This window comes from Acomys minous (genome assembly GCF_964271855.1).
Source record: "Acomys minous genome assembly, chromosome: 15".
Lineage (NCBI taxonomy): Eukaryota > Metazoa > Chordata > Mammalia > Rodentia > Muridae > Acomys > Acomys minous.
This window is the reverse complement of record NC_140497.1, coordinates 25,794,835-25,937,711: the sequence shown is the minus strand read 5'-3', so window position 1 is coordinate 25,937,711 and position 142,877 is coordinate 25,794,835. Positions and strand designations below refer to the sequence as shown.

General features: G+C 45.1%; 1 protein-coding gene across 2 annotated transcripts; it reads right to left on the bottom strand.

Moving 5' to 3' along the window:
* Positions 1 to 28,906: 28,906 nt before the first annotated feature.
* Positions 28,907 to 119,174, bottom strand: MFHAS1 (multifunctional ROCO family signaling regulator 1). Of its 2 annotated transcripts, none has more exons than XM_084760132.1 (3): positions 116,042 to 119,174; positions 43,811 to 43,937; positions 28,907 to 31,582 (listed from the first exon to the last, which is right to left on the bottom strand). In XM_084760132.1, exons 1-3 carry the CDS (start codon positions 119,025 to 119,027, stop codon positions 31,549 to 31,551), a joined length of 3,147 nt encoding a protein of 1,048 aa, XP_084616258.1. In that variant the 5' UTR covers positions 119,028 to 119,174; the 3' UTR covers positions 28,907 to 31,548. The 2 variants fall into 2 exon arrangements, with proteins under 2 accessions (XP_084616258.1, XP_084616259.1); XM_084760133.1 differs by lacking the exon at positions 28,907 to 31,582 and adding an exon at positions 36,626 to 37,192.
* Positions 119,175 to 142,877: the final 23,703 nt, after the last annotated feature.

Sequence of the window (142,877 nt, the reverse complement as noted above, 5' to 3'; positions counted from 1 at the left end):
CTCTTTCTTTGTTGAGTCTTTGTGAGGTTTAGGTATCAATGAGACTATGGCCTCATAGAATGAGTTTGGTAATGTTCCATCCCTTTCTATCTTTTGGAGTAGCTTGAAGAGTATCGGTATTAGCTCGCCCTTGAAGGTCTGGTAGAATTCTGCACTGAAGCCATCTGGCCCTGGGCTTTTTTTGGTTGGGAGACTATCAATGATTACTTCAATTTCTGTAGGGGAAATAGGGCTGGAACGCTTCACGAATTTGCGTGTCATCCTTGCGCAGGGGCCATGCTAATCTTCTCTGTATCGTTCCAATTTTAGTATATGTGCTGCCGAAGCGAGCACTCCACTTTTATTTTAAATGTGACTTATGGGAAAATATTATCCCCAGGGTATCTGAGTGCAGCTGGAAAACAGTACTAAATATTGATGTCCGTGGTTTTAGGATCCAAGACAATAGATAGGCTGGGGTAGAGAGGAATGAAGGGGGACAAAGGCTGAGTGGAAAAGAGAAGACCCCTCTACAGTGGGTAGAAACAGGACACCAGGAAATCCAGGCTCAGTAAATGAAGATCTTGAAAAAGAGGAGACAAGTAACCCTGGTGAACTCTCTTCTTGAAAATTAACCATTTGGACCCCCCAGGACTGCTGGTTGTTCCCAAAAGGACAGGATGATGAGGAAACGCTCTGGACACTTTTTAGCAAGATGCTGAAGGCACTGAGCCAACGGTCCACCTTCCCACCCTGGTGTCTCCTGGCACAGTTGCTTATTCCACATTTGTTGTGCAGGGTTCCAGGCCCACTCTTCCCCAGCTGACCTGGACTCACTATAGAGAAAGACCCAGGAAACTTCCTGTAACAACCAACATACACAGGATGGCTTAAGAAACACAAATACTGTTCTTGGAAATATGGTTTCGATTTCTGAATCTAATTTGAAGCCTCTTACTAAGGGAAGCACCCTTAGTTGTGTGCTGTGGCCAGAGACAGTTACACTGTTTTTATTTTACGCCCCACGGTTCTGCAAGCAGTACTATGACAAAGAGAGACATGCACGACACGGTTATATAACTTTATTAACATGCCATAGTGCGTATTTATATGAATTTCATAAGACTCTCCTATCATAAACCTGGATAAGTAATTTAGTTCAGAAAGCAATACTGTAATACACAGAATTTCTTTGCAGGTCTGCTATGGGACTCCATTACGCAGTGTTATTAAGAACTACTTAAATTGAGCTGATGCTGGCTTTCCATCATGCTCTGACTGGCAGAAACTTAATAGAATTGGTAATTGAATCACAGCCATTATGTTAGACCTTGTAATTAAAAGAGGTAGGTTTGCATTTTTATTAGTTCTGAGTTTTTACTTCATCTCAAAATGTTATTATTTATACCTTTATAATAAGCTATATTTATTTTTATTTGTTATTATTTATACTTAAATATAAACTTTTAGCAAGGCTTTCTATAACTTAAGCCAACATGATGTCATTTCCCTTTTTATATTTTATTGCATTTATTCTGTTTTATTAGAATAATATAGATTAATTGTATAAATTATTAGAGTGCTTGATAACGTCTAAGGGATAATAAATAAATGACTTCACCACTTGGAAAGAGCTACGGTTATTAATTTATATTTATTGTCTTCATTTCTATGCATTTGGAAGTTTTCTCACTGTGAATCATGGAGTCTTTGTTTTCAATTTAACACAATTACAGCTATAAAAACAGCCAGCTCTGTCATTGAGAATTCTTGGCAAGCATGGTGTTTTATTTATTCTTTCAGGTATAAGCAAAGGATATTGGTTACTGGTTCATTTTCTACCGTACAACGCTGTAGTGCACATACTGTATACAAACGTCATGCTTACCTGGGATTGCCCCCTCAAGCAGGTCCAGGAGTACTGGATCAATGAGAACACTTGAGCCTTTTGTGATATTTTCTTGAACCACCTTTGGGTAATAGCCTTTGTTAGCGTCTCGGCCTTTTGGCTGAGGTCAAGCGTAGAAATGCTCTCTGTGTCATTTTTCATTCTCTAGCCTCCCAAACGCTATCAAAGGCATTCATCAACTCTCGTTCCACAGATCTTGTTTCCCTATTCCTGCAGACCTCATTCCAGGAAGGTGAGTTCTCACATGGGCTGTCCCTAGACCCTGCTCACCCCACACATCCTATTCTGTCCTCGCCAAAGCTACCATCCCCCTTCCTTCCCCTATACTTCCTCCTCCTCCTCCCCCCCTTCCTCTTCCTCCTCCTCTTCCTCCTCCCCCTTTTTCTCATCCTCCTCATTCACCCGTTGCTCTTCCCTATTAGGTTTGTGGGGCTGACCTTTTCTTCTAATGATTTTATTTCCTTATCTCGGGTTATAATTTCCTCCTTTTAATGAATGGCAGGCATCGATTTCATGGCACAGAGCATTGCAGAGCTGACTTCTGCAATGGTATCTCTTGTTTAAAATGCCCGGGAACTCAACACTATTATGTTGGAAACCCAATATTTTGGCATCCATAAGAGAAAGCTGCCCAGGTTTGGCACAGATGCCTCACAAAGCTGGATGAACAACTTCACCCAGACCTGGCCCTCTGCCTCCTTTGCATAAAGGACTGTTCTTTTTATTTCTAAATGGATGGAGTTGTGCTTCCTGACATGGTAATGGCACCTCAGATCTGCCCCTGTGCTGGTTTCTGGTGTCATTTCTCTTTACAGCCGCTTCAGGACAGTATACACACATGCGCGCGCGTGCACACATACACGTGCGCATGCACACATGCACGCACGCTCCAGGTTCTGCAGCTCCTCTGTGATGTCATTCCTTTTCCTTTCCTCAGCTTAGGTCAGCTAATGCCCTTCATGAAGCCTCGCCAGCTCTTCTGCTTAGAACCAGTTGCTCTCAGCATCAGCACCCACAGAATCCTGCTTCCAAATGCATTCACTTCTGAGCAAGGATAGCTCACTTAAGAAAGCATCAAAACGGGTCCCTACCCTCTGCAGGAATCACACCAAGCCTTTCGAGTGTTCACTCTGATTTCTGCCTGCGTCTTCTGTCTACACCACCTAGGCAGGAAACCTGCCCGCCACCGAGTTCAGCAGATGTCCGTAGTATGAATGGGTACTAAGCAGCTGACCAAAACTGAAGAAGATGAGAGACTGCTTGGGAGCTGCCCTCTAATACAGTTTCACTCTTAAAACCCATTAGAAAAGGGGGTCTGTGATGTGGGTTAGCACAAGCAACAGTGATATCCTAGTCATAGTATAAGGTGTCTTCTCATTTTGTCTTAAAAGTGCAGGATTGCCGGATTGAAGCTGGGATTGTGGCTTCACTCAGCCAGAGGAGCCAGGGGATCCGGAGATGGAATGTTCAAAATCCCGACCCCCGGGAGCCTGTAAACTAACTAAACAGGAACAAGATGAGCTTTGCTAGAGCACAGAGACCCTGCTTGACACTCCCAGAGCCAAGCCTGGAGATGGCTGTTTTTCTACCCCAGGAAGCTGAGGTGGGGGGAAAAACCTGCTCATGTGTCACTCAAGTGCCCTCTGCCCCACATGTGGGTATTTCTTTTAAAGATCTTAGTATATAGGATGATACAATGAAAGAGTCCAATTATCCACTGCAAGCCTAACTATAGATACAAGGAAGGGACCTGTGGTTCAACAAAGGCCCCAAGCTTGAGTAGGAGAGAGCAGCATGGAGCGGGATCAGTTGCCAATGACAACCACCAGGTGGCAGAGCAGAGCGCAAACCTCTCTGTAAGTAGAGGCCAGACTTCACTTCCCCTTAGCATTTTTGTCTCCCTCGAAATTTGCTTATGGGAAGACTCAGGGTTAGACGCCATCTAGACTGTAATTCAAGGCACCCGTGACTCAATTTTACATTAAAAAAAAAACAAACAACAACAACACCTTCCAGAAGAATGAATTACCTGATAAGATGGGTTCTTGAGATTCAATTGTTGAGGTTCCAGAAATTTAACATTTTAATTAGAATTAAATGATAATGATCACATTTACATAACATGTAATTAATCAAATTATATTTAAATTAAAGGACTTGTCATTTCTTATCTCGTACATTGTTATTTCCCATGCTCTGGAGGCTGTGTCATTTATTGGGCTTGTGTGGGTGCTAGCCCAGGTTGCTCAGGCTGGGAACTTGAATTTGGCCATGGGGAGAAATTTCATATTCGGCCACAAATCCACCCCTTTGTGGCTGGTCGATGAGTTTACTGACCATGAGTGCGTGAGATGGGAGGGAGATCGCCCAATAAGTTACAGTGGGGGGCCTCAGATGAGCTGCATCTTAAGACTTATGTCCACACCAGCTCAGACAGAGCAAAAACATCACTGGAGAGCTGGACTGTGTGGTCAGCATTCAGGATTTGAATCTGCGTCCTGCCATTCATCAGCACACACTGCAGGCCACCGGCTCTTCACACTCATCCCTTCATCTGCCAGAAAGCATGCAGTAAAACCTAGTGTGTGTGCTTTCTTCAAGGAGACAGTGAATGAACGCATTGACATCACCTTAACTGGCTATATCTGCTAGCTACTCTTTTTGTTTGGTTTGCTTTGGGTGTTTGTTTGTTTGTTTGGTTGGTTTTTTTAAAAGGGGGGGGGGGGTTCTCTGTGTGGTCCTGGCTATCTTGGACTCACTTTGTGGACTAGGTTGACCTTGAACTCAGAGAGCAACCTGCCTCTGCCTCCTAAGTGCTAGGATTAAAGGCATGTGCCACCATGCACCAAAAACCAACTATTCTCATTATTAAAAGACAATGAATAACACTGACGTCATGATGCTACATATGGCAGAGATGTATTTGAGTCCATCTGAAGAGTATAAATCCATTTGTGATCTTGTTTGATTTTTACATTTAATTTCACACCATGGTTTACACTCATTTTGGGGGATAAATAAAGACTAAACACTATCAATTTCATTATTTTGGGTTGAGAGAATACTGAATTTTTACTGTCACATATTACTTTTTCAGTATTTGGAGAGTATATTTAGAATTCCCAAGGTTTAATTTCAAGGGCTTTTAGCTTATTGCAAAACTGTTATATATATATCAGAAAGTCTGTTGGGCTTTTTCCAAATGCATACTATTTAGCACATGTCTTAAAAGCACCTCAGTTACAGAGATTGTTAAAAAATTGGGTCACTGTAAGCTCAGAGTCTGACTTGCCTAATGAGGGATCAAGAATATGTCTCAGCATAGACTGGTGTCAGCCTTTGAGCATAAACACTAGAAACAATTCCTCTTAGAGGCAGGAAGAAAGCAAAAGGATTGAGGACGTTGCTGCCTCATGGCACTCTGCTCTTCAAAATGCCTTTGAGGCATAAAAAGACTGACAAATCAGGTGTAGTTGTTGATTGATTCAAAATCCCAACTGCCTGTTGATGTTTCAGAAAGAAAACAAAAATTACCTTCTGGCTTTGGAGAAAGTTAGGCTAGGACTGTGGCTCAGTTGTTGGGGTAGAGCACTTGCCTGGCAACATGAACCCTGAGTTTGAGACCCAGGGCCGCATAAAGTGGGTGTGCTGGTACGACCTGTAGTCTCAGATCTCAGAAGGAAGAGTCAAGAGAATCAAGAATCCAAGAACGTCCTTGGTGATTGGTGAGTTTGATGCCAACCTGGTCTAGGATACATAAAAGCCTGGAGGATGCCACAGCACAGGGGGTAGAGGACACACACATGCCAGCCTGCTGCCATCCCACAAAATGTTGGAGGGCAAAAATGTCCACGTACGTTCGCTCCCACGATACCACACTGGCAGGCAGTAGACACCGAGACGTCTGCTGGCTGCCACGGCACATGCGCAGACAGAGGTCACCCAGAGGCCCCACCAGTCACTTGCCCTGCCTCCATCAGGAGCCACTACAAATTACAAGCATGTGGTGGAGAGATGGGGGGAGAAAGAGGAGCAGGACAGTTTGAGCACTGTGAAGAGAGATGGAACCGGAGATGCAGTGGAGGAGAGGAGTAGCCAGCCCTGTCACCTGAGGCCATGGTGAGGTCCCAGCCCACGTGACCGCTGAGAACCGTGTCTGGGTAGGTGGCCATGCAGCGGCAGGGGTCAGTGTCAAGTCCATGGCTCATTTTACCACTAGAGACCATGGTCTGGGCAGCCACCCGGGACCACGTGGAAGTTCAGGGGCTGCACAGAACTGGTCCCATCCCTCACTGGCTGCAGTGCTCTGGAAAGCTGGCTCCACCTCTCACTGGTGGCACTACTTGGGAGAATAGGCCCTGTACCTCCTAGAGAGAGCACAGTGGAGCCAGGCCTGAGTGCATAAGTGTGAGAGAGGGCTGCCCCCACCACTCATCTGCAGTGCAGTGGTATAAAGATGCTTTTCCCCATTCCTTTGGCAGTAGGGGAAAGTGAGTGAGCAGGCCCCGAGGACATGAATGCAGGAGAGCTGTCCCAGCCCCTCATGGGGTTGCAGCACTTGAAAGAGTGAGGCCCCAGGCCTTGACTGGCAGCACAATGGAGCTGGCTCTGCAGGCCTCCATGTAGGTGAGCTGGCCCTGAGGGCATGAGAACAGGAGCGCTGACCCTACCTCCTGCTGATGGTGCCATCGGTAGCCTAGCTGGAGCAGTGCTTGAGAGTGAGGATCCAATATTGATGGGGGCCACAGAAGCCAGAGATCTCTAGCTGGACCACTGACTCATCGCAATGAACATTTGCAAGTGAAGATGTGTGGACAAAGTGGGACCCTGTGACACATTACAGCTTCTAATATGAGATATTTTCTATGCTTTGTTTTGGTGTGTGTGTGTGTGTGTGAGAGAGAGAGAGAGAGAGAGAGAGAGAGAGAGAGAGAGAGAGAGAGAGAGAGAGAATGGGAGTATCACCTTCTGGGATCCTGTCATAAGTATTATTCTGTCTGAGACCAAAAGAATATCAGCGACCCTCTTTAACATCATCTGCAAATGGCAGGTGTTGGAAAGCTGTGGACTAACTTTGTCAGAGACTGCCAGACCCATCCCATCACCACACCCTTCATGCTCAGCCTGCAGTAGTCTCACTCCAGCTGCATGCACAGCCCACTCATTGGTCTCAATCACCTTATCAGACCAGTGCCATAATGGCTGGCTCTCGGGTATCTCTGCCCAACACTGCAGAAATGCCCTTTGAAATTTTATTTTTAAAACTAAAGCCAAAGCTACTGTGGTTGCACACACCTGCAGGCTCAGTGTTCTGGAAGGCTGAGGCAGGGCCACAAGTTCAAGGCCGTCTTTGATCTCATAGTCTGATTCTGTCTCACTCTCAAGAAAAAACAAAACAAATAACACACACACACACACACACACACACACACACACACACACACACACACACACACAGCCAAATTAAACTCAAGGGGAAGAGTGGTCCCCAACAAGCACCTCTAACACGAAGAGGGGTGTTCCATCAATCTGTAATAAATACGAAGTTTTAAAATCCAATGTCACCTTATTGCACACACACACACACACACACACACACACACACACACACACACACACGTTCACACTCCACCCTTGGAGCTCTCAGGGCTTCTATAGCAGATTGCATACACAGCCATTTTTAGAATTCCTTCTGTCACATGGTCCACTCAGCACCTGGGGACAAGCATGTGACATTCCAAGTCACTTGAGGATACAGCTGTCTTGCAGTCACTCTCTCACTGGGAACTATTTTGGCTCCCCAGCAGCTGCTGGTATAGTCCAGCAGGGTGTATCTGTTCATGGTATTATGCTGACAGAAGAGAGGCAGGGGCAGTGAGTGACACAGGCAGAGCAAGGGACCCTGGGAGAGCTTTGGAAATTTAAATAGACATTATGAAGCTAAATCCATGTTTATGGCTGAGTGGGTATGAAACAGAAAAGCATGGGGAAGACTAAGTTTTTAAGTCACATGCAACCCACAGTTCAGATGCACACTTGGACATCTTTGCTAACGGCAACCATGCTTTTTTTGTGACTCTTCCTTTCTTCTCACTATTGCCATTTATTTGGAAATGATCTCAAAGATACAGAAATGTTGCAAAGGTTGTTGTGGAAGTAAATTACAATGCTACTCACCCAGAGTTGCTAAACATCAACATGTACATTTTCATTTATATTGCCCCTGCCTCCTCCACCACCACCATCAGAAACTTAATGTCAATACTATGTAACATTTGACCTAATATAACCAACTGTCACACACATGTATCATACCTATCTCTACATACGCACACACACACACACACACACACACACACACACACACACACCATTCTGTTCCTGCTTCATTCTGGGCTTGACATTTTAAAGACGTCAGATCAAACACTTGGTATCAGAGTTGAGCATGTTGAGTTTTCCTCATAACTGGATTGTCCCGCTCCTGTGTGAGGAACATCACAGGAGTGATGTCAGGCTTTTTCTAAGGACCTCCTGCTGAACGACGTGTGCTACATCTGGAGGTGTAAATTTAACCCCTTAAGGTGGTGTCTGTCAATCTGGTCTGTAAAAACTGCTACTTCACCCTCCATAGTTAAACGCCACAGCAGGGACTCGGTCCAATGTCCTTTTGCTCTTCAAACGTTCACTCGCTATTGTTGCCAGCCCCAATCAATCCTGTTTGTCTGGGTTATAATGATGTTTACCCAGATGAGAATTTTAATCCCACCATCCTTTAGTTACTAGCTGGCAAACCACTCTTCTCTCCAACAATGTTTCCCCCTTTGTTTCTCTCAGTATTGTCACTCAAGGATTCTAATTTCATTCTGTGAGTTACATCTGTGACTCTGTTTCAAAGCTCAGGGTCCCAGGGTCGGTCAATGGTAGCATCTATAATCTGTCATCTTTCTTTGTGTGTATATGCCTCTCTCTCTCTCTCTCTCTCTCTCTCTCTCTCTCTCTCTCTCTCTCTCTGTGTGTGTGTGTGTGTGTGTGTGTGTGTGTGTTGTGTTGTGTACATGCATGTGTACAGAAGCCAGAGGTCAACTTTCATTACTCTCCATCTCATCTCTTGAAGAGGAAGAATTCTCTTGCTAAGCCTGGCACTTGCCTAGTCAGCTAGATAGCTGGTTCTCAACAAGTGGGCCACAATGCCTTTGGCAAGTGTCTGTCTCCAGGAATATTTACATGACAAGTCATACCAGTAGCAAAACTACAGTTATGAAGTAACCCATAAAACGAGGAACTATATGAAAGGGCTGGTCAGGGTTCTATAGATTATCCTTTTTCCCCTTGCCTAGAACTGAACCTAAGTCCCTATGCTCATCATGCACACGCACTGTATGAACTGAGCCATCTTCCCAGCTGCAGGCATTGTCTGTGCCTGCATCACTGCTAGGAAAGTGTTCAAACCCTGAAGCCAGCTCTCCCAGAGTTCCAGCAGCCTTCAACCGAGAGTGATGCATGCAAGGTGTACAGGGTCTGGGGAGATGGCTCACATGCTCTACCAGAGGACTCATGTCAGATTCCCAGTCCCCATGGTGGACCACAATTCCAGTTCCAGGGGATCTGATGCCCTCTTCTGGCCTCTTTAGGTACCAGGCATACACATGGTGCACACACACACACATAGGCAAAATTGTGCTTGTATCCGCCAAGCCATCGCTCCAGTACCTTACATATTTTTAAAAGTTAAATTTGTAAGTTTGAAGATGAGGGTTATTGATAAAGTGTCCCAGTGACCAAAGATGAATTTCTAGCTCCTCAAATAAATAAATAAATAAATAAATAAATAAACAACAAAATAAATTAAAAATCAAGTTAGCAATATATATTAATATTTTCTTGTGTCATAAAAGTTTTTTGAAAATGTGGTTTTTATATACTATATTTTTGTGTGCAAGAACATAAGAACAGCTTCTACTTTTTGATAAGTAAATGGAACTTTAATAAAATACCCTTGTAGGTCTTTCAACAAAAATCACTGTTTTCACACATAGGTGCTCAGAAAAACAAATTCGGTAAGTTGAGGCCAATTAATGTGTAAATGGGTGAATACATTGTGGTACACAAATGAAAGGAAATATTATTCATACATAAAAACAAATTACTCAGCTATATACTTGGATAAGCCAGTATTTTTGAAAACCATGATTACTATGTTTAAGTAAAAATAAAATAAAATAAAGTAAAAGAGATAATTAAAAAGAAAGAAATCATTTTACCTGTATGAAATTAATCCAAGATTAAGTCTCTATGCTCATTATTTTTCTTTTATCATATATATATGGTATTTTATTACCATATTAATTAATCACACATTTATTGAAGGGAAAATTATAAAAACATGACACACAGACCCTCATCATCATGGAATTATTAAGTATTATATAAAACTCCTAATAACAAGTACCACAAGCTCGGCAGGCTGTGCTGTAGCCCAGTGGTAGAACACCCAGTTACCACAGGTAAGGTTAAAACTCCCCAGCACCACCAAAACAAAATAAAACTACACTAATTTAAAACGTATATTACACAGTGAAATGTATGCACTGTCACAAAATTATCTGTTCTGTGTGTATTCAGGATTTATCTGTCCCTTTGTCATTAAAAGCAAAAAGAAAGTCTGTGGATGCAGACCATGACACTCCTACACTTTCTGTCTGGCTTTATCCAGCTGGACTCTCCTCCCCCACCCCAGGGAATTCTGCCATCGCTTTAGAGGGCCTCATATAAAAGCATCTCAGGACATAAATAAACAAATAAACCAAAATGCAAATAAAAAATAAAGAGCTTCTCATGAATGCCTTTCTATTTTGAGAAACAGACCACTGTATAACTTCTTATCCTTGGCCCTGGAGTGCGCCACTGATAACGTAATGCACTTTAAACAGAGTCACTAATGGGTCGCTGGATCTTGGCAAAGGTCAGCGGGTGTCAGTAGGTATGGGTCCTTTTCTGCATTTGAAGTGTCTCCATAGGAACTAGCCATGCTGATATTTTTAGTGAAGCCTCCTTTCTTAAAAAGCTTGCATTCCAGAGGTCTGACTCAACAGTGGTGAGATCACATTGTGTGACTCTAATGGTGTTGTAACGGCTTTGAGTTCTGCTAGCCTTTGGACTGGGAATGTCCCCCAAAGGCCCATGGGTTATTTCCCCAGAGTGACGCTGTTGGGGTTGGGAGACTAGAGCTTTTAAATTTATTTATTTATTTATTTATTTATTTATTTATTTATTTATTTATTCACTTTACGTCTTGGTCATAGCTCCATCCCTCCTCACTTCCCAGTCTCACCCTCCCTCCCTCCCTCCTTCTCCCTCCCTCCCGCCCTCCCTCTCCCCTATTCTTACTCTCTTATTCCTCAGAAAAGGGGAGCCCCCTTCCCATCCACCCCAGCTCATCAAGTCATATCAGGACTGAGCTTGTCCTTTTCCCCTGTGGCCTGGCAAGGCAGTCCTGCGAGGCGGAAGTGATCAAAAAGCTGGCAAGAGAGTCCATGTCAGAGAAAAGGGGCTAAAACTTTTAAGAGGTGGCGCCTACTGGGAGATCTGGTGACTATTGACGGGGAGGGGGTGGGGGGCGGAGATCTGGTGACTATTGATGGGGAGGGGGTGGGGGGGAGATCTGGTGACTGTTGATGGGGAGGGGGTGGGGGGGGCGATCTGGTGACTGTTGATGGCTCTTGGAAGGGATAACAGGAGCTAGACCTCTCCTCTTTGTTTTCACTTCTGGCCATGTGTGGCATTATTCTACCATATGCTACTGCTGTGGGATACACCTCACACCCAAAGCTGCGGAGCCTAACAGTCACAGACTGAAACATCCCAGCTATGACCCCAAACAAACTGATGCTCTTCTTGACACCTAGTGGACCCATTTTTGTTACAGAAAGCAGGGTGTTAGCTAACACAGGATCTCAAAGTGGGACCTGACCGGTTTTGGAAGGTGTAGCCACTCCCCGACTGCTTTGAAGCCTGGAGAACTGGGGAAAGAAAAAGAAGAAAACATAATGGGGAAAATTCTATCATAGAAAACCTCACTGTTGCTGGATTGGGAAAGAGGTAGTGTGGTGGCCCTGAGCTTCTAGGAACTAAAGCTTCAAAGACTGAATGGACAGGTTTAAAGTTCTGCCTAAAGGCACATCCATTTTTCTGACCTCCATCCCCACTTCCGTAGCATTCAACACTGACATGTTTTCTAATGTAGCTGCATGGCTTTGTGTTCAAGATGTGCCTGCACACCTCTCTTTTGAACACTTACAGCAGAGCCCAGCAAGCTCTGGCTTAGGATGCGCTGCAGGCAATTTCTGATGTGTGCTAAGTTTTAAGAATTACTGTTAACTGTTGACGCATTGGTCTATAGTCTCAGCAAGGAAGTTTGCTCAGGACAAAGACAGATGCATTTATCAATACACTCACAGCTTATCACTCAATGCCTGTGAAATGAATGGCGAAGAGATGTGAATAAAGGCACGCGCACTTCTCAGGATTAAATAGAAGCTCTGTAAATAATTGCGACAGCAACAGACTTGAAGTGTGAGCGTCCCTGATGAGCTGCAGCCAAAGAAGTGCTGACAACATTCCCCTCCTCTCCCAGAAATAATAGGATAGCCAGCAATGGCACAGACGTCATTCTAGAATCTTTGCAGGACTCAAGTGTCCCTACAGACAAACATATGGTTTTTCTGGTGGAAATCAGAGTCAGTTTTACTGTGAAGCAATTAGAAAATGCAAAAGCAATATTAAAAAAAAAAAAAAAAAGATGGGCTGGAGAGATGGCTCAGAAGTTAAGAGCACCATCTGCTCTTCCAGAGGTCATGAGTTCAATTCCCAGCAACCACATGGTGGCTCCATCTATACTGAGATCTGGTGCCCTCTTCTGGCATGCAAGTGTACATGCAGGAGGAACACTGTATACATAAGAAACAAATAAAAAAATCTTTAAAAAAATAATAAAAATCTAAATAGACATATATCTTATCCAACCACCACCACCAGCGTCTCCTATACATGCAGCTTTGCATATACTGCTGTTAATTATGATATGCAAAATAAAATTGATAGTTTCCTATAAAAGCAATGCAAACTCTTTTGAAAATGTTGGGAAATACAAAAAGACATTAGAAGGAAATAATCCTACCAATAATTTCATTGTTCAGAAATGTAAATACCCATGAGGAATCCCTTCTAGACTTTGTTCCCTCCCACTTTCTTATTTTCCCTTATTTCCACTCTCCTGGACAGTCTAGTTTCTTTGTATGTAACGTCTTTCTACTGTGAAACTTACAGTGTTACCCTACAAACCAAATTTCCAGAAAATTTCACACACTGGCCACAACTCTAAACTTCAAGACTTCAGACCTGTTCTCCGACTTAAGATAAATAAACGATTTCGGAGGGGGCTATAATATTCTGAGAATTTGGAGGTCTCACAGCATAAAAAGTCTGTTCCAAGGAAAAAGTGTGTGACATCATCTGGCCTTTCCCGACCTACACACAATCACAGGCAGTCCATCTGCTTCCCTCAACCCTGAGCAATGCTTAGGGCTGCCCCAGACTCAAGCATGGCCATCCATTTTGCTGGGTCCTGCACTCCCGCCTTGGAACTTCCCATTAAACCTGTCCACACAGGCTGCAGCACTCACAGTCAGCAGCAGCAGGGGAGAATCCTGGGGCTTTGGCTCCCTCCTTCTCACCAGGTCTGCAAGGAGGAGGGGATGGTGGTGACTAGCAGCAGACAGGCAACTCAGATAAGGCTGGTGGTGAGAGGGTCATCCAAGGGACAGGCATTGGTGGGGGTTTGTTTTGGTTTTGTTGTTGTTCTGTTTTAAGAGAAACCTCTCAGTGAGTGACCTGGGAAGCCAAATGAAACATAAAGAAATAGAAGATAAAGTCTGTGCTCCAGAATCTTCTTATCTCTGGCAAAAGTCCATCTAGCATTATCGTGTCTGTGGATTGGTTGAACATCTTCACATGTCCAAGAATATCACATAGAAGCTCGCAGCCTCATTTCCACTTACCATCACAACAGAAACGTTTGTGTGGTACCGGAAAGCGTTCCTGAAAAGCATCTTTTTACTGGTTTCCCATCACATACTCAATTGTTGGATCATTCCCCCATCACACTTTATGTGTTTGCTGGAACCATGTTTATACATATGTCTGAGTATCTTCCTCAGTACTGGGATAGGTTCTGTTGGAGTGATTCAATAAGAATTTGAGTGGACAAACTTTGACGGCTCTTCCTTGCTCCCTGCATCCCAGAGTACTACAACTTGTAGTATCCTGGCCTCAGCCTGAGAGTGCAAAGGAATGAAAACTGCAAAAGGACTGAGAGGAAAAGTCCAGAGGACATGATTGCTTATGGTGTCCAGAACATGGTGAACTGCTGATTAGTCTCAGCCTTCTGGTTTTACAGTTCCCATAATATAATACGACTCTGCTCAGGAATCCATTCGGGTAGGTTGGGTTCAGAACCTCCTCAAACAATAGCCTTGTCATTTTGTTTTTTTCAACACAATGGTTTTCAAGAACAGTACTGCATGGATTCCCAGAACAGGAGCATTTTAGGGGTGATATGGGACTTACGGTTTTCCTTTAGCTATGTGGAAAGTCTTCATTTTCACAAGACACAATGTATACACACACATACACACACAAACCTATCTCCACTTAAGAACTTGAATATAAAACAAAACAGGCTGGGCAATGGTGGCACATGCCTTTAAGCCCAGTACCTTGGGAGGCAGAGGTAGGTCGACCTCTGTGAGTTCGAGGCCAGCCTGGTCTACAAAAGTGAGCCAGGACAGCTAAGGATAACAGCTAAGGAGACACAGAGAAACCCTGTCTCAAAAAAACAACAAAAAACAAACAAACAAACAAACAAAAGCAAAACAAAAAACTCTGATAAAAATCCTTGCAGATCATAGCAACTGGTTCATTAGCTGCTTGGTAGAGTATGGCATGAAGGAAGCTGCCATCTTAGAAGCCATGCCATTAATGGATGAGAGGAAACTGTCACCACCTCAGCCCAGTTCCATTACCCCAGGCCACCATGTGACAGATGCAGGGTGAGTCATGAAGAGAATCAGGCCAGCATATGGATGTGACTCAGCATAATTAGAAAGTGACTCTAATGCTGATGGGTCAGTTCCAGTAATTTCACAGATTTGGGACAACAGCCTAATGAACTGGCATGGATTCAACTCAAATTTATAAAAGGACAATTGCAGGCTATGTACAAGCAACCAAAGGCCCAAGGAAGTCCCTAGATGTGCCCAGGATCCCCGGCTCCTTAGAGGCTATCTGGGTCTTTAACCAGGTCTTCTGATGACTAAGTTTAGCATTCTTTCTTGCTTCACATTATCTGTCTCCCTAGCCCATTTCCAAGGGTCTTTACATGTCCCATGAGTCTTAGCAGGATGGGTTGAAAGAGGCCTTTAGACATGTATAAACCATCCCTTCATTATTCCTTATGCTGCTGCCACTGGCACAGAGTTAGTAGAATTTTCCAGTGCATTCTAAATGCCAAGTCTATTTCTTTCCATATTCACCTCTCAGGTTATAAACTTGCTGACAATTCATTCAGTTCCTTTCCCTAGCTCCTTATGAATGAAGGGATGACTCCAAAGCAAGATTCTTTTCCAATGAGATTTAAAACAATCCTTAGCAAAATCTATGGTTAGAAAAACTGTCATTTCCTGACCCCAACATCCTCACCCTTGGCAACGTCATCACAATAGCTTGCGGCCGGCCACAGAATCATAACAAGAATTTTGCAGCTGGAGGATTTGAATCCTGTTGAATACTGGCTGACCATGTGTCAAAGCCTCAAAATAACTAGTTTGCCCACGTGCTGGTGGTAAGTTTGATAGTAAAGGGAAGCTCAGCTAGTCTCACTGAACTTTAGGCTATTTGGTATGTTAGTGTTCCATTCAGCTATGGCAAAATACCTGATAAAAATCAACTTAAAAGAAGAAAGATCTCTTTTAGTTTTTCATTCCCTTGGCTTCATTGTTTTTTGAGCCTGTGGTGAGACAGGGGATCACAGAGAGAGCGTGGCTGCTCTAGGCATGGCAACCAGGGGGAGAGGAACAGGGAGAAGAGAAAGAGGGGGGCATTAAATATACATTAAAGACAAGTACCCCTCCCCCAGCTGCCTACTTCTTCCAAGTAGGCCCCATCTATTAGTCTCCTATTCAGTCATGGCCTCATTAATGGCTTAGCCCATTAATGAACTTACTGCTGTAGTTACATAATCGCCTCTTAAGTACACACCTCCAAGTGTTACAGTATGGGAAATGAAGCTTTTAATACATGGTGTGCATGTGTGTGTGTGTGTGTGTGTGTGTGTGTGTGTGTGTGTGTGTGCGAGAGAGAGAGAGAGAGAGAGAGAGAGAGAGAGAGAGAGAGAGAGAGAGAGAGAGATTTCATATCCAATTATAGCAAAGTTACAGAAGAAGACTCACAATAATACTCTTGAGTAAGACTAATGGATGAAGATCAGTGTTCTCATTTTATTCCTTATAAGATTTGCATAGGATAAATTTAATGTTGGACAATATCTGTTCAGAGGATCCTAGGTAGGGGGTTCCATAATAGGCTCTCAAAGTGTCACGAAGGTTGCAGGTGTGCTGAGCTGATCAGGAAATTTTGCCTCAGAGACTCAAAGTCGGTAAAGAAGTATCATTTGAGTGGGGCCTGGCAGAGGGCTAGTAGGTCATCTACTGAAGAGAACTTACTATTAGGAGGTAAGTCAAAAGCTCATAACCAGAGTTTGCAATGTGCAGGGGCGTGCGTGGGGCTCAGGTTGTGGCGTCTGGGGTATGCCACATCATTATCTCGGACCATAAGAAAGTCAGCTCTGCTCAGAGCTCTTGCGTATTGCTAGATCTCCGTGTCTTCTAGAGAGCATCCAGCACGCAATGGCTGCTTGTCATAGTTTATTTGGGCTGCTGCAACAAAATGCCTTAGGGCAGGCCAGTTAGAAGCCATAGGAATGCTGTTCTTATAGTTCTAAGGCTGGGAAGTCTAAGATCAAAGCACACCTGGTTTGATACGTGACGTGGTAGAAGAGGCAAACAAACTCCCTTGGGTCATAACAGTAGCAACAGTCACTGATTTCAATGGAGAAATTACAGGGAAGAAATACCATCTTACTTGGCATGTCTAGTGTAAACAGAGAAATCAAAACAATGTCTTCCGGCAAAGGGTGAGACTCTGGGGAGGTGGAGCTTTGGGAAGGCGGATTGTGTTAAGACTAGTGTGTCTTGTTTTTTTTTTTTTTTTTTTTTCTGTCTCTGTGATAACCACCTTAATCATCCTGGTCACAGTCCATCATTAAGAGAAGCCAAGGCAGAAACTCAGGCAACATCCTGGAGTCAGGAACGGAAGCCGAGGCCATGAAGGATTGCTGTTCACTGGCTGGCTCTCCAGGCTTACGTTCACCTAGCATCCTTACACCCGCTACGACCATCTGCTCAGGGATGCACCACCGCAGTGGTTAGGGCCCTCCCACATCAACCACTAATCAAGAAAATGCCTGCACAGACTTGCCTTCAGGCCAATCTGAAGGAGGCATTCTTCTCAGTTGAGGGTCTCTCTTCCCAGATGATGCTACTTTGTGTCAAATTGACAAAGACAAACCAACAAACAAAAACCCCAAAGCCTAAGAAGCATAGACAGGAATGGCTGAAACAGCTCTAGGGACCCATGACTGTCACCAGCGAGGTTGCAGGCGGTGCAGGTCTGGCATGCTTTTCTGCCCTGCTTCATTCTGTCTTTCAGCCGGCAGTTCCTTCTTCTTCTAGCCTCTGCCTCACTGTGGTTTTAGGCAGGAAGTGGCCAGGGCATTGGCTTTGACCCTCCTCTCTGTACTAAACCAGTCCTTCTCCTCCTACCATTGGGTTGATCACTCCCATTTTTCCTTCCACATACAGGATGCGCTTGCCTGGTCCATTTTTGCACACCAGGCCTAGCGCAGCCAGCAATGCAGACAGTTATCTCCCTCAGAAGCAGATATGGTATGTTCGAATCACTTATAACGAAAATTAGGGTTGATTTATGCCAATTGACCAAGGATTTCAGCTCTATGCAGTAGGCACAGTGTTGTGGAAGCCTTTTATGAGTATGTGTGATACTGGTTCCACTCTGGGTCACGCCACTGGCCAGCCTCCTTATAATTTGCTATCCTAGATGGGAAAGATGCATCATTCCATCCTAATTTGGCCCCACCACCTGTATTCTCTGGGGAACTCTCATGGAAACATAGGCCTCACCTTTTCTACAGGTGTGGCCTCAGACACAGAAACTAGTTACTTTTCTCACTGTACAGAACTTAAAGAAGAAAATCTCACAGGTTCACTCCTTTCTTAAGGGGGACAGCATGGTGGCGATCATGGTGGGTGAGTATGTGGCAGAGCCCCACACATTTTGTGAGGTTAGGTAGAAGCGGAACTAGCTCATAAGACCCTTAAAGGCCTTCTCTCAGTGGCCAGTGTCTACCAGCTAAGCACCATGGCCTCCAAAGCCCCGCCACTTTCCCAAAAAGAGCAACTAGATGGGAACCAAACACTCGAAACACGAGCCTGTGTGGAGCACAATTCTGTGCTTCAGTTACTGCCTGTGTTCACTGAGGAGAATATCTGTACTACCTGTTAATACTGTGCCCCCAACCTCTATAAAGACTGTGGCGAGGTCGCCCTCCCCAGACCTCCAGAATGTGGCTTTATGTGGAGATATGATCTTTTAAGGGATTGTTACGGTTAAATAAGGTCATTGAGGTGGTCCTTTATCCAACGGTCATTTTTACAGGAGAGAGAGAGAGAGAGAGAGAGAGAGAGAGAGAGAGAGAGAGAGAGAGAGAGAGAAAAGAAGAAGAAGAAGAAGAAGAAGAAGAAGAAGAAGAAGAAGAAGAAGAAAATATCCAGAACTAAAACTACATAGTGAGACTCTGTCACACAAAGAAAGGAGGAGAGGGGAGGGAGAGAGAATGAAGAGGTGGAGGAAAGAAAGAGAAAGAAGGAAGGAAATGGGGAAGGAAGGAAGAAAGAAAAGAAGAAAGTGACCCCCCCCCATGAAACCGGGGAAGGGGGGGGAACTTTGAAAAATCTAAGCCATAATCAAACAAAAACCCAGGCAGCCTAGAATTTTTGTATCATGACAATAGGGAAGATGCTCTGAGGGCATTTTAGAAACTTGCTAGACTCCACCCTACCCATTGCAGGCTTAAAGGGGTAAAAGGATAAACGAATGTGAGGGGTTTTCTCAAGAAGCAAGACATTCTGGGGACGTTCTGCTTGTACAAGACAGTCTAGGAAATATTTTTCCCTATTTTTTATTTTTGTTTTTTTATTTTTTGTTTACCATGTTCTCTTTTCAGGTAAAAGCCAGTGTATCCATGGTGCAAATGGATTCTCCTACTAGTTAAGTTTGCCGGCAGATCATAGGGTCACCCACACCGTGTTGGTTTAGCATTGTGAAACCCTGTGTAAGAAAGCTGTGAACTTACTATGAACTGTGGATAGCGCAGAATACAGAATGTTCTTCCCACAAGGTGGCCTTCTAGAAAGAACTGCATAAGCTCTGATAAGTGAATGGAGCCAGTCAACCATGGACAGGAACCTCAGAAACAGCATAACAAAATCCTCTCTCCTTTAAATTGTATTCTAGGGTAATTTGTCATGTTGAAGAAATCTAACTAACACACATGCAGAGGAACACAGTGGAACTCCTACCACACACACACACACACACACACACACACACACACACACACACACACTTTAGCTCAAATTGGTTTATGGGATTAAATGAAAAACACAATATTACAGAAAACACAGTAGTCATTGTTCAGGTTAGCCAATGAATGTCTTCTCAAGATGCAAAGTCGAAAGCAGAGAGGAAGCAATTGGTCAATGAAACTGTATCAAATCTCATGTGCTATAAACAGTGCAGCCAAGAAAGCGAAAAGCAGCTCAAAGAATCAGAGACAGTATTTGCAAGTCACCTGTCTGATAAGAAAGTTGTATCCAGAATGCATAATGAACTCATAACTTGATGATGAAATAAATAAAGACTTTAAATAGTCATTTATCCAAGAAGATATATAAATGACCAATAAGCACACGAAAAGATAATAAAAATAAATATAAATCAAAACTGCAGTGAGATACAATTTTGATCCCAAGGTAATAGTGAAAGCATAATAATAATAATAATAATAATAATAATAATAATAATAATAATAGTAGTAGTAGTAGTAGTAGTAGTAGTAGTAGTAGTAGTAGTAGTAATAGTAGTAGTAGTAGATGACAGATTGTAATACTTAGTGTCACAAGTACTAGGGAAAGGGTCACAATCTAACAAATGTTCATCACATGACTAGGCAACTCTACTCTTCTACTCCAATGAAAACATATATCTACCCACTTAAAATCCACCCACAGGCAGTGGTGTGCATGCCTTTAATCCCAGCAGGAAGGCAGAGGCAGGTGGATGTCAGTGAGCTTGAGGCCAACCTGGTCTACGAAGTACATGTAGGACAGCCAGGGCTACACAAAGAAACCCTGTCTTGAAAAACCAATCATCATCATCATCATCATCATCATCATCATCACCCACCCGCAAACATTCATAGGACCATCATTCATACCATCCTCAAAGTCAGAACACGCTAAGTATAGATATACAGATGAATGGATAAAGTGTGACAGATCTAAGTAATTAGGTATCACTCAGCATCAGTACTGTCACCTGGATGATCCGCCAAAGCACCATGCCAGGTGGAAAGGCATCACATGCCAGGTGCTACAGGACTGCTTATGTAAAATACCCAGAACAGGCTAATAGAGATATTTAAATACTGGTTGCCTGAGGATGAAGTGAGGCAGGATAGAAAATAGCTGCTCACGGGTTCCTTTAGAGAAAATAAGAGTTCCAACCCCTAAGATCAGGCTATGGGTAAGCCTGTAGGGCATTTTATTAATTAGGAATTGATGGGGAGGGCCCAGCCCACTGTGGATGGTGCCATCCCTGGGTTGGTGGTCCTGGGTTTTGCAAGAAAGCACCCTGACCAAGCCATGAAGAGCAAGCCAGTAAGCAGCATCCCTCCATGGCCTCTACATCAGCTTCTGCCTCCAGGCTCCTGCGCTTCCTGTACTCCTATTCTGACTTCCTTTGATGATGAACTGTGGTGTAGAAGCATACACTTAATAAACATTTTCCTCCCCAAGCTGAGTTGGTCATGGTGTTCTTCACAGCAGTAGTAATCCTACACTCTGGCCATGGGCACCAACACAAATGTGAACATAAACACACACACACACACACACACACACACACACACACACACACATATACACACACGCACACACAAATAATAAAATATTAAATAAAATATTTTAAAAAGAAAAACAACCTGTGCGTGTTTTCCTAAACATGGGAGGCATCAATAAATTAATTGATCTCAGAGTGATAGTGAGACTGGGTATAATGAATTTTCATCTCAATGATCTCAATGAGTATAAAGCCAAAGTAAGTATGGCTAAAACATAAAAGGTGGAAAAAGCTCTTTCATGGAAGTTACTTCTAAAGAAACACCCTTCCCTGAACTAAGGAAGCATGGGACTATTAATCTGGTAACCTATACATATCCATACATAGGAGTATTTTACAGGCAGGTATCCCTCTGAGCATGTTCAGTTTAAAGCCTTGTGTAAGAAGGAAAGATAGACATACTTATGGGCAAACTTAGCTCACGTTCCTAGAGTACATGTTCCTATTACCTTATGTGCCTCCAAAGAATATATACATATATAAAAGAAATTTCAACGGAGTTATCATGTAATAGGAGAGACAGTGCCTAACTAGACATCACATGCTATCAAACAGAAACCACCAGAACCAGAAATGGGTTACACCTCTTGAATCATAGGCCAAAGGGATGCCATGGACACCCATAAACATCACAGGCTATTGACAATGTTACTGGTGACCCTTCTCAACCTGATGGCAAGTTCCCATTGCTAATGACTTACATCACCCTGGAGGAATTGAGCTGATGCACACCTAGAACCTTCACCCTTACCGATTAGCACTCACAGTGTTGGAAAGTTCTATACATGCTACCAAAGGAACAAAGTAATCATCCATTTTACCCAGCTACATACCATTCAAAATACAGAAGTGACCTACCTACAAGATATACCCACTGGGGAAACAGTGACACAAACATCATGAGTAACCAATCATTTTTGATTGGATTTAAAGCTGGCTCCATGAGACGGAACCTCTACCTGACACTGCTAATGAGGCCAAGAACCTGAGACTAGATAGGTCATGAGCCCTGGGGGGAAAACCCATTATTCTGCTAAATGAACATAGCAATAAAAAAAATCCTTAATGACATATTGCTATACCCATAGATCAGTGCATTGCAACTCTCATCAGAGAGGCTGCTTCTTGCAGTAGATGGTAATTACCACAGAGGCCGACAGCTGACAACTTTGAAGTACTCAGCTCTAAATAAGATGTCTATCACAACCCTCCTCAAAGCTCAAGGGATTAGGCAGAAGATGGGATGGAAAGATTGTAAAGGTCAGAGATGTTAGAAGACTTCAAGGAGACAGCACCTTCCAGTCACAACAGGAATGATGCACATATGAGCTCACAGAAGTTCTGAGAGCAGGTTCAAGACCTATACAAGTTCAAGCCAGACAAATATCCAGCCCAGGGAAGGGGAGTTGGTCACAGAGTCCCACCCCTTAATGGCTGCCACTGGAAATGCGGACATCAGTTTTCTACAGGCTGAATTTTCTTAACAACTATATTTTATTATGAAGTTATTAACCGAGAGTACCTTAGTTATAACTCTGGAGCCCGGAGCCCGAAGCCTTTCTTCAAGCGGTTCTCTCTAGGAGCGTCTCAAAGTGGAGCGATGAACAGCCAAAACTATCCCAAGTCTCCAAAGGCACCGCCGCTTGTTTTGGCTCACATTTATACCTCCTCTCAGAATTTGTTCAAGGATGTTTTCAGCTGGTTAACAACCAATCTCCCTTACACGGTGGTTCAACTTCTAAGGGGATAAATATCACCTGCTCTCTCACAAGTCTTTTTCTCATCCCCCACTTGTGATCTAAACAAAAGACATGTTTGTCTCTCCTTCATTTTTCTTCAGTGGAGTGATACTGGGTGTATCAACCACACTCCCAGGAAGAACTTGTGCTCAGGAGGAGTTAGCCAACACAAAGCAGACTCAATGGTGTGTGTGTGTGTGTGTGTGTGTGTGTGAGTGTGAGAGAGAGAGAGAGAGAGAGAGAGAGAGAGAGAGAGAGAGAGAGAGAGATTTTGTTTTTTTCAGAGAAAGAGCATGGAGTGGAACGGATAGGGAATGGAGAAATGATCTGGGAGAGGAGAAAGAATATTATTAAAATATATTGTACAAAAAATTTAAAGGTTAAAATGGTGGATAAGATCTACTGGGCATGCTCAGTTCATGTCAAAATTTTAGCTGAAGATAAAGGAAACAACAATTTGACCGTCCATTAACATAGCAGTTTGCCCTTGAAGGTATGCATCTTGCTTAGCTGGTAACACTGGGAACCCTAACTTACTGCTTTTAGGCAGAAGCACAAGGAAAACTACCTGGGGCTTGCAATGGCATGTAAGATGGTGGCAGTCTTGGAAACTGAGTCCTAATCTGTGGGGTCTGGTGCTGCCCAGGTAGAAAGTGGTGGAAGTGAGTTGAATGGGGCAGTGCCCAGTGGATACGCTGCATAAATGGCTGCCTGCTTCTTAATGGAAAGAATGATTCTCATCCTTTGAGGCCATGGAAATCTGTGTTGATCTTTGTGGAATGAGAACAAAGGAGAAATATGGTCGTTGTTGTTGTTGTTGTTGTTTGTGTGTTTGTTTGCTTGTTTGTTTTTCCAACATGGCAGTTTGAAAGAAATTGAGACCTGTAATAGTTTGCTGAGATGAAACACCATGACTAAAGAAACTTGGGGAGGAAATGGTTTATCCTACTTATACTTCACTCACATCACTGCTCCTCATAGAAGGAACTCAAGGGCAGGAGCTCAAACAGGGCAGGAACCTGTAGGCAGGAGATGGCGCAGAGGCCATGGAAGAGTGCTGCTTAGTGGCTTGCTCCTCATGGCTTGCTCAGCCTGTTTTCTTATAGAACCCAGGAGCATCAGCCTAGGGATGGCACCACCCGCAGTGGGCTGGGCCCTCCCCATTAATCACCAATTAAGAAAATGCCTTGCAGCCAAATCTAATGGAGGCATTTTCTCAACCGATTTTCCTTCCTTCCGGATAACTCTAGCTGTGTCAAGTTGGCATAAAGTAGCCATCATGTAGTTCTCTTAATGTTTTGTAGATATCATTACTGAAGCCACCTGTCCAGGTCTTTGTAGAACAACTACAAATTATTAAATTAATCTATCTGTTACCAGTTCTCATCCCCAAACTGGATTCTCTTTTCCTCTTAGAGTGACGGAACTAGTAAAATCAACACAAATGGCACACTTTACAAGACTTTTATTCTTGATCCAAAGTAGGAGAAATAAGAGACAAAGTCATGAGTCAATTTCTCAACCTTCCAGAATCCAGTTATAAACAGGGTGTGTGTGTGTGTGTGTGTGTGTGTGTGTGTGTGTGTGTGTGTGTGTGTGTGTGTGTGTGTGCTTGGAGCTGGGGGACAAGTGAGGTAGAGGAGGGCACAGCGTTGTCACATGCTATCAACACTGGACGTTCTTATCAACAGTTAGTACAACAACCCTTCAATATTCCGGAGGGGAGTTCCAGGGTTCTTCCTGCCTATCAAATCCACAAATGCTTAAGCATCCTAACTTGTGTAAGCCTTACATAAAACAGCTTCATCCCTGCATACAACCTGCCTGCATCCTCCCACACTCTTGAAGTCACCTCTGGATTTCTCACACCTGATGCTATGTACCTGCCATATAAACAGCCATTACACTGCTTTGTGTAGAGAGTCCTGATGGAAAAGAAGTCGACGCATGCTCACTCTACTCGATTTTCTTACAGGTTTCGCTGTTGAATCCATGGATGCAAGCATGTGGCTAGGGAGGACCTAACCTTCATTTTCCTGAGCAAATGTTTTCCTCCATATGCCCTATGTCCTTAGGGAAATCTCTGAAGATTCTAAGTGGTTGGTTTTGCTTTTTCTTTTAAAACAAGTTTTGCTTGTCACCCTCATACAATGGCGATACTTCCCTCTGCTGTCCGTGAAGTGCAGCACTGCTGATTCCCAGGGCATCGCTCAGTCCCTAGATTTCCACAGGCGTGGGTACCTGCACCCACGGATGCACAGAAGCCTGTGTGCAATTTAATTCCATCCTGCGATTCCTCAACCACTGAGGATAAAGTGAATCCAAGAATCTGTTCTTTTCCATTGCACCAAATCAACTGGTAAGATTTTGCTTTCGTGTCTAATGAGTCTATTATGTGAGTTCGCTTTTTCAGTTTCACTTCAGCAAAAACATCCAGAGGAATGGTATATGCTTGGCATGTCTTCCTTAAAAAGTGCTAGTTTTCACAAATCAAATGAATGCCTCCCATTTTCAGAATTACACCAAGTATCTTTGACTACACTAAAACAGGACTTAAAGATGCTTAACACAACTTAAAATGTAAACTTAGGGAGTAATTCTACAATTTACGTCTAGAAAATTCTTTTAATGACTTTTTCTGGTGGAAAATTTAAGCTGGGAGAAATATATCTAAAAGCTTCCAGAGTGGGCTCAGACATAAGGAGATAAAGTGCCTGGACATTTCGTGAGCTAGTGAACACAGGACAAATTTCTTAGGCCGGTGGCCCCCTTACTCTGCTTTTATATAATCCACACAAGCACAAAGCAGTTTCACAACTTGGGGAAACATTCACATTTTCCCTATACTTGTGTATTACCTGCACTCACTCACATAAGCTTTTCTTTCTAATTTATACTACAGTGTTTCTGGGGTCTGGCCTACTGGGAGAATACTTAGCAGGTATGAGGCCCTAGGCTCCATCCTTAGCACCAACACAGAGTATATTTTTTTAACGCACTCCTTTTAAACAAAAAACATTTTATCATTAGTGCAAACAGCTAATTAACCAATATAATGGAAACAAAAATTTGCCAAAAATTCTATTTAGGTACTGTGGCAAGTTCTAGCAAACTATTTCCTGTGCAGTAGCAGAGAGCTATGCACAGGTTCGAGTAAGTTATGTCCTTGATTTGCATTTGCTGTCGTAAGTACGTTACATATGGCATCTCATTTAATCACCTTAATAACTACATGGCGTAGACAGTTCCTTTCCTTTTTTTATGCAAGAAACCCAAAGCACATCGTGATAGGTAGTAGAGGTAGGACTGAGAGGCAGCCTGGAGGCTGACCGCTTAACTGTCCTATTCCTTTCATATACACATACTCAAACCCACTTGGGTAGTTGCTGAGTCTGCCACACTTTGGAAGCACGGGTCTACTCTGGTTGGGTCTGTGAGGTCACTTTCAGGAGGGATTGAGATGGGAAGCCAGCCCCTGCCACCCCCACCTCGGCAATAGACACCTTCCATCAGCAGCCCTGATATCAAGAGGGTCAGACAAAAACTTACTCGCCTGCCTTGTTCTTCCCGGCGAGTGTGTTTCTCCTTCACTGACAAAAGCACCTGGGTTCTTCCACCTTCTGATGTGAACTGGAGACCAGCAGTTCTCCTGGAATTCCCCGCTCCCTCCTGGCCTTCAGCACCACAGTAGGACTGCGAACACATCCAACAATGTGGGCTAGCCAACCACCAGGTTTTCAGTCTGTCCAGTGTGCAGGCAGACATTTGGACTACCTGTTCCCTAGAGTGTAAGTCAATCTAATAACCCCCACCTCTAACCCCCACTCATTCTATTGGTGTCATTCCCCTAGAGATGGCTGGCTGATATAGGCCATGTCTACACACCATTTTAGAAGGCTTCCTTCATACTCAAAAAAAAATATATATATATATAAAATATAAAATATAAAGTTAGTGTCTAGAAGGTTCCCAGAGGCCTGCAGCAGCCTCATTTCCTTTATTTAACACATTTCTTTCTTTTTTTTTTGCTAAGACTAATTTATTTGTCCTCACAGAACATATCACCCACCATTCTGAGCCACAGTACTTTAGTACTTACTATGTATGTACTAGTGTTCATCAGTGAAATAGAAGTGGTCATTGGAAGTTATAAGCACTGGAGCAGAGGACTATGATTTAAAAGTAGAAATACAAGTGCTAACACATGTGACACAACATTTCTTAAAAGTGTCTGTTTCTTGGAGCTCATTGTAGGGTATGTGTTGGCAACGAGGAAGTCAGTCATTCCAAGGACCCACTTGGGAAACACCCATTTAGGTTCAGTGTTTAGAATGATCTTCACAGCACTAAAAAACTATTACTTGCATATAAATATAAGAGGCACTTCTTTCCTGAAAGGAGTTACCAATAGTTAAATGAGGTTCTATTACCAGGGGCGCTTTCTCATGCTGTCTAACCTAGATAAGTTCACTTGCTTTCCAAACTACCCCAGCTTCATCACACACACAAACACACACACACACACACACACACACACACACACACACACACACACACCCTTTCTACAATCCCTCATTGCCGACCACACTGAGTGACATCACAGGGTAACATAAGCAGTCACTGGCACTGGGAGGCAGCAGACCTTGCCTCTTTGCACGCGGTAGGTAGGATGGCTTCAAAGGTCTGTAAACTTGGGACCTACTTCAGAAAGCTCTCACTGAGGTTGTGGGAAACATTCCCTGGTAGGGTCTGATAACTGTAAGATTAATGCATCTCTGGTTGTCCCCACTGACACCTACTTTGCTGTATGACCTGCTGAGTAAGTGTAAAGAACTCAGAGTGTCTTGATAAAACCCAGGCACCAATAGTTGACATGCATTCAACGTCCGCTCTCCGAGCGGCAGCAGGCAGCAGCAGGGATGGGGTCAGAACTTGCCTAGACGCTGCTGGGAGGGCAAGTCCCTCACCAGAAACTTACCTCTTGTTTCACCTCAGATGGTTTCAGATACCAGGGTACCTGCCCAATAGCCTTGCTTTCCTTTTCGGAACCTTTTAGAAGACAGTATTCTTGTCTGATCTGGTCCTGTCCCTATGTCCCAGGTCCTCTGTGCAGGCCTTGGGTTTGTCTGGCTTGCACGCATTTTTCTTGCCCTGTCTTCTTATCTTCCTTTAAAACAGACAAGCAACAGAGCTTCTGAGCAGGCCCCCAGGGACCTGTAATTTCAACCTACCGGAGTGTTCTTAGTATTTATAGGCTGTAGCAGCACTCCTGTGATGAGCTGGCATTAAAAAGGAAGAGACCGGGGAGTGGGAACCTCTAAGCCCACCAGACACCGGTAACCTTCAATTTAGAAGCATATTGGTTCACGGCAAGAAGAATCTGACTTCATGGACAGATGACATTGGCCTGGGGTGCGGTTGAGTGGCAGAGCACTTGCCTGGTGTCTACAAGGTTGTGGGTTCAGCCCCTAGTTGCCAAAGACAGAGCCAATGTTTCTGAAGAGGTGTTTTAAGAGAGACTTGTGCCGGGAGATGGCTCAGTGGGTGAAGGCACCCAGCACCAAGCTTGCCTGCCTGAGTCTGATCCCTGGGACCCAGAGGGTAGATGGCATCAACCACCTCTCCAAAGTTGCCCTTTGACTTCTACATGTGTGCGGTGGCATGCACATTCCCCCACACATTCACAAATAAAGTAAATTCAGTGAGAAATAATTAAGACAGTGGCTCTTTCATGTCCCCCACCCCCAACTTTGGGGATTCAAGCCCCAAACAGATGAAAACAAGCTGGGCCTCTCTTTCCCTAGCTTACATGTGAGCTAAAAAATACAAAACTGTTACTCCTTTTTAACTAATAAATTTGAAACAAAAACCAAACCAACCCATAAATAATTAAACTCTGACACTACCATGGCTTAACCATTTCATTGTGTTTTTATTGGTTTTTGTTTGTTTGTTTGTTTTTGTTTCAATTTCTGCCCTGTTAGGACAACGAACTCGGAAATCACAATTACGATTCACAGACTGCAGCATGAAAAAACACACACACTCCATTGGAATCACATCCAGCCTTTCCTCTTTATTCATTCATTCAAAAGAGTCCAGTGCACGAGTCAAATCCAAGCACTGTCATTTTTCTTGTTTCCTCAGAAGGGGGAAAACATTTATTCTGGCAGCATTTTTACAGTCCCAGGAAGTGGGTTTTGATACCACTAGCTGTAGGAATAGAAACCTTAACAAACTTGGAGAGCTTTTGAGAGGCCAGGGGCTCCGTGGGTAGAAGAAAACTCCTCTTGTGCTTAGTGGATGGCCCCTCAGTGGCCAGCAGCTGAGGCGTCCCAGGTGTGAAACTAGGAAATAGACTTCCCCAGACAGCCACTGACATTCCTCTTGAGCAGAGAGGCTTCTGGATCTCAACCCTCCCCCAACACGGAGGCAAGTTCTCACGCTTTGCTGGAGCTTTTTTTCAGGCACGTGACCCTCTGACCATGCCTGCCCTCGCCACAACACATATGACAATCAAGGTTCCCTCATCTACACTGCTTCTCTAGGGTTCAGATGACAACATAAGACACCACTTGTCAAAAAAGTAGCAGATATTCAGAACACGGGTCTCTGTGTTTATGAAAATAGCAACCACTTGCAAGGCCTGCTCACTCAAAGAGCCTTATTTTTATTTAAATTAGGCCCTCTGGGGAGTAAGCCCAAAGTCATATAGGACATAAGACTGGTCAAAGTTTGTTGACTTGACAGTTTAAAAACTGTCTGGTGCCAATTAAAAAACAAAAAAAACAAAAAACCAACCTACCCAATAGCTCAGTGGTCTGTAAAGCAACAACAACAACAAAAATGTTAACCCTTCGGTTTACACTTGCACGCACAGATACATGAGAACTGTGACAAAAGAGATCAACATGATCCTGGTCCATCCCGTGATTGTGTTCTAAAAGGAAAAAGAAATCTCAAACTGGACTTGTTATAGTCAAGTATTCAAAACACAACATGAGACAGTCCCTGCTAGATTTCTGATTTCCGAGAAATCTCCTTCATGGAACGGGCTGTAGGGGCAGTGAAGTCAAACCGAACAGATTCAACACAAATTGATTGATCCTTTCTCACAGGGCAGCCGCCTGCTTGCGTTTCTCTTAAAGATTTGTGGTGACTGCGTGTGCTGTGGCATTCCAAGAGTCAATACTTTATAAACAAGCGGAAGAGTGAGACCAGCTGACACGCTTTTCTTGTGGGGAACAGTCAGTTGTACATGGTTTCCTGTCAACACACGGAGGAGGCAGATGTAAACACAGGCCTTTACATTCTTCAGAGTGTGTTACCACTGCAGCCTATGCTGTTTGGCCCCAGCTAGGAGGACACAGGAGAGCAATTTGTAGGGTTTGTTTTTTAAGCATTTACCTCCTGGCGATTTCAAAACAAGGGTTCCACTAGACCTTGGCAGCAGATATCTTCCAAGTGGCTCTAGATGGATAAACAGCCCATGAGGGATGGAGTTCCGTGAAAGGCTGCCCCTACCTGAAGGTCCACAGTCAGATGTGGAGGTACACACGGGCCTCTGCTAAATCATGCACACTGTTCTGGGGCGGGGTGGGGACGGGGAGGGTGCATAGCAGGAGACTCACTGCAAGATTTAGAACTGAGCTCAGATTATCTCAAGCGGTACCCAGATTTGGGTTTTCATGGATTCTTCACCCCATTTGGCCCCTAGGGATGCTTCTGTCTGCCCCAGCAGGGGTGATGTGTGGGTGAGGATGCGAGTCATTCTACCACCAAGTCCAGTCACTAACGAGCAGGGTAGTGTGATGAAAAGTTGGGAGGGGACTCTGTCTCAACGGACTGAATGTTCCCGGTGATTGTTAGAGTCCCAGAAACCAACACTGAATCTATCCATGGACTCACAGGGAGAGGCTATCTTTCCCTTTCCTTTTTAGTTGAGCTAAAGGACGATGAAAAGAACAAAAAGCCTAACCCTAAAAGAAGACACCAGCCCCATCTTGGCACAGTTCTCATGCAGAATATTGCACCCAGTGTTAACTAATGCTAGAAGCGTCAAGACTGTATAAATTTAAATGTATTTGCATATTATAAAAATAAAGATTAACATATACATATTTTACATTAGTTACGGAACAGCAATGAACGTCAGTTGATCCCTCCTTCACATTGGACAGAACTGAAATCTGAGTGCTCTAAATACTGCCACCTGGACCCGAGCTATGGCTCATGTGTACACAGAAAACACAATCCCTGAGAAGCCGGTTAACGTTTGTTTTGTTTTTTTGTTTGTTTTTCTTCAAGTAGCTCTCTTCTTGGAGGATCACAGTTCTGAGGTTCAGGTTGTGAAACATTTGCTCCATGTTCGTTGTATCTTCGCAGCCCCCTGTAACCCCTCCAAGCGTCCTCTACAAGCACCCGGTGCGCGGTTTCCACTCTGGGCCCCCGGAAGGTGCTTGGGAGCACGGCAAGCTCACTGGGGGCAGAAGATGTCCCAGTTGGTCCCCATGCTCTGCTTACTCCATGGAAATCCCACAGCCACGAATGTCACTGGTTTCTGTGCTTTTCACCAACGTTCTTCCTAGATGGGACAAGAAGACAAAATGACAAAAGAGGACAATCGTCTCCTTGATAAGGAAAAAAAGACTAAGGAAATGAACGAGTCATCAGCACAGGGGTTCCATGCCTACTTCTAGAATTCTCTATGGATTCAGATGTGCCATGTTCCTGGTGATCCACCAAGCAAGCAGTTAGATTACTCAAATGTTTGTTGTGATGCTCAGCCCCAGGCCAGCTATAAAGTGCGACCGACACTAATTGCTATGACCGCTTACCAAGCTGGAACTTTATAGACGAACTAGCTTCATAATGAACAAGCACAGACACTAACCACAGGCTTGCTTCCTTGGTAAACACACACGGCCACATAAGTAAGTACCCCAGCCCCCGCCAGTCTCAGAAATACATGCCTCAGCTTGAGTTTATCTGTCTTCCACCATTAAGGATGCTTTTACTTAAGGTGTTACAAGCAAGGGTGTCAGCCCAAATCCAGAGGTTTGAGCCAGGAATGAATACGCTGCTGCCCTCACGGTGGCATACTAAACAATGGCGTTTGATTGAAGCAAAGCACAGAGGGGAAGGTCAGACATCTCTGGCTTGCATTTTGGCTTTCTACGGTGCTATGCGATGGGCTTTTCTAAGTGTCTCAACAACATAGGGAGACAAGGAGAGGAAAGAACCTATGGTCTGCTCTCTGTCACGCACTCCAGCCCTCTTGATGCTGCTGTTTTGCACAGAGGCCTGTCACTCTCTATCCACCTGATATGCCTTTCCAGCTAATACAAGAAAAAGCTTAATCAATCATCACATCAGTATCACCAACACCAGGAGCCTTCCGTTCACTACTCACGTACCAGGGATGGCACTTTTCCTTGGAGAACAGCATTGCTAATTTTCTCAGTATTTTACCAGTCCCACCAGGTCCTGGGGGAAGATGCCCAAGGATGATGGCATAGCGGGGCCTTCTTACAGGGCATGCAAGACTCCAGAGTGTTCTCTATGGGGCTCTAAGAGTTTCACATTTCTTTGGCACTTGGCCATAAGAAAATGTATGAAAACCTAGTAATATAATAAACTCCTGGCAACAAAGGTTCTGAAACTGTCTCAAATTCCAGTAATAATACCATACACCTTACTGTAAGAGGATGGCCATGCAAAAGCACGTGCCTCACTCAGGCACTTAGCAGTTAACTGCGTGGCCTGGCTGCCAGCTCAAGACTCATGCTAGTCACTATTTTTTCTCGGTGAACACAACAAACTCCCACAAATGCAGACAGTTGTGTCTGCTGTCTGCTCCCCTGAGCCACATGTGAGACTGAGATGCACAAGATCACCTAACTAAGGTTGCTACAGGGTACATTCCAACTGTTAGCACTTGCAGCATTTTCCACATTGGGACAGGCTCCTGTTGACTAGAATCTAGAAACACCAGCGAGAAGGGCCTGGAGGAGATTATCTTTTTTTTTTTAATTAAAAAAAAAAAGACTTATTTATTATGATGTATACAGTGCTCTGCAGGCCAGAAGAGGGCATTAGATCACATTATAGATGGCTGTAAACTACCATGTGGTTGCTGGGAATTGAACTCAGGACCTCTGGAAGAGCAGTCAGTGCTCTTAACCTCTGAGCCATCTCTCCAGCCCTGAGATTATCTTGATTACATTAACCAAGGAGGAGAAGACCCACCCACTGTGGTTGGGACCATTCCCTGGCTCAGATTCTTTCTGGTCAGTGTAAAAGTAGAGAACTGAGCTGAGCAGAGCGGAGCGGCTTTCTGTTTCTTGACTGTTGGTTCGATGGACCAGCAGCTTTCAGATCTTACTGCCTTCCCTTCCCCTTCTTGGCGAACTGTATCCTGAGCTGTGAGCCACAATAAAGCCTTTCTCCTTTAAGCTGCTTTGGTCAGGATATTGTACCGCGGCAACAGGAAACGAAACTAGGACGCAGCAATCCCGCTTTCCACCCATCAAAGCTCCAACCCTCTTTACGTTATTGCTTTTCTATCTCAATGAGCCACCCTGGCCGGTCAAGGTTCACCCCAAATGTCACCTCCTGGACCTTTACCTGATTTTTCCTGCTACTGTTCTCAGTGCTAGTCATAATCTGTCATCAAGTTTCCATCTCAACCTGACATGCCTCTGTCTGGCTGCTTCTTTGTTTCCCACTCTGTAATTCTTATGATCAGGTTATTTCTGCATCCTTAGTGCCTACCCCAATGTCCGCCATTGTGCAAGTACTCAACAAAGCTACACAAGCAAGGGATAAGATGGGAAGAAAAGCCACAGATAGAAGTAGTTACGCTGGAGAGATGGCTCAGCGGTTAAGAGCACTGAATTGATCTTCTAGACGACCAGGGTTCAATTCCCAGCACCCACGTGGCAGCTCACAACTGTCTGTAACTCCAAGAACGGACAACCTCACATAGACATAAAGGCAGTCAAAACACCAGCACTTATAAAATAAAAATAAAAAGCAATTGGGGCTGGAAAGGTGGCTCAGCAGTTAAGAACACTGTCTATTCTTCCAGAGGTCCTGAGTTCAATTCCTGGAAAACACATGGTGGCTCACAACTGTCTAAGTGATCTGATGCCATCTTCTGGCATGCATTTATACATACAGATATAGCATTCATATACACAGAGATAAATAAATCTTAAGAACAAAACACCAGTGGTTAAGCTGCTGTGAGCTCCTTCATATAATAGTATAACATTAAACAGTAGAAAACCATCAAGGAAGTGTACAGGACAAAATAATTGACTCAGGTTGGAAATGCTCTAGAGAAGGCCTCCCTGAAAAGAAGGTGTGCATCCTTGGCTTCAGGGGCAGTAGACTTTCAGCTGAGGACTGAGAGTTAGCCAGGGGCCACTGTGGTCAGCTGCCTCTCACATGAGGGGCTAAGCGCATGGGTTAGCAGAGAGGCCTGTGAGTCATACCCAGGAGTTTGAACTTGAGCTCACAATCACCAGGAAGTTTATCAAGGCTTTTAAAAAAAAAGGGAGATGCATGACAGGCGCTGACATTAAAAGATAAGTATTGGAGATAAGGCTGAAAAGAGATGCCTCAGTGGTTAAGAGCACTGGCTGCTCTTACAGAAGACCCTGGTCCAATTCCTATCACCCATATGGCAGCTCGCAGCTGTCCATAGTAGCTTGAGTTCTAGGAAATCCAATACCCTCTTCTGGCCTCCATGGGCACCAGGCACCCATGTGGTACACCAGCAAACATGCAGGCAAAACACACATATGCATAAAGAAAAAGAAATAAATCTTTTAAAATTATGTCACTTTGAATGGGTCTCAGTTTCAGGAATCTCAGTGGCTAGGGAGGCAGGGAAATCACAGAGCTAAAGAAAAGGCTCATTGGTGTCAAGGCACACTGATAAGATGGGCGGATGCTCTGGTGACAGACTGTAAAGGTGGAAGCCACTGATGCTGACAAGATTCCTAGCTTGGACAGACATCACCTGGGACAGAAATGGAGCAATGGAGCATTCTGGGAAAAGAAGGGAGTGAGTTCAGTTCTCTGCCATGAAGCCCACAGGACATTCAAGGGCTGCCAGATGGGATGGATGCTGATGCATGAGGCAAGGAGCTGGGAAGGCTCTATCCGAGGCTTAGACCTGGAATATTCCCAGGCTAGAGCACCTGCCCCAACTCAGCATGTGAAAAAGAACTGATTTTTCAAACCTATTTGGTGGCCTGAGGTGGGAGGGAAGCCACAGTGTGTATGAATTCTCTTCTTTTACTTTCTGTGTTTTGGGATGTGTGTAAAGGGTGGTGATCCTGGAGGGACTGGCCCCCCTGGAGGAATGCAGTTCCTAGAGACCACAGCAAACCTGCCTGCCAGGGCTCTTCTCTCCCACACCAAACTACCCAGGTCACAACCCAGATCTTGCACAGGTCCTTTATTGGCTTCTACACAGGAGCTCCCTGTTGTATCCTAATTCCTCCAGGGCCTGAAAATAGACAACCAGCAATGGCCTCTGCATCCACACGAGCCAGTCCTAAGCTTGCATGCCTGCCTTGCCTATAAAGCACAATCAAGCTGGTGCCACAGTTCCTCCTGCCTTGTTCCAGGAGCACGTCCACGTATGGCCTTGCTATACACACATACATGTATCCTCTTACATGGCTTGCCCTCTTCCCTGTGGACAGTGTCAGTTGTCTGCGGGTCTGTTGGCCTTACTTTCTTTTAAAGTGAGAACATGCTGTGTTTTAGAATAAGGCACAGAAACAAGAAGAACCAGGATGGAAGCCTTGGGCTGTGAGGCAAATGGCATACCCACACACTTAGTAGCTGGGGTTGGAGGAAAACACGGCTGTGTGGGATGCAGTGCTCTCTGTTTTACGTGACGTCCAGGAGTGCTAAATGGATCAGTGTGTCAGGGGTTCTTATTCGGAATGATTTTTGTCTAGATGTTTTAGATGTCTGTGACTACAATATGAAAGATAGCAAAACACACTAACACAGCCTTTCTTTGAAAACAGGCGTAGGCACTGAGGACACCCTATAAACACATTTCTGTTTATTCTCCCTTGATGATGGGAGAAGGGAGATGGGACTTACTTATCCAGCCTACACATTTACCTCTATTAATCAGTGCCTAGATAAGACAGCAGGTAGGTTTTTACCATAGCACCCACATAGCAGAGACAACTTGTTTTTAGTTTTCACCCTCTAGGCTATCCAGTGTACATCACATGTATTTCTATTAGAAACAAAAATAGCTACATTTAATGAACATTTATTTGCTCTATGTAAGTATATTAAATGCTGTGTTTGAAACTGCCTGCCAGCCTCATGAAATAGGCACCTCCACAAATCTACCTGTTAGAGATGTCTAATGTCACAGCACTAGCAATAGAAGACTCAGCAGCCAGGCAGGGTGGTCAGTGCTGGTGATCCGAGCACTCAAGAGGCAAAGGCAAGAAGATGGCGAAGTAGAGGTTAGTCTGAACTACAAAACAGCAAGACCATCATCTAAAAATAATGGAGAGGGGCGGGGGAGAGGGGGAAGAGAGAGAGAGAGATTTTGAAAGAGATTGAAATTCAAGATAGTACAGTGGAACCCCAGAGCTCAAACAACCTTAAGAAACCTCAACACTGTTTTCACAAAGTTACATGAGGTGTTAACCAATTTGCCCTCTTCCTGGTGTTATAGTCAGTACAATAAGGTACATAAAGAACACACACATGCACATGCATGCACGCGCACACACAGGCACACACAGATGCATGTGGACACACACACACACACACACACACACACACACACACACACACACACGAGTTTTTCCCAACGTGGATTTAAGAATACTTGACTCATCATACTATCCTAAGTGAAGAATGGAGCAATTTGCTGTTTTTCTGACTCCAGATGAAAGAAACAGAGCGCCTGGGACTTTCTGCCCTACAGACCCTCTTCATTTACAACCCACCCCATTTCCTCCCTGAGGTCTCTAGGGTCTTAGAGGCATACCTATTCAAAAAACTCTGTGATTCCCAGAGACTTACCCTTAACATTTGGTGCTCCTAAAGTCACAGATTGGGTACAGTAAAAAAAAAATGGTGGCAGAGGGAAAGAAGCGTTATCTTTTCCACTTAATTTTCCAAGAAAGTATGGAGATACCTAAGCAGAGAGGGGAGAATTCCAGTATCAATGTGGCTGATGGGAGACTGCACGATTCAAGAAACCCAACTCCTCCCAGCTGGGAAAGGCAGCCAAGCAGGAGGATAGTCTCCCTTGCCAAGGACAAAATAAAATAGATGGGAGCCACCAGGCAGGGAACCTCCACACTCAGCTGTAAATATCAAATATCCCCCACCCCACCCTGACACACTTTTGTTTTAAAATTTTGTGGCCAATGAATATGGTCCATTGTGATAAAGCTAAATTCCATTTCTCCTTTAAATATGTTTTCAAACCCATCTTAGATAATTCAGGGGACTTTGAAAGTTTTGCCTAATTATTTGGTGAGGTAAAGGCCACAATCTTCACCCTACTTATATATATAAAAGGATATTTCAGTGTGCCTCAGTGTCCTAATGTCAGGACAACGTCCTGCATGAAGCCATCACTGTATTTTTTAGAATACTTACAATAGCAAGAAACTGCTATCTAGTGCGGTTCTTGCTTGAATGTGAACTCTACTATACATAGGCAATCATCAAGGGTTAAAAAAAAAAAAAGAGTTTTGAAACGTGTATCCCAGCTTTGCCCTCTACTGCTAATACATTCTGGAAAGTTCAAATGCTTAGCTCAACATTTGCAAGGCAGAAAGAACACTTCTTGATTCTATTAACACACCACATGCCAAAATTAGAATTAACTTCTTTATTTTCTGTGAACTTCCACCTCTTCCGAGGTGATGTGAGACCACAACAAGAGAAAGGTCAATGATTAGGAAATAAAAACCAGACAGTCATCTGTTCCGAAAATTCCAGGGTCAGCCCACTAAAGGAAGAACACAAAAGATTATGGGTGGCATGCTAGTTTCCTTGGAGGTAAAGTGGTGGTGATTGTTGTTGTTGTTGTTGTTGTTGTTGTTGTTGTTGTTTTAACTAACCTGTCGAATTCTTTCCGGCCTTTTCAGGAGAATCAGTAGCCCATTTGGGATTAGCGGTCGGTTTATAACAGAGTATATACATAGTTTAGTTAGTGAAAGAGGACATTGGTTAATTTCTTTGGAAAGAAAAAAGAAATGATTTTCAGGTGCAGGCCACCTGAAAGTGAGGTGCAGTTGGCCATTTGCCATTTACCCAGAAACTCACACAGCCATGGGCCAGGACACTAAACATCTCAACCTGAAGAGAGACTACACAGAGCCAAGGACTCACAAACAAACATGCAAGTGATTCTGGAATGTTCACCAGCTTGATATTGTGCAGGTAATGGCAGCAGCTGTGAATTTGTGAGTGGAGAGACCCTCTTGTCTGGAAGGTATTGCTTTGTTCTGCTTCTCCACAATCCTTTGCTCTTATAAACACTCTGACCCCTTTCCACAATGGCTCCTAAGCATCATGGGCAGGCGTGCGATATAGAAATCCCATTTGTAACAGAGCACTCAACAGATATTTGTTCTTTGCACTTTGGCCAGATGTGTGTTTCTGCATTAACTGTCATCTTCTGCATTGGCATACTTCTCTGATGGAGCCTGAGAGCTATACCAATCTACAGGTGTAGAAATATGAATTTAGAGTGCAGCTTGCTACTATGTCCATTTACAAAACAAAAGTAGTAGCCTCAGCTGTAGGGCCTGTGAACTCCCCAGAAATGGGTTCTTGGCCAGATTTCTAGTACCAGGCATGTGTTTCCTCCTGTGGAGTGGTCCTTGAATCTAATCAAAAGGGAGCTGGTTTCACCCATAACAATTGTGCCACTATTGCACTCATGGACCTAGTCTGCCATGCTGGTTACTCATTGCAGCTCACAGAGTTCATCAGTGGGTGAGACTGTTGGTGACTTTTCTTCCCCAGCAGCCTACATCGCACCTTCTGGTACTATTGAAAGTTGACCAGCAGCAAAAAGTCTCCTGCTTAATACCACCTCGATTTTTCTATATTCTGTGATCAAAGTATATGGGATTTTCAGCAATGGGATCATAGCATCAAGTTCAGGTAAATAAGCAAGAGCAAATGGCAATCGCCTGTATTGTTTGGGGGGTATCATCAAGACACTTCAACCAACAACTCAAGGGGAGATATCTTTCATCTGACACTGTTTTTTTCCCCCCAGCCTATGTCTTCTGGGAAGAACATTATCCCTCATTTAGGGCAATTCCCACTAAATTCACAATCCCCTACCTCTATCTGAAGAGCGTCTGACAGTTGATGGCTTCTAGGGGACAGTCAGTTTTTCTTAAGGCTGTAGTCCTAACAGATGGCCTCCACACTTATGGGAAGTCCAAACTGGACTTAGTGAATTATTTAAAACAAACACACCAACAAGAGTATCAGGATAGGCAAGCAACACAGGCCCATCTCACGCCATTTTATAGAAGGACTTGATTGAGAATCTTCTGACTCTGGTGTCTAAGAGAGGAAGGGGCTCTGTTACAGTTCCTAAGTGGTTACCAATTCCTCACATCCACGCAGTAGTGTGCTTGGATGCTGGGCTGTCCAAAGACTACATCTAGGAAGTTCTGAAGGAAACTCTTCACCTCCCTCTGGGGTACTCTACTTTTCTTCCATCACCCTGGAAACAAGGGGCGGGGGGCTGCAGCGACACATGGTGTAAGTAACTTCTTCACTTGCGGACTAAGCCATGTCAGTAACAGAGGATTTATGAGAACTTATTTCAAACTCAAGAATCTGCTTAATACCAACATAGCAGCCACCAAAGCCGTTCTGGAAAAAGACATTAAAAACACTGGGTATACAAACTAGGTGCCACATTAGATCAATAACAAATAATGGCAGTTAGTACCATATTTCCTCTTAGAGTGCTGAGATGCTTTTAAATAAGACAGTGGCCAGGGGTGGAGAAGTCACACCATTCAAACTACAGCGAGGATCATCAAGTGCTGTGTAAATAGACATCAACAGAGCTTTAGGACTGTGTGTGTGTGACATAGTCCATGTCAAGAAAGTTGTTTGTTTGTTTGTTTGTTTGTTTGTTTGTTTTGAGCACCTCTGCCATCAGGTACATAGTCATCCCACATCACATGGGCAGTCATCCCATGTCTAAAGCTGAGATCCTTCACAGTCATACTTCCAAAGTGCAGAAGACGACGACAACAACAACAACAACAACAACAACAACAACCACATATTTGAATAGATTAGCAAAGTGCACAAGATGCCTCTAGGCACCTGGTCCTCCCCTAGTGTGAGGAGGACAGGAGCAGAAACAGCATTCCATCCATTCCTGAAACCTCTTTGCAATGGAATTCCTGGAGAGAGCTCTCCCAGCTCTGGGTCACTTTGAGAAGGAGCCCTCAGCAAAGCCCTACCACTTACTCCTTACTTTGGATCTCTCTTCATAGGGAGGGCATGCCTGGGAAAGGTGGTTTTCAGTCATGTGAGTGTCTCTCTGCCTGTGTCTGGGGGCGTGGATGGGCTTGCAGGAGCAAAGACTAGAGGAGTCCTTAGGGCTGGAGTTGCAGACTGTTGTGAGCTGGGACAAAACCAGGATCCTCTCCAAGAGCACTCAGCATCCTTAACTGCAGACTCATCTCTGCCCACCCACCCGCTCCCCACCTTTGTTGTTGTATTTTTCAATATTATTCCTAGAAATTCTTTTCAAATGAGAGATAGAAAATCTTGGGATTATAAGGAAATACCGAATAACCTCCGCTGATTCTTCTTCTTTTGTTTATAAGCTCTACTCTATCACTATTTCACATATGGCTAAATGGCAAATCTTTGATACCCAAGGAGAGAGGGAACCAGGCAAATAATGGCTTAGAAAGGCTTTTCTCAAAGCATTAAACTATAGAGGCCAATGATGTAGAGCAGGGTGTTTATTCTGGTACCTAGGACTGTTCTGGTCAGTGCCCTGTTGTCCCAACATAGTGGTGAACACGATTTCTGGGACTCTTCATCCTTTCCTGATAGGAACAATGAACAGAATATCAGCCTAGCCCAAGAGTGGAGGGGACAGGGATGGCTGACATCACTGGGGCATGTATCAGGTTCTGCATGGAGGTTGGCTTTTTAAGGTCCAACAGAGAAAGGGAAAGAGTCCTGGCTGAAAGGCCATCCAGTCAGAGGCAGAGGAATTGAGGAGATAAAGCCTAGTGTGTATACTTTACATCCAGCCTAGTGACTTCTGGGTCTCTTCAAAGATGCACACCAGGCTACCTGCTCCGGACATTCTGACATATGCACCCGGTGAGGAAAGTCCAGTCTTGCCTATCTGCCTACATTTTATGAGCTGCTATAGAGGTAGAGATCAGTGTGTAGTGAGCTACTTAAATTAGCTACCTGGTGCTAAATTAAGGCAGTTTTTGATCTTGGATTAGTGGCCCAAACCTCAGCCTTGGGCCAAAACCATGTGACTCAACGGCTACCCCTTTGACAACTGCTGTCTGTGGCTTTGGACACACTGTCAGTGTCATGCTTTAGATATACCAGTGGGCCTGGCTTAGCCTGCATGTTTGCTTTTGTTTAGTGCTCATGGCTATGAGTTGTAGATGCGTCAGGGCATGGGCTTCTAATTGGATTACAGACACCGCCTTTTATCCAGATGGTCAGGAGAGAGATCATTTTTCCTTATCTTTATACTAAAAAAAAAATCCTTGCCGAAGATGCAGAACTTTCATATTTAGGGGACAGTCCTTCATCTAGAGCTGAGAATCATACCTGCCAAGATGTTGCCGTTTGCTTCGTCAACAGGGGTTCAGTCCCCAGGGGTGTTTCCCTCTAGCAACAAGAGAGGTCTAAGCCAATTCTGATTATGCCCAAATTTAGAGCTGATTGTTCATTTAGATTCAATAAGCTGTCAGGGAGAGGCTGATAACATGTTTTTGTTTTGTTTTGTTTTGTTTTGTTTTTTTTCCAGGCGGGTAAACAGGGTCTTTCTGTGGTACAACAAGAAGCCGCCCTTGGGAATGGTTGATACTCTGGCTCTGGGCCACCAGGGCATCTGGCACAAGCAGATATTTAACTCCTGTCTTGTCTATTAAATGGTATGGATCCATGTGAAAACAATAGGTTAGTGTTTCTAGTAGCTCAGGGGCATTTACATCAACACAAAGTATACACTGTGTCCTGTACCCTGCTTCCAAAACAGCTCTTTATCCCTTCTCTGGTATATCTAAAAGGCAAGGAACAGAGGGCACAGACTCAAAGAAAGTGCAAGGCTGGACAATGCCTGGGTTTTGATACATCCAGAGCAAGGGAGATGTTCATTAACAAGAGCTTGTGTGATTTCATTGTGATACCTGAGAAGAACTCCATGACCTCAGTTCCTTAGGGGTCATCTCAGTGATGGATTATTCTGGGTGCATGCTAGATAAAAGAGTGTCTGGAATCTAGTGTTAGAGATGCACTTCCCTCAGGGGGTTGGGGCTAGTCGGAGCTAGTTCCAGCACAGGTATACTGACTAGCCTTTGCTTAATGAGCTGCCCAGTTTGGAGGAAATGCCTGGGAAACCCAGCTGTACAGGAAGCACACCACAGGAGGAGAGCTGCGCTTGCCTGGATGACACTCCTACCACAGAGCTCTGGCATGTGACCAGACAGCAAGTTCCTGGTGAAGAATTCCTGGGTTTGGTTCTCCTGTCTACGGAGACTGAATAGATGACAGCGAGGTCACAGTTCCCAAGTGCAGACTTTCTAAAGCCATATTAAAACTTGTTGTGTGTGTGTGTGTGTGTGTGTGTGTGTGTGTGTGTGTGTGTGTGTGTGAGAATGTGTGTCTGTGTAGGGTAAAGACACTATATGACCAATAAACCAAGAAGAAAAATTAAAGCCTGCTGCTTGACTATGACCCCCCCACCCCCACCCCCCACCCCCGCTGATAATGGATTGGAGCTATCACCAAGACAATGAGCTTCAATTACCTGTGACTGCTGCTATGCCGGCTTATAGTCATTTCATCTCAATTTGAAAGCAGCGGCTTTGGCTTCTAGTATGACAAAACTTTATCAATAAAACCCTCAAGCCAACAGGATGCACTTTCTCTAGAGTTTGCAGCACACATTCTGTGTGGATATTTACTTGCAAGCGTGCATTCCCTGTCAGTCCACTTGGGGGAAAAGGTTATAGCCATCTCATGGTCTTTGCTTTTCTGGCACTGTGTAGAGAATCAGAGCCCCCTGCAAAAATCAGATCGCTATGGATTTTCTGCAGGCTTTTCTGATGTAACGGCCTCTCACTGTCCTTTGAAGTAAAACCCTCTTAATTCTACAATGACAGTTAAGAACTCACTTGGGACAAGGATGGGTTCCGTTGGACCCTAACAGCGTTTCAACAAAGCTCAGCATTAATGCTTGGGGAGGGGTGTCATAAATTTGGTTGTATATACCTGAAAATATATTACAAACCAAGGATCCATATGTACATTTTAAATGAGTAAACTATGTAGTTTTTGAATTGTACATCTGAAAAGCTTTAACTTTTTAAACTTTATCAGCAAAATAAAACATCACACACAAAACAGGAAAAATAAGTTTCTACTCTGCTGCTTGAGATAACTGACTCTTCAAGGCATATGTGCACATGGTTGAACCTGGTTCTGGGTTAGTACACCCGAGAGCCAGACTCTGTATCAAGAAGCAAGGGCCAGTGGTACTTGGGGAACTCACTTGGAACAAGGGCTGATCACAGTCGGTGTAGGTGGGTAAACCAAGGCCACGTTCACTCGCTCGCTGCCATTCTTGGGGCAGATGATCTCTGCCACCCCTTCTGGTCTAGGCTGGCTCAGCAACTCCCCTGCAAAGAAGAGAGGAAACCCCATTAGGCCTCAAAGAGTGGAACTAATTCACACACAGAGAAATACAGCCCTGTCAAAGAAGGAAGGGAGGCAGCAAGGAAGGAAATGGTCTACAGGCACAGAGACAGAGAACCAATATGTAGCCAGCATGGGCTCTAGCTCCAGATGCCTGGATGCCCTCAGTGCATTACCACAGAGAGGGTTCTTACATGATGACGGTGGTACTGGGAAGGCAGGCCCTGCAGACAAAGGAAGCACCTGCCACAATCCTGCTCACCTCTCCAGACTGACTTCAGTGATCTTCCTGCCAACCAGGCAGGGCTGCCAATGAGGGGCTCGTAATTAAGATTTGGGCATATGGGGTTCCAGCAGCACTGAAAGGCATGTGACAAAGCTCTGTGCAAATGATCTGGACATGTGGCAGGCTCAAGGTGTTACCATGGTAAACAACAGGACCACAGTCCAGCCTCCTGGAGCAAGAGAATCTCCCAAGTGCTGAGTTATCACATGAGTCATGGTGGGCCTAGTAGAAACAGGTGGTTAACTTCATGAATTAACTCAATACCTAAAAGAAGCCGGACACTGGGGCACCTGCACATCATCTCTCTGCAGTGAGATCATTAGCTTCTCAGAAGGAGCAGCAATGCCCACGCCTTAGCTTCTTCCTGGTAGGTCTCTTATCTGGACACCTTCTCCTTCCTCCTTCTGTCCTAAGGCCCAGCCACACAGGCTTCTCTGCTTTGAGTGCTCAGTGGTCAGGGTCTGAGTCCTGAGAGTCCTTGTATTGGCCCAATGGCCCTGCCTAGACCTAGAAGTAAATAACTCAAACCAAGGATACAAAAGACATGCCAACTAGGGGAAAGCCCCTGCTGAGATTCATCAATGTTGATGATCATTTGATGTCCTAGAGACTCCAAAGTACACACTGACACATAATGATAGAAAGTCCTTTTGTTTAAAATCCTGTAGTGTGTAATGTACTTTTAGCAAAAGCCTAATGACCTGATTCTAATCCTCAAAACTCACATAAAGGTGGAAGAAAGAATTAACTCCAGCTGGCATGATGGCATACACCTGTAATCCCAGCACTCTGCAAGGCAAAGGCAGGCAGATCTCTGTGAGTTCAAGGCCAGCCTGGTCTTCAAAGTGAGTCCAAGACAGCCAAGGCTACACAGAGAAACCCTGTATTGAAAAACAAAACAACAAACAAACAAACACCCCCCCCCTCAAAAAGAATTAACTCCACAAGCTTGTCCTCTGACTTCATACACTGACCACGGCATGTGTAGCCATATATATATGTAACACATACACACAAACAAAAACAAACAAACAAAAAACCTTAAAATTCTGTATCTCTGAACACCTCCCCTTCGGCTGAGCCCCCAACGATGGGGCTCACACTGAATCAGAACCCTGGAGTGCAAGTCACATCAGTGCTTCTCGTATCCCTCTGAACATGCATCCTCATTTTATAAATGAAGAGCCTGCTGCCTCACTTAGGGTTTCTATTGCTGTGATAAACACCAGGCCCATAAACAAGTCAGGGAGATAAGGGTTTATTGCAGCTTACACCTCTCAGGTCCCATTGCTAAGGGCCGTCCGGCAGGAACTTAACCAGGGAAGAAACCTGGAGGCAGGAGCTGATACAGAGACCATGGAGGAGTGCTGCTTACTGGCTTGCTCGGCCTGCTTTTTACAGTCCTTAGGACCACGAGGCCAGCAGTGGCACTGCCGACGGTGAGCTGGGTCCCCCACACCAACCATCCATCAAGAAAATGCACCACGGGCTTGCCTGGAGGCCCATCTGGTGGGGGCATTTTTCCCAGTTGAGGTTCTTATGGTTATGTCAAACTGACATAAAGCTAGCCAGCTCAGGAAAGTTTTGAGATGTACCTGTGGAGGACAAGGGCTTGGAAACCTTTTGCTACCAGTCTCCAGTACTCCCCAAGTCAGGGACCGCTGCTCTAACTAGGATGCATCTTTCCTGGAGGGGCTGCCTAACATCCACGATTTTAAAATGAACTGAGGCCCTGATGTATTTATACCTTTAGAGAGGCACATTATTTCCCTGAATGGACATTTTTCTCCTGTGGCTCTGCACGATAAGGACAGGATCTAATTTTAGTCCATTCGCTGAATTATTGCAAATATCAAACTATTGCAAACATTAATTTAGCGCCATTAGCTGGCCTTGTGGACACCTACGTGTCAGAACTGTGTGTCCCGCAACAGCAGCTAGGAAATGATCAGGAACAGAAAAGCGCTAGCCAGAAATGGAAACATTAAATGGTGTCATGTCAAAACAACATAATAGACCCAAGTAAGAACAAGTCGGAGCTGGCTGGCACCTGGAAGCCATCCAGTCTAGCATCACTTGGTTAAGCCAGATGTCTGTGTTTTAATAGAGTTGCTAAGAGCTGCAAGTCTGGGAAACCCAAGCAGCCTACCACAGTATCACCAGGGCCAGAGCGCTTTCATCTGGTCCAGGCCAGCCCTCTGCTGGCTCCTCTTTGGTGTTTTGCATTTAGAATCCTAAAATCACCCCCCTAAGCCTGAGCACAGCTTTCCTGTTTTCCCCTGGAAAGTTCCTCCTGATTGATCGCCATGCCACACGGGGCCCAGCCCCATCTGCTCCGAGCTGCCTGAGGACCCAGATAATGACTGCAGGTGCCAAACCCTATCCCTCGCACGGGTCCCTGGCACCAGCCACACACAGCTGTTTTATTGTTGGTGATAGTAGCACACAAGGCCAGGCAGAACTGGAAATAATTTACAGTTTCTGTTTTGTTTTTTTTAAAGCCGTAGTTAGCAATTTCTATTAAACCAGCAGCTTTACTGCCTCATTGACAGAGCCAGGTAAACGGTTCTGCTTAGGACTGGGTGCACCTCAGAGGTCAGAAGGTGGTCCCAAGGGTCCCCCAAGGTGGCAGGTCTGGGAGGTAGGTGCTGCTGATCTTCAAAGCCAAGGCCTTGAGGCATGTCAGTGGGATTGTGGGTGCTGAGTCTTCTCTCTCCCTGCTTCCTGGCGTGAGATGAGAGTGCTTGCTCTGCCGTGTGATCCTGCCATGATGCACTGTCCTTGTGCAAGGCATAAACTAACTGGTTTAGTTTAAACTAAACTGCTTGGTCTTGGATTTGGCTCCAAGATTATGATCCTAAATAAAGCTCTCTTTACCCTCAAAGGTAGTCCATGGCTCTTTTCCATGATCCACACCAGGCCAATGATTCTCAACCTTCCTAATGCTGCCACCCTTTAATGCAGTTCATGCGGGCATAAGGCTGCTGTATAATTCAAAGGCTCACTTCTGTACCCCACCCCATATCTGGTTGCAATTCTTGTTCTGAGAATCTCCTGTCTTAGTGTTGTTCCTCATTGGCCCCTGATATGCTAACAAAGCAGCCTAAAGCCAGTCACTGAGCAAGGGAGAGAATAGGGGCTGGACTTCCTGCAAGCAGGGGAGGAGGAGTTAGAGGAGGAACAAGGGGATTCAGCCACAGGAGGGATCCAAGACCCATCAGGAGAGGAGTTAGCAAGAAAAGCTAGAAAGGCAAGTATCTCTGAGATATATTCTGGGAGTTAAGAGTAGAGTGAAAACTGCTCAGTTACTATGTTGTGAATTTTATTATTAAACAAATATAAAAGAGTCTCAATTATTTGTGTGATAGCCTGGCTAAGAGAGAAACTGAGAAACAAATATAGTTTTATAAAAATAACGTTAACAAATCCCCCATGTTGTGAGGACCCCAAGCATAAGATTATTTTTGTTGCTGTCTCACAACCATCATTTTTGCAACTGTCATGAATTGTACTGTAAATATCTGAGTTTTCAGATGGTCTCAGGCAACCCTTGTGAAAGGATTGTTCAATTCCAAGGTGGTCCCAACCCACAGGTTGTGATCCACTGCCTTAGGCAGTCAGCTGCTTCAAGATGAAGCTGAACACCTCCTTCCTGGCAGATGGCTGTTAGAAACTCATTGAAACGGACTGTGAACACAAATTTCATACATTCTGTGAGAAGCTCATGGCTACAGATATAGCTGGTTATGTTTGGGTGAAGAGTGGAAGCATGGGAATCTGGTGGGAATGGCAAACAAGGTTTTCCCATAAAGTAGGGTGTCTACACCCATGACAAGGCGTGCCTGCTGCTGGGTGAGGGCATTCTTGTCATAGGCCAATGAGAACCGGAGAAAGGAAGTGCAAGTCTGTTTGGGATGCACTGTGGACACCAACAGTGGTCTCAACTTGGTTATTGTAAAAGGAGAGAAAGATATTTTCCTGGATTGACAGGTACTCTTGCCCCTTGGTGGTTGGGGCCCAAAAGAGCTACCAGAATCCAAAAGCTTTTCAATCTTTCTAGGGAAGGTAATACTGGCCAATATTGTCAGAAAGACCTTAAACACACCCAGCACCTTACCATTCCACATGTCCTGCAACACAAACACCAGCACATTACTCCGAAGAAACAACACACAGAGAAAAATGAGGTCGCTGAAAAACATGCTGAACTTTTCTCCAGGAGAATGAGGAAGGGCAAAGAAAAAGCCTGGAATATACTGCCCAAGAGATGCAGTGCCTCCCCGCTGACAGCTTCTACTTCTCTATCTCAGGCAGTCAAAAGATATGAATTTTTACTAGCAACAAATTGTCAGACCCCCAAAAAAGGTAACCTGTGGTATATTTCATGGTGCTAAAGCAACGTACCCAGTAATATTTATATTATCAAACAGAGAACAGTGTGTGTGTGTGTGTGTGTGTGTGTGTGTGTGTGTGTGTGGTGTCTTACCACTGTGCTGTAGTAAACACCGAGCTGAAAACAAACCTGAATTAACCCAGGGGTGGGGGGAAATGTCCACTGGCTCAATGGACATTAAAGGAGTGTGTGCTTTGTAAGTGATGATATATATATATATATATATATATATATATATATATATATATATATATATATATGCATTATCTCAGTCCTTACAAGCATATAAGATAGAGATAGTTATTCTCAATATATAGAAGAGGAAACTGGTCCGGCACAGTGGCTCAGAGTGTAATGATGCTTGCCAAGCCTGATGACCTGAGTTTAAACCCCAGAACCCAGAGAAAAATGACTACCATATCTTTCTCTTACTTCTACACACACAGAGATACAGACTAAGACATGAACATACACATACACATAGTGGGGTGGTACAGTCAGACAGACACAAATGAAAATACAATATAAGGGGAGGCTTATAGGGTATATAAAGTTTGCCAGTGGTCACAAGAGGGATTAGTGGTGTCGGGATTTGAACCAAGAACCACCCAATTCAACTCTTAAACATCATATCAGAATGCCCTGTGCTAGGGATCCTGTGGTAATTAAATTAGATAACATGTGGAAAAATACCTAACACACTATCTGGAATCTGATAGGTTTGCAGCAATATTATTACAGAGATAAAAAGATTCTATGGACGTTCAATTTTCAAACATATAAGGAATTCATACCGGCATGCCATCAGCACTAGCTCCCCTGCAGTAGGACCATTCAGGATTAGACTGCCAGCCACCACATGCAAAAGTTGGCCTCGCCAGAAACATTAAAAATTCAAATGACAAAGGTTGATTCTATCACGCATCTGTCATCCATAGAATAGTAAGATAAAGTGATAGTTCCCAGAGTGGGTGGGCACCAGAAGGAGGTAAGTTTACACAGGGCATTATAGCAACAGATAAAGGGGGAAAATTGCACTTAGCCTGGTATAGTTCCACTTTCTAAAGCTTGCTTATGGGGCTGGAGAGATGACTCAGCTGTTTGTTTTGAGTGCTTCATGCTCTGTCGAATCCCAGAATTTGGGTCCTAGCACTCACACCAGGCAGCTGTACACACCTGTTACTCCAACTCCAGTGGATCTGATACACCCCTTTTCATATCTCTGTGTATCAACACTCTCTCTCTCTCTCTCTCTCTCTCTCTCTCTCTCTCTCTCTCTCTCTCTCTCTCACACACACACACACACACACACACACACACCACATACAGTAGACAAATCTGCTTAAAGGAAGTAGGCTTTTATTTCTGACAAAAATTATAGGGTTGTTCTATTTATAATACAGAGATGTGTGGTAATATTCTCAAATGTCATGCAATGGGGAAATGCTATGCCACTATAACACACTATAACAAGGTTACTTTAGAGTACGAAGGTTATGAGGCTGGCCTTTCCATGTAAATCTTGAAGTTCTGGCCTCCTGAATGAAGCGTGGTGTCTACTGAGGCCAGCATGCAGCCTCCTGTGTGCCTCAACTCTGTGAAGAATTGCTTCATTACTCAGGCTCAAGATTTGTGCCAGGAGAGTGACGAGCAACTCTTAACAACTGCTTTTCCCTCAGCCGGAAGAACAGAACACTAAGTTCTGTTACAACACTTAAAAAAAAAAATCATCAGCCAAGCATTGACATGAGCCTCTTTCTTTTTCCCCCTTTCTCAGCAGAGCTTTCCACTGTTGCGCGTATTATGCAAAACACTAAAAGTGTATTATAAAAACAATGCAGGCCATTGTGTTGAAAGTCAAAAATATTTGTTCAGGACAAACAACAGGATCTAGGTTAAAGATCCCAGGTAATATCATACAAAAAAAAAAAAAAAGCTGTGAGACCTTAAATAAAATTTGCATAGATGATATCTGGGGAGAAAACAGGCATCCGGACCATAAGAAAACTGAGCGAGTAAGTGAATGACTCGGATGTAGTCAGCAGACAGACTGCAGAGCCCTGATTAGTAGAAATAAACATTATTGACATACAGGATTTAACAGCCAAGGGGAATTACAAGAGAATATTAAAGGCTGAAGAGAAATATTCAGGGGGAGAAATATGGCAGCGAGGGTAGTACTGCATGAGGCTGGGATGCTGGCCTCGTTGGACAGTGTATGTTAAAGGGCCCTGGACTGTGAACTTTGGCTCCTGTGTTTACCAGTTCAGAATAGTCCATGGTCAGCCAACCAACTAGTAGGCTGGAACTGTCCTCTGGTGCCCATAAAATCTCAGGTTAGTTGACAAGTTGAGGGGTGTTACCTTTTAGAGGTAAAATACTCCCCCACAGGCTCGTATGTTTGAACATGTGATCTCTAACAGGTGGCACTGTTTTCGCAGGCTGTGTGAGCCATTATGGGCAAGGCTCCAGGGCTTTCAGTCTAGCCCTGCTCTCTCTTCCTATTCCCTGTCTACTGCAGCCGTGTCACTTGCTGCATTACTGATACTGCCATGGTCAGAAGGTGGTCTAGCCATCACGCCATCTCTGCCTTGACGGACTGTAACCTACCTAAACCGTAAGACAAGACCTTCCTCCTTTAAGTTGCTTCCAGGAAGTCTTAAATCACAGGGGTTAAAAAGTAAGTAATACAAAGAGTGACCATGCTACAGGGAATCTCGGTAGGGCACTAAATAAGAGTCCTTGGAAGGCTGCTCCTCCATTAAGACTCTGCAGAGAGTTGTGGCTAGGCTCACTGGGGAACTGACCAGGACACATATAGGAATCAACAGAGATCTGCTGACCCTTAAGTCATCTAGGCCATTTGTTCTTTTAAGGAGTTCTGGGACTCGGAGAGCAGTCCCTAAACCTGCAAGGGTGCGCTATTCCTGGTCACAGGGTTTGTGGCTCAGGGGGCTGCTTTTGAAATTACTCAAATAAGTCGGGGCCACTCAGTGGCTGGACACCCAACCGCAATGTGAATTTGAAAGGCAACTGCGAAAATTCACAGCATCAAAACTGGCTAGCTTCTAGCTGGGCACGGTAGCACTTCTCTGTGGTCCTAGCATTCAGAAGAAGAGGGCAGAGGAATTCTGAGTTTGAGGCTTAGCCTGGTCTATATAGTGAGACGCTATCAATCAGTCAAACAATCAACACAAACAAAAGCCAGCCAACTAACAACAGCAGCAACAACAAAACAAAATCTTTACCCTCTTCTAGGCTAATGGCTTTATTTCGTCAGGAATCCCTGGGCTCTAGTCTTATAAGGGTGACAGGATTGTTACCTCCTTCTATTTATTCAATTCTCATGTTTATTTGGACATGTCTGAATGGTCCAACAGTCACTGTTTATGACCCGGCCATCAGGAAGCACTGAACTCATTTTTCAACTGCTTCAAAGCAGGCTCCTAAGTGCTATCAGGTGACAGTTACAGGTAGAAGGAGAAACAAAGAGGCTAATTATGACATCTTGGGTGACTCATACAGCAGCCCTACCCTGTCAGTCCCATTGAGCAATGTCTTGGGTACAAGTGACTGCCACCTTTCACTGGCTCTTCTGTGGCAGGTGTCCCATCTGAGTAAACAAGCTTAGCTTTCCCTGACATTTGCTCACTTATTACACAAGGTTCTCTTCCTCATTTGACAGACAAGAAAGGAGAAAGGGACACTATATATCTTAGGTACATTAATCAAAGGAGAGCTCCATTTGGTCCATGGGGTCCCTGGACTTTTCTATTTTAAACAAGAGGTGACTTCAGAAAGGGTCTGTGTTGGGCTCAAACCAACTTTAAAAGCTTTCTCTTTACAGACTTTTACTGTGGTGTGAAGGAACCCATGACAAATAGGAAAATGCCGCTTGGAGATCACAGAAAAGAGCTGATGGAAGACAGGCTCAAGACCTGCAGGAAGGGCTAGCCTAGGCTAAAGGAATGCTCCACTTGGGTGGGAGAGGATGCATTTTACCCTCATGCCCAGGGCACATGTCCCAAAATCCACGTTCTTGAACAAAAGTAGAACAGTGATGCTTTTTGTGGTCAAATGGGTTTGCCATTCGCTGTGTCATTGTCTGTATGACATTTTCTGAATCACCATCCGCTGACGGCACATCATAAGCCAGGCTCCCTCCCTAGCCTGGTGGCAGGCAGATCGGCTATTGACTGTTTTGTACTCAGTGTTCTCCAAAAGAGACCTAGACTACAGGAAAAGTATTAAAAAGAAATAAAGGAAGGAAGGAAGGAAAGGAGGGAGGGAAGGAGGGAAGGAGGGAGGGGGGAGGAAGGAAAGAAGAAGGAAGAAAGAAAGGGAGGAAGGAAAGGAGGGAGGGGAGGAAGGAAGGAAGGAAGGAAAGAAAGAAAGAAATCCTTTGTCTCATAAATAAAGAAAATAGAAAACATTTTTGAGACAGGGTCTTACCTCATCACAGACTGAGGAGAAATCACTGTGTACTCCACCGAGCTTAGACGCACAGTGGTCCTCCTACTTCAGCCTCTCAAGTGCTAGTATTACAGCCATCATGCCTACCTACAAAAATCTGTTTTTCTTTCTCTTTTTTTGATGATAACGAAAAATAGAAGATGAAGTTGAAAAGATAAAATAAAACCACTCTAATTCTGCCAGTGGTAACATAGTAACCCTTTATAGAGGTATTTATAATAGCATACATGTAATTATGAGTATTTTGGGTAAATATTATTTTAATATAAATATTCTACATAAGTATTCTAAAAGATCAGAAGAAGGGGAGCTGTAGCCTTGGATCACAGAGCCATTCCTAAAACACATGGGAAAAAATTCACCCAGGAAAATTAAGGGGCAAAGACACTGACAGTTTCTCTCCAAACCTCCGCCTGAGGTCAGCCCACTCTCTCACATCACAAACTCACCCTCCTCAGGATGCCCCTTTTCCTATTTTTGCTCTTTCACTTCCAGTCCTCAGCACTCCCCTGGGCTTAGCGATAAGAGTTTCCCTTTCCTCCACACTTAGGTCTACAGTGCCGCTCCATGTCTGAGCCTCCCCAGAGGCCCTAGGGATGAGATCCAGGTGGAGGCTTCAGGAAGATCCCGCTTTGAAGCGTGAGCTCTAACACATACAAAATAATATTGCTGGGGCCAGAATAAACATCTCAGGGCAGCAGACGGACATAGCCCATTCTGAGCTTATGAATGAGCCTGAGGAAGGAAGGACTCGAGGGAGGCTGTGGGAAGCTGAGTCACCTATGAGGAAGGGCTTTGCTCTCGGTCCAAAAAGAGAAAACAGCAGGAAAGTAGGAAATCGTTCTCTGCCCAAATACTTTCAACTGGCCATCGAAAGCATCCTCCGCAGTCACAGCTTAGCCCAGCCTCTGCACAAATGATAATGATTAGTGAGGAATGAAGACTCTCTTCTTTAGATTCCACAGAAGAACCCTCTAGAGCCCAGAAGTCAGTATCTTGGAGAGAGCAGAGCCAGGGGAGATAGGAAGCTCAGGCGGAGGGATGCGAAAAGTCTTTTAACAATCAATAGCAAGTATAATGACAAACTCACTCTATCCAAGGAAGAAGAAGGGCTGACCTAAATAATAATAATAATAATAATAATAATAATAATAATAATAATAATAATAATAATAATAATAATAATAATAATATTCACGTAAGTACACCAAGAGGGGGCCTGGGATGTGAGGACACCCAAGGCTTTTACACTGTTCTCTACAGTGTGCAGGCAACTGCTCATTCAGCTATGCACTTCGCTGTCCAGAGCAGCAAGTGTGCACATAGGAGCAACGGCCCAGAGTCAGAGTTGAACATGCTGCTGCTAGCTCAGCCCCTGCTGGTCTGCTTGTCTCTGCCCCTATTGTGTCCTTAGCACATGCAGAGGACGCACCACACTGCCCTCCTCTTGTAAACCCCAGACACAGTGTGACCCCAGTTCATCCATCTGGAGGTAGAAGAGTGGAGAACCCCCAGGCCTCTTCCCACAGTCTACCCAGGCCCACGCACCTTCCCTCTGAACGCGCGCGCGCCTGCCACTTGGCTCACTTTCAGGGCTAAGGGTTTATATAAATACAAACCCACCCAAGAAAGGAAAACTATTTCTCCTTTTCCTGCTCTGGCTAAAGTTCCAGCACACTTGGCTGAGGATTAGACAAGCAGTCCAGATCAAAGTGTACTGAGGGGCTGGTAAGGGGAGGGAGAAGCAGAGTCCCGTCCAGTCCTGTCCCTGCCCCCCCATCCCCCCCCCACTCACCCCCAAACCTCAGCCCTCCCCTCTCACACTCAAGCAAGATCATAAACCGCTTGCTCTGCTGGGCTGAAGTGTTTTCAAAGGTGACTCTTCATTTGCATAGCCTGTCACCTACTTCTGGAAAAAGGTTCCAGGGGGAGAGAAAGGGAGAGAGGGAGGGGGGCGGGGGGGGGGGAATGGGCCTTTGACACAGCCAGCACAAAAGACTTCAGACTCAAAGGTTCTCTCTCCAGCATCAGTTTTCAGTAGAAAGTAAAAGGAAGTTTTATGGCTTGCAATCAGAACAGCTGGCTGGCCCATAGGTCTTATCAGCATCACTCTGGTTTGGCCACAGGAAAGGGGGCTGGGAACTCTCGGGATGGTCAGAAACTTGCATTCACTTCTTGTCTCCTAAGAGGGAAACGACAGAGGAACTTCTCGGACTGCATCCCCTCCTCCTCCAAAAGAAAGAAAGGAAGAGAAAGGAAAACAGGAGCTGGGGTGGGGGGTTCTTAAGGGGTTGGAAGTCATAGAAAAAGCACAGGCTTGGAGTGAGACACAGAACAGTAAGGCCAAAAGGAACCTTGACCCAGACCCACCTCGCTACCTTGCACAGGAACGGCCTCCCACACCCACGTGTGTGAACAGGCTGGGAAGGGGCACAGCCCAACTCTCAGGCTCCTTAGCCTTGACAGCTGCAAGGCTGCAACTATGAACCAGACTGAGTCCTCCCTCTTTCTTAAGTGGTCCTCCCGCTTTAGCTTCCCGAGTGCTAGAGTTGTAGGTGTGCGTCACCATCCATGGGTCGTTATTTCTCAGGTATACATCAAGCAACAAATGGGCTGTAGGCATCCGAGCCGAAGCCCACACATGCCTGTAATCCCAGCGCTTAGGAGGCGGAGGCAAGCAGATAGCTGTGAGTTTGAGGCCAGCCTGTTCTACAAAGAGAGTCCAGAACATCCAACATGTCGTATATAAAAATTAAAGGCAGATGATAGAATACAAGGTACCAGGCAGATATTATGTTAGTATGAGCACGGGGGGAGAGGGAAAGGGGAGAGGGGTACCCCAGAGAGAGAGAGAGAAAGAGAGAGAGCCACATGGAGGGTCTGTCTTTTATATGGCCCTGAGATTCTTCTGCTAATATCTCTTTATGGCTAGTTCATTCCGGACTCACTGTTGATGGTTATAAAAGGATGCCTTGCTGGACCAAACCCAAGCCGTAGCTGTGCAGCAGTCACAAAAGTGGATCTAAGAGTAACAATCTAGCATCTAATAACCGAGAGAAACCACCATTTACCCAATGGCTATTAAACGTTGTAGGTCCAAAGAGTTAAGGATAATTGGTGGTTATAAGTTCTAGAGGGAAAGCAGTAATACGCATGTGTATCTAATGACTACTGCTAAGGACAAATGTGGAAGAGCTGGTGTTTACAGTAAACAACTGAGCTACCTTGAATCAACCCCACAGGGAAGCCTGACTTCTCCTTCTGCTATTCTCTCCTTGACACCCTGCCTTTTGCAAGGTTGTGGGTTTTGTTTTGTTTTGTTTTGTTTTTTCAAGACAGGGTTTCTCTGTGTAGCCTTGGCTGTCCTCAATTCACTTTGTAGACCAGGCTGGCCTTGAACTCACAGAGATCCACCTGCCTCTGCTTCCCAGAGTGCTGGCATTACAAGTGTGTGCCACCTCGCCTGGCTAAGAGTACTGTAACTTATACATGAACCATATTCTAACAAACTTCCAGGAGACCAGGCAGGTGGTTTGAGGTGAGGATGCTGACTCAGTTCATACCAAAGCACACGAAGTGTTAATGTTAGACTCACAAAGGTAGTTCAAATGGGCACTATTATCTCTCCAGCCACTCTAAAAATTATAGCATTTTTGAGAAATTGAACTGAAAAACGAATAACTACCATAATAGTCCCTATCATCTATAGGGGAAATTTCCCTGGCTTTAATGGAAGCAATAATACTAATAAGATAAAGAGCACTTTGTTTCTTGAGCTGAGAAATTGTAGCAAATTACATCTAAGCTCTTCAACGAGAGCCCGCCTGTATCAGAGATGGTTAGTCTAACGGAGCTGTCTGAAATGAAAATGTACAAGCTGTCACCAATACATGCTCAATTTTCAAAAATAGTGAGTGGCCCTATTCTCCTCAGCAACACTCTCTCTCTCTCTCTCTCTCTCTCTCTCTCTCTCTCTCTCTCTCTCTCTCTCTCTCTCTCTCCTTCCCTCCCTCCCCCTGTCCCCCAGCCTCTAACAATTCTGGCTAAGTGGGGCATCTATTGCCCTGGTACCTTGAATCCCAGCATAATCCCTTGGCAGCCTCAGTGCCCACAAGCTCTGCTCCTGTGCACACACAGGAGAGTGTGCCTGTCCTGTTTCTCCTTGCTGCAGCTCTAGCTTGCATCTCTCCACTTTCAGCATTGTATTCTGCTGGGGACTGAGGGTTTGAAGGAATTATGACCGTCACCAATATCTTTCAGAATACTGTGGCCTTTGTGGACCAGCCTGGAGCCCCGACTAGAGCCAAGGCTGTCTCAGGGCTGTATCTTCTACTTTACAGTCAGTGGGCTAAGAATTTTTAAGAACACAGCTTCTTTATAGTTAAAGGTATTTTTCATAACAGCAAGTCTTTCTGCATACTGTACAAACCTAGTAAAAGAGACTTGTAAGACACTAAGTCACTGAGTCACATGACACCTTAGGTGAAATTGGTCTTACGCCTACTTCATTGCTCAATGAATCCTCAGATGTTTTCATAATGCAAAATGTGAAGAAATTTCTAATTGGTGTGTGTGTGGGGGGGTCTGTCCTTCCATCTGTGCATCTGTCTGTCTGTCTGTTGGGAAGGAGCTTATATTCTTACCCACTGTGGAACTCAGGGTCGTAACTGGGTACTCTGAACCTTGGTTTTGCCAACTGCAAACTGTGGGTATAAAGTGTCTAATGTACATCTCGTAGGACTGCTAAAGGAATTTAAATGATGACATTTGCTTTAATCCTAGACCCCCACAGAACAGCGGCTTGATAAATGCTTTTCCTTTGTGTCCAACTAAAATGTAAAAACCCAAGCTTTAGCAAAAGTAACTTCTGGAAAGACAGTGGTCACTGACAGTGCTTCAACATTCCTACTTCTGCCTCTAGAATCTCTGTGCCTGCCAAGCTGATCCCACTCGGCCTTCAAGCGAGCACCTGCTCTAAGAAGATCCCACTCTCCCACAGGTTTCATATAGAAAGGACTTTGACAATTTGACTTCCGAGTCTGTTTAGGGAGTATATCCACAGATGTTGCAGGCGCAGTCCAGAACATTGACTACAGTATTTAGTTCTGTGCAAACAACTGGGGACAGACGACACAGTCCCAAGCAGACGGCGGTTAGTTAAGACCACTTCTTGTGGGACATGAGGCAGCCAGTGAGAAAGGACTGGCAAGCCCTCCATGATACAAAGCAGTGTTTATAATATGCTACCATTTGATTCTCTGCCTCTCTCTCTCTCTCTCTCTCTCTCTCTCTCTCTCTCTCTCTCTCTCTCTTACACACACACACACACACACACACACACACACACACACACACACACACCCATTCACCTATAGCCAGTGACAAGCAAGAGCAGCTGATCCAGGAGAGGGGATTCATGGAGAGGAGCAATAACGATGTTCTCTTCCTCATCAGGCTTTTTGGACCTTTTACAGTTTGTACTACTAAAGTACAACTTAAAATAACTATGTTGGGTGTGGTGGCACACGCCTTTAATCCCAGCACTCACCAGGCGGAGCCAGGCTGGATCTCTGCAACTTCCATGCCGCCCTGATCTACAAAGTGATCAACAACTGTTAGAAATTTCATTGTTTTCTGTGTCTCCCCTAGACCAGCACTTTGTTCAGAAACTGGCTCATGTTTTCATTGTTTCTTCTCTAGCAAGTGGCCAGGAGGGAGGCTGAGTGGCCTTTAGCAGGTGAGCCTGCCTGCAGAAGTAGGTCATCAAGGGCTGGGCCTCTGAATTGTATCCCTGGTTCTGGTTCCTGCCTTGTTTTCCGCTTCCTGGTTGACTGTGATACAGATAGTTCTCCCTTGTGTTCCACCATCATAAACTGCAGGGCTACACTATGCCATCCCTGAGATAATAGGCTAGAACCTCTCTAAGACAGGAGCCACGGCTCACCTTTTCTCCTTCAGCTTGTTTCTGTCAGGTATTCTGTTCACTACGATGCCAAAGTAACGAATGTAAACACCGTGGCCTACATTTTATTTTTTATTTATTATTATTTATTTTTCATTTCATGTGTGTGTGGTGTGTGGTATAGGTGTTTTGCCTACATGAACATCTGCTCACCACATTTCTGTCCAGTGTCTTTACTTTATTCACACAGTGCTACGTCATTAATTTCCCCTCTTTCTCATATACGCTGACCATGAGTATAAATGCAACCGGGTGTGGTGGCACGTGCCTTTAATCCCTGGACTCAGTAGGCAGAGGCAGGTAGATTGCTGTGAGTTCAAGGCCAGCCTGGTCTACAAAGCAAGTCCAAGACAGCCAAGGCTACACAGTAAAACCCTGTTTCGAAAAACCAAAATATAAATAAATAAATAAATAAATAAATAAATAAATAAATGATAAACTTAACCTTTGTTTCTTTACCTGACACCTGGCTGTAAAAGAACTATACTTATAATTGAGAGCCTTCATCAACTAACAACGTCTTCCCCCAGCCATTCACACAACACAATTGTACATATCGTCCTGCCCTCCTCCCGACCCCATGTCACCCACCTCCCGTCAACTTCCCAAACAACAGACTCACATCCCTATGGAGCTGAATCCTTCTGTTCCTAGGACAACCTATGGTTGGTTCTCCACTGGCTCTCTTTCTTGGGTCCTGCCCCGTCTCTTTGGATGGACCTACATCAGGGGTTCCCTTAGCCAATCTCTAGCCTCTGGTCAGACCTTTAAACGATAGATCTGGTCAAGCACGGAATGTGATTCCAGGCAAGAGTTGCAGTGCTGTTTGCATCGTGGAAGTAAACGACCCAAACCACACATTTGTTTAAGGCAAAACAGCACTGGTGGTAGAGGAAAAACTCTCAAGCATGTAGAAGCTTCCAGTTTCACTGTCCTTCCCTTCCCTCCTGCCTGTCAGCACTAGCCAACAGCAGAGAGACAGGGAGGAGCAGGGACAGTAGCTGGCCACAGTTACAGGGACACACTCTCCACCTGCCGGAGTCTGCAGGCCCAGCAGTCACTCCCTGCCCAGCCCTTGGGTGTGCAGGGGCAGGTGCCAGATGGAGACAGACTGATGGCAGGGTGGGGGGTGGTGTGGGGGGATTAGTGGTTTCTGTGCAAGCTTACAGATGTCTCTGAGGCCTGAGAATCTTAATAAGGAGGGGTGGGGGAAATGGAAGGGCGCTTCCACTAAGCCTATTTCCACCCTGCATTTCTTGGTTCTTAGATTTCAACGGGGCAGATTTGCAGAACGCAAGTACTGTCTAGGCAAGAAGGCTGGTGCTGAAGCCTTCCCTGCCCAGACAGACTGGTGGTCTTTGGGACAATGTGAAATCTCTCTGGCTGTCAGGGGTTGTGAGAAAACAAACTAGTCACTACTGATCAATTTGGCCAGAGCCCCACTTTTACTTTTTTTGGGTTTTTTGTTTGTTTTGTTTTGTTTTTGTTTTTTGTGGGGGTTTTTTTGTTGTTGTTGTTTTTGTTTTTGAGACAGGGTTTCTTTGTGTAACCTTGGCTGTCCTGGACTCACTTTGTAAACCAGGTTGGCTTCAAACTCACAGAGATCTGCCTGCCTTTGCCTCCCGAGTGCTAGGATTAAAGGTGTGCACCATCATACCCAGCTCCTTTTTTTTTTTTAAATAAGTGTGTAGCTTTTAAAAATCTCACAGTAGCAATGGTTTAAAACTTCCTTAAGTGTGTCTATAGGGCCTTGAACTATAGCAGGGAGGCCCTGCTCTACATATAAACTGGTGAAATCCATTAGTGGCTAGGAGACAGGTTCCCAATTCAGGTTTCTTAGACATCACCTAGGTGCCAAAGATAGTCAGTTCTCACAGCACTGCCGCACCTGGCTGCTAGCAGTTCCGGTTCATCTTCCTTTATTTGCAGTCAGAAAACATCAAATGGGAAAGTCTCCAAACAAGCAGTTGCTACGTTTTATACTGTGTGCTGTGTTGAGTATCATAAGAAACTCTGCTGCTGCCTGGCTCTGTCCTTGCAGGGAGAGGAGTTACTGCTTTCATCTGGGAACCCCCACTGGATGTGCTCCCTGGCCGTTAGTCAGTTAGCAGCAACCTCTGTCATCACACTGAGTGCGGAAGGGCCCTGGGACTTGTGCTTAAGAAACCTGTGTTGACTTTCCAGGGGTCCCAAAGCACAAGAATATTGATGCAAAGTAGGCACCTGAGCATAAGCCGGACAGATGAGCTCTGGCTTCCTACAGCCACAGAGCAAGGCATGACAGGAAGGAAAAAAGATCAGAGGAGTACTAAGGGTACTGGAGGCCTTGGGGGGAGTAGTTCAAATGGGACAAGTACCCTACAGATACTGGTAGCTGCTGGAACAGGATCTGATAAACTTCAGATAGCCCTTGCATCAACAGGACAGTGCAGTTCCATCAGTAGAGGGGGTGTGGCTGCCCGATCTACTACATTCTATGCCTGGGTCCCTGGCAATGGGTTGGATGGCTCTGGATTGAGTCTCTGCATCTCTACTGAAAATCTCATGGGGTTGTTGCAAGGATTGGATGGGATTAGCACAGACAAGTGTTAGCGGGGGTTCATAGTAACCCTGGCTACAGAGCTACAACTGGCCATGGTGGCAGCAACAAGCAGGCTAGGGGGTGGGGGTGGGGGGACAAGCTGAAGCAGGACAGTCACACTGCTCCCCAGGGAGTAAGAAATTGGAGTAAGAGATAGAATTCATCTGGGGAGTTGGAGAGGGAAGGGGACAGAAGCCAAGAGACAGGAGGAGGTGTTCAGATCCTGTGTGGCTGTAGAGAACTGCTTGGGGAAAGAAAAGAGAGCATGTCCTCAGGGAGCAACGGAGATGACACTGGAATGTGGCCATGCTTGAGGCAAGAGACGGGGATGGGGATGGGGAGGGGGAGGGGGAGGGGGGAGGGGAGGGGAAGGGGGGAGGGCACACATGATGGAGTTGGGGCAAGAGGATATGGCAAGTCTAGCAATTTAGACGGAGACTGGGTACTCAGCTGTGTGTAAGGGACAAGAGACTGAAATGGAGATGGGCCACTAAAATGAGGACAGGAATGAGATGAGTCAGGGACTAACGGGAACCAAGAACTGAATGAACCAAAATGAGTCAGGGAACCAAGATGTGGACAGAGGACCAAGGTAAGCCAAGGGACTAAGGTGTGACTAGGGCGCTCAGATGGAGTCGGAGGCCTGAGATAAGGACACGCTGGGTTCAGATGCTAACAGTGGACCAAAACGGGATGGCGGGATAGAGATGAAGGCAGAGAAGTGAGATGGGGATGGGGGTCTCTCAGTCGGAGTCAGGGGCCTGAGACAGGAGAAGGAGGACTGACAGGATGCACCCATAGCCTGAGGGCAGTGGAGACAGACACTGGGTCTGGGACAAAGCACATAGGGAGAGGAGACCTGGGCCAGCCCCAACAGAGAGCTGCGTTTTGTTTCCTTCGACTCTAGGAATTGCTCTGCCCTCATCAGAAGCCTGGTTTCCCGCCTCAGACTAGCCCACACGCGCTGAGTATACCACACTATTTAAACGGGGCTTTTACAGCGGTGTACCTTGCTTGATAGCTGTTATTACTCGCAAGTTGTTGTGCGGCTCTAACGAAATATTACAAGAAAAAAAATCTTGAAACCTTATTTTAGGCTGACCATGTTTTTGTTTGTTTGTTTCTTTCTTTCTTTTTAATTGTTTTTCTTTGATTTTTTTCTACCCAGGAAATCCTGTGGTGGAAGTTTGGTAGGCATTTCAGCAAGAGGGGACAGGGGAGAAGCCAGGCTCCAGCACTGGGCTCTGATGCCAGCTTGCTGCTGAACTCTCTGGCAAACCATGTATCCTAGTGCCTCAGTTGTCAGTTTTAAAGGAAGAGACTGAACTGATTTCTCTCGAGAGTCATTTAGCTTTAAATAGACAGTGGTGGCTTAAAATACCACACAGGGAGATCTGCTACTTAATTTTCTAGGTGTCTCAAGTTCAAGTCTTTGCAAATTTAGCGTGAAGTGGAGCGACCTCCAAAATTGAGTACACTGATATATCCTTGACCCTCCTAAGCCACTGACCCGCTACTTCTAAGACTCTCTCAGTACCCTTTGCCATTCAATGTCCCTAGAGGGCCAGCCTGTGACATTTCAGCAGACTCACAGTGCCTATGGCCAGGTGAGAAAGAGAAAAGAAACAGCCGACTGGGGACGTCTACCACCTTCCCACAAGAACACAACCACACGTTGCCTACTGTCCGAGCTGACTACTCACACAGAAGGCATGTCACTGTTCTCCGTCACAGCAAAGGTCCCCCCAGAGGAAAGCAAACAACCACAAGTCATACCCATCCCCGCCAGGAAAAGGCGACATTTTCACATGAAGAAAAGTACCGTGTTTGCTTGTTTGTAGCCCGAGCTCGGCAGTCTTGTTGCCTCAACCTACTAGGGGCTGGTGTTACAGGTCTGAGTTCTTCTGTGTAAGTATTTTTCATTCCCCACTCAGCAGGAAAGAATCCTCTCAGAGCTTGCACTCCACACCGCTGAGCCAGACCTAAATATTTACATGAATGCTGGTCTGGTTTGACTCTTGACCAGCCAGGATGCCCCCTCCGTGCCCCAGCCTCACTTCCGGGGAAAGTAACCAGCAGGCAGGCTGCATCCTGGAGGAAACTGACCGTTCAAATTCCACACTCTGTTCATCTTTAGTTATGATGCCCTGGCTGGCTCCTCTCAGTGCACAGGATGCCCCTGCAAGGCCTTCATTAGCCTATGATACTTTGTAACACACACACACACACACACACACACACACACACACACGCACACACACACATGTACACACACACACACACACACACACACACACACACACACACACACCACATGCATACATAAGCACCTTTCTTTTCCATCATAATATACATCAGAATCCCAGCTAGTCAGGAGGCTAAGGTGGGAAGACTGCAAAGTTTGGGAGCAGCCTGGGCTACATAGTGAGTCCAAGGCTATACTGTGCAGCTCTGCCATATAACAAAGATAGAAAAGGCCTGGGGAGACAGCTCAGTGGAAGGGCACTTGTGTAGCATGTGTAAAACCTTTGGGTTTGAGGGAAGGAAAAGCAGGTAGGGCAGAGAAGATGCTTCCTGACACTGTGTGTTATGAGGTGACTCTGGGTGAGCGGGACTACGGCTCAGTGGCTGAGGACTTGCCTAACACACACAAGGCCCTGGTTCAGCTCCAGGGTAACTCACCTGCTCTCCTATCTCACTCACTGCAAAGATATGGACCATCTCTAAAAGATGAGACATCTCTGATCAGGATGGATGTAGCAATCAGAAGCCAGGCAAGCACTTTGGAGCTCAGGAGGGTACCTGTGCATTCGGAAGCTATGCCAAGAGTGCAGGTGGGCAGGAGAGTGGAAGCGGGGAACCAGCTACTCAGCATCCTGGGCCCCGAAGAAAGGCCGTGCTGGCCCCACTAACAGAGCTTGCTTTCCTGCTCCTGGCTCACAGTCAGTGTTGTATAGCCTAGACTTCTCGTGAACACAAGAGAAGGGAGACAGAGGTGGCAGCCATAGTCAGGGCACTCCAATGCTGTCCGGGAGAGCCAGGAAAACCTACCCTCCTGGGTTAAAGATGCTCAGTGGTACAGCACTTGTCCATCCCATGCTAGACCATGTCCTATCCTCAAGCCTGTCCCCATTTTTCCAAACACTACAACACAAAGCAGAAACGATCATAAAGAACCTCCCTCCCTAAAGCAGTTAGGGCTAACAGCCTGAGCTCCGGTGCCAGCCTGTTGTGAAAGTCCGCAGGCTGCAGGGCTTAACGGATGTCTAGTGTCTTGCTGGGATGAATGCTTGGCAGGGCTGGATTCCCTAGGCCTCCCTTGCTAGTTGGAAAACAGCACCTTCTCTGTCTTTCTCTGTGTCTGGGAGGCAGGGGAGGTTTCCTCTGTGTATAGTGTATCCCATCTCCGGTTTTAAGAGGAGAGGAGCTTTGCCGGATGAGTAGGTCATCCTAGCCTTCGTTAGTTACCTCCTCAGAGATCTCCCCTACCAACACAACCACGGTCTTCAGAAATGGGGCCACATCTTCAGCATTTGGGGGAGACACAGGGGAACTCAGCCCAGGGACTGAGGAGCCATTTGGACTGCTGAAGCTCTCCTCCGGCAGAAGAAACATAGTCTTCCGTCTTCTTGGCCGCTAGGATTGTACACTTAGCTGGAGACAGCTCTAAGGTAGAGAGACCCGCAGAGACACTTAAAGGAAGCTCTCGTTGGACAGGTGAGGCTAAAGACACACTGTCCATGACTGGGCTTGGAACAACTGGGGGAGCAGCCGCACTCCACAGGTTCCGGTCACGGACTGATGTCAACTTCCAACCAACTTCCTTCCTTTAAAGTAGCACATATTAAACACATGTTTTTTTGTTTTTTCTTTTTTTCTTTCTTTAGTATTAATCTCAGTGGGAAAGAACAATATAAAGTGAAAAAACAATTGTTTGTCTTCCTTTTGACTGGCAGCCGTTCTGAGGCGGTAACTGCTGATGCATTTCTCAGGTGCCTTCCACAGACAGTGTGAACAGACACAGATGTGAGGCTGTTTGGACCCCACGCCTTACTGCCTACCCAGCATTCCCTCTTCTCCCTTCATTCTCGCTGAACCCTGGGCTGTGTGTGAAGACAGAACACAAGCCTAATTAAAACTTTTGCTTTCATCGATTCCCTTGCTGGTCTGGGGAGCCCTGGGGTAACTCTAGCCCCTGAAATCTAGGTACAAGGGCAGCTGGGAACTTCTCAATATTTTTCTGTGATACAAGACATACCCAGCTCACTACTTATACCCTTTTCCTGCTTAGAAGTCCAGATGTGAGGTCTGGTAGAATGTAAACATCTGGTAGCCATGAGGACTGAGGCTCCACAAAATGCATACTGCAGAACAGAAATATAGCATGCAAGTCAGGGACGACACAGGAGACTCTGTACCAAACCTGCCCGGCAGAGATGTGGACTTCTTATTCACAAGGAAAATACACTCCCCTCAGGATTTCTTGCTTTTTCTTTTCTTTTTTCTTTTTTCTTTTTTCTTTATTTACTTTTTTATTGTTCTGTTCTATTTTTTTCCCCCATTGCACACAGTGCTGGGTTTTCCAAGGACATTTTCATGCAAATATAACTTTGACAAGACTTTCTTGTCTTTATAGCTACTGTCTTCTACACTGGTATACCACCTCCTAAACAAACAAACAAACAAAACAAAACCTTGTTTTAAAACATGCCTGCTATAAAGCCTGAGTCAGCTTTCTCTCCAGCACTGTAACTCTTTCCTAAGTAGCACGAAGAGAATGAGAGAGAACAGTCAACACTCTGCAGGACTGTGCTGTGTGCATGCAAGTGGCTCCATTTTTTGCTAAGAGTCTCTCATCTATTTCGTGCTTTTGTTGTTACTGCTATAACAACTATTGCAGCAGATACTCTGTGCGCCGGCAGCAAAAACCTCTGCCCACTGAGTCAACTCATGGGCCCTTTTTCCCTTTTTTTTTTTTTTAAAGATTTATTTATTTATTTATTTATTTATTTATTGTAAAGTGCTCTGCCTACATGTACACCTCCAGGGCATCAGATCACATTATATAGATGGTTGTGAGCTACCATGTGGTTGCTGGGAATTGAACTCAGGACCTCTGGAAGAGCAATCAGTGCTCTTAACCTCTGAGCCATCTCTCCAGCTTCCCTTTTTTAAAAAGTGGGATTTAATGTGTCTCCTCACTCTTCTACAAAGGACCATCAGCCCACTTCGCTCACCACTCATATTTTTTTTTTATTTCTTAACATTTATTTTTATTAGCTCTATTAGCAATTAGCTCTTTGACATAGATAGAGATAACAATGCCACCAAATAGTATTTGTTATTTGATTTCATTCACAGAATTTTCCTCCAAACAAAACCTTTAACCCTCATGTGTTTTTATTATTATTATTATTATTATTATTATTATTATTATTATTATTATTATTATTATTATTTTAGTCTTTTCCTACTATAGTGTCTGAGTTTGTTAGCCTGGGGGCGGGAAGGCATCCTCTATCCCTTTCTCCATCTTTTCTCCTCTCATAACTTCTACAAAGTCACTAAGTCTAAGTCTTTCAGGCAGATATACGTATTGTTATCTAAAGAGGGAAAACTTTCTTTTTTTTCCCAATAGCTACTCAATTGCCTCAGCCACATTTACTGGGGAGTTTACTTCCTGACCCTCTGAGGGCAGTGTGGGGGCGGGCCGTTGTGAGGGCCTGACTCAGGTCCCATTTCTATGGACTTTCCACGTCTTGACTGATGAAAATATATAAAAGGGAGCTTCTGTGTCATTTGTCTGTCTTCTAACCAAGAGAATGAATCAACAGGGTGAAAACAAACACTGAAGACAAAGACCTCAAAAGACTGTAGAAACAGGAAACGACTAGCAAAGCTGCTACCAGGTAGGGGGTCAGTGAACCCTCACACACTGAAGCAACCAGATCAAAGGAACTGGGTGTGTAGTATAGGAAAAAAAAAATCAGCTCCGGGATTTTTACCAGTAACTTTGTCTAATACTTTCTTTAAAAGAGGCAGTCTCAGATCTCACCCTAGACTGACTGACTGACTGACTGGAGAGGCAGGATCTCCAATCCCACCTGAGTGTTGGTATTACAGGTTTGCAAACACTATGCCCAGCCTTATCTTGAAGTATCTTAAGTGAAAGAAGGCACCAGCCCAAGACCTCCTCTACAGCACTATGGTGGCTGCTTGGACCATATATTTTGTCCTAGAAACTGCCACTTAGGAGGCATATTTGAGAGATATTTCCCCAAGGAAGAAAACAAATGACAAATGCATTGCAATATCCTGATAGAATCCAAGACTCCCAGGGCTCTGCTGAACATTAAACCGGGGTGGGGGTGGGGGGGCAGGGCTCCTGTCTCTGTTCACACCCCACACAGAGCAGGAGAAATCACTGGCTCCTAAGAAACTGGAGTTAAACAAAAGTAAAGAATTTGGGGGGAGGGGGAAGGTGCAGGGGAGCACAGTCTCCTCAAGTTTCTGAGGAAGGAAGGCCCATGCAAGTCCAGCAGCAAGGCTATAATTCTATCCCACAGAGTGTGAAGAGGCTTCCTTGGCTCCCCTGGGGACATCTTCATCTTCCTCACTGGAGTGAGCATCCTTGTTCCAACGGGCAGCTCTCTCTGCTCCTAGGTTAAGCTTCGCACCTTGAACACTCACTGTTCAGTGGGTTGCTGGCTACCCCTGCCCACTTTGGTAGCCCTGCCACCGAAATGTAAACTACTTCAAACCTCACAGCATACCGCAACAAAGACCTGGTGTCCCAAAGCCTGGACAAAGCTCTTCCCTGTGTCTGAACGTCTACCCTCTTTTTGCCATATTACAGAGCCCCCTCCCCCAGCCTGTACATCCCTAACAAGATAGCACCTACATACAACTGCACCTCTACCTAGAGGACTCTCTAACACCCTGACCATGATCCCATCAGCTTCCCCTTCCTCACATCTCCTCAGCACAGGACATGACCTGTGGGCACTTCTTGCTGCTGCTGTTGCATTAGACTAGGAGTGTTTGGAAGACAAGGGGGTATCGGATTTACACCCCTGCTTTCCCAATGGCAGGTGCCTTAGCAGCACGAATGAATGGCTGCAAGTTCGACCGGAGACTACAGGAAAATATAGGGCAGGTCAGTATCAAAAATGAAATCCGAACAGAAGAACCCATCCACGGAACAGACGGCCTTTAACGGAGTCACTTGCTGAGGTGTGTGGGAGCCAGATGCTGGGAAAACAAGACAGATAAGCTGGGGCTACAGAATAAGACCCTGCCCAAAATTAATTAATCAACTAATCAAAACCCAGGCAGATGCTACTGTTCGGTTGCTGGCCTTTCCAGCCCTGGGAATCAAAGCTACATACAGCCTTTAGCACACTAGACCAGCACTCTATCACTGAGCCCTGCCCCCAGCCCCTCCAGGCAAATGCTATTAAGAAATGAGAGTAATATTGACAAACCACAACAAGAAAATTTATGATAGTGTGGGCTGACAAGATGGATGGCTGTGAGAGTAAATGCCACCGAGCCTGACATGCTTAGGTCGATTCCCCAGGACCCGTGGGTGGAAGGAGAGACGTCACACTGGACTTGTTCTCTGACCTCCCCACACACAGTGGCATGAGTGCCCCGCCCCCATCCCTTGAAACATACACAAAGATAAATAAATAAATGCAAAAGTTTAGTCTGATGCCATTTCCTGTAGGAACTGTTTTGGACATCACTGTCATTAGGCCATACCGTCATAACAAGGAGGACCAAAAAGAACCCTTTGCTATGTATGTAGAAAGCAGGTATCCTAGCTTGGGGACAGCTCCACAGATTATGAACTGACTCCCATCAGACAAGTTAAGCGCTTGCCACAGATTCTCATGCCCTATGGTCCATACATCCCGCCCTATGGTCCATACATCCCAAGCATCTCAAAAGCTTGCTCTGGAACCCTGGTCATAATGCAGGGACATATTATATAAATCAGCATGGTCCTGTCAATCAAAGGCAGTGTTACTAATGTTTACTGAGTTTGGTTTGAATCACTTTATCCATGATTGGTTATAAATATCAATGAAACCACCCCCATAGTGTCCTACTACCGTAAGTCCAAGGGGTAACAACCACCTCGAGGCATCTAACCAACCCTAAAAAACAAAGAAATCTCACTTACTGTTAATAGGGACCTGGTAGTAAAAAAACGCCTACATCTGGCCTTTCCCAGATGAAATATCTACTGGGTAACTTTGATGTCAGCTCAAAATAAACATGATAAGGAAAGGAAAAACTTTACTTAGCCTTGCTAGTGTTGGGATTCATTTTCTCTTGGACACAGTATAGGGATGAAAAATATGCACATGTGTGTATGCATGACGCAGTTCAATACCTTCAGAGCTCTGCTACTCATCACACCCTCTCTAAGCCCCTTGACCAAGAAGACTTGGCGGGTACAATAAGATTAACAACCACACCATGCTGTTCGGAACTTAAAGACTCTGGCAGCCACGACTGCACCATCCACTTGTGGGTCCTTTGATGACACCATCACCAAACCTACCCTTGACGTGAGAGCGATGACTCTGTCAATTCTTTTTTTTTTTTTTTTTTTTACTTTTTTTTCTCCTTTATTAATTTATTCTTGTTACATCTCAATGGTTATCCCATCCCTTGTATCCTCCCATTCTTCCCTCCCTCCCATTTTCCCCTTATCCCCCTCCCCTATGACTGTTCCTGAGGGGGATTACCTCCCCCTGTATATGCTCATAGGGTATCAAGTCTCTTCTTGGTAACCTGCTGTCCTTCCTCTGAGTGCTACCAGGTCTCCCCCTCCAGGGGACATGGTCAAAGGTGAGGCACCAGAGTATGTGAGAAAGTAATATCCCACTCTCCAAGCAAATGGTCACAAGAAGCAGACTCTGTCAATTCTTATAAACACAGTCCTTTTTAACTATTCCTTTGTGGAAAATGGTATTGGTCAGATGCTACTGGTACTTAGAATCCCTGCCCACGCTCAATTTCTGCCCTCAATGCTTCTACTATGCCTATAGCTCCCTGGAAGCCCTGCTCTGTGCAAATCAAAAGCAGATGCAAAGGCTAGCCCTTTTAAAAGTCCTAAAGGTTCTCTTCACTTATAAAGAACATATTAGAAAACGTTTTGTAAAATGGTCTTCATCTTATTCAAGCATATTTTCACATGCTTCCAGCAAAGCATGAGAGGTGTATTATTTCAGAGTTGGTCCAAGATTGTCTGGATTCCAAAGGCTACTGTTCAAATGTACAAGCATCTGCATTTGAAAACCAAACAACCCAACCGAAAATATTGTATATAAACTCAGATATTAAGAAACTCCATTGTATGCGACATTTTAAGTGTCGTCATTTTAAGCCCAGATAACTAGAAAGAAGCTGAGTGAAGGGGGATTGCAAAGCAAAGCTCCTAATAAAAGGCCACCAAGCTCTAATGTGTATGTGTTGAAAACACCAAAATATGGGAGGGATGCAGCTCTGCAGTGGGGCATACGCTTAGCATGTGCATCTGGGTTCCAGCCCCAACACCACACAAACAATGGGTGGGGAGCGGGGGAGGGGGAGGAGGCATAGCTGATGGAAGGCTGCACCTTGATGCTTTGTCTCTTGTGTAGGAAGGAACTCCCCTCAGACAATCCAGCCACCTTCTATCCTGAAGCGAGCACACCGAATGGAAGAGCCCTTGTGAACTGGCGGCCCCTCGTCAGACAGTCAAACCGAGAACTGTTCATTCAGAAATGCTAACATGTAAGCCCAAAAGGCTTCAGTGAACTCCTCCAGGCTGCAGAGACCCCAGGGGAAGCAGGTCTCACTTCGCAGCCCCCACGGAACCTAGTTGATGCCGCAGCACCCTGGACTCCCCATGTGCTAAACAAGAGGAAAAAAAAGGATCTTAGGGCACTTACTGGGTATAAACCACTCCTTATGCTGGTTCATATTTTCATGAAATATGTCATGTGGCACCACCATGTGAGGCTTTATGAATTATTTAAAACAACAACAACAAAACGGATATGTGTTCTGCACAGGTACTAGAAATGAACCTTACCCCAGTCTCAGAAAGACATGAAGCTAAAAATAACTAGGGTCAGCCTCTAGAGCAAAAATGTGTGGCAGAGTGCAAACAGGCCCTTCCCCTTCAGTGACCTGAGCGGAGCCACAGGGCTGCCGGGTGCAGGTCTTCAAGGGCAGGCCCGAAAGGGGAAGCATACCCCACCCTCACTTCTGGAGTGGCTACAATCGCAGGATCTAATTTTAGATGCTATCACTTCCTCTGCAAACAGTGAATCATAGCTTCAAAGTGACTAGGAGGCAGATGTAAATCCTACTAAATGCTCGGACCACAGGCTGAGACACTCTCACCTGGAGCTGCTCAGAAAAGCAGTCCTGGGCCAGCAGCCTTGGTCCTTACCCTCCCCATCTCCCACCCCGACCCCGACTCAGAACCCCATTCTGAGGATGCTAGGTGAGCATAGTAAAAGTTTGGGGGCTGCTTTCTGCATGTTTTTTTTTTAAACACATGTGTGTGCTTTTAGCATGTACAGGTAGCACGCACACACATGGAGTATAGCTATGCATGATGTCTATGTGTACAGAGGCCAGAGGAGAATGTCAAGTGTCCTGCTCTATCTCTCCCTGACTCATTGCTCTGTGACAAAGTCTCTCACTGAATGTGGAGCTAGGGTGGCGCTTAGCAAGCTCCAGACTCCACAACCTGAGGCAGGGCTGGTGTCACAGGTACACGTAACTTAGACCTGTTTTTGTGTATTTTGTTGAACATGATATAAACTCAGGTCCTCATTTTGTGTGTGTGTGTGTGTGTGTGTGTGTACATACACGTGTGTAGCAAGGACTCTTAGCCACTGAACTATCTCCCTACCTCCTCTTCCTCTCCTAACACAGTAAGGTTGGAGAAGCACTCACCACGCTTGGTAGCCCCTTAAACTATGCATAGGACCCCAGGACACTGGCCAAGAGTCCTTCTCCTCCAGAACACGCTCTGGGGCGTGCAGACGCACTGACCGCCTTCCCCATCATTTCTCTACTTCCTCACTGAAAAATTAACAGGTTTGCATGATTGGGGGTGGGGTGGGGTGAGGGACAAGAAAGCAAGTGTCTGATGTGCACCAAAGAATGAGAGAAGAAAGCAGGGGAGCGAGGCTCCATGCCAAAGAAGGAAATACATAGAGTGTAAACGGGCTCAGGCTGGAAGGTGATGGTAGGACAGAGGCAGGGAGGAGCTGGGCAGAAGCTCACCTAGCCACTTTCCCCCTATGCCTGATTCCCACAATTGCCAGCTCCCTCATGCATATAACCCAGGCCTTAAATGAGATACGGGTGTATCTACTGTCACACCAAGATCAATGATAATAAATCAAAATGGAAGGGCAGACAGAACTCAGGAACTATCCGGTTTTTCACAGTCTCTAAAGAAGAACTGCCAGGCCTAAAGAGAAAAAAGGCAAAGAGCCGTAGGCTATTTCCTAAGCAATTCTAGGGTCTATTTAATAGAAGTGAAAGTCTGCTCTCGCTGGGCTTCTAACTGCATGGCTATCACTCATGATGAATGACGGGGACACAGAGCCTCTACCCCTGCCACATTTGTCCTTTCACAGCTCTTTTTGGGAACACTGACAGGGGCTCTCAGTCTCAGCCTTGGCATCCAAAGAGATGGAAGAACCAGCCGGGAGAACCCTCCAGAATCTTCCCCTACCAGCCCTAAAAACTGGCTGGCCCTAAGTCAAACGGTCACATTCTATTACTGCTATTTCTCTTAAAACCAAAAGTAAAGTCCAAGAAATCCAGCCAAGGCAGGAGGATTACAAGTTTGAAATTAAAAACAAAAACAAAAACAAAAAAAGCTCACAGATGATGATGGCCCACAGCTTCAAACATGCCATTTGCTCATTATAGCACAGTCTTCTTTAAAATACAATTCTCTTCACACTTAAGCAGCTTTCTTTACAAAAATGCAGATAAAATATGCATAGGCACAGCTCCTAACATTGTCTGAAATTAGGCAGACTTTGTATTCACATCTTATCTGAGATCTGGAACTGTACAGCACTCATGTGTGTACCTCTGAGGAGGCAAGGCTGGCTTCTGACCACCAAGCTAGGATGTTTGTACAAACACAGACGTGTGCTTTGGGCACCTCCTTTTCTGGTCTTTTCCCACACTACCCACCACTTCTATGCTCTGACTATCCCTTGCATATCCTCAAGTTCATCTCTCTCTCTCTCTCTCTCTCTCTCTCTCTCTCTCTCTCTCTCTCTCTCTCTCTCTCTCTCCAGTTCTGCAACTTTATTTGATATTCAGTAGGTTAGCTCTCATCCATATTGGCCGTCTATAAATTTTTGAATATGATTAACAGGCATATAAGTTACCAATGTGTTGAGCATGTTTGCTGAATCCTCATCTTCATTACATTTTCTGGACAAAGGTACTCGGATGCGGTATGGAACACTCCTTATTCCATTGGCCCAGACAGCTTTATTGAGCCTGGTGTCTATGTGCACATCTGGAGTCCCCATCTTCTTCATGGTTAACTCCTATGAGCATCCGAGGAGCATGCTTCTTGAAGCACACTCCATGGATGCCCTTGTGCATGTTGACGGTGTATTCTTGGGTGACCACCTCGTTGATGGTGAACAGCCCCTTTTCTCCTCGGTACCCTTCTTGTCGGGAGACAATCTGCCCTGTTCGCCTTGGAAAGCCACACCCTATATCTTACATTGGATCACCAGCCTTCCTTCCTTCCTTGAAACCCTGGATTCTCAACTCCTAAAGGACAGGACCAGTCCTCTACATTTGTCACTGAGGCAGCCTCATTGCCTTCCACTGTGCCTGGCACCAAGGCTGCTCAATAGCCATCAGCTGAGAAACAGGGTTAAGTACTAATGTCGGCCATTTAGGTTACTGGGTTTTTTTCATTTTGGTTTGATTTGGGGTTTGTTTATTTGTTTTGTTTTGTTGTTGCTTTGTTTTGTTTTGTTTTTGTTTTTGTTTTTGAGATCGGGTTTTTCTCTGTGTAGCCTTGGCTGTCCTAAAACTCACTCTGTAGACCAGGCTGGCATCTAATTCAGAGATCCATCTGCCTCTACCTCCCAAGTGTTGGGATTAAAGGTGTGTATCACCACACCAGGCCGTTATTGGTATATTTTTAAAGGAGGCCTAAATATTATCTATACAATAAAGCAAATTTGGGATAAAAACATGAGTAAGGGCAAGAAAAAAAATCAAGAAGGGAAAACTCATTTTAATTACATCAAGAAGGAAAGTTTGAGATCAGATAAAAGGAACTAAGATGTAATTCTCTCCATATTTGGAATATAAAGGGGCTCATTCCCCTCAAAGGTGGAGACAGATGTAACTGGCCTGATGGCAATTGCAAAGAAAAAAACACACACAGAGTGCGTAAAAATGGTTTTAACTGACACTCTTTATCAGACTTAATGAGCTGAACCAAGAGCAGAATTTTCCAGATCACTATAAAAAAAAAAGCAGATAAACAAAACAAGCAGCAACAAAACAGGGGCTGGGGGGCTTCTTGCTGGGTTCTGCAGGTCTCCTACACAACTTCCCTGCTTTCACCCAGCCTGCGCACCACACATGAACCAGGGACCTTTAAAATATTCCACTTAAAATGTTCTCAGGCTTGATGTGGTGGCACACACCTATCATCCCAGCACTCAGGAGGCACAGGCAGCAGGATCGTGAGTTCTAGGCCAGCCCAGGATACAAATTAAAGCCTTGGGTCAAACCAGAAAAAAAGATAACAATAAAATGTTCTCAGCCCTAAGTCCCTCCCCTGCTGGCTTCCAGACCCTCATAGTCTGTCCTTGGGCATTAGTCCTGCTCTTCTGAGTCTGTCACCCGACACATGCTGGTGGCTTTCTTGCCAAAACTTGGAATATTCTAGGTTCAAGGCCTTTGCATGTTCCTCTCCAGATCCCAGAATTGCCCATTCTTTACTTGATTCATGAATCCACTTCATCACACACTGGAGAGATGTTCACTGTTGCTTTATGGGAAATACAATCCCCCACATCGGTCTGCTTGTCTCTTCCCAGGAGGCATGAAAATCCACAAAAGCTGTGGCTTTCTTCAGTGCTCGCAATGGCTTCTGATGCACTGTGGACACATGAGTCCCTGCTGAACGTGTGAGTGGACTTACTGTGATCCTACTATGTGCATGTACAAACATCTGCCAAATGAAAAGATGGCTCCCAACTGTTTTCCGCCAACCACGCTCAGTGAAAGGACAGATGTTTTTGACTTCTCGTAGTGACCCGTTATCAAAAGGGGGCTAATTAACTAATACCTTTTCTAAGGTGGCAGCAAGAATGGTGTCTTACTTTTCTATTGCTTTGAAGAGACACCATGACCAAAAAAACCTAACATATAAAAGAGAGAGTTTATTGGGGGCTTGCTTACAGTTACACAACACTAGTCCATGACCGTGACAGAGGATGAGGAGCGGGGTGGCAGGAAGGCAGGCAGAGTGTTGGAGGTAGTAAGCTGAGAAGTTAAATATTGAGATAATAGCTCTACAGCTGGGGTGGAGAAGTCAACACTAACTGAGAATGGTACGGGCTTCTGAAACCTCTAAGCCCTGCTCTTAGTGACACACCCCCCTCACCCTTCTCAAGCAGTTCCACCAACTACAGAGCAAGAATTCAAAGATATGAGCCTATGGGAGCTATTCTCATTCAAAACAAGGAAGAGGCATTTACATACAGTGAGAGTGGGAGGGTAAAATAATAGTCTTCTGGGAAGACAACTGAGCCACATTAGCTGAGCACCTTCAAAGTGTTCTCCTAGGTGGCACCCTCCTTGAGTTGACCACATTTATCACACCTGATGTCCTAGTTTGCTTTCTATTGCTGTGACTAATACCATGACCAAAAGCAACTAGGGGAAGATAGGGCTTATTTTAGTATACAAGTTATTATACATCATCAAGTGATGCCAAGGCAGGAGCTCAAGGCAGGAACTGATGCAGAGTCCTTGGGAGGATGCTGCTTACTGGTTTGCTTTTCCTGGCTGAATTGCTTATACATTTCTTATATAGCCCAGGCCCACTTACCCAGAGATGACACTGCCCATAGTGGACTCCCCCTATGTCCCACATCAACCAGGAATCAAGAAAATGCCCCTCACAGACATGCCCAAGGGCCAATACAATAGAAGAGATCCCTCAGTTAAAGTAAGGATCCCTGTTTCCCAGGTGTGTAAAATTGACAAGTGATGCTAATCACAACTCCTGGTAAGACAAGCCACTAACATCTTTTGGTGGTGGGGGTGGGGATTATATTTTAACCAAGGTTTGAATAGTGGGCAACCTTAGACAATGGAGATGATTATCTCCTTCTGGAATGAATGCCAGACGTGACGAATTTTTAGAAAAATATTATCTTCCTCCAGACAATGGTCAGGCAGGGCTTACCACCCATTATTAAATTTCTTTGAATACGGGACCAACTCAAGAGTAGACCCAGCATGCATCTGGGCTACCCTGCATCAGCGCTATGACACAAAGGAGCAAAAGGAGCCAGTGCAAACATCAGGTTCTCACTGCAGGGGAGCCCTGCTAATCTTGTCACGTGTCTAGAAGACCCAGTCTCTGCAGACAACCACAATATTGTGGTGTGCTAACTTATCAAGATGAAAGTCAGGTTAAGCCCCAGACTCTTCATGGTGCTGATACACACAGTACCACATGGTAGTTGAATGGAGACCCCTTTGTTAAGCATGTTTAAATCCATCTGCAGTGAGCCCTTTACACACACACACACACACACACACACACACACACACACACACACACCAAGATTAGTTAGCGTTTCCATTGCTATGATGAGACGCCATGACCAAAAGCAAGCTGGGGAGGAAAGGGTTTATTTGGCTTACACTTCCACATCACTGTCCATCACTGAAGGAAGCCAGGGCAGGAACTGAATAGGACCAGGAATCTGGAGGCAGGAGCTGATAGAAGCCAGGGATGGGTGCTGCTTCCTGGCTTGCTCTTCGGCACTCTTTCTTTCTTTCTTTCTTTCTTTTTTTTATATTTATTGTATATGAGTGCTTTATCTGCAGAAGAGGGCATCAGATAACATTATAGATGGTTGTGAGCCAACATGTGGTTGCTGGGAATTGAACTCAGGACCTTGGGAAGAGCAGGCGGTACCCTTAACCACTGAGCCATTTCTCCAGCCCCTCAGCACGCTTTCTTAAAGCTCTCAGAACCACCATGTCAGAGCGAACCCCGTCCCACAAGGATCACTAATTAAAAATATGCCCTACAAGGCCTACCTACTTAAACCCAAACTTACGGAGGCGTTTTCTCAGCTGAAGTTCCCAACCTTGGGTGACTCTAGCTTGCGTCAAGTTGACATTGGCCTAGTCAGCACAGCAGCTGTTCCCCCAAGCCAATGCTCTCAGTCATGGGGCTGTGGTGCACTTTGCCAGTTCTTGTCATTCTCAGTGTCACACTTGCAATTCCCATTTAACATCTTTGTTCCAAGAAAACAGTCTTAGGTGTGCAAAAAGATTTCACTATGATGGTTTCCAGCATGCCATTTTTGGTGGCAAATTAAATGAGAAGGGACACAAGTAGCCAACAATTTAGGGGAGGTTAGATTAAAGCACAGCGTGGCAGAGGCTGCAGGTGGTGATGATAAACGTTTAAGAAGAGGCAAGCAGAGAAGGGGTTTGTAGAACGCAACACGTAGCCACTGGTGATCTAAGGGTGAAGAGAAGACAAAGGGTTTTCGTTTTTTGTTTTTTGTTTTATTTCCAGTTCTGTGCAATGGATATAAGCATGCTTTGCTTTGAGAACTGTAGAGATGGCTCAGAGGTTAAAAACACTTGCTGCTTTTTCAGAGGACCAAGGTTCGGTTCCCAGCCCCCACACGGTGACTCACAACCATCCATGACTCCAATCCTAACACCCTCTTCTGACTTTTGTAAGCACTGCACGCACGTGATCCATGTGCACACACTCAGGCAAAACATTCATAAATGTAAATAAAATACATCTAAAATATATTTCATTTTCATAATTTTTACAATTTAATTTCTGTTGTGAAGACACCCCCCAAGAAGCTCTAGGAACCCCAGCAGGAAAACCCCATGAGCCCCCTTACCTCCCACGCAACCTACCTTGCAACTCACTGTGAAATGAATGAATACACTACGACCCAAACATAAGAATTTTGATGACCAAGTGTGGTGATTTGAACTTGATTTCCCCATAGCCTTGGGCATTTGAATACATATTCCCCAGCTGGTGACACTATTTGAGGAAGTGTAGGAGGTGTGGCTTTGTTGTAGGATATACTGCCAACAAGTGGTCTTTGAGAGCTTAAACACTTGTGCTATTTCTCGTTCACCTGCTTTGCTTTGCACTTGCTGTTCATGATGTGAGCCCTCAGTTTCCCACTCCCATAACTTTGCTCTCCCATTAACAATTCTAATCCTCTGGAAGCGTAATCCTAGACAAGCTCTTTCTGCTATAGTGCCTTGGTCATAGCAACAGAAAAATTGCTAATATACAAGGCCTCCCTGGAAGGGGAAGGCACAAGGTAGAAAATGTTTACTCAACTGTAGAAAAAGTATATGGCTAAAATACCTGAGCCAGCTGATGTGTACATACTGGGAAATATAAGCAACTTGTGCTGACACTTGCCATCTATTAAAATATTCATGAAGTCTTACATATGCATGTGGTGGTTTGCAGTAAATTCCTTGCACATTCCACACCTTCAGAAAACACTAAAAACTAAAAATCCCACATTATTGTCAATGCTGAACAGTAGATTTCTACTTCCTGCTGCCTTAACCATTAGTTTGCCAAGCCAAGCTACTGATCACTGGAGTTTTCTGTGTAGAATAACCAATACTTGAGAGGGAGCCCAAAGAACTGAGTGACCTCATTGCCTGCCATTTTTATGCTGAAGAACGCAGACATCACTAAGCACACTGAATCCAATACGAGAGAACACATAAATGTTCAATGTATGTACACACAAATATCGGTTCTCCATTCCAGCCTCCGGTTCACCATGCCATGACAAAATATAAGGACGAGCAGCACATAAACTAGACTCAGGATAATGAGCTGCCGGCAAAGGCACTGTCCCCCCCCATCCCCCCCCCTCGCACTGCTGCCCTAGACTACACTAGCTAACCCCCTGCTTCTGTCTCTCCAAAGTGCACTCACAGGGTGTCCCACCTGGCACCGAAGGATCTGAAACTGCAACGTGTGTCCTTCGGAAATCTCATCTTTAATCATGTCTACAACATTTACCATAATAGCACTCCCACTGGTCTTCAAAGAAAAGAACATGACCTTAATTCACACGCAGTTGAACTGTGTTAGCCATTTGGAAGGCGAGACTCCTTTTCCATTTTACAATGAGGGAGTCAATTGGGCTTTAAAATAAAGAAGATTAAAAACAAAAACAAAAACCAACCCTCCCCCAATCCACTCCAAGTAAAGGAAGGAAAGTAAAAAAAAAACATTAATACAGAGACAACCATCTAAGAGCAAAAGGAACCCACAGGGACGTCAACATCACATCATCGTTTACCCTGAGTGGGAATATTAAAGAAGGTTAGCTGACTGGCATGTCAAAGATTGGGTTGTATTTGAACAATAAGGAAGCTATTCAACAGAGAAAGGACAAAACTTTTGGTCTGCACATGAGCACTTTCCTTTTTAAAGCAAACAAAAGCAGAACGTGCCCATTAGGAAGGCACCAGCAGGCAGGGTGCTTAGCACAAAGGGACAACTGTCCACAGCAGGGCTCTCACTGAGCAGGACCAAGCAGCTTCCTGTAATGCTTAGAAGAGGGCAGGCTGAACCAGATCATCAAGGTCCCCTGTCTCCCCTCCACCACCACCACCCCCGCCTCCCCCCCACCAACCGAAGGAGAGAGATTTACTCCTCCAACCACCGTTAAATGTATTTTCTCTTAATTACTAACTGGCTGGATGTCCCCTTCCTCCCAACATCATGGGAAAGGTACAAAGCTAAAGGCACAGCACTGTGCAGTAATTAACCCCTTGAGTGCACAGTTCACTGACTCTCATTCCTTCAGCAGCCCAGACACGCAGGTGTGCGCGTGTGTGCATGCATTTCATGCCTGTAAGAAGAATGCAGGTCTTTCTCCTGCTCCATTTATTCCTTTGCAGCTCCCTTGCTATTCAGCCCAAGTCTGGCACTGACAGCGCACTCCAGTAATGAGCAGCCTTCGTGGTGGCTTCATTGTGCTCAAAGGGAGCTACGCTTTTGTGTCTAAGGATGCAGACAGGTAAGGGGAGAGCTTTGCTTTCTAGCAAGGGCCACCACAGTCTTGGAAGACCTCATGGCTCAGTGCCCTCATTGCCTGGTGTGACCCTGAGAAAATTCCATTTTGAGATAATGTACATTCCTTGGAATACTCAGATGTCGGCTAGATCTTTACAGAGACTACTGCACTTCTTTCAGGATGGCCGAAACCTTTCAGGAAGATGAAGGTGAAATCTTCAAGTCCAACTACACTGACAGCCAATCCCACACCTTTCCCAGGGAATGCATTTTTATGTTAACCATTTTGTCTTGATTAAGTTTAAAGCTCCCAAGGCTAAAAGCTGAGAGTCAGACTGTAAATGCTTAACTCTAGTGAGAAAGACAGGCTAGGAAACTGGTTAGCTAAACTATTAGCTATAATGGTTGATAAAGGTTAATTAATAGTTACTTAAAGCCAGGCATGGTGGGGCATGCCTTTAATCCCTGGCTCTCTGTAAGTTCTAGGCTACCCATGTATACATAGCGGGTTACAGGACAGCTGGGGCTACATAATCAAACCTGTCTCAAGGGGGAAAAAATGTCAAAGACCAGGGACTATTCTTTGAGATTATGTCCTTTAGAAATGAAAGAGACACTAACACCCACGAAACCTCACAAATATGGCTCCTTAAACAAGACTTGAAGAGTGGCAATACCAATACACACGCTAACTTAGAAGAGGGAAAATCTAATGGGGTCCCACCCATAGACAAAGACTTTCAGGCAATTAGTAATGATTATATGCATATACAAGACAATAATACGCAAGAAGAAGAGAGCATAGTGGTTTGCTCCTATAATGCCTGCACTCAGGATGATGAAGCTGGAGGCTTGCCAGAAGGTGGCAGCAAGCTTGGGTCTTCAGATAAATTCTGGGTCTGTCTGGACTATGGATTAAGTCTACTGTCTCCAAAAACCACACTGAACAAACAAACAAAAAGTGAGACTTGGACACAACTGAACAGTACTCCAAACCCAAGACAAAGAGTTTCTATCTAAAGATGAAAACCAAATCGTCTGTTTAGCCAAACATACCAAACCATATCATACTATGAAGCAATATTTTCAGGAGTTGGTAAACAACCAAGGAATGAAAACTTAAAGGTGCCTATGGGCCATTGCCAAACAACTAAAAGCAAAGCTCCGTTCTCTATAGCGACCTGCCCCATCCCCTTGCCTTACTTTTCTTCTTCCATTCACCAACACTTTAACCAGAGAAAGTACTTAAGCAAATACTAGAAGCTAATCTCACCACAACATTTCACTAAGATAAATGGGAAATTAGGGCGCTTCAAAGCCTTCCATAAAACAAGGCTTCCTGGCTTGTAAGAGCCATCGTGTCCTTCATTCCTACCCTTGATGATAAACTATGTTCTCTGGACAAAGTGCAGCTTCGGTAAGAATTCCACATCCTCAAGCAGATCACTAATAAGGACTGAGTGGTCGCCTGGCACAGCAACACACGGCCCAGTTTGGGATGTACAGGGGATGACAGGTCAGCTTCTACTAGACAAGATGGCTGCCAGCCCTATGACAGCCACATCCCCATCCTCCAGGGAGCCGAGGTTCCAGGAGCACTTGAAAGCCAATGGAAGCACTTACTTCTGTGCAAATAATGCGTTCTCTAGCCACTGTCCCACCCTCCAAAGCCAAGCTTCCTACTTCTGTAGCCACTTGCCATTGATGCTCTTAATGACCAGGAACTGGATTGAGTTCTGCAACCCAGTTTAAAAGCAAACTTTTTTTTACTTCTATTTTCATTACGAGGGAATGGCCAACAGGGCACACGCACCATTCAAAACTCTGGGTGACGACAGAGTGATCTTGGTATGCTTCCTAATTAGCCCCAATGGGTCAATTTTACACGCTAGGAGAATGCTTTGAGTCTATAACATGGGAAAGGTCAGAACTGTTTACAGTGCCACAAAAATATTTATAGCCAGCACATTTCAGAACCTTCCTCAGTTGGTGAGAGATGGCCTAACAGGTGTGGGGGAGGGTACTGGAGCAGAATACATAGGAGACAGAGGTCCTGTCTATTTTCAATGGCAGCTACTGCCTGAGTCAGCTCTGTCCCTTATGTCCCTGCCTGCTCCATTTCCTACTATAAAAAATGAAGTTACTCATGCCAACTGAGCTACACGTGGACACCCACACACATGCGCATGTAAGAGACAGAGAGAACACAAGTCTTAAAGCACCCATGCTGCCACAGTATCCCAAGGCATCCCTGGAGCACAATAGATGATGCACCCTTGCTCTATCTGCCACGCCCTCCTTCAGTAATGAAGGAATAATAGTGGACCTTGTCAGCTGGGCACAGCAGTGCACACCCTTGCTCTCAGTACTCAGGAGGCAGAGGCAGGCGGATCTCTGAGTTTGGGGCCAGCCTGGTCTGCAGAGCAAGTTCCAGGACAGCCAAGGCTACACAGAGAAACCCTGTCTGGAAAAGCAAAAGCCAAAATAAAATAAATGGACATTGTCTCGAGAGGCTCAGGCTCAGCAATGGAAGGTGAGGGGGAGGGGAACCCGAGTCTAACCATAGTTCCAGATTCCCACACACCTGCTTTGCTGGTTAATGGACGATGCAGTCACCAGAGATGTCTGCTTATTACAAACAACAAACCTTTGTACTGCAAGTGCCTGGAAGGCAAAGAGAAGAAGCACAGACAACCCTGGGGTTTTTTTTTGTTTTGTTTTGTTTTGTTTTTTGTTTGTTTGGTTGGTTTTTGGTTTTTTGTTGTTGTTGTTGTTGTTGTTGCTGTTGTTTTTTGAAACAGGGTTTTTCTGTGTAGCCTTGACTGTCCTGGACTAACTTTGTAGACTAAGTTGGCCTTGAACTCACAGCTATCTGCCTACATATGCTTCCTGAGTGCTGAGATTAAAGGCGTGCACCACCACTGCCTAGCCCCAGAGAACTCTGTTAACTCAGGCCCTAACCACACATTCTGTGTCTCAGCCAGGTAGTTGCTGTAGGTCACTCCCATCCTCCGTCAGCACTTGTGAAGGGTGTTTCAGATGCTGTTTGCAATTCTGCCCTATGGACATATCCAGGAAGACCTTGATATGCCTTAGTTGGGATATAGTACAAATTTATACCTACATTGGATCTAAAAACATAGTTTCTAAGTAATCTACATTATATAGAGTTGCCTAGTATAGCAAATAAAAATGTAGGATGTCCAATTAACTCTAAATATTCCATGAAACATACTAATACAAAAAAAATTCATCATTTATTTGAAATTCAAATTTAGCAGTACATGCAAGCAAGTGCCATACTTGCAGTTAGTACCTCAATGTGTATTTATCTGTACACTGCATATTTGTCCTGGAAATGATAACATTGTCCTAGGAGCTGGGAAACAGAAGGAGGATTAACACTGCACCTGGCACCCAGGAGCTCAGTGCAGGCAGAAGAAGAAGACCTGAGAAAAACAGGTAATCCTCAAGGAAGCTACAGTGTGGTACTAGAGAGGGTTAGAGGCACTTACCAAACCCCTCTCCCTCCAAAGAGGGGGTGAGGTGAAGGGGAGGAGTAATTGAATCCTAAATGAGGTGCTCACCAATGTTTTTATCCCTCACAATGAAATAAGCATCCCAGAATTTACTTTAACTTGATCCTAATTCGTAAACTTTCTGAATGTGCCGAACGGTCTTCCACCGCTGTTCTCCAGCCACCCTTCAATACGAAACCGCACAGCACGAGGCACAAGCTCCAAAGCAAGGTTGAAGTCTCTGAAACTTCCAGGAGAAAACTTCCCCCATGAGCCCACGTTAAAACAGAGAGAGAGAGAGAGAGAGAGAGAGAGAGAGAGAGAGAGAGAGAGAGAGCTGTGATCTACGTGCAGGGGTTGTCTGTAGGGTCATCTTGGGAAGAAAATTAGGTATTCATTAATGCCACACCCACATCAGATACAAGGCCCCCAAAACTAAATAATTGAAAATAACTATATGGGGTCGTTTCCCAGTATCAGAAGGGAGTTACTGTCAGGGTCACGTGAAAGGAGTTACAGAACACTGGCCACTAAACAGACTGAAAAACTTAAGGATAGCGCTGGCCAGATGGTTCAGTGGTTAAGAGTGCTTCTAACTCTTGCAGAGGGTCAAGTTCAGTTCCCCAAAACCTTGCTCGGCAACTCACAAATAACTGCGTGTAATGCTAGCTGGAGCGGGTGGGTTACGGGGGTATGATGCCTCTTCTGGCCTGAATGGCAACTGCACTTGTGTTCATAGAACCCACACAGACACATATGCACACGAATAATTAAAAGCAACAAACAAAACAAAAAATGCTTAAAAGTCAAACAGACAAAAAAAAAAAGGATGCAAAATAAATCACTTCCGTGCTTTGAGAGCTACTATGTATGGCCTGAACGGTACCTGATTCAGATGCATTCTAGAAGCCAGCCTTCACCACTTCAGCTAAAGAAAGGGATTCCCCACATACTTATTGCACGCATGAATCTGAAGGAAGATTTGGGCCCCACAGATAGGGAACCACTCTAGCGATTTTTACACCAGTGGCCATGAGGAACTGGGTAAGGCACCAGAGGGAACAGGTCAGGAGAGGTCAAGCAAGAATAATGCTGCCTTGACCTATCTAAGCTCCCGTTAGTCCTTGTCATGATGTCAGGCAGGTGTGATGCCCACAGCCTGGCACAGAAACAGCTGACCAGAAGGCACCCCGAGGCTCCTGAAGTGCCACAATACCACCTTGGTTTGGACATCATCTCTAGTATGCCGGTTTTCTCATTAAGACCTCAGGGAAGAAAAGAAGCCAGAAGTGAGAAGTAGTGTGGACCTCCTTCCTGCTGGAGCTCCCAGGAGCACAGAAAACAGAAAGATGATCGCTCTGAGCATCATCAGGCAACGCTCAAAATGTGAAACACTTCTACAGATCCAAGACTTTAAATTGAGTAGTTAGCTTGGTACTATTTCACTTACTATGTAAATACTAACTTGGTCTGTTTCCCACCTATGGCACTACTGTGACACTCACACAAAAATTTCGAGCTTAGGAGCCAGAGTTCCCATCAGCACTCGGTAGGTTATCACTGCACACAGGAAACTTTTCAGCCACATGGTTCTGTTTATACCCCAGCCCCCACCCAGTCCAATTCTCTAATGGATAAAGAGACATATACTTCAGTTCTCATCTTTCAGGCACTCAACACTACAACTCACCCCAAAACCAGATTTTTTTGTTTTAAATCACTCTGTGTATGTATGTGAGAGAGAACATTTTTTATACTTTTGTTTAAAAGCATCACAGAGGGAAACGTCTTGGATAGCAATAACACATTCTAAGAACCTTAAAAAGCCCCAAACAAATCCAGCCCATTTTTAAACAACGCCGAGTGAAAATTTTTTCACCAATTCAAAGGAGTAAAGTTTAAATAGAAATTTCATAAGAGATCAACAAATAAATTCCAGATGTGGCCCCCTTGTCTTTCTGTAATGTAGTCAAAACAGCATTCACTGGCTTACGAACTTAGGTTAAGTTTGAGAGTAATTTCAAATATTTGACTTCAAAATGAGACATCTTCCAGGCAATAATATGTCAGCTTTTTCCACTTTGAAACAGAGCCAACTTCCTGGGCTTAGGACTTTCTTTCTCTTATTCAGCCACAAATTACATAGTCCCTTCAACCACAATAGTATGTATGTATGTATGTATGTATGTATGTATGTATGTATGTGTGTGTCCATGTAAGTATATATGTATATACTTACATTAATATATAAGCAATATGTGTATAACATTTTGTTAAATGAACACAGACAATTGCTAACTAAAATGAACTTGAACTTTTTAACTAAAAATTCAAAAGCAGTCTTGTTATTTCTAAATTCACCTGAGATGTAACTACCTTTCAGCTATCTGTTCAACTAGCAGCTTTTAGGGTTAGCTAAAGCTTCAAGCAAGCTTACTGTATATGCAGGTTCCACCTGCTGATCTGTCTCCACTCGTTGACTCACATGCGCATGTGTACACACACACACACACACACACACACACACACACACACACACACACACCCTGCTATCCTCATCCACCAGCACCCATTTCCCAGAAGTCATTATAGCAACAAAGGCCTGGGTGGCCCAGCTACCTGAGCTACACAAACAAAACCCTCCAATACAAGACTAGGAGATATGGGAGGATATAAAGGCGCGGGGTGGGGGGGTGGGGGGGGCGGGGGGCGGGCAGGCTGTTAAGAAACCAGGAAGGAAGGATCAAGAGATGCCTCAGAAGTTAGGAACACTGGCTGTTCTTCCAGAGGACCTGGGTTCAATTCTCAGCAACCACATGGCAGCTCACATCTGTCCACAACTCCAGATCCAGGGGGATCAGATGCCCTCTTGTCTCTGTGGGCACCAGACATAGAAGTGATAGACAGACATATGTGCAGGTAAAACATTTGTGCACATAAAACAAAAATAATTAAGAAAAAAAGGAAACCAGGAAGGCAGGAAAGGAAATACTTTAAATGTTTACTATATGACATTGTGGTGTGCAATTTTACACAAATGGTTTTATTTAATCCTTATAATAGCACTATGAAATAGATTTTGGCTTTTTAAAACCAAGAAAATGGACTTGTATGTCCTTGTATTATTAAAATCTAAATATACAAAATTACTATTTTTATACTTCTTTTATGAAGCTTTGATAATTCTATTAAGTAAAAAGAATGTTTAAACTTAATGTTTAAAACTCTATTAAATGCAAGAAAATTTAACTAAATGGCACATCCAATTATAAGCACTAAAAGGCACAGTAGTAATAGATTCATTTTACTAGAATCTATAGCCACAAACTATGTCTATCCAACTGGAAAAGATACAACTATGTTAAAAATATTTTTGTTTCAAAATATTTTTAAAAATTGTACACAAGTTTTTCTATTTTAAAATCTTTGTATGTTTTACCACACTGCCCGGGGCTGAAGTTTACCATGGCACTGAAGAGTGCTGGGGCCTTGTGTGTGCTAGGCAAGAACTCTGTCACTGAGCTACACCCCACTCCCAAGGTATGACTCTCACAGTGGTCTGTGATCTCATTAGAAACAACTGTGTGGAGAAGGGTGATGTGAACCAGACTTTCTGCAGTTTCAACTGCCCCAAAGAGGTACAGGATTGTGTAAGTTTTCCTGAGCAAAAGATGAGGGGAGAGACAAAGGGTACATGCTGATAGATAAACAGACAGATGGAGGGATAAATGATAGATAGATAGATAGATAGATAGATATGTGATAGATAGATAGATAGATGATAGACAGAGAGATGGATAGATGGATAAATGATAGATAAATATATGATAGATAGATGATAGATACATAAACAGATGATAGAATACACACACACACACACACACACACACACACACACACACACACACTTTTGGGTTTTGTTTAAAATTATTTATATAATTTTCTTAATTTACCAAGAAAGATTTTGGGTGATCTGAACTATAAATTAAGACTAGTCTGCACCCAAGAATCTTGCTGAGTTTTAAATATAAGATAGCAAGAGGTCACAGGATTGCAGAAGGACAGCAGATCAGAATCTCTCTGAGATAAAAGATCACTCTGTACTCCAAATGTGGTAGTGATTACATGTCTACTAAATGTGAGTTGAAATTCAGAACTGTATACCAAAAAAGGTCAATTTCATGGCATAATAAAATTTAAATAATAATCTAGTTTTCAAAAAAGGTCAATAGTAAGGCATGAAGGTTTTTTAAACAATAGTCTAGTTTTAAGTGACATTTAGTTTAGTTTGGTTTGGTTTGGTTTGGTTTGGTTTGGTTTGGTTTGGTTTGGGCACTGATAAACCCAGGCTTCACACTGTCTCATCTATACCACTAACCCTTGGTTAATTTTGCTTCATTTTGTGGTGTCAGGGGTGAAACCCACAGTTTTGTACGTTCTAATCAATCTTTTCCTATTTTCAAATTAGAAAGCCACAACCCAAAAAGATTAAATAATTTGCCCAGGATTATATGCCTAGGTAGCAGATATAGATTTGAAGCCACAGTTAACTAGTGCCAAAGTCTACATCAGAGTGCTCCCTGCCCCCGAATAAAACAGCTCTCAGAGTAACTATTTTAGGTATGGCTGCTCCCTCCCAGAGTGCAAACGTCAGTGAAGAACAAGGTACAATCAGAGTGAACACATGAGTGGTCCATGAAGCATCCAGAACAGGGCATGGAAGCCAAGCTCACTGACATAACACCATGACCAAAGACAACAGGCTGCTATGTACTAAGTGTGGACAGTGTCACCTGATTACTCAGCTAGGCTGTGAGACATACAGATTAAAAACCACCTGTGTCCTCAGCCATGTATGTAGTTATTAGAAAAAGAGAAGGCCATAGGCTACAGTTGGGGAGGTAAGAGCAAGCATTGCACCTGTGTCCATTTTGCTAAATGGTTCTCTATCGGAGATGTATAAAAACACAGCATCGAGCTGATCAGTGTGGACACACTGAACTCTCTAGAGCACACTTCCAATCATTTCCGGTTCAATGTGGTCTCTGCCCTCACCACGGCAAATAAGGTTTTAGGATCAAGTGACAATCAATTTCTCAAGTTCATCCTCCCTCCAAGTAAGATAGCATGAAGGCATCCCAATGCTTTCTTGAGACTGATGCTCAATGTATTCAACCAGTAAGTGAAGGGGGAGCTGGGATGAGGTCACCCTTCCTCTAAGTGATGACAAGCCACTCAGACATCTCTGGAAAGCGTAGAGCAAAGCTTGCTTTGGGCAGACTGTTTTAACTTTCATGCAAACTGAATCATCGTCTTCTCTCCATTTCCTCAGGCTCCTGTGCACACATGGTTATGCACACGTATGCATGCCAACCCAGGACTGCTAATTGCTTTGGTCTGAAACCGAAACAATTCTAAGGACAGCAAACACACAGTGACTGAAAGGTGTATTTCATGATGGCTTAGCAATAATGACAAGATCTATACATGTCTTTTAACTTAATCATCTAAAGTTGGGGGCGGGGCAACAACATCAAATACATCTTTCTGTCAACCTCCTGGATTCTGAGTAGAATGCCTTAAAAGGGGTGTGTGTGTGTGTGTGTGTGTGTGTGTGTGTGTGTGTGTGTGTGTGTATACATGTGTGTAAAATGTATTGAAGTAAATTAAAATATAATGTATGAACAGGAACAGAAACCTGAGGCCTTAAAAAAACATCTTTTAAACCTCCAAAACGATGCTAAAGAGACGGCTCAGCAGCTAAGCATTCTTGCAAAGGGCCTGAGTTTGGTCTCCAGGACCCACATATATAACCCTAGCTCCAGGGAATTCAATACCCTCTTCTCATCTCCGCAGCACCTGTACAAACTTGTGTATATATACACACACACACACACACACACCAAAAGGGGGTGGGGATTAAAAACTATAATTTAACAATTACTATAGTCACAAGATGTCATGATTTTGCCAAGACACTACAACAAATTAATAAGGAAGCAAAAGCTGTTTCATTGGTTAAAGTCCTAAACTTGCTTTTGTGGGTCAAATTGGGTGAATATTGGGCCAGCAAGTTTGGGCCAGCAAGATGGCTCCTCAGTAATGAGGGTGTGCCCTGCAGGGCTGACTATCTGAAAGTACTCATGTGAAGGTGGAAAGAAAGAAGTGACTCCACAAAGCTGTCATCTGACCTCCACGTGCTCTCCAAACTTTGTGTGTCCCCAGCATACAACAGTAATAAATAAAGCAAAACTTTTTTTTTTTGAGGAGTAACTGGATATCCATGGTTCCGTTTGCTTAACCTAAGAGAACATAGCCACACTACCCCAGATGGGCAGCCTGGCTATGTCTCTAAGAACAATGTTCCATTTGGCAAAATCTTTACCTAGGAATGTTATAGCCAGAGATATAAACAAAGTGATCATGTGGGGATAAGGGGCGCATGTCAAAATACCTTAGGATCTTATGCTAACCAGACTGTGAGTTGTAAATGAACTTTAATAAGGTATAATGTACTGTAATAAAATTCAATGGTTTTTAAGTGTAGAATTTGAAGAGTTTTGACAAGCATATCTAGTCTTCCGGCTCCTAGTACAATCATGATGTGCAGTGCATCTATGTGCCTCTGGCACTCAATTTCCTCCCTTAATCATCATCCCCTGAAGTACCTTCTGTCACTACAACAGCTTTTCCACTTCCGGAATCCCACAGAAGTCACAGCACACAAAACAGTGCTTTTTTTGTGTGTGCTTCTACCATAGAGGATCATGATTCGGAGACACATCTGGGCTGTTTTTCAGCACTGTCTGTCTTTTCATGGTTACATAGCCACAAGCCACTTCCAGTACATAATTATGAAACAACAGCAGAAAAGCTAAAAACCCTTAGGAATGTTTAGAAAGCCTTCTTTAAGCACATATTTTTTACTCCCCTTGGGAAAATACCTAGGAATGAATTCCTGGGCCAGGTGCTGAGTGTAGTTTTAACTTTGTGGGAAACTAACAAACTTCTTCAAAGTGGCTACACAAATTTCCATCCTCCACACCACCGTAGGGAAGTCCCAGGTGTTACACATCTTCCTGAAGTTTCACATGCATCTCAGCCACAGACATGGTATATAGTGGCACCTCGTAAATTTAATTTCTCTAAATGACTCATGATGGCATCTTTTTATATACTCACTTTCCATTACTAAATCAGATTTGGGGATGAGACTCTTCAAATCCTTTTGGCTACTTCTACCAGAGTTTTAGGGCTAGTATTTTTGTTTGTTTGTTTGTTTGTTTATTTTTAAGATTTATGTATTTATTATTATATATATAATGCTTTGCCTGCATGTTCAACTGCAGGCCAAAAGAGGGCATCATATAACATTATAGATGATCGTAAACCACCTTGCGGTTGCTGGGAATTGAACTCAGAACCTCTGGAGGAGCAGTCAGTACTCTTAACCTCTGAGCCATCTCTCCAGGCCCAAGTTTGTTTGCTTTTTAAATCAGGTGTTTTCAAACATATTTTCTCTAACTTCACCTTGCCTGTTCATTTCTTTTGAGGGCCAAAAGTTTTAAATTTTGACAACTACATTTCTTTCCTTACATAGTTTCTACATTTAAAAAACAATATTTGCTGCTATGCAGGAGGTAAGGACTGAGTACACAGGATTTCTAGGGCAGGAAAATCTGTAAACATGGTGGATGCAGTTATTGTATGCTTTTCCATTGTATGGAGGGCATACCCTTAGAGTGATGCCTAACATAAATCATGGAATTGAGGTGACAGTGACCTTTTTGTACAGGTCTGTCATAGTAACATGGTCCATCCTGGAGGCTGCATATTCCAGGACATTTGTGCATATTGGAAATTGCTGTTCCCTCCACTCTATTTTGCTGTGACTCTCAAATAATTCTAAACACTAAGGTCTGTTTTTTTTTTTTAAATCAAAACAATAATATTTTGCCTATACAAAGATCACACCAAAAAAGTTTCTCCTATGTAATCTTAAGAAGATTTATTATCTTGGATGCTTTACTTAGACCTACAATCCATTTCAGGTTAATCTGAGTGCTCACTGTGGGACAAGGTTTAATTTTATGAGTACAGTTGTCTGTTTTAGCCTCATTGATAGGCCCATTCTTAGAGAATACTTGTAACTTCATCCAAAGCCAATGGACTACATATTTCAGGCCTATCTGTCTATAATTAATCCAATACCATACCATCTTGGTTACTACAGCTTCAAACTAAGTAGAAAAACAGGCACCGAGGTCTCCAACTTGGAACTCTTGCTTTTGAAGCTCTTATGGACTATGGACTGATTTCCAGAGGCCCACTCACTCTCAGTGGGGGGTGTTTTCAATATGGCTTCAACTGATGCTATTGCTCTTTCATATTTTGCTCTGGTTATGCTACACGTACCAGTGGACATTCAAGGGCCTCCATCTATCTCTTGCTTACATGAGGCAAAAAGAATTTCTATCTAGTTGACATCACCTATATTTTTAGCACCAATTATTTTTTCTTACCCCACTAGCCGTGATCTATATTGGTACCACAATTTCCCCTTCTTGCTCGAGCCACAACCCCCTCAAGATTTGGTCTCTGGTCTTTGCTTTTTGATATCACTAAAAGGTTTTGCACATGAGACACATATATTTCTGACCTGCCCCAATGAATCACTGCCTCCAGCATTCTGGTCCTTAAGATAGACCATGTTGGCTCAGTACACTCTAAGCTAGGCCTCATCCAAGCCATTTTGCCCATAGGCAAAGAAAGGAATGAACAAAGCCTTTTCCCAACCCGGACCAAACTAAAATAGCCAGTGGCTAAGGCAGCGCCCTGCTTCCCAGCTCTCCGACCAGTAATATCAATGGACTTGTCTCTGACTCTGACTTCACTGATCACTGTCTTACTCAACAGTCTACTGCTGTGAAAAGAACCACCATGACCAAGGCTACTCTTACAAAAGAAAGTATTTAGCTGGGGGCTGGCTTACAATTTCAGAGGCTTAGTCCATTAACATGGTGGCCAGCATGGCAGCACTCAGGCAGACGTGGAGCTGGGGACGTAGCTGAGAGATCTACACCTTGATCCATAGGCAGAGAGAGGGGAAATAAACTGGGCCTGACGTAGGTTTTGAAACCTTCAAGCCCCACCCCCCCCCCTCAGTGACACGCTTCTTCCAACAAGGCCACACCTCCTAATCCTTCTAATCCTTTCAAACAGTTCCACTCTCTGGTGACCAAGTACTCAAATATATAAGCTTATGGGGGCCATTCTCATTCAAACTGTCAGTCACCTTTTAAATGACTTTGTCCTAAAATACTCAAATGTGTTTATGTCTGCTTCTAGATGTTATAGGATAGTTTTGAAACTCATCATGCAACAGCTGTATCTCAGGGTCACTTGACAGTCACTAGTGTAAGCTCACCTACAGGCTGGCTATAGTTTAGATGTAAACAGTCTGCCATAGGCTCCTGTGTTTACATACGTGATCCTTGCCTGGGGGCCGGGGGAGAGGAAGTTGGTCCCTAGCTAGAGGAAGTGGGTCACTAGAGCTAGACCTTTCTTCTTGTCCTTCTCTGTGGGATGATGCAATTTGACTGGTAGATTCATGCTTCTCCCCTTAGCTTGTTTCCGGTCAGGTATTTTGTCCCAGCAACTATAAAATTAACCAGCACAAAACTCTAAACAAAGATAGAGGGCAGACAGACAGACAGACAGACAGATGGACAGTCTGGGGTGGGGGGGAGATAGTATCATATACAGTTATCCAACAGCACTGACATTTTCTCATCTAAAAGATTACTTGAGCTCTCTTGTGATTTTATGTAGGAATCACATACAAGCTATTCAAAGGGATAACCCGTTTCTGAATAAATCAACTAAGATTGCATGTAAGTAAAAAAAAATTAAATGATAAAGAGAGTTTTGATCTCAAAATGAAGAGGTTGAGAAACTACAGATTCACTTAGTTTAAGATAATAAGCTTAAAAGAGAGAGATTGAAAATGTAGAGATACGACAAAAAATAAGTAAGCAGCCACAAGTGCAGGACATAGGGAGAATGAGGGCTGAGGTAGCTCTAACTCTGACAGACCCCACTTTAAAATGCCACCCAGGAAAACCCTTACTAAGTAGAGTGATGTGACATGACTCGTGACATTAGTTTATTTCTATGTGGAAACAGTTTTAAGAGAACGTATACCAGGAATGTTATAATAGCAGGTTCCTGACAAGCCCTCAGCCCAACGTCCAGAAGTTTCTAGTAATTATTAGGAAAACTACCTGCTACTATTAGACCGCCTGGCCATTTAGTCTACCTACTTTGTGTTCCCAAATCTAACATTCAGTATCTTGGGAAATTTTAATTTTCATAGGCCAAAACGTCAGAAGGCTGCTTACATAAAAACAATTGGAGTTCTATTATTTGACTCAGGAAGAGAGGAAAACTAGGGCAGGGATTATTCCTACCCCAGAATAGAGGTCCCCCACCCCCCACCTTATCCAGTCTGCCAGTTGGCTCACCAGACAGAAGAGCCATGGGAAAAACCTCCCAGCCATGGCAGCCTGAAGAAGACAGTGATGACAAAGAAACTTAAACTCTTATATCCCTGGGTCTAGCTAGGCAATTTGGGGGAGACTTATTTGTAGCTAAAGTGATATTATTATTCTTTTTTCCTCTATGCCATACAAATATAGAAGGATCCAGAAAATCTAGGAGGCCCAATGCCCTTTACCACTGGCCCATGGTTAACAGTCACCTGGTGTCAGTCCTACCACAGGTACTGTGTCTACCCCTTTGCAATGGTGACTTCTGTTTCAGAGATAAAGCTTGGACACCAAAGTGGAGATTGAGAGAGAAATTGATGGCTACCTAGCACGAGGTAGCCTTAAACCTGGCAAGGTCTCTGATACCAAATGGCCACTAACTCCCTTTCTTCTGGCTCTTCTATCTTCACACAGCAGTGACTGCCTCACCCACCATAACTGCAGGGGCCGGGTGGACAATGTTCTGTCACTACTTGGATCTCTTCTTCTTCTTCTTCTTCTTCTTCTTCTTCTTCTTCTTCTTCTTCTTTTCTTTCTTTCTTTCTTTCTTTCTTTCTTTCTTTCTTTCTTTCAGATTTGTTTATTTATTATGTATATACTGCTCTGCCTGAATGTACACCTGCAGGCCAGAAGAGGGCATCTTGGCTCACATTATAGATGGTTGTGAGCTACCATGTGGTTGCTGGGAATTGAACTAACTCATGACCTCTGGAAGAACAGTCTGTGCTCTTAACCTCTGAGCCATCTTTCCAGCCCCAATCTCTCTCTTCTTAAGAGCTCCCCTAATAAGCAATTACCTGGGACAGTTTGCAAATGGTTATGATATAGATTCAGGAATCAAGGAACTGCAGTTGTCCTTGTCTTTAGAGAATGGGGATATACATCTACAGATACAAATATCCAAGACAGTTTGTAAAGCATAATCTCATCACTTGTAAATAAGATAAATGTAAATAGTGACACAGAAGAAGAGAAAGGGGGGGTGGAGAAAGGTGGCCTGGTCTGGTCTGGTCTGCGCACTTACTTCAGCTGTGTTCTCTATTACCAGTGTGACACAGAAGGAAAGACAAAGCATTTTGAAGAAAATGAAATGACAAAGCAAATGGGTTGAGTACTTCAAGTCTAAAAGAGAACGCAACCAAACAAAACCTATAGCCATGAAAACCACATTACTAGTGCACAGAGACCCACTAAATACTCTTCCATCTCACCATTCTGCTACATTTTTTTTTTAGCACATGTTAAGAATACAGCCCCAACCCCATCCCCTGGGCTCCATTTTCTGGCCCACAAGTCCACCTGTTTTCCCAGAGGCCACACCAGCACCAGGACCTCAGACAGGACCATAGCATAACAGTCATCAGAGAGGCTTCACCCAGCAGCTGATGGAAACATATACAGAGACCCACAGGCAAACATTAGGCAGAGCTTGGAGAATCCTGCAGAAGAGGGCGAGGAAGGATTGCAGGAGCCAGAGGGGTCAAGGACACTGCAAGAAAACAACTAACCTGTACTAAACAGGTTCTACAACAGATTCTAAAACAAGTACAGAATCAACTAACCTGGCCCCATGAGGGCCCACAAAGACTGAATCTCCAACCAGGGAGCATGCATGGGATTGACTGAGCCCCTCTACAGATATGTAATAGCTGTGCAGCTTGGTCTTCATGTGGGACTCCTAACAACAAGAGCAGGGGCTGCCTCTGACTCTGTTGCCTGCCTTTGGGACCCTTTCCCCTTTACTGGGATGCCTCCTCTGGCTTCAATAGAAGATGCTCCTAGTCTTACTGCAACTGGGTATGTCCCATGGCTGGTTGATATCCATGGAAGGACTCCCCTTTTCTGAAGAGAAAGGGGGGAATGGATGGTTGTCGGGAGGGGGTTGGAAGGGAGTAGAGAAGAAGGACTGGGAGGAGAGAGGGGAAGGGTAAAGCTAACTTAATTTTTTAAAATAACACAACCCATACTCCTGAAAGTGTGCTTCTTAACAAACACTAGGACGGCAACAATAAGCACTCCTTACTAGGCTTCCCATAGAAAGATCACTCTCAATAATCAGCATTTCTACTGCTTTATTATGAATTTAACCCAAGGATTTCAGAAGTAATAGGAAAGCTAAGATGAGCCCGCGGTGATTACTACTCAAAAATAGTAATGACCGCACAGTGTTAATGACAGGTTAAAAACCCCAGGGACACGATGGCTCCTGGAAGGATTCTGGTCCCTCTGAGCTCTCTTGGCACTTGGTCTACTGGCCTCTTGCACTGTCTTACAGCCTTGCTCGGCCTGAGCTCAGGTCCTTGAGGCTACTGGTCCATGGCTGGAAGGCCATGGTAAACTCTAGTTGAGTGAGCGCGGGCCTGAAAGAGTCAATATCCTATCTGCCTGTGTAAACTCTGTGTCTGATACCACTTCCTGTACAATAGGAGCCAAATGCTGCATCATTTGATCACTAAATTAACTTAATTATTCTTGCTAAGATTTTTTTAAAGTTCATTATGAATCAAACATCCAAAATGACCTCTTTTAAGGAGTCTCAGAATATTTTAGATGTTGAATGATTATAGTATCACTCTGATAAATGCTTTCAAGCCAGTCCTTGGTAGGCAGACCTATACTCCTACACAGAGACGGCCCATAGGTTGTGGGCTCCCCTCAATTTGAGGTCACTTTCAACACCTTGGGTCTTTGATTTAGACCAGTTTACAGAAGATGTGACAACAACACACCCAAGATGGGGTGCATGGGTGGGGCTTTTTCCAATTAATTACAGAGGACACCTGCATCAGCCAGCTGGGTGGGAGCCTCCACTATAGAAAGAGGTAGTAAGTGACTAAATAAGCGTCATCACAAGTGACTTCAACCTACAGTCATTGGCACTTTCATGTGGGAACTGTAAGCACTGCCCTTGGTGACTCACTCAGTGCACTTTGAGGGGCAGAGTAAGAATAAAGCAACGAGAAGCAAACTGGTCTTGTATTTCACATTTTCTAAATCCTTTCTAATTTCACCCAGTGCCCAGAGAAAGATCACTATAAGAAAAGACCATGGACACATCCCTAATTTTTTTGGCCAATTTGTTTCACTTCCTCAGTGAGAAGACAGAATCCAGCCTGGTCTTGCATACAGTGTAAAGAGGTTGCTCAGGGCACAGATATGCGTTAGAAGTTTTGCTAAGGGGCCAGGAGCTAAGGGGCATGCCAGCTCTGGACTCCACCATTAGCCCAGCCCACAGCTGGGAACAGCATGTGCCCCTCCCCTCAGCTGCCCCAAATCTGATGGTGAAAAAACAAAACAAAAACAAAAAACAAACAAACAAACAAAAAAACCTAAAAGCAACAAAAACAACACAATGGCTTAGGCAGCAAGCTTGATGGTCCTACCCCAAACAGACCCCTCCCATGCACTTGATCTGACCTCTTCTTTTACAAGCACCACGGGCTTAAAATGAACTAGAACAAAAGAGAATTGGCTGTGAGCAGCCATAAAGAAGGCCACGCGTTGCTGCATACATAATTCATGACGCTAAGAGAGCCGCCATCAACGCCATTTATTCTTTCCATATTTTAAATCGGAGAAAAGTTACCAGACACTATTTATAAAGTCTCTCGCTTCTATAGGGCCCTGCCAATTTTAAGAAATAGCACCGCTTACAAACCTAAGATCATAAATCTTCCGGCGTTTATATGCCATCCATCAGAGAGGGGAGGCTAATAGCCCTAAATAAACCAATTAGGTCAGCAGTCCTGTGGAGACTAATGCTATCAGATCGCTTCTGCTTTTCTGTTTTTAAAATAAATGCCCCAGTTTTCACCTCACAGTAGTTAAAAAAGTCTAGCCTGAACTGTACGGTCAAATCAAAGGGTCTGGCATTTGACGGGATGGTTAGGGAAAGGGAAGCCAGGAGCAAGGGGCCTGGCTGTGCCCAGGCTCAGAAGGCTCAGAACTCAGGTCAGCCCTCTTAGCATCCTAGACTCTGTATCCTTGGTCCCCAGGGATACTCCAGGCCCTTTTTCACTCATTACATCTGAATAAGCTCAAGTGGCTGCTGGACTTCATTCTTACTCCATTCTAATCCATCTTCCATGCAGCTGCCATGAGAGTGCCTACAAAAAAATGCAAAGCCAGCAGTTCCAGTTGACCGCTCAATACCACCCTCTCACTCACAGGGATACCACCCTCTCACTCACAGGGAGAAATCCCCAGGATTTATTTTAACACTATACGGCGCTGCCAAGAGGTTCCTTCTAACCAAATAAGTTAAAAAAAAAAAAATCAAAACACAAAACAACCATACATACCATATTTACATTGCATGGGTGTTGGTGACTGAAGTCTTGAGTCCTAGCATGTCTACAAGCCTCGTACTCTCTGTAAGGCTCCGTGAAAATCTGCAGGCATGCATTTTCTGGAGGCCTTTTCCTGCCCCACCCACCTGGCTCCAGATGGATGCTTTCCTCTCACGTCTTGGAAGGCCTTGGAATTGATTGCAGAGCACCACGGCTGTTTACTGCCTGCCCTTCACCCATTCCCACCCACCACCCACCCCCCACACCCCCGGCTGCAGCTTTACTCTTCTCCCCTGATGCTGCATGACCCGCCCCATGCCTATACATTGCAAAGCCCTAGCTCATGTCCATAGACCAGTCTCTTCGCAGAAAAAGCCACACAGATTTCTCACATGTCATTTCGTCTTTGATTTGATTAATCCCCACTTTTGACAGATGGAAGCTATTATTTTTTTTTGTTTTTTTCCCAAGGAACTGCTCGGAAGGAATGGGGATGGTAGGCTCTGGGGACAAACAGACTGTTTTCTGCTGCGTGCCCAAGGTGTTTCGCCCTCTCATGCAAAGGACCACAGTAACCACAGCCTACATTTATCAAGTGTTCATCATGTCCTAGAGACCAAATGCCTGTTCAGTTGTTTAAGCCTCACGAACTCTAAGGAGAGCGGCGACACAGGTATGAATGCTCAGGGACTGAGGCACTGCCCCTCGGTTTTCAGAGGACACTGAAGTTTTCCAAATGCCAAATGGCTTCCTGGAGGCCCCAGCCCATGGCTTTGGACTTCGTGTGACCAGACAGGAAGCAAGGGCTCCTTCTTGGCTGCTTTAGCACAAAGCAGGAAAGCTGTGCAGCAAGTCTCATCTCTGGCTGGTGTAAGAGAGACGTTGGTTCTGTGTCCACTTCCATAGGAAACCATGTGGGCAAAGATCAGACCCTTTACAGAAATGAGCCGGGTCGGAGGAGCCGTGCTGGGATGAGCAGAGAGCTACTCACAGCACGGGTAGCATACAACCAGGCTCCAAGCATAACATGGTCCACGGAGCACACGCTTCAGCATCCTCGGAGGCTAGAGAGCATGTGTTTGGGCACAGCTGAGAACAAAGCCACCGACACACCACCAGATTCTTCAAAAGCAAATATTTGTCCACCGCCAAAGAACGGGGTCCTTCCCTGACAAAGAACAGTGGACACCATTCTAACTCCTTATTCTTCCCCTGGCTTTCAGCGGGTTGTGATCTCAATGGAGATCTCCCCCCCTCTCCCCCCCCATGAAGAATCGTGTCTCGCATCACAAACGGCACTGTAAATCAGAAGGTTTATGGGCTGTAAAAAGATGGGCGGTTGGAGTATCTTGACCCGGCAGCTTCTTGCCTGCACAGCACCTGAGGCTGGAGACGCAGCAGGATTATCTGGTCCTGGAGACAGTCACCTGTTTGGTTTGAGGTTTGTTGTTGTTGTTGTTGTTGTTGTTGGGGTTTTGGTTTTGTTTGTTTGTTTTTGTTTGTTTTGGCTAGGTGAGGGAATTTTATCAGTCCCCCCCACACACACACAAACACATTTGGCTAAGCGTGAATTCTGCAGTGTGCTGCAGAGACCAGGCTCAGCTGCATCCATCGTGTTCAAGAAGGGGCTTCGAGAAGCGAACCGACTGTTGACAGCACTGCTGGCTGGCTGCACAGAACCAAAGCCACGATCCCGAAATAGCCAGTGAGAAATAGTACCCTTGCCTTCCCTTACACCAAGAAGAAAAGACAGACGGGACAACACTGTAACCAGGGAGAAGCACAGAGTTGCCTGCTTGTATTTGAGGAAATAAGGAGGCTTTAAGAGAAGAAATAAATTGAAAAGAGCACCTGCTTCACCCAAGAGAGGGTTAGTGAAGGGGACAACCAGGGTGGCTGTGCCACTCAGGAGCCATCTGGGTACCAGCCGTGTCAGGGAAGGGGACAGATGCATGCTGCTGGGGGCTCTGAAGCTCCTTTTTGTTGTTCTCATTCCTGTATCCTGGGGGCACAAAACAGCCCTGCTCCCAGCAAACAGGGGAGCCAGTTCCGGCACCAAAGTATTTTGGAAAATTCACATTTCTTTTTTTAGAACATCCCATGCAACTCAGTGAGCAATACTTGAATCAAAGTCAGCTCAGCCGGGCCACACATCTAGAGAGTCACAGTGAATATATATTTCCAGTGGCATGCTTAGAGAAATGGTGAGCCACCCTTTTCCTCCAGATTGCCTGCACTGATTTATGTACTCAGTGTGTAGAGAAAGGCATATGGTGAAACCCATTCTTGAAGAAGTGACTTTGACATTGCTGGCTTCCAGTAAGATGCACCATCAAGAATCTTTGAAACACAGGAGCAACAAAAAACAGAATTTAAGTCTGTTCTTCCACAGCAAATAGGCCTGTGTGCACCAGGTTAGACCCATTCTGAACCAGACATCCAGGATTAGTTCTGTGCATACTGCACCAAGCACAGCTCTAGAAATAGGATGGAATGGAGCTCCAGAGGGGACTTAGGGGACAGACTCACCACTCTGCCACCAGTAGAGAGACAGAAGTAGTGTTTTGAGTCAGTGGAACACAGTTCACAACCAGTTAGTTTTCATTGATTTCTTACACGGGGCCAATCATTATTCGTAGTGCCAGAGCCTTGTTTTGATCAGTGATCTTTGTATTTATACACATGCAAGATTTGTAATTATGGCTATGTCTAAACAGGGCACCGCACAACAGTGGGTGAATTAAGCTGTGAAAAGCGTTAATTATGCTCAGAGCAACAGCGTTCCAGCATGCACCCCAGAAGCCAGTTAGAAACATCACCTGCTTTTAAAGCACAAAGCCGAGCCCTCCTAATTCCGCAAGCCCCTCTCCGGTCCCACCATTCTGACCAGCTGTATCTCCAAAGTGTTCTGAACACAAAGGGAGCCTGGTGAACTCGAAAGGTTTTCAGAAGAAGCTCATTGCTCAACCTCCGAAAGGGAGAGAACTTTGTTAGGTCAAAATCTAGAGAACAGCTTGGAAGAGATCAAAGGTCTGTCAGCACAGGATGACCAAACCCACATAGAGAAGGGGCCAGAATATTGTGAGAGAAGCCACAAGGATATATGCAATATGTATATGTGTATGCTTGTATTCAAACTGCCTCTATGACAGCATTACTAAAATACATTTCTTTTTTTTTTTAACAGTACGGGTGTGTAGGTATGCACCCTTGAGCTCAGGGGTCTATCGAGGCCAGAGGTGTGGAGTTATAGATGGTTGGAAGCTGCCTGATGTGCATGCTAGGAATTAAAACTCAGGACCTCTGGAAGAGTAAGAAGTACATGTTTGTTCCTTCTGAGCCACGTCTGCAACCTCCTAAAGTTTTTAAGTGATCAAAAGCAAGGTGAAGAAGAAGCATAGGTGACCTCTTCCAGGTTAAATGCAAACGCATGCTTTATTATCCCTGAAAGAAACCACAAGAAACATTTTGCAAATAAGAAAAAAAATATATATATGAGGCCGATGGTGGGGGTGTGGCTTCTGCTACTAAATTTGCATTGACATGCAGGTATTGCCTTCTTATTGTTAAGGTTATGGGAGCAAAGAATTGTGTGGTTTCCTCTGTTCTCTCTTTGTGATGATGTTATGGATTTTTTTTTAAAAAGTTATTTAGAAAGTCAACCGTAGTGAAAATTTTTAAACTTAAACTAAGAACTTTTAGAAAATCAAAAAGGCAAACAAGCTGGGGGAAGGAAAAGCCTTAAATATAACGAGGACACATAAAGGGTTAATCCAAACTGATAAAACATTGACGCCAAAAAGTTATTATCTGAAAACTCAGAAAAGCAGCAACATAATTAGGCAAGAGCTTGTGAGTGAACATCCTCACTAATTAGAACTCTGAGTCACCAACGAGGTGCTGTTTCCCATTAAATATTAGTGTACTGTTAAGATGACAGGACAGTACGAAGGAAGCCTGCAGAGATCTGTCAGGTAGCTGGAAAGCAACGCAAACATGTTCTGAGACCACGGCACTCTCTGCCTGCCACTCAGTGATCTCCGCAATGGATGCCCAGACGCCAAACTCTCCTAACATGCCTTCCAAAAGCATGGCCCATTTGTGCTGGTTCCTTTGGACCTTACCTTGATTACACCGGAAACAGACCCCAACTGTGCCTGAACTATTGGTAGTTCCTGCACCTGCCCCAGCTGCTGCAGCTGCAAAGACCAGGTGCCCTCCTGCAGGGATGCTACAGCTCAGGTTGCCTCATGGGCTGCTCCAAGAGTACCCAGGGATGTCTGCAGGGGAACATCAGAGGTGTGTCTGCTACCCCTGATGTGGGGACAGTGTTGCTCCCATATGTAAATACAGTGACACACACAACTCTGGATTCAGTTTTCACACAACTCTGCTATTTATTTATTTATTTATTTATTTACTTATTTATTTATTTACTTATTTAGTCTATAAAGTCTGTGAATAATGATAAAAATTCATGACCTCAAAGAGGAAAGAAAAAAAAAGTTTCCCAAAACAATACAGCCAAGACAGGTATGGCACCTCAGGCCTGTAATCCTAAGGCTCAGGAGGTTGAAACTGGAGGTTTGCTACAAGTTTGAGGCCCTCCTGGGTAAAAAGTCTCAAAAACACAGAAAAGAAAAGAAAAGAAAAAAAACACATAAAAGTTTATCACAGAATTACAACAATAAAATGCAATCGTCCAAATGGCTGAGCCAAAGCAGCATAGTTAAATAAGAAGCTAAAATCGCCTTGCTTATTACATAAGCACACGCTTATTGTGCAGTTAGAAAGCCCATGAAATGTAGGATAATAGCATGGTTTTTAAAAGATCAATATTTAAATCATTTATACAGTGAGCTAAGTATATATTTTAAGAACCTAACTAAGCTTAAGGAAGGGCTGAGAGAAACACATGTCCTCTATGAGTGATATTTTCCCCTTTGCCCTCCAAATATATGTTATAACATGGGGAAAATTAGTTTTTAAAACATTGCACTGTGCCATTCCCCCACTATTAAAGAAAAGAAGAAGAATTTTACACATAAGCTTATCAGATTTCCAAATACACACCAAAAAGTTTGGTATCTTCTGGAGAACTGGCAGTCCCAGCAGTAGTTGAAACCTGTGAAGTTCTGATCATGTATGAAGTATCCTTCTGAGCAATATATGTACATTAGCTCAACCCTTGGGACCACCCCATAGGACACAAACTATTGTGAATCCCAAAGGCACATGGCTGATGGGTGCCCTCCAATTAACCACCATATGAGAATGCTTTGAATTTACTCAAAACAAAACAAAACCCCTTGCCTTTCCTTTTTAATTTTAATTTTACTTATTATCATTGTGTGTGTCTGTGTGTGTGCGTGTGTGCATGTGTGTTGTAGTAGTAGTAGTAGTTAGTAGTTAGTAGTAGCAGGTAGTAGAAGCAGCAGTAGTAGTTAGTAGTAGTAGTAGTTAATCATAGTAGTAGTAGGTGGTGGTGGTAGAAGAAGAAGAAGAAAAAGAAGAAGAAGAAGAAGGAGAAGAAGGAGAAGAAGAAGAAGGAGAAGAAGGAGAAGGGGAAGAAGGAGAAGAAGAAGAAGGAGAAGAGGAAGAAGAAGGAGAAGAGGAGGAGGAGGAGGAGAAGGAGGAATGGGTGCACGTGCCCCAGCATAAGTACAGTGATCAGAGAACAACTTGTGGCATTTCTTCTCTCCCTCCATTTTTATTTAGGTTCCAGGGATTGAACTTAGGTCTTCCGGCTTGCATTTAAGAGCCTCTACCATGAAGCCATCTTACCAGCCCAGAACACTTTAATTTTAGAAAGCAACCTATCTCTCATATTTCAAGTCAAAGCAGAAAAAATACAAGGCATATTTATTTTTAACATCCTCCACTTCTAAGCTTTTGAGACAAAGTGCCACAGAGTGCAGGTGGGTAAACTGAGAGGCAAGGAAGGACAGGCAAACCCAAGCAATAACAGAGTCATCGATGCAAGAAACCCTGGCTTCCTGAAGTCAGTTATATCCAAACGAATGATCTGCATTAACTAGGGTGTTGGGAAAGCAAAGTTAAGTCAAGTGGTACTTTCATTTACTCTGGGTTACAAGCAACACACAAAGAGAGCACAGATGTGAAGGGATCACAGCTAAACACTAATTGTGTTGGATCCCAGTTTGCTTTTCTGGGGGGGGGGGGCTGTTATGGTAAGATTTATAGCGAGGAAAATCGATGTCCTCACATACAATCCAATGGATTAGCGAGGCATGTAGCTATCCACTGTGGAAATTATCAATGGTCCTTTCTTCCCTGTTCTCTGACCTGGAGAGAGTGGCCAGGGTCACACTTAGACATGGTGTCTTATGATCATCTGAGGCTGCCTTTCTACTGTCCCAGCTATAAATGCCTCCCAGGCTTCAGAAGGCTAATACTGGAACCACTGCTTGCTTCAAAGCTCTCACTCAACGGCCAGCAGGAGTCGCTGCCAGGGATGATTGGTCCAGAAATGTCAGATAAATAAAGAAGCTCCTTCCTTATCATAACTGCTAAGTGACAAATGGTTTTAGCACACAATCTACGCCATACCCACTTAGCCCTTCAGCCCCCTTCCCCTACTGAGACCCACTTTCTTCTTCCTTTGGCCACCTGGAAACTCTCTTTAACACTTAGCTTGCAGGCCATGGCATACTTTCCTTGGGGCTCACACCCCTAACCGTGACCTCTGCTGACCCCCACACTGCAGGCCCAGCTATTACCAATATGAAAGACATTCTCTGCAAGCTGCCTGCCAAGGACCTACCCTCTCTAAGAGGTGAGCAGAAGGCTGGCACAAGCCCAAAGTGCTCTTATAGGGAACTCACTTACTGACTAAAGCTCATCTCCATTGGAAAAATGAGGGCAGTGACCCATACTTCATAGGGTCACCAGGGACCTGAATGACATCACCCACTTGAAGCCTTCGAGAATGCTGGAAACTCAGCATACACTCGGTCTCATGGTGTCACCCAACTGTATCCCTTACAAAGACAGGCACGATGACACACACAATGAATAACCTGTATGGCATGGAAGCTGTGAACCATTAAAACAACAGTGAAGTTGAGAAGCAAACAAAGCAGTCAAGAGAAGTATCTTTCTGGTTTTACATTGTCTTTCCCATTTACCTTTTTAAAGCCCTTATTTATTTAGGTATTCATTCATTCATTCATTCATTCATTCATTTTGTGAGTGTGTGTGTGTGTGTGTGTGTTATTTGTGTGTATGTGTAGGTCAGACATTGTGCTTCCCTGTTATCTTTTTAAAGCCTTTATTTATTTATTTACTTGTGTATTTATTTATTTAGTCTGTGTGTGTGTGTGTGTGTGTGTGTGTGTGTGTGTGTGTGTGTGTGTGGTATATAAGTGTACGTATGTGTAGGACAGAGGTCAAAGTCAGGTGTGAGGCAGGGTCTTACTAAATCTACGGTTCACCAATTCAGCAAGACTAGGAGTCCAGTAAATCCCAGCGATCTTCTTACCTCCCCCTCCCCCCAGTGCTGGGATTGCATCCGCATGCTAAGACAAGTAGCTTTTTGCATGAGTACCAGGGACCTTAAACCTGGTCCTCACGCTACCCACTGAGCCACCTCTCCCTCACCTCCACAACCATTCTTAAGCTCCCTCTTTTCCAATGAGGGAGGGATAAAGGCTTGTGCTACTTACTGCCCCTAACTTGCTGCTGCTAGCACATAGTTCTAACACCTTGTCAACAGCACGTGACTCATCTTGGGATGAGCGGGGATCTGAGACGATGCATCTTGGGAGCAGGAAGGCTCTGAGATGTTTAACTCTTCGAATCTCTCAACATTTAATAGGCTAATAATAGGGAAACGTCTCAGCAAAGCCTCCCTCAACAAAGAAAGCTGTAAGCAGCAGTCACACATGCTCAGCCACACCCACTTTAATTTGTGCTGTCTTCTGAGTGAGTGTTCCTAGTCTTTGGAATTTGGAAATGGCTGATGACCTTGATCCTTCCAAATTAGGGGCAAATAAATGACCAAGAGAGTGGTGGTTCCTAGAACAAAAGGGACCCTCTTTCCCTCAAAGGGATGGCTAGCTTTGAAAGAATGGGTGATGATGCGGGTACCAGCATCCTCTCATGCCTGAGATTTACAGCAACAAATGATGCAGACTCCAGGGCAACTGGAGGGAGGGATGTGGGCATCCCTTTCCACCCACTCCTCCTCATCAAGCACATTCATATTGGGACTCAGTTTCTCACTAAATAAACAGATTTTCCCCCTAGAAAAATCAGAAGCCAGACATCTCACGAAGACACATGATTTTCTCTCTATATAATCAGATTCCGTAACTGAAGGATCAGCCATCGAGTGAAGACCCCACCCCAGCTTCCCATGGCCAACACCACATATTTTATCTTATTCTCCTAAAACTCCCAATTCAGCCAAAATGTCTGTGTACAGCAGGTATAAAAGTGACTGACGGCAGAATCAAGCTAATAACTTGTATTGTGTGGTAATTGTGTGGTATTGTGTGGTAATATCCTAATATTGAAATATGCCCAACCTCACCTGCTTACTATCCACCTGCAGCCTAAGGACCGAGCACTCCAGGCATGTCATTCAAAATGTACAAAAGATAAAAAATAAATCTAAAAGCTTTATGCAGAACCAGCCTCTTTTGTACTCCTTTCCCATGTGTTCTTTTTCATCCTGTGTGGATCATGTGTGACACAGACACACACACACACACACACACACAGAGAGAGAGAGAGAGAGAGAGAGAGAGAGAGAGAGAGAGAGAGAGAGAGAGAGAGAATATTCTACTTGCCACAGACAGACCCAGGGCCCTAAGCAGCCTCACCAACCCTAAAAGAAGATCCTAACATGGCCATGTGAGAGCTGTCCACCCAATGAGGAATCCTGGGGAAGCACACAAACCCTTACTCTTAAGCCATGCCCTGCAAAGAAAGTTGTCACCCAGAGCCAGGTGGAAGAATTCCCAGGCAATTCATCCAGGGAGGAGGCCAAGCCCTGCCTCGGTGCTCCTTGCCTACACAAGCACTTGGCTCAGACGTCATGCTTGCGCAGCTCTGTGAGGGTAGACATGCCAAGGAATCATTCACTTTAAAATGGCTGATCTTACATTTGATAAGTTCCACCTTGAGAGGAAGAGGAAGAGGGGAGAAGAGGGGGAAAGAAGGGAAGGAAGAAGGAGGGAAAAGGAAATAGGGGATGGGAAAAAGGGAGGGGGAGGAGGACGGAGGGGGAGGAGGATGGAGGGGAAGGAGGAGGGAGGAGGGGAAGGAGGGAGGGGAGGAGGGGAAGGAGGGAGGGGAGGAGGGAGGAGGGGAAGGAGGGAGGGGAGGAGGGGAAGGAGGGAGGGGAGGAGGGAGGAGGGGAAGGAGGGAGGGGAGGAGGGAGGAGGGGAAGGAGGAAGGGGAGGAGGGAGGAGGGGAAGCAGGGAGGGGAGGAGGGAGGAGGGGAAGGAGGGAGGGGAGGAGGAAGAAGTGAAGAGCAGCAAGGGCAGCCATCCCACCCCTGACACATGCTCTGCTACCAAGTATCTCTACACAGACTATGTGAGAAAAGAAGACAGCTGGGATAGCCTGGGTGGCCAAGGCTAAGGCTTGGAGCAGGAGGAACTTTCCAGAAGCAAGCAGGAAAGAGCCTCCGGCTCCTAGCAGCATCCAACAAAGCTGCCTGGTTCCTATGACCACCCTGCCCATCACATCCCACTGCAGTCCCCACTGTCTGTATGCACTACTTTTTGTTGGTGTCCTGTTAGAGAACAGTTGCTTAGGGCTCCTCCCTCATTTACTCTTAAAAAATAAAAGTAAAAATGAAAAAAACTAAGCCCCAGTGTTTCCAATTCGGACATTACACCGACACAAGAAAAATAAGAAAATGTTTTTGTGCACTTACTGCCAAAAATAAAAATAACTCCAAAATTTTCCTTCTCATTCTCTACAAATAAGTCAGCCCTGTTCTGTTGGCAAGGGTATCTGGGAATTGTTATTCATGTGGCTGCCAAGTATGCAATATGCATGGGGTTGTCTATACAGAAGCCAGGCACTCCTCCAGGGTCTTCCCCTTGATCTCTGTTCAACAGGTTGAAGCCAGGGCAGAGATCTGGGAAGCAGCATCACCTGGATGGGGGTAAAGCCAAGGGGGGGGGTCTGCCCTCTTGTACCCTTTCCACTTCCACCAGTCATGGCTTCATGTTCCTTCATCGTTGATTCTTTCCCCCCTTAAGGAAGTCAAAGTTAAAGGAAAGATATGAGTCAATCAGAGGAGGAAGAGCTCTGAGACCATCTGCTCTGGGAGGAAGGGTGACCAGGGCCTTAGGGAAGTAAACATAAGGTCAGGTAGGTGGCAGAAGGCTTAGGCAGCCAGCTTCTACACTCTACTTAATGTAGTGCCCTCCCTGTCTGTCCCTTGTCTGTGCATCCATTTCTGTGAGAGTTAGAGCATGTACCCAAAGGGCAAGGGCATACAGACATACTACAAACCCCGAGTGGTAAACCTCAACATACACATGTGTAGATAAAGAACACTAGAAACAACCCAACACCCACTTGCTAGGAATCACCAAGATAACAGAATGGCTGTGGAGACCCTCCCACCTGCCCTGCCATTCTAGGTGCCGAAGTTGCATGAAGCATCAGAAGACAAAAAAGAAAGAGTTCCTGGAACACAGTACCGTTACTCAGAGAAGGGGATGGGGTGGATGGGGTATCTCTCGGTTTCAGGAGTTGGTGACATGCATTCTGTGGGTGTCTGAGATGCCTAGCCATCATTCTGAGCACAAGAAGGTCAGCTTTCATCAACGCCAGAGCAGCAACAGAGAATATGTGCCAATGTGCTTTCACTTCCTCTGAGGGAGAGACAACCAAGGCCCAGAGAAAGACAAAATGACACTCCCAAACTCCCAGTAACTGGTTTTTACGTCAGAAAGGCTGAGCCTGAGAGACCCAAACAGACCTTTCTGTATACCTCTGCAGAAACTGGGTGCAAGGTACTGGCACGGGCGCTGCAAGCTACGAGTGAGGGTAAAGACTGGGCCAGCACTTGCCATGGTTTTCAGCTAATGACAGCTGCTGAGTTTTTCATCAAGGTGTTCTAATGGGGGTGGGGGGAGGGGGTGGGGGTGTGTGTCGGGGGGGGGGGGGTACATGGGGGGTGTGGGGATGTTAAGAAGCAAGTTGGAGAAACCACTAGAAACATCTACACTCCACTCCAGAATTGGCCCTTCCTGTACAATGGGCAAAACCTGGCACTTCGTCCCAGCCACAGGAAAAGCGCTATTATTCTAGATCGTCCACTAGTCCTCCCCAAACACCCCGCAGGGCAACCCCATCAGTGTGTTAGGTATGAGAGGAAGTGAAGGAGAAAGAGCCATAGAAGGGCCAGGTTCACCAGGAAGCAAGGGGAGCAGAAGGCAGCAGAAGGCAGCCCATGACATAAACTGTGTGTTACAAACAAGCCTTTCCCTGGAAAGTTCTCAAGTACAAGTGCAGGGGCCGCCTCGGGAGTCCACCCTGGAACTGAAAGCAGAGACTCCGAGATCCCAAAATAAATTGAGCACAATGTAGACCTCCCCAGTTGTTGGATTCTCTCTGTGCAGCATTCTTTCTCCTACTACATTATTAAGGTTTATCTTTTTATGTGGAGCAAAGTCCTACAGAGTTTAAAGAGGCCTGTTTATAAAAAAAAACAAAAACAAAAAGCCAGGGGCATCGGTATTAATAAAGTGAAACTAAAAGGTATTGATTAACCTTTGTGAAGAGACAAAAACAAAAAACAAACAAACAAAAAACCAAAAAGGAAAAACAACGAGTAATTTAATTCAGTCCAAGCAACTAGGTCATGCTCAGATTCCAGGAACTGTAAAATTTAGATATAATAAGGCAAGAACTTTGCTTCGCTTCAGTAGTCAAAATGAAGGGCTCATTCAAAGGCACCTTCTGCAGTGCTGGCCCAGCAGGAGACCTAGGACATCAGAGGGGTGGGGTTCGGGGGGGGGGGGGGAGGGGGGCAAAGCAGGGCAGGGCAGCTGCCCAGCCGGCGGGATCACCATCGGGTATCACCTGGGAACTTGACAGCACACAAAGAGATTGTTCTTAGGAAGCACCAGTCATTCAGGGAATTACCCAAGAGGCTTCCGGAGACCACAAAGCTTCAGGCAGGTCTTTGCTTAGAGGAAGCAAGTGAACATCTAATCAAGGAGAGAGTATGACACATAAGAGAACCAGAGAAATATGCCAGGCATCCGACGGTCCCCCCCACACAGGCCAGACTAGCGCACACTGTCATACCGGCACACACAGATGGGTACATACAGCAGTCAGATAGGCACATGCTGTCAGACAGGAGCATCTAGCCAGACAGACACACAGTATCTGATGGGCCCACACTAGTGGACAGGCACACACTGTCATATGAGTACATGTGAAAGTAACTTTTTTCCCCCCTGAGATATGTGTCATCTCGGAGGCTTACAGCCTCCATCTCCTCTCCTAGGCCTAGTCTTGGAAGCTTCTAGCCTCCATATAATCTAACCTAGGCCTAGAATGTTCCAGCCTCTGAGATTTCCTGCTGAATAAGCTCACCCTTTCTTCTTCTTTCTGAGCTCTGGGCTGGCTGGTTCAGCTCAGCTGTTCTGGCTCAAACTCCTCTCCCAGCGGACTTATTCGATCTGGTTTTTCTCTCTGCCTCTGAATGGCTCTGTTTGGCCTCGGTCTGTTCTAATCTTCTGGCTCCTTCTCATTCTGTCTTCCCGTTTCTATCTTGTTCTCTTCAGCCTGTCTCTGTAAAACTCCCAGGAAAACTGCCCCTCCCTCTCTCATTCTCTGTCTGCTCCCTTAAGTATCTTCCCTTTCCTCTTTCTTCTTGTGAGAGTTGGGCGTATCCTATTCTGACAAATCATTCTCCGAGTTACTTTGCCTGCAGCTCAATTAGGCATCACTTTCAAACATGGGTGTTTCTTTCTATAATCTACCTCTGCCTTCATTGTTTGGGATTAAAGGCATGTACCACCACACCTGGACCTAAGCTTGTCCTTACCTCATTCTGGTTTAAATGACACTGACAGAAAAGAATACAAACAGGAATAAGCATCCCATAGGAAGAACCGTGTGCTCTGGTTATGAGAAGTGGTGGTGGGCGGGCGCAGGAGTCCACACCTAGAGGAAACATTAGATTTACAAAGTGATAGTCTGAAAAACGAGCATGTTTGTGCGTGTGTGTGTGTGTGTGTGTGTGTGTGTGTGTGTGTGTGTGTGTCCACACGTGTGGAGGTCAGTTCTCCCTTCCTCCTTTACAGGGACTCTGAGGGTAGAACTCAGGTCTCCAGGATTGCAAGGCAGGTGCCTTTACCTGCTGAGCCACAGTGACATTTAAACATCTTACAGTTTCTGGAAGAACACTGGAGGGCTGGAGAGATGGCCCAGCAGTTAAGAGCACTGGCTCCTTTTCCAGGGTACCAGTGTCCAATTCCCAGCACCCACATGGCAGCTAACAACTATCTGTAACTCCATTTCCAGAGCATCCAACCCCCTCTTTTGTACAGACATGCATGGCAGACATACATATAAACAACCACACAGGTAAAAAAATAAATAAATAAGTAAATCTTTACTTAAGCAAACCTGTATGTCAACCCAATCTCCTTACATAAAAAATCTGTAATAAATAAATCTTAAATAAAATCTGTAGGCTCTTCGACAATGTGATTGGATCTCTTCCATGAGAAATTTCATATCCATAGATGCTGGCTAAGGGTCTCCAGAATTGAAGCAAGTCACTCAGCCAGCTACGTAGTTCTCCCCAGAAAATGGAGACAGGCAGGGCCAGAATGGATTTTCCCTTTGAGAACAGTTTAAAGGTACTAATACAAACAGAATGCTTTGGCTGAATGGTAACAAGGAACGTGGGAAATGGTACTTAAAAGAAACAAGAAAACAAAACAAAAATTAAAAAGCAAGTCTTTAAAACCACTGTGTGTAAAATTGTGAGTTTACAAGAGAACTTGGTACTTTGTAAGTGTAAGACGAAGTCATCAATCTTCCGTCCCTAAAAAGCGAATGACCCTGTGGAAAGACAGAAAGCTACACATAGACGCGGAAGCTTCTGCCAAAATGAAACATGTTTTAATCACCTATGAATGTGTCCTCTGATAACTGGACATCAAGTGTCATCATTTCTCCCATGAAACATTCTACATATTACTTTGGGTTCTTGCCAAATCTTTCAGAATTGTGACAATGAGTAATTAATAATAGGAATTACAGAAAAATATGACAGAGCAGGGGAAAAAAAACACGTTCCTTCTTTGTTGTCATAATGTAAAGAAAAACCCAGTATTATCAGCTTTCCCATTAGTCTGATCTCTCTGCTACTTTGGGGGAAAAAAATACAAGCCAAAACAAATTTTTAAACATAGCATTTCTGACATAAATAAGGCAGAAATATTCTGTGCCGATTATTTAAAAAAAAAAAACAACTGATGGCATATTCCTCAACATGAGTTCTTACAATGTTTCTCTTTTCCTTTCTCAACTTGAAAAGTAATATCTTCCCTATAAGCGGGTTTGCCAACCAGGTGTGCCTCATTTGAAAGACAAGTGGAGAAACAAGCCCACCCCCTCCCCTACTTATTGTCACACACTCCCCCTCACACACACAGACACACACATACTTGCCCCTTTAGGCAATAGATGAAGGTGAAAGCTTAAGAGCAAAGAGCTGAGGATAAAAATCACACTACCTCTCTGTTTTATTAACAACCCAGACTGGTCTGTGTCCAGTAACCTATGTCCTTCCCTTGGTAGTACATAACATCACTTTAATTTGCACTCTATCTCTGCATTAAGCAAGAACTGTTTTCAGAGAACTCTCAGTTGAGTAGCTGTGAGAACAGGGCTCCCAACTCCTCTGTACAAAAATACAATGCCGCTTAGGAGCACCATAAAGTGTTTGCTTTCCATGAATAAAATACAATGGCAAACACACTGAGGCATCCACCAAGTCAGGGCCTCTGACAAACTATCAGATAATCACATGGAATGGTTCGCTCCAATGGCTGGTAATCTAATATGGTGGCTTTTTTTTTTCTTCAAGCTGAAGAATCAAACTGAGATCTCCCTTCGGAAATATTGGTACCTTGTTCCTTCCGATACTATTACAAGCTGCATTCTTGTCAGCACTCAGGCCAAGACAAAGATCAGGGTGGCATTCAGTCTTCCATTTCATCAGCCCTCAAGATACCCCAGGTGATGGGGGACCAAGGTGACAAAGGCTCAGTGGCACCATTGTTACAGGAGTTGTGTAATACTAGTGACCAAGTGGACTGCACACAGATCAGCTGTTAAAGAACCACAAATGATAAGGGAAAAGTTCCTAGCTAAAGGCTTGAGGTAATTAACCAGGGAAACAAACAAACAAACAAACAAACAAAAACAAAAAATGGAGTTCCAAGGACTGCTAGAAAGAGATGGATAAAGAGAGAACAAATGACTTTTTTTTTTAGGGTAGCAAAAATATTCTAGATAACACTACAACGACGGACTTCTGTCATTCATTACACAATTGCCCAAACCCACAGGAGCTGATCACTAAGGTAAGCTAGCAGTTCCAGACAAGGATTCACTCCTGAGGGTGGAGGGATAAAGCAAATGTACTGCTCCTGTGCAGAGGATGATGGGTAATGATGGGGAGGCTATGCATATATGAAGGGGAGGGGCAGGTGGAACAATCCATACCTTTGCTGAACCTTTAAAACTGCTCTTTAAAAAATGAGGATTTTTTTTTATCTCAAACAACTTAGTCATCAAATTCTTTCACTCGACCATAACTGTTTACAAGAAGGAAGGAAGGAAAGAAAGAAAGAAAGAAAGAAAGAAAGAAAGAAAGAAAGAAAGAAAACTATTGGGAAACACACCATAGGAGACTCCTGGGCTTTCTTTTCTTGGTTTCTTTCTATCACTTAAAGAAACAAAAAACAAAAAACCAGCATTGGAAACCCCCACTTACTGAGAAATGTGTCTTATGATGTCTATAAAGCTCAAAATTGCCAGGAAATATCTGAGGAAACTCCCTTTAAAGAAGTGAGTCCTCTCTCCTGAGATGGTCATGTCTGCACTCTCAAAAGGCAGGCATGCATCACAGCCGACTCAACCATCACTCAGCCTGGTTACAGAACATTCTTCAGATTTCTCAGGAAAAGCCAGCCCTAACTCTGACTTGATGGGTACACAAAGACTTTAAACAAAAGAATATGACCACCAACCCAGACTCGGGGCTCCTCCCTCTAACATGTGTCTAATGCCTGTGAGAACAGAGGCTCGACAGGGCTAGTATCACAGTCATCCCGGGTTCTGTGCAGTCACCTGAGATTTCCTCCTACTAAATGTGGCTGACTTTGGAAGGAGAAGAAAAGAGACTTTGAAATGTTTTAAATTTGGCAGTATGAGTCTCCCTGTTAGAAGAGAGCGACACTCGGGGCTGAGTTTCACGTGGCTTTGGCTTGTGCCCAGGTCACCCTGGGTTTACCTTGAAAAGCTTTCCTGGAAAGCCGGTGAGGCTACAGAAACACTCCGCCACGTGAGAAACCAACATCTCAAAAACAAACAAACAAACTAACTAACAAACAAACGCAAAGTAAGACAGACCATTAACGAAGCCCAAAACTCTCTCCACCTACCTGGGAAAGCGTGTGGATTGGGCGACCCTCTCTTAAGGCACTTAGAACAGAGGATGTGCACGGTGTAGTGCAGTCCAGGCCATTCCTGAAGTAGAACATTCAGTTCTTCTACCAAGGGGGTGATGGCTTGCCATGCGGTCCATATGTTTGGTAACGACGCGTGGCTGGCAATGGACAGGGTGTCTGGCTGCAGGACCCCCTTGGCAGGCCTGTAACTCACCACCACAGGCACTTTCCCTCTATACGCAAAGATCTGAAACTTCCCGTCCGACCTGTGCACCACGTGGCTGTTGATCTGGACGCTGTAGCGTGCGAACAATCCAGGTGGAAAGGTAAAGGGAAAGCTGTATTCGATCTGCAACTGTTCGGCCACGAAAGACTGCCCGGCTAGGTTGGTCCCGTTAATCCAGGCCTCTGCGTGGGGCACCTCATTCTGCACGTAGCATGGGAACTTGTACCAAGCTGTGGAGCCATTCAAAGGCTTGCCTTTGGGTTTGTTGAGACAGTAACAGAGTCCCATCTTCTCCAAGAGCTCCAGTAAGAGCTGCAAATCCTGCTGGGCCTGGACGTGAGGCTTGAGCAGCAACCGAATGACGTGGGCTGGCAGGAGGCCATGCAGCAGAAAGCCTTCCACATAATGATGAAGCTGGGTAGCCCGGAGTGGGTCCTGACCCGGTGTGGGCAATGCTCTCGTGGGGAAGCTTTCGCCTTCCCCCTCGCCCTCTCCACTGGTCCCTAGGAGCAGTTTATGCAGCAGCAAAGAAGCATCTCTCTGGAAAAAGACATTGAGGATGTCAATGAGGCGGGTGAGGTTGTGGAAGACATGTTCCTTGAGGGCCGGGCTATCCTCAAAATAGAGCAGCTTGCCGCTCTCGTGCAGGTAGGAAAGGGCGCTCTGCAGCCGGTCCTCGGTCAGACCTGCCTGCAGGCCCAGGCGGGCAGAGTCCCACCAGCTCAGCCACAGCCGTTGTGCCTGAGGCGGCTGGAAGTGTAGCTCCTCCAGCACCTGCCAAGAACGTGGCAGGACTCTGTGTAAATTGGGGAAGATTTCTCGGTGCTCTGCTACAGAGAGCAGCTTGTCACGGAGGCGTTGCAACTGGTGCGGGTCCCTGCAGCTAACGGGCAACACGGGAGAGAGGATCTGCAGCCGGTGGTTTAGCAGGTACTGAAAATGAGCCTTGCGCCTCCGAAGGTTCTTGTCTGAGACACCGTAGTAGGCCGCGTGGGGGCTGGCGGACCGCAGCTCGAAGTCCCGAGCCAGGGCCTCGTCCACCACCTTGGCTAGCTGGCTTAGGCCCTCGGCATCGTGCTTCTCCTGCAGGGCAATCTGTCGGTGAATGTCCAGACATTTCTCCTCAAGCTCTCTCTCCCGACACAGGTCCGCATGTGTACCCACAATGCACACCACAGCGTGAGGCACACGGGCCCCGACTCGATGCAAGAAGGAACCCACCGTAGTAGGAAAGCGGCGGGGTTCATAGGTGGCCAGGTTGACCACGAGCACATACAGGGCTCCTGGGGAAAGGAAGAAGGGCTGTATCACCTCATAGCTTTCATCGCCAGCTAAGTCATACACAATAAACCGCAGGCCCCGGGAAGCATCCGCAGTCCAGCTGGTCACCTCGATGCCCTTGCTCCCAAGGGGAGGAAAAGGTAGGTAACTCATCTCTTTGTCCCCTCCTCCTTGTCCTCCCTCCACTTTGTCCTCAGTGAGGCAATGTCGAAGCAGGGTCTTTCCTGCAGCCTTATGGCCCATCAGGAGCAGCTTGAGGCGGGGCTGCACTGCTGGCTGTGAATGAGCCAGTTCTTTCTGGTAGGCTGCGATGTACGGGATTCCCTTCATGCAGACTTCGTAAGGGGGCTGAATCAGTGGGTTGTCCTTGATTTTCCACAGGCCTACCCGGGAGAGCTGGCCAAAGTTGTCAGGCAGAACAGCGATCTGGTTGCCTTGAAGCACCAGCTCCTCCAGTCCAGTCAGCTCCACAATGGAGTCCGGCAGGTATCGGATGCGATTGTTATCCAGCCACAGGGTGAGAAGCCGCCCCAGCCCGGCGATAAGAGATGGCACTGAGGTGAGCTGGTTGCGACTAAGGTAGAGCTCCTCCAGACCAGCCAGGGGCAGCAGCGCAGCAGGGAACTCCTCGAAGAGGTTGGAAGAGAGGTTGAGCATTTTGAGCCTTTGCAGGCGGCTGAACTCAGGGGGCAGAGCCTGCAGCCCGTTGTTGTCTAACATGAGGCTCTCCAAACTGGCCAGCTCACAGAAGCCGCTGGGCAGGGTGCCAAGCTCGGCCCCGCTAAGCCAGAGAATCTTGAGGGCGCGCAGGGCACTAATATCCTCAGGTAGGCCTCGAAGCCGGTTGCTGGAAACGTCCAGCTCCTCCAGGGCAGCCAGTTGCAGCAGCTGCCGGGGAAAGGCGGTGAGTTGGTTGTGGTCCACGTCGAGGGTGCGCAGGTGGTTGAGACAGGAGAAAGAATCTGGCAGATGCGCTAGCCGGTTGAAGCTGACATCCAGCTCCTCCAGGTGGCCGAGGGCACCCAGCTGGGCAGGCAGAGCTGGCAGCTGGTTGTGGCTCAGGTTGAGCTTGCGCAGCTCCCTTAGGGCGCTCACCACTTCTGCACCCAGGATGGTCAGCCGGTTGTGGCTGACGTCCAGCTCGGTAAGGTGGTGGCCTAGCTCCGCCACCGCAGGGGGCAGCCGGGCAAAGCGGTTCCTGCGCAAGACCAAGACGCGAAGGCTGCCCAGAGCTGACCCTAGACCTTCAGGCACATCCTCCAGGCCGTTGTTCCCCAGGTTCAGCACCTCAATGTCCCCGATGTTGGCTGGCAGCACCAGCTGGGGGGCGTCGGGGGACTCGAGTGAGTCGCCCCCAGCCCTCGGGCAGCTGAGCGTGAGCTGGCGCAGGTTGCTCCGCAGCTTCCTGGCGCGCAGGGCGGCGTCCCGCCACAACCTCACCGTCTTCAGGTTGCCACTGTCCTTGCCAGCCATGGCGGGGCCCCGCGCCGACAACCCTCACTCCGGTACCGGAGCCCACAGCTGCATGCCGCGCCGCACCCCGGCGGGCGCCGGGCTCCCGGCCCCTCTCGCTCCGGCTGCTCCCGGGCCACCACCCCTGCGCGGCCGGCGGCCGTGGATCCTAGCGCAGCCAGCAGCCGGGCGCCCACAGCTGGGGGGCGGCAGCGATGCAGGCAGCTCTGGGGGACTCCGGGCAAGCGGCTCGGAGCTGGGCTGCGGCCGCCAAACGCGGCTCGCATTCTCCGTGCTCCCGGGCCATGGGCGCGCCGGGCAGCAGGGCCGCCGCCCGCCGCGCCGCGGAGGATGCCTGCTCCTCCTCCAGCTCCGCCCGCCTCGCGGTGCCTCGGTAGCCGACTCCGGCCCCGCTACCCTCGCAGCGGCGGCCAGGAGGCGGGCGGCGTCGCCTCCCCGAGCTGCAGGAGGAGGGCGGCGCTCGGCTCCGCGGCGAGCATACTGCGGGCGTAGGGCCGGGGCGCCGAGGGTGTCGGCGTCTCCTTGTCTCCGTTTCCCCGCGGCTCGGGACGGGAGCGCGAGCGCCGCGTCCCCGGCGCTGGGAGGGCACGATCGGCTAGCTACAGCGCCGCCCGGTGGAGCGGCCCCCACGTGACCGGCGGAGGCGCCGCTTGTTCCCGGCACCGCCCCGGGGGCGGGAGTTGCAAGCCGAGCTCGGGCTGCGAGGTTTGGGGGAAGTCTGGAACCGTAGGGTCGATGGAGTGGACCTTGTCCCGCGGTGAGGTGCACCGGACAGGATCCTCGAGGCTGGAGTCGGACTCCGCGGTCTCCGGGTTAGGTTCCCCTGCATCAAGTTCTTTGTTGGCCCTGGGTCCCTAAGGAATTCTTATTCATCCCTAACGCAAAGGATTTAGCTGGTTTCCTGGCTCATCCCTTCCAAGCACAACAGGCAGATAATTCAGGGACCTGAGTTTCAAAGACGTTTAGAGCAAGAGGGTGGTTAAACAAAAAAGGCAGCCAGGGGGGAAAGTAGATAACATTAGTAGATACATTAGATAAGCAGTTATTGGGGCCCAATTGTATACTAAATCAACTGACTCCTATTTTTAAGCTCCCCTCCCCGCTTTGAGCCAGCACCTCTCTTGGCCTGCTGTAGATGGTTGGGGGTCTGAGGCAATGCCAGTGGTTTTATCCCGGCTATTGTATTTAATGTTACAACTGAAGGAAGCATGCTACATCTTGAATCCCGACATCCCAGTTGCTCTGTGGGGTCAAGAAAAAGACAGTAGTGTCCCACAAATTTTCCCTGTGCCGCGTTCAGCTTAGGTTTACTTCCATCGACAGGAAGTTGTTTAGAGATCGTATCTATTCTAAGTAACCTCAGAACTTATCAAAGCCTTGGAACCTCTCAAGATAATAGGTATCGCCTCCACCTTTGCTTCCCAGTTGGCTAATCACCTTATCCTGGGAACCACTGACCGGTAATGGCTGGTTGAGGACAGTCACTTTAACTGAGGGTGCGGCCACTGATGGGCTGCCAGTGCCGCAGTAGTTGGCCCCACACCATGCAAATAAGGACAGTACAAATTGGACTCGATTGATTCTAGAAAGCAAGCAAGCAAAGAAGGGGTGAGAGGAGAGGAAGAACACAACAGTAAGTTAGAAGGGAAATGGAGGAGTAAAGGGAATTGACGGAGGAACACAGGCCTCAAATGCCTACATGTGTGGAGTAAAGCCAGAGTGTGATAAACAACTAACCAGTTTGATTCAAATCCCTGAGGCTGAAAACTATTCTTTTTAAATCCCTTGTGTGTGTGTGTGTGTGTGTGTGAGAGAGAGAGAGAGAGAGAGAGAGAGAGAGAGAGAGAGAGAGAGAGAGAGAGAGAGAGAATCTCATGCATGTATCCATGTTCAGTGCAGTTGTCTTTAAAGAGAGAAACTTGTAAAAGTAACTTTTAGTCTCCTGGTGTAATTGCCCTCTCGGAGGCTTGCTGCATCCATCTGCTAACGTAAGCCTAGTCCTGGAAGCTTCTAGCCTCCATACAATCTGATCTAGACCTAGAATGTTTTCAGCCTCTGTGGGTTTCTGCTGAATAAGATCACACCCTTACTTGTTCTTTCTGAGCTGGTTCAAATCAGCAGTTCTGGCTCAGCCTTTCCAAGCTGACTGATTTCAATCTGGCTTCTCTCTCAGCCTCTGACTGAATTGCTCTGCCTGGCCTCGTACTAACTCTAGCAATCTGTTCTAATCTTCTGGCTGCTTCTCATTCTCTGGCTCTTTATTTCTTCACCTGTGTCTGGCATGTTCTCTCTTCAAACTGTCTCTGTTAAAACTCTCTCATCAAAACTCTGAATTCCATGAGCTGAACTGCCATGAACTCAACCCCACTGCACTGCCTCTCAACTCACTGACCCAGCTGAACTGCCTGAATAGCACTGACTAGAACTCAGACATCTGCCTGCTGCTGTCTCCTGAGTGCTGAGATTAAGGGCATATACCACCATGCTTAGACCTAAGCTTTTCTTTACCTGAAACTTGCTCTATAAAAGGCTGGCCTTGAACTCAGAGATGTGCTTGCCTCTGTCTCCTGTGATAAAAAGGGTAAAAGGTGTGTCTGTATTTTAGCCTGATCTTACAGGCCTAGGTCTTTGGATGTGATCTCTTGCCAGAGCAGCCATGTTCAGAATTAAAATTCCTCTACAGAAACTGACAGAGAATCTGCCTCAGCTATGGTTATCAAGGCCTGACATGCATCCCGTAATAAGAATGCTTCCAGGGTTAGTCTTGGACACCTCAGGTAAAACCCATAATTTAACAGCCGACATTTATCTGAATTCACTCTGAAGGACTTCCTGAGAAATTAAACACTCGAGGGTTCTAGTATTCTCTTTGAAGTGGTGTGTGGGTGTATATTGTGTGTGGGAGGGTGTGGGTGTGCGCGCGCACGCGCATGTGTGTATTCTGAATCATGGAGACTAACCTTTTTGTTTTTCTCAAAAGTAGGAAGGGACCTAAAGATAATAAGCAAGGTATGATCTGCCAGTAAATATTGGAGGGAGGTTTGCTGACTCACAGGTAGGATGGCATATTTGAGCATGTATGCCTAACCTCCTCCGCCCCCCCCCCAAGGAATTTTAATTCAGAACATGGCTACTCTGGCAAGAGATCACATCCAAAGACCTTCTAGGTCTTTGTGATCCTGATGGGATGCAGCACACTGGGCTGTGGTGGCACATGCCTTTAATCCCAGGAGACAGAAGCAAGCAGATCTCTGAGTTCAAGGCCAGCCTAGTATAGACAAGTTTCAGGCAAAGAAGAGCTTAGGTCCAGGCATGGTGGTACACACCCTTAATCCCAAACAATTAAGGTAAAGTAAGTTTGTAGAAAGGAAGCACCCATGTTTGAAAGTAATGTCTATTTGAATGGCAGACAAAGTGACAAATCAGAGAAAGATTTGACAGACTAGGATATGCCCAACTCTCACAAGAACAGAGAAGAAAGGGAAAATACTTAAGGAGTAGACAGAGAGTGACAGAGAGAGAAGGCAGATTTACCAAAAGAATTTTAGAGAGAGGCTGAAGAGAGAACAAGCTAGACGTGGGTGACAATAGAGTGAGCAAGAGAATGAGAAGGAGCCAGAAGATTAGAAAAAAAATGCTAGAGTTAGTTTGAAGCCAGAGTAGCTGAGAGAAGCCAGTTTGAATAAAGCCAACTGAGAGAGGAGTTTGATCCAGAGCAACTGAGTTGAACCAGCCAGCCCAGAGCTCAGAATGAACAAGTAAGGATGAGTTTATTCAGCAGTAAGTCTCAAAGGCTGAAAACATTGCAGGCTTAGATTAGGTTATACTGAAGCTAGAAGCTTCCAGAACGCAGTAAGTCTCCAAGATGACAATTACAACAGGAGAATAAAGGTTACTTCTACATCCCCCATCCACAGTGTTCACAAGTGTGGGCTCTGAATTGTCCACAATTCTGCTTTTAATAAAGGAAATAATCTGAAGTTGAGCCCGAGGAGGAAGCTCAGGCAAGGCCTCAGTGCCCTGCTGCATCTTAAATAGCTCCATGTAGGTCCTAAAGGGGTTCAGATGCGTCTAAATAGCCCTTGATAAACGGTTGCCCTTTGAAGCCAGCTGAAAATTACTATCCTTCCATTATAAATGTCTTCAGAAAACTCTTCTCCCTCTGTCATTTTGTTTATCTGATGAAGAGAGCTGAGTGGGGTCTGGGGCCTCTGAGCCTTTAGGCCCCTTCCTAATCCTGGCATAAATGAGGAGAATGAGTTTGTCTATAAGGAATTGTTCTCTATTTGCAAAGTCCTGCAAGATCCCTATGGCTAGAGAAATTCCCCCACCGCCCCCCCAACACACACACACACACACACACACACACACACACACACAGAGAGAGAGAGAGAGAGGGGGGGGGGGAACCCAGGGTCTCTGGCATGTGAGGCAAGGTGTCTTCAGGGAGCAATATTCATACTGAGGAAGCTTGGGAGAAACTGTACAAGAGCCCCCTGAAGCTATGTGTGGTAGTGCATGCCTATCACTCCAGCACCTGAGAGGCTGAAGCAGGAGGATTTAAACTGTGACATGATGTTTCAAATAAAGAAGAAAATGGAGCTCTTTGAAAGCCAATCTATTAAAAACTAAAATGTTAATTCAGGAGAAAGAGTATTTTAAGTAACAGAAGGAAGGAACTGCATTCTGTGTAACTTCTACCATGGACACCCAACCTGGCCTCCTCATTCCTGCTCCAATTCCAAGTGGTTACTTTTCTGATATGCCAAAGGGACATGGCCCCCTCCATCTTCTAGAACATTCTATGTATGAAAGGCCTTAGATTTCAGTTGCCAACAGCCTCCAACCTGGATGGGGAATGCTATAGTTTGGGTCTGAGATTTCCCCAATGGCCCACGCACTAAGGCTTAGTTCCTAGCATGTCACTATTGGGAGGTAGCCAAAATGTTATGAAATGAGACTTTACCAGAAGAAGTTGGGACACTGGAGCTATGCCCTCAAAGAAAATAATGGCACAGTATCCCTCCCACTTTCTCTCTTTAACATATCAGCTTTCATGAAACAAGCACCTACACACACACACACACACACACACACACACACTATCCTTCTTTGACAAAAAGCACAAAATCCAACTGGCCGTGGTGGCACATGCCTTTAATCCCAGCACTCGGGAGGCAGAAGCAGGTTGATCACTGTGAGTTCAAGGCCACCCTGGTCTACAAAACAAGTCCAGGACAGCCAAGCCTAATACAGAGAGACCCTGTCTCAAAAAACCAAAACCAAAACCAAAAACAAAACAAACAAAACACCAAAAAAAAAAAAACAATAAAAAGTACAAAATCCTGCAGCACCAATTGATCCTGATCCTGGAATGAGCCAAAATAAAGCCCTTTCATTTGAAAGGTGATTGTTAACAAGTAAGATGAGGCAGTGCCTTATGCTCTTCTAAAAAGAATCAAACATGAGCTCATCCTAGGGTTGTGCATGGTACACCACTAGCTGTATGCCCACATGGCTTCTCACTGATGGATGGGACCCAGGTGAAGACAAGCAGGAGCCACATCTGTTAGCACGAAGTAGCACGTTTATATATTTAGGCACATGGAATGTGGTCCACTATATCTACCTTGCTCCCTTTTCCTAACACAGTCGTCTCAGTTTGGCAAACAGGAACTCTGGTTTATCAGAAGTTCTCTTGCCTCAGAGGTTTATCAAGATCGTGGATCGAATCTATGAAGCTTATAAAACCTTCCAAGTGTAAAAGTCTTTTTATTTAACCTGCCTGTCTTCCTCTGTTAGCTCTTGAGCAGCTACTCTGTGAGCATAAGGACATCCCATGCACAGAGCCTTGGCCTAGAGTTTGGGGCACATAGTCTTTTCAGGGATGGAAAGTGTGTGTGTGTGTGTGTGTGTGTGTGTGTGTGTGTGTGTGTGTGTGTGTAAGGCTGTGTCTTGAGCTAGGCTGTAGAAATGTGCCTAAGGTGACCAGATTTTCATAGATATCCCAGGATGTCTTTTTTACAAACCTGTATCCCATTTACATATTTGTCACTGCCAGGCTGAATGGAGGGCCAGCATGCGCCTATCCCTAGCTAAGACCAGCCGCAAACCCCAGTTGAGTTTTCCCATCCCTACCCATCTTTCCGTCTTCAGCATATTTCATTCTTCTCCATCTCGACAGCTTTCTCTCTTGGTCTGATGCACACCCAGGGAAGCTTCAGTGCCATCCAGGTGCAGCTGGTCCCCCTCCATTAGCTCCACCACCATCAACGTCATCAGGCTCACTCTTTCAAAGGTCACTTTGCCTTTTCCTTCCCTGCGAATACTCATTATTGAAAGGGAAAGCTTCCTCTGGACACTGTCTTCTTCCTTGGTCTCTAAGGTATTTGGCGTCATATTACAGTTTGGGTTTTTGGGGTTCCCCCCCCGAAAAGAACTCTGTAAGGACTAACTATTTCCTCCCAGGCATCAAGTTTGCGATCAGAGTAAGTGTTACCAAATGACTGAAAGCATGGATTAAACTGACCGGGAGTCCCTGAGCTATGGACAGCTTCGTAGGATAGACCTTAAGTCACCTGCCTTTCTTACTTACATTATTTGATATGCATCAAAGAGGCATAATTCTAAAAGTCACGTAAATATGCCCTGCAATGGATTTTTAATTTTGTAAGTAGCAATTTAATCATTTTGTTGAAGTGGCCTAAGATTTGAGTCCACACAAAACTGAGGGGTTTCCCAAAAGGAGAAGCCTCTGCTCTCAAAACCAGGCAGCCCTGGGAACTGAACACAGCTACCACCGCCCCCACCCCCACCCCCCTCACCCCCACTCCCCACCCACCCCCACCATCCCCCACCCCACTGGGTCTTTTAAAAAGGAGCTTGTGTGTGTGTGTGTGTGTGTGTGTGTGTGTGTGTGCCTTGTTCTCTTCTTCTTCTTCTTCTTCTTCTTCTTCTTCTTCTTCTTCTTCTTCTTCTTCTTCTTCTTCTTCTTCTTTTTTTGCTTTAAGAGTTCCAGAAAACACTGTGTCCCAGAAACGCACGCAGTTCCTTCGCTTAGTTCAGCCGCTTTAGACTCTCAAAATAGTTCTGATTTCATTCACTCAGCTGCCTGCCTTGGAGTTCAGACGACACTCGTGGCTGGAAGTTTTAACTAGGTTTGGAGTAGGTGAAGGACCTGTCTGGGCCTGGAAGGAAATTTGGTAATCAATCAACCCTGCAGAGGTAATGACAACCAGGAAGCAGGGCCGGCTTACTGCGCTTCAGGAGACCGTGAACTTGAACTCCCTCCCCTAGACGTCTGGGAAGGCTGACTACGGCGTCTCTTGGAACAAGTTCAGAACCTTTTAGAGTGATAGTCGTTCTTCTCTTTCTTTCCCTCTTTCTGTTTTCCCCCCTCCCAGTGGCCTCCATTTCTGTAAAAGCAAATATTAAAAAGGAGAGGGGCTATTCAAAAATCTTAGAGGTGAGGCTTATCTATGCCATCTTTAGCCAAACAGGAAGGAGCAGTGTTGCAACATGTTGGCTACATCTAAAATTACAAGAGTCACATGAGGACCTGCCCCTTTGTCCATGATGAAGGTAGCCATGCTCAAGGCGTGACTACTTGGGCAGAAATTTCCGCCATTGTTTTATTTCATACTTAGAAAATGAAGGCAAAGTGGTAGAATCATGTCATCCAGGCCGTCGCGACTGACCCCGGATGACTGATACATCTGAGAGGTACCGCAGGTCACGGCAGCTGAGGAGTATTAAGAATTTTCATGGGCATGGTGGCGCACGCCTTTAATCCCAGCACTTGGGAGGCAGAGGCGGGCAGATCGCTGTGAGTTCGAGGCCAGCCAGGTCTACAAAATGAGTCCAGGATAGCCAAGGCTAACAAAGAGAGGCCCTGTCTCGAAAAAAAAATTTTTCCATGGCACTGTGTGCTTTTCATGCCATATTGCACGTAATTTTCCCAAGCTCCCTGAGTGGTAGCAGCCTCTCTAGTAGGTTCTAATATCCTCAGAATTGAAAGCGAAGCAATGGAGTAGTAAGATCCACGCTGAAAGCACGGCAGAGTGCCAAATGCTCCCGCAGCTGGTTCCTGTTGTCCATGACCTAGGCAAGGTAGGTGAGATCAGTTTTGGGTTCCTGGGAGCTGGCTGCATCTTAAGTGGAAGAGCAGAACAGAGGAGAGCTGGCATTGGCTTCAGGGGACATTGTCTGGGCTCTTATTGATAAATTCAAAGAACACTATGCTGGGCAGGCAAAAAAAAAAAAAAAACCTCTTAAACCAACAGTGTCCCTGAACCACACACTGGAGTTTGACATCTGGTCCCATTACTTTGAGAAAGAAACACATGCTCTCAGCTAGATGCTATTTGATTTATTTTACATGGAAGAGATTTTAACATCAGCATCTATACAACCTGCACGCCAATTCAAAAGAAGTTCATATTCTATATTTTGATAAGGATGTTTTTAAAGACTAATTTAGCAAGCTGAGATTAAAGGCACAGATCGATCAGACATCTTTTGTTTCTGTTAATTTTCTTTTTAACCTCACCCTTTCTTTCTTTAATAAATCTGCCTTGGATGTGCCATCTGGTTTAAATGCAAGCCAGTTCCTATGGCACTGGGGAGGAAGCCTGAGACTCGTCACCTGGCTGCACACAGGGAGAATAAACAAGGCGTTCGGGATGCCAGCTTCTCCAGGGGGCAAAGGCGAATTACACCAATATGTTTGTTGTTTGTTCTTTCCCTGGGTCTGCAGAAAACAAATTTATCTTAGAATGGGCAGCATTAAATTGAACCTTGCTTTCTTTCTGCTTCTGAGTCACGTGGGAACACGTAGGCTCCCCATGGAGGAAAATAAACGGGGATGTACTTTTAGCGTCTCTGGACAATACTTTCAGCTGAAGAGACTAGGCAGGGGCCATTCGATTTCCCTGAAGGTCTGAGGACACATTGGGTTGTCACTTGAAATTCCAGAACTTTCTCTGGGGCTCTGTATGTCCCCCTACTCACCACCACACTTACTGGTTGCCCACCATGTACAGTCCCAATCCTGCAGCAGATGTTGCCTTTCTGGGGGGTGCGGGGTGGGGGGAGGCAAACTGGACCAGAAGGAAAAAAATGAATAGAAAACACCTGTGAAATAACTACAGCAAGTGAGTCAGGCCATGGTTCACTTGGCACTTTGAAATGAAATACATGGGGAGGCTGGGGGCGGGGGGTGGGGGGGTGGGGGGGTGGAGAGGAAGATGCAAGAGAAGCCCAGTGTCTGCTCTCTGCTGGGTGCTGAAGGTAAGGCAGGGAGCACTCCGTGGCAGGCTTTGTAAAAGGTGCCCCTCTGTAGCAATGCATGCGCACTGCACAGCGGCTCACCACAGACTTCACAGGGCTCCAGCAGCCAGTGCAGTCCTTCCACCTCCAGCTTTCACATACTCCCTCCGAGGGTGGCATGTGTGACACAAGGACCCCACGGCTCTGCATGGGATGTAGCGGCGAGTCTGAAATTGTATGAGGTTTGTTGACAGTGAGCCAGATAGGTGCTTGAAGATTTTACTTCTAGTAGGTACAATGTTTAAATTTTACTGCATCCCATTTTAATATATATATATATATATATATATATATATATATAATACTGTTTTAGTTAGGGCTTTGTTGCTGTAAACAGACACACCATGACCATGGCAACTTTTATAAAGGAAAACATTTAATTGGGAATAGTTTACAGTTTCTGAGGTTCAGTCCATTATCATCATGGCGGCAGGTATGATGGCACGCAGGCAGACATGGTGCTGGAGAAGGACATGGGAAGCTGAAGGTGACTGTGTCACACTCAGCATAGCCTGAGCATAGGAGAGCTCAAAGCCTGCCCCTACAGTGACACCCTTCCATCAACACGGCCACACCTACTCCAACAAGGCCACACCTCCTAATAGTGCCACGCCCTATGGGTCAAGCACTCAATCCCATGAGTCTATGGGGGCCATTCCTATTCAGACCATCATACTAACTTATAAATGGGTCACACCTGATAGTAAACCCTCCTTTTTGAACATTATTCTAATTTCAAGACTTATTTTAAGTGTGTGTGTGTATGTGTGTTGGTGAATGTCCACATGAGTGAAGGTGCCTGCAGAGGCCAGAATAGAGTATCAGATCACCTGCACTGAGTTACAGATGATTTATGAGACACCTGAAGTGAAGGGAAAAAATATATGTATGTAAATATGTATATACATATACAGGCATATATGTATACATATATATATATTATGTATTAGGGTTGTTTATGGGCTGTGGTCCAGCTAATTCACCACTGGCTATCTACCAATGGAAAGTCCAAGAGTACAGTAGTTTTTGACTCCAGGAGGCTGGATGTCTTGGCTGGTCTTCAGAAGGTGCTGGAATCCCAAAGAACTAGGCTCTAACATCACTGAAGGAATGGACTTGGTAGCAAGGTGAGAGAGCAAGCAGGCAACAATGGAAAGCTTCATTCTTCCTTGTCCTTAAATAGGCTTCCAGATAAAGGTGCAGCTCAGATTAGAGGTGGATCTTCCTACCTCAAAAGATCCAAATTAAAGGTGGGTCTGTCTACTTCAAATAATTTAATCAAAAAAAACTTCCTTGAGGTGTACCCAGATTCTTAGGTTTTAGTTAATCCCAGATGTAATCAAGTTGACAACCAAAAATAGCCATCAAAGCCCTCTTAACTGCTGAGCCATCTCCCCAGCCCTCATTATAAGAATGTTACAAAAATGATATAAAAAAAAAAACGTTACAATGTCATAGTACCAGCTACCTTTTTCTTCCTGTGATAAAGTACCATAACCAAAAGCAATTTATATCAGGCATTTATTTTGCCTTATGGTTCCAAAGAGATATGCTAGTTACTTTTTTGTCAATTTAACACAAGGAGGGTCATCTTTTTTTTTTATTTCATCCTAATTTTATTAGTCATTATTCCTATTATAGACAATTTACTGATTTTTTTTTAAGGAGGATCATCTTAAAAGAGGGAAACTTAATTGAGAAAATGTCTCCTTCAGACTGGCCTGTAGGCAAGCATATGGGGCATTTTCTTGATTGATGACTGATATGGGAGGCCCAGACTGCTCTAAGTGGTGCCACCCTGGCAATTAGTCCTGAGTTGTTGTGTAAGAAAGCAAGTTGACCAAGCCATTGGGAACAAGCCAGTAAAGAGCATTTCTCCATGTCCTATGCTTTAATTCTTGACTCCAGGCTCCTTCCCTGCATGAGTTCCTGCCTTGGCTTCCTTCATGGAGGACTATAGTCAAAAGCTGCAAGCCAAATAAACCCGTTCTTCCCCAAGTTTTATTTCATTCTGTTATTTGTTTTGTTTTTGCCATGGTGTATAGCACAGCAATAGAAAGCAAAATATGAAGGAGAGAGAGAGGGGGGAGAGAGAGAGAGAGAGAGAGAGAGAGAGAGAGAGAGAGAGAGAGAGAGAGAGAGAGAGAAAGTAGATCAAGGTCATAAACTCTCAAAGCCTGAGCCCAGTGATGGACTTACTTCAGCAAGGCTCATACCACATCCTCCCTAAACAGCGCCACCAACTGGAGACCACGTTGGGTCCCATTCATTTTTTCATTTTTTCATTCAAACCACCACAGTTTTGAAGCATAGTATCAAAAATTACAAATCCTACCATCATCCATGTTGCTTTCGCCTTGTGGTGGCATATCATGCTGGATGCACATGGAAAAATAAGCTACTCAACTTTATACTTGGACAAAGAGAGCAGAAAGTGCAGGGTCCTGACATCCCCTTCAATGACCTGCTAGCCTTTCAAGGTTCTGACACTTCCCCCAAAGCAACAAGCGGAGAACTGAGCCTTTGACACATGGACCATTGCAGGTCTAAACCATAGCAAAATATATCTAGTACAAGTCAAGGAGATCCAAGCAGCCATTTTGGTAGTCCTGATACTACTCTGGTAGGAATTTACCAAACTGAATTCCCTATTTACTTTCCACCCCATCCTATGAAACACTGGAATAATGGTGTGAAAGGAGAAGAAACTACAGTGTCATAAGATAAGCACCGTGGCTGGTCACACTTCTATACTTTTATTGTTTTCATTAATCCAACAAGTATTCGTGTAAATCGTGTATAAGGGAGCTGCATGAAGACAACTTGAGACCTATCTGTTTCCTTCATTGGGGTATAAAATAGCACATTTGTCTGTTGTTGATCAAGTCAGTCTTCAAAAGCTGTGGCCCTGTGGTAGGTTAACATGGTGGTGGTGCACGCCTTTAATCCCAGCACCCAGGGGACAAAGGCATGCAGGTCTCTGAATTCAAGGCCAGCCTGGTCTACAAGTTTCAGGACAGCTAGGAATACCCTGTCTCAAAAAACTGAAAATGAATAAATAATAAATACGGTGATTTCACAATTCTCTGAGAAGAGTGAAACTTTAGACACTGTGGCTAGCAGACACCTCAGCTTCATTCCTTTGTTCTAACTACAGTTGCTTTTCAGCTTCTAAGGAGAAACTTGAGACAACCCTTCCCTTGTGTTGTCTTACTGGTTCTTGAGTGCTATTATATCTTACAGTTTAGAACTTAAAACTGTACTCGGGATATTAAGTTTATGAGTTGGGGATTTGGGCTTTGTCCTAACATGAAATATGAGTTTATTTGTACTTTTTATGAGTTTGGTAAATATTTGGATGTAAAAATGGGATAAGAAGCCCTTACTTTCTGTGCATCTGGACAGTATATTTGAAGCCACCAAGCATCCATCTTATCCCACAAGAATGATTTCAGAGCAGGGAGAAGCCAGTCTGTCAAGAAAGAAAATCAGGGGCTGGGCATGTCGGCACATACCCACAATCTTAGCACATTGCAGACAGGGGCTGTTTGATCACTGCAAGTTCCAGGTCAGTCAAGGCTACTCAAAAACAGGAGCAGGAAGGAAGGAAGAACAGGCAGACAGTTCCTGGGGGGGTGCTGTGGGGGGAGAAAAGCAGACAAAATAAGATATAGAAAGAAATCATATTTCTTGGGTTTTCAAGGTTTTTGGTTTTTGTATGGTAGTCTTATACCCTAAATACATTCTATGTCCTAAAATATTACAATAAACTGGGTCAGTAACATTGCTCAGACAATAGAGTGCCTTCTATTGGGCCTGATAATGTAGGTTCCACACTAGAGACCCACATGGTTAAAAGAGAGAATAGGTCTGTGAATTGGAGCATGGTCATCCTGTACTTTATGTCTAATGTCCACTTTAAGTGAGTACAGTAGGTGTGGGGAGAGCTGAGGGGTATAAGGGAGACCTTGGAGAGAGAACAGAAATGGAGGGGGCATCTCTGGGTCAGGGGAGGCTCCCAGGAGTCTATGAGGGTGACCCTAGCTGGAACTCTTAGCATCAGAGGTTAAGGAGCCTGAAGTCACCCACTCCCACAGCCAGGTGGGACTTCCAGTAGAGGGAGGGGAACACTATCCCACCCATAAAACCTTCACCCAAAAATTTATCTTTCCTACAAGAAGTGTAGGGATAAAGATGGAGCAGAGATTGAGAGAATGACAAACAATGACTGGCCCAACTTGAGACCCACCCCATGGGAGAGATCCAACTCTGACATTATTGAGGGCACTGTGCTATGCTTGCAGACAGGAGCCTAGCATAACTGTCTTCTGAGAGGCTTCATCCAGCAACTGATAGAAACAGATGCAAAGACCCACAGCCAAACAATAGGCTGAGTTCAGGGAGTTCTATAGAACAATGGGAGGAAGGATCGAGGGCACCAGAGGTGTCAAGGACACCACCCATGGGGGCTCACAAAGACTGAACCATCAATCAAAGACCAAGCATGGGCTGGACTTGGGCCCCCTACCCATATGTAGCAGACATATGCATATGTATACACATATGCAGCTTGGTTACATATGGATCCCCTAACAATAGGAGTAGGGGCTCTGTTGCCTGTCTCTGGGTCCTTCTCCCTTTCCCTTCCTTGTCAGGCCTCAGTGGGAGGGGATGCACTGAGTCTTGCTCCAATTTAAGGTGCTAGGGTGGGTTGGGAACCCCTTGGGGACCTCCCCTTCTCTGAGAAGGAAAGAGGGGAATTGGGAGGGGCGAGGGTGGAACTGGAAGGAAAGGAGGGCGGAGCCTGAGATTAGGCTGTAAAGAGCCAATAAATAATGAGAGAGATAGAGACAGACAGACAGACAGACAGGCAGACAGACAGACAGACACACACACAGAGAGAGAGAGAGAGAGAGAGAGAGAGAGAGAGAGAGAGAGAGAGAGAGAGACAGACAGAGAGAGACAGAGAGAGACAGAGAGAGACAGAGACAGAGAGACAGAGACAGAGAGACAGAGAGAGAGAGCGCCACAACCACCAGCGACCCCTTACACACACACACATATTAAAAATTATAATAACCCCCTTATTTTTGCTAGACTATCTTTAAATTTGGTTCTGTTCTCTGAAGCCAAAAGCATCTTATCTGAAGGTGAATGCAAGTTGCAGCCCATCAACCGGAACGGTTCTTCCAAAACAGACTCCGTGAGAAGTGGGTCCTCTTCCAACGGAGCACCGTGTGCTGTCATGTACATGTGCTCAGTTCTTAACAGTCCTGGAACAAAGTGACTGACTTTAGGAGCAGAGACAGGCTCCAGGCCAAGGTTTGCCTCATCAGAGGCAGTCAGCAGAGCGTGTCTCAGAAGGCTGTCTGCTCACAGGCAGCAATGCAAGGCTGCCGCAGCTTGAGCTAAGCCTCCGCCAAAGGGACACTGTTCCTAGTAGCCACCAGACTCTGCATGTGTGATCTCCAAAATCTAAAGTCAGAGCCACAGTAGGAAATGCTAACATTTTGGCAGTTGGAATGGGAATATTTGAGAGAAACCAGATGTCTCCAACGCCCCAAGGCCTGCCCGTGGCTAGTGCATTCCCCTCATTCCACAAGGTTGCTTGAGGCCTAGGCTCTTGCAATGTGCGACAGACAGGTCGTGACACACAAGAGGGGAGATGCCTGTGACAGAATTGACATCCAAAATATATCAAGAATGATTACAAGCCAATTTTCAGAAGATAAATACTACAGTGCAGGAAAAAAAAAACAATTTCATTATAAGAAAAGCAAACAAATAATGAATATAGGAAAAAAGAGTTTAAAGTATGGTATCTTGACTAATTAACTTCTTGCATAATCTCAAAATGGACAGACAGCTTCAGTTTGTTTTTTAGTTTCTTTGTAACAGTAAATCTGACTGAGATTATAAAACATGTTGATTAGAAACACAGTGTGACGTACAACTCTCTAGAGTTTGTGTAAAGTCAGCATTTGGCGGTTGTTTTTTGCTGTCCCTTGTTGTCCTACATGGACTAATCAAAGTGATGCGAATTAAAACAGCCCACTTCCTGTCACTTGCGTGACTGTCCCGAGACTTTCCCTTGCACTTGCTACATAGCTGAGGTTTACCTTCAACTCCTGATGTTAGATAGAGTTTCTAAAGGAAAGAGGTCTGAGGGTCTAAGGGCGCACGACACTGAAGTTGGCTTGGCTCTGCTGAGGACCCCGTGGTGGCTGGAATCAGAATGGTGGGAGCACATGAAAGATGAAGAAGGCGTATAACACAGGTAGAAACCAGAGCATCCAGGCGGTGGCCAGGATTGCTGTTGTCTGTATTGTTTTGTTGTTGTTGTTGTTTTCTTTTTTTTTTCTCTCTCTCTTTTTTTGGTACTAGAGTCTAAACTCGGGGTCTGACACATACGTACGTATTTGTCAAGGTTTCTGTCACTGAGCTATATTCCTACCCTCTTGTGTGTATATGTACTATTATATTAATATGTTACTCTTGAGACAGGGCTGGGATGCAGCTCAGTTAGTCAAGGGCTTGCCTAACATGCACACAGCCCTAGGTTTGATCTCTTGACACCGCATAAGCCACACTGGTGATGCATGTCCACCATCCCAGTACATGGGAAGTAGAGGCAGGAACATCCTGAAGTCAAGACCAAATTCAAGGTCTTCCTCAACTATTGCAAGCTCAAGGCCAGCTTGGGCTGTATAAAGATCTATCATAAAGACAAATTTGAGACAAGTGCTCACTAAGCTGTCCAGGATGCTGTGAGCTCACTCTGTTGTCCAGGCAGGCCTTTGACCTTGCCCTCCTCCTGCTGCCCCATGATCCCATGCGGCTGGGAATGCAGGCTGTCACATTGGCCCAGCAGGCCCGTTCTTTTATAAGAGCCTCTTATGAGAGCTAATTCAGAGTCCAATAAGAACTACCTTCATTTTTTTTCAAACAGCAGCATTTCAGGATGACATAAAGACTCTCTACCAGGGCTGGGTGGATGGCACAGTGGTTAAAAGCACTGGCTGCTCTTGCAGAGGACCTGGGTTCAAGTCTCAATACTCACATGGTGGCTCACACCCACTTGTAATTCCAGTTCCAGAGATTTGACACTGCACACATGTGGTGCACAAACATATATACAGGCAAAACACTCATACACATAGGATGATGATGATGATGATGATGATGATGATGATGATGATGATGATGATAAAGGTCTCGCACTAGATCAATTGCTTAAAGATCCACCAAGCCTTAATATGGCTGCAATGAAACTCAAGTTCATCACAAGAACAGATGGGGGATATATTCAAACCCTATCAGAAGCCATATTTAGTCCACCAAATTGGCATCGATCTACAAACATCCAATGTTCATAAGAGAATAGGAAAAGAGGCGCATCCATATAACGCACGTGGGAGGATAAGTTAATACAGCCTCATAGAGAACATTTAATAATATATGGCAAAGGAAAAAAAAACTAGAAAGAATTTCAGAAATAGAGGTGTATTCAAGGATCCATGTACAACAACTGAAGACGCTCAGGGTTTCTAGCAGCAGAATATGGCTAAATAGATGTTAGTATGAATGCATGATAGACCTGTTTTCCAGAAGTTTCCTCTGTAGATCTGTAGTGGTAGAGACATGCCTAGCAGGCAGGAAGCCCCGAGTCCCATCTCCAGCACCACATTAAAAATAAAAACGATATCTAAGAAAAATAAATAACTTTAAAAAAAATCTATCCTATAGCATGTGTTGAAAATACAAAGATATAGTTTTCCATATAACATATGACCACACTTTGATCCAAAATGAGAAAATGGTAATTATATTATATACCACAGAAAAGAGCCTAAGAATACATACATCAAATGTCAGTTTGATTTCTGCTTATTGGAATTACATCAACTTCATTTTCTTTTTATATTTTCCAAATTTTGCACTAGGCACAATCTTTATCCTCAGAATAAATTATGTCTTAAATGAATGTGAGTCTGGAGGGATGGCTCAGTGGCTAAAAGCATTGGCTGCTTTTCCAGGGGACCCAGGTTCGATTCCCAACACCCACACGGCAGCTCATAACTGTCTGTAACTCCAGTTCCAGAGGATACCAGATGCCTTCTTCAGGCTTCCTGGAGGTACTGGACACACGTGCTGCTGCGCAGACATACGTGCAAGAAAACACCCATACACATAAAATAAGACGCATTTTAAAAGAACTGCATGCAGCAACATACATGTATTTTAAGCAGTCGCTAAAATCACTTGTTCCACTTAATGCCACATCTTTATTTCTCAGTTTGGCATTGTTGGAAAGCAAATGTGTTCAGAGGGAAAGCGTGTTCTTCCCGGAATATCAGTCTAAGCTTCCTCCTTGGCCTTACCACAACCCTTCACCAGCATGTGCATTTTGTCCAAGCTAATTGCCTGGGATTCATAAAATTGGGGATTTTAAAATACATTTCAACAATGTCAGGAATCCAGTTGCTTAGTATTACAATACAAAACATTTCCAGAACTCTGGCTTCTAGCTGGGAGAAAAGGGGGAAAAAAAGGAAGCAGATGAAGTTGCCCAAATGCTGCGTTTGCTTAATGCTAATCCTGCCAGATTCTCTGGCCCCATGCCTGCTTTAGACACGCCTGCTTTGGCAGGCCTGTTCTAGAGACCCCAGGCTTCCCCCAGAACCTCCACGCTGCTCTGCTGAGAGGTGCATTGGAGAAGTGGGCAACGGCATAGAGTCAAGTGTCACAGCAGGTAGGTGGGGAGACTTGGGTTCCAGGCTAGAGGCCCATAGCAATACTCCATCTTGCCTCCAACTGGTGTTCGAACAGAGCACAGTGCTTGAGTCCTTGTCATGTTAGCACACACATGCTAACAGAGGACCCTACATATGAAGATTAAGCTGAAGGCCAGGGCACCTGTCAGAGCAATCCACCTACCTTAGGTGACTTCTGGTTAGACGTGTCATAACTAAGGCTGGAGACACAGCTCAGATAAGTCAGTTCTTGTATTACATGTGTGACTTAGTCTCCAACACTTAAAAATAGGAACAAAAAACCCAGTAGCACACAGAAGTAGTTTCAGAACTGATACTAACAGTCACTTTGCATCCTTACCCACCATGCCTCCCAGGTGCACCCACGAGAAAGGAAGAATTTAGCGATAACTGCATCTGCTTAACAATCGGGTTTTGTAAGCTTAATTAAAAAATTATGTGTGCTTTTCACAGCCAGCGTGGGTATCTTGAAGTACATGCACATGGTAGAAGGGTTAGATTTTGCTTTCACAGTGATCATTTTTGTGGCGAGAATGCGTATTTCAAGAATGCGACGTGTCAGCAGTAAGCACAGTCCCCGTGCTGTGCAGCATGCCTCTTGCACTCTCTAGTCCCACCTAACCGGTAGTGGGTGCCCTTTGGCCCACATCCCCTGACGTCAGATTCTTACTCTGGAGCCTGAAAATGTGCATCATAAGGTCCATGGGCAGAAGAGACTATAAGCAGAGCCACCAACGCACCATGTGTTAAGATGGAAGGTCCAAGATATTGATTGGATTTTTTTTCTATTTACCATCTCAAGAGACGGTGGATCACAGAGTCCCTCGACCGTTAAATTCCACCTGACAGCCCCGTTGCATGATTGTCCGCGTTCACATATTTCGGATGCCACTTTGGCTTGATTGGAGAATTTTATTCTGTACCATGTTTGGGGTTTGTAAAGGCTTCAAGTTGGTAAGGCTGGCTGGACTCCAATGTGAAGTGAAAACTATGTTTCTTTTTGCAACTCTAAGGCCTTTCAATATATCTGCATACATGACAGCTGCAAAATACAGATAAACCTATTAAGATAGACCTCTTATATGTCAGTAAAAGGAATTTTGCAATAGTGTGAAATTAGACATATTTGAGCTTTGTACTTAATACTTTTTTTTTTTTTTGAGACAGGGTTTCTCTGTGTAGCCTTGGCTGTCCTGAACTTGCCTTGTAAACCAGCCTGGCTTTGAACTCAAAGAGATCTACGGGTCTCTCATTCCTTGAGTGCTGGGATTATAGGCGTGCACTGAGTCTGGCATACATTTTTAAACTAATTAGACAATTATTTTTAGTATTGCCAGCATAATATTCTGCCACTGATCTTACGCTATTATTTCTAAAGTAGACCAAAGCTAGGCATGATAGTGGGTATCTGTAATCCTAGCACTCAGGAGGCAAAGGACAGCTTAGCCTACACAGTGAAATCTAAGCCAGTCAGGGATACATAGCTAGACCTTATCTCCAATAAACAAAAAACGTAGACTGGGACAGACAATGTAGGGGAGTCAGAAAAATATATATATACTTCCAAGACACAAGCCTGTCGATATGTAATTTGACTATAATGAATTTAGAATGATCAGATTATGACTACCTGCTTGACATCAATAACGCAAAATACCTATTCACTTCCGTCTGTCGGACAACGCTTTCTACACTTTCAAGAGAGGACGTCAGGATGGACTTGGCTAGTGTGAGCACACAGCATGGAGTTGCCTTAGCTGATGACTTAGGTGTACTGAGGAGTGGTGCCTGGAAGCGCATACGCTGACACCGTCTTTGCCGCCGCTGAGTCCTTGTGTCAGATCACATCCTGTTTCCGGGTCAGCCTCAACAAACAAGAGCCATTTCTCGGAAGAGAGCTAGAGAGGTATTCCATGCACAAACCCAGACAGCCTGGCCCTGTAACTGTGGAGGGCTGCTTATTTTCATTTTAAAAGTGTCCCTTGTTTAAGAGCACTGGCTGCTCCTCCAGAAGACACATGAGACAGTTCCCAGCCCCAGGGCATCCAATGCCCTCTCTGGCCTCCAATGGAATTAGGCATGCACAGGAAGGTATAACACTCACATAGATGAAATCATTTTTCAGTGGTTAGCCTGGAGCCAAGGCTGGTGTCTCAGGCTGATAAACCTATCTGCTAGGGAGGTTGAGGCAGGAGGTGGTATGGACTCCGCTGAACTACAGTGTGGGTTGGAGGCTGGTTGCTTAGGCAATTTAGCAAGCCTGACTCAAAATTATAAAAAATGAGGTAAGTCAAGATGGCTGAGAGGTCAAAAGAAACGGTAAACATGGGCTGAGGCTGTGGCTCATCGGTTCAGTGTTTGCCTAGAAGGAGTGGAGCCCTGTGTTCCTCTCCCAGTGCTGGAACAAACAACAAACAAACAAACAAGAAACAGCAGTACTTTGTCCAACATCTTCCAAAGAGTTGAATCTCAGTGTTGGAAGCTGTGATTGCAGCTCTTTGGGGTCTGAAAAGTATCATGCCACATTCTTTGTGTGTATCTTTGCCCCCTCCACCCGCCTCCCCCAAAATTCAGAGAATTCACAAATAAGAACAGAAGTAAAACAACTACAAACAAAATGAAACAATGGGATTAACTCAAGCAAGGTGATAAACAATGGAGTATTACCATATAAAAGGAAATTCTGGCATGGGCATGTGGTGCCTACCTGTAATCCCAGTACTGGGGAGCTGGAAAGAGGAGCATTCTAAATTCAAGCCCTGCTTAGGTTAGAGAATGAGGTCAAGTCTTGTCCTCATTATTCCCCAAGACCTGAGCTCACAAAAATAAAATAAAATATTCCAAAACCCACTAGAGCAAAGATGAGTCTTGGAAATAAGCCAGTCATTAAGACCTTTTATACAAGATGCCCTGCGTTTTCAGGTTCTCTCTCTCTCTCTCTCTCTCTCTCTCTCTCTCTCTCTCTCTCTCTCTCTCTCTCTCTCTCTCTCTCTCTCACACACACACACACACACACACAGCGTAGTAGTGGTCATCATATTCCAAGCGAGGAAGGCATGATGGGAGTTAATGTTTAATGGGTGCAGAGCCTCAGTCTGAGAGAATGAAAAAGCAAGCTCTGGAGGTGGATGGTAGTAGCCAGCCATGTTTGCACAGGAGACTTCCTGGACTTGCCACCTTGGCATTTTACATTTCAGCACAACTAAAAGACTGGAAATGTACCTCAGTTGGTGGATGACATCAAATTGCCAAGCTGCAGGAATCTCAGGTGTTATACTTGGAATCTGATATGCACCTGGCGTGGGGTGCATGCTGATAATCCCAGCACTCGGGAGGCAGGAGCGGGAGGATCGGAAGTTCAGTGTTATTCTCAGCTATGTGAGGAGTCTGAGGCCAGCCCAAACAAGTGAGGACCTAGTCTCAAAAAAGAAATGGAACACCTGAAGGTAGAGGCAGGTGGACCTTTGCCAGGTCTACACAGCACGCTCCAGGACTTCAGGGCTACACAGAGAAATCCTGTCTTGAAATACAAAAAAAAATTTTTTTTTGCTGGATGTATCTCAATAGATAGAGTGCCAGCATATTGAACCAGACCCTAGGTTCTATGCCCAGCACCTTCTAAATCAGGACAGGGCCACACAGGCTGTAATTCCAGCCACTGCAGTGGCACAAACAGGAAGTAGCCTCATCCAACTCCTGGCCTACCTAGGGTACTTGATACCCTGTCCTAAAAGCAATCCCATATATAGGAAGGAAGGAAGGAAGGAAGGAAAGAAGGAAGGAAGGAAGGAGAGGAGGAGAAGGGAGAGAAGGAGGGAGGGAGGGTTGTGGGGGAGAAAAAAGAGAGAAAGAGAATGGGAAGGAGGAGGGAGATAAAAGGAGAGAGCAAAAGAAAAAAATCACGAGACAACAAGGAACAACAACTAAATGTGCCATGATATAAATGGAGTATTTTTAAAGGCTCTGTCTGTTAGTAATTCCTAATGTTTATGGGTGAAACAATATCCTGTGCTTCAGGATAACTGGGTGAAGAAAGACCAGGGATAAAATGAGATGGGTGAGCTAACTGTTAAAAAAAAGAGACAAAAACAAAAACAAAAAACCCTAAGAGTATTTAGCCTTAAGTAGTGAACTCCTAGGAGTAGGTTAGTTCTTTCTTCTGCTTGTTACAACTTACGCGTAAATCTACAAACTTCAAAGTCTCACAGGTGAAAGACTAGTTGAAGCTTCAGGTGACTCAACCAACGCTCCTTCAGGAACACAGTCCTCAGTCCGAATCAAGAAGGTCACAAAGCTGCTGCCTCACCCGACCTATGTGGCCTTCAGATAGTCTGCTGGTTAGTTTCATTCATAGCAAGCCTTGGTTTAATTTCTAAATAGATTACACAGCCCCATCCTATTGCAGAAAAGAGGGATCTTTGTGCTGCATCTATAAAAGAATAGATCTATAGTCAAAGTCTGATCTTATTTTAGGATTCCCTAGCCTTCCCGAGAGGATCCGACCCCAGGAAGACTTCCCACTCGGCAGGAATTCTCTGTGTACAGGGTCAGTGGTGACAGAGCTCTCTGGTTACTTCACCAGGTGAGTCCTGGAGGCCATCCCCAGAAATCTTTATTTATTTGGCTTGAGATTCGTGAAGCTTGTAAACTGCAACCAAAGTTTAGGTCATCATAAAAGTGGGTACAGAACCTGTGTCCCCCACCCAATACCTGAGCTCGGAGTCCAAGAAAGAGGCAAAGCCAGAAGGCAGGGTAAAAGGACTGCAAGATTTCTATGTAATTCTAATACTACTTCGAACCACTTCAATAGCATCATTAGTACCACTGCATAGTATAACTCACCCCAGGTTATTTCTTGGAAAACTTACTTTTTAGAAGCTAAAGTACAAGCTAAATTGAGCTAAGCAAGGCATAGGATGCCAAGGTGACAGACGGCACCAGGAATAAAGTGAATGACATACTTTTAAAATGTAACAAGTCATGACAATGTGAAATGCATTTACTATTAATCAAAAATTTGACATGACAGTGTCAAAAAGGACAAAAGTGCTGCTTATCCGTGTGGCATAAATGGCCTCAAAAAAAAAATGCCTCTGAACAAAACACACAGCTGTTTACGTTTATTTCATGGTTGCAATTTCATTACCAATTGTTCTCGTTGGCAAACGAACATGATCTTTCATGCCCGAGACTTCCGCCTACTCTGGCCCTCACAATGCAGAGTGCCACCCGTACTACTCACTGTCAGTCATTCAACAGTGTCTTGATCGCATATAAAGAGTGTCATTTTTTTTTTGCTACCATGAACAGCGGCTAGGTTCCCTATCAACCTCTCACACCTGGTTGGCATTTGGTTTACTTGCTTAATTGTAACCAGTAACCCAGAGAACATGGGAAATTAAGCACAAACGAAGACTTGTTTTTAAAAAAAAAAAAAACAACAAGAAAAGGCACATTGGGCTGATGATATGGCTCAACCGCAGGTCAGTCCCCAGAACCACCCTGGTAGAAGACAACTGACCCCCACAAGTTGTCATGTGCCTTCCAAACGTGTACATAAACACATGATAAACAAACAAATTCCAAAACTTTTAGAGGAACGAGAAAGCATACGAAGCCACTTCTCCGAGAGTTTAACGCTAGAAACTGCCACACCCAATGATTCAAGCCTTGATCTTCTTGGACTCAACCAGCTCCCACTGTCCCTGTACAGCCTTTGGGTCTCCCTCCTTTCCTGGCACTAGATTGC

Coding starts and splice junctions, on each gene's coding strand:
- MFHAS1 (XM_084760132.1), bottom strand. CDS start 119,027: ATGGCTGGCAAGGACAGTGGCAACCTGAAGACGGTGAGGTTGTGGCGG. Junction 43,938..116,041: donor CAATCCACACGCTTTCCCAG/GTAGGTGGAGAG, acceptor TCTTCTTTGCAG/GGGAGTTGCTGAGCCAGCCT. Junction 31,583..43,810: donor GTGATCAGCCCTTGTTCCAA/GTGAGTTCCCCA, acceptor TGTCCCATCTAG/GAAGAACGTTGGTGAAAAGC.